This window comes from Primulina eburnea, chromosome 8 (genome assembly GCF_022965805.1).
Source record: "Primulina eburnea isolate SZY01 chromosome 8, ASM2296580v1, whole genome shotgun sequence".
In the NCBI taxonomy this organism is placed as follows: Eukaryota; Viridiplantae; Streptophyta; class Magnoliopsida; order Lamiales; family Gesneriaceae; genus Primulina; species Primulina eburnea.
In genome coordinates this window covers 39541768-39680522 of record NC_133108.1, presented here as the reverse complement: position 1 = coordinate 39680522, position 138755 = coordinate 39541768, and the positions used below count along the sequence as shown (strand labels likewise).

The 138755-nt window shown below is 32.7% G+C and overlaps 12 protein-coding genes and 2 pseudogenes across 23 annotated transcripts; 5 read left to right on the top strand and 9 right to left on the bottom strand.

The window, feature by feature from the left end:
- Positions 1 to 3354: 3354 nt before the first annotated feature.
- LOC140839264 (uncharacterized) lies at positions 3355 to 6717 on the bottom strand. Its single transcript, XM_073205902.1, has 2 exons — positions 6606 to 6717; positions 3355 to 4541 (listed from the first exon to the last, which is right to left on the bottom strand). Exons 1-2 carry the CDS (start codon positions 6715 to 6717, stop codon positions 3355 to 3357), a joined length of 1299 nt encoding a protein of 432 aa, XP_073062003.1.
- Positions 6718 to 26621: 19904 nt separating this feature from the next.
- Positions 26622 to 34851, bottom strand: LOC140839676 (protein DAY-LENGTH-DEPENDENT DELAYED-GREENING 1, chloroplastic-like). 2 transcript variants are annotated; one of them, XR_012119773.1, is made up of 8 exons: positions 33845 to 34851; positions 32269 to 32354; positions 31354 to 31527; positions 31108 to 31222; positions 29914 to 30011; positions 28824 to 28959; positions 27259 to 27382; positions 26622 to 26772 (listed from the first exon to the last, which is right to left on the bottom strand). XR_012119773.1 is itself a non-coding variant. In XM_073206559.1 (7 exons), the coding sequence occupies exons 1-7, from the start codon at positions 34454 to 34456 to the stop codon at positions 27314 to 27316; spliced, it is 1290 nt and encodes a 429-aa protein (XP_073062660.1). In that variant the 5' UTR covers positions 34457 to 34851; the 3' UTR covers positions 26952 to 27313. The 2 variants fall into 2 exon arrangements, 1 of the variants encoding a protein (XP_073062660.1); XM_073206559.1 differs by lacking the exon at positions 26622 to 26772 and having other exon boundaries at positions 26952 to 27382.
- A 3245-nt stretch (positions 34852 to 38096) lies between these two features.
- Positions 38097 to 42208, bottom strand: LOC140839675 (organic cation/carnitine transporter 7-like; annotated as a pseudogene).
- A 1207-nt stretch (positions 42209 to 43415) lies between these two features.
- On the bottom strand, positions 43416 to 47482 carry LOC140839674 (organic cation/carnitine transporter 7-like). The gene is made up of 5 exons (XM_073206558.1): positions 46988 to 47482; positions 46270 to 46507; positions 44905 to 45418; positions 44589 to 44791; positions 43416 to 44084 (listed from the first exon to the last, which is right to left on the bottom strand). The coding sequence occupies exons 1-5, from the start codon at positions 47263 to 47265 to the stop codon at positions 43863 to 43865; spliced, it is 1455 nt and encodes a 484-aa protein (XP_073062659.1). The 5' UTR covers positions 47266 to 47482; the 3' UTR covers positions 43416 to 43862.
- A 4397-nt stretch (positions 47483 to 51879) lies between these two features.
- Positions 51880 to 53952, top strand: LOC140837969 (glucan endo-1,3-beta-glucosidase 5-like). Its single transcript, XM_073204046.1, has 2 exons — positions 51880 to 52220; positions 52448 to 53952. The coding sequence occupies exons 1-2, from the start codon at positions 51880 to 51882 to the stop codon at positions 53607 to 53609; spliced, it is 1503 nt and encodes a 500-aa protein (XP_073060147.1). The 3' UTR covers positions 53610 to 53952.
- A 1956-nt stretch (positions 53953 to 55908) lies between these two features.
- On the bottom strand, positions 55909 to 58749 carry LOC140839263 (V-type proton ATPase subunit D-like; annotated as a pseudogene).
- An 11690-nt stretch (positions 58750 to 70439) lies between these two features.
- On the top strand, positions 70440 to 73253 carry LOC140839677 (uncharacterized). The gene has a single exon (XM_073206561.1). It carries the CDS (start codon positions 70565 to 70567, stop codon positions 72959 to 72961), a length of 2397 nt encoding a protein of 798 aa, XP_073062662.1. The 5' UTR covers positions 70440 to 70564; the 3' UTR covers positions 72962 to 73253.
- Positions 73254 to 74341: 1088 nt separating this feature from the next.
- On the bottom strand, positions 74342 to 79362 carry LOC140839678 (probable protein phosphatase 2C 44). Its single transcript, XM_073206562.1, has 5 exons — positions 79030 to 79362; positions 78270 to 78530; positions 75787 to 76063; positions 75362 to 75516; positions 74342 to 74846 (listed from the first exon to the last, which is right to left on the bottom strand). The coding sequence occupies exons 1-5, from the start codon at positions 79078 to 79080 to the stop codon at positions 74709 to 74711; spliced, it is 882 nt and encodes a 293-aa protein (XP_073062663.1). The 5' UTR covers positions 79081 to 79362; the 3' UTR covers positions 74342 to 74708.
- A 6938-nt stretch (positions 79363 to 86300) lies between these two features.
- On the top strand, positions 86301 to 87038 carry LOC140839262 (uncharacterized; the record flags this gene model as incomplete). The annotated part of the gene is made up of 1 exon (XM_073205901.1): positions 86301 to 87038. A coding segment is annotated over one exon (528 nt), but the record flags the coding sequence as incomplete, so codon positions are not given.
- A 2370-nt stretch (positions 87039 to 89408) lies between these two features.
- LOC140837967 (E3 ubiquitin-protein ligase RSL1) lies at positions 89409 to 91394 on the bottom strand. The gene is made up of 2 exons (XM_073204045.1): positions 90396 to 91394; positions 89409 to 89822 (listed from the first exon to the last, which is right to left on the bottom strand). Exons 1-2 carry the CDS (start codon positions 91262 to 91264, stop codon positions 89750 to 89752), a joined length of 942 nt encoding a protein of 313 aa, XP_073060146.1. The 5' UTR covers positions 91265 to 91394; the 3' UTR covers positions 89409 to 89749.
- Positions 91395 to 100788: 9394 nt separating this feature from the next.
- Positions 100789 to 113669, top strand: LOC140839673 (phosphoinositide phosphatase SAC3-like). Its single transcript, XM_073206557.1, has 16 exons — positions 100789 to 101458; positions 102292 to 102496; positions 102579 to 102744; positions 104708 to 104930; positions 105195 to 105271; positions 106647 to 106834; positions 106945 to 107042; positions 107261 to 107394; positions 107483 to 107611; positions 107988 to 108366; positions 109663 to 109784; positions 110052 to 110165; positions 110516 to 110701; positions 111645 to 111800; positions 112580 to 112688; positions 113102 to 113669. Exons 1-16 carry the CDS (start codon positions 101342 to 101344, stop codon positions 113219 to 113221), a joined length of 2523 nt encoding a protein of 840 aa, XP_073062658.1. The 5' UTR covers positions 100789 to 101341; the 3' UTR covers positions 113222 to 113669.
- Positions 113670 to 122789: 9120 nt separating this feature from the next.
- On the top strand, positions 122790 to 123520 carry LOC140837966 (auxin-responsive protein SAUR76-like). The gene has a single exon (XM_073204044.1). The coding sequence runs from the start codon at positions 122825 to 122827 to the stop codon at positions 123197 to 123199; it is 375 nt and encodes a 124-aa protein (XP_073060145.1). The 5' UTR covers positions 122790 to 122824; the 3' UTR covers positions 123200 to 123520.
- A 2311-nt stretch (positions 123521 to 125831) lies between these two features.
- On the bottom strand, positions 125832 to 128985 carry LOC140839672 (small ribosomal subunit protein uS8my-like). 6 transcript variants are annotated; one of them, XM_073206551.1, is made up of 5 exons: positions 128924 to 128985; positions 128760 to 128842; positions 128004 to 128135; positions 127435 to 127595; positions 125832 to 126317 (listed from the first exon to the last, which is right to left on the bottom strand). In XM_073206551.1, the coding sequence occupies exons 1-5, from the start codon at positions 128968 to 128970 to the stop codon at positions 126219 to 126221; spliced, it is 522 nt and encodes a 173-aa protein (XP_073062652.1). In that variant the 5' UTR covers positions 128971 to 128985; the 3' UTR covers positions 125832 to 126218. The 6 variants fall into 6 exon arrangements, with proteins under 6 accessions (XP_073062652.1, XP_073062651.1, XP_073062654.1 ...); XM_073206550.1 differs by having other exon boundaries at positions 128004 to 128186; positions 128781 to 128842; XM_073206553.1 differs by having other exon boundaries at positions 128004 to 128144; positions 128781 to 128842.
- A 3561-nt stretch (positions 128986 to 132546) lies between these two features.
- On the bottom strand, positions 132547 to 135702 carry LOC140839671 (small ribosomal subunit protein uS8my-like). Of its 6 annotated transcripts, none has more exons than XM_073206545.1 (5): positions 135641 to 135702; positions 135477 to 135559; positions 134719 to 134850; positions 134150 to 134310; positions 132547 to 133032 (listed from the first exon to the last, which is right to left on the bottom strand). In XM_073206545.1, the coding sequence occupies exons 1-5, from the start codon at positions 135685 to 135687 to the stop codon at positions 132934 to 132936; spliced, it is 522 nt and encodes a 173-aa protein (XP_073062646.1). In that variant the 5' UTR covers positions 135688 to 135702; the 3' UTR covers positions 132547 to 132933. The 6 variants fall into 6 exon arrangements, with proteins under 6 accessions (XP_073062646.1, XP_073062645.1, XP_073062647.1 ...); XM_073206544.1 differs by having other exon boundaries at positions 134719 to 134901; positions 135498 to 135559; XM_073206546.1 differs by having other exon boundaries at positions 134719 to 134859; positions 135498 to 135559.
- Between the last annotated feature and the right edge of the window lie 3053 nt (positions 135703 to 138755).

The following is a 138755-nucleotide window of genomic DNA, read 5'->3' as shown; positions in this document are numbered from 1 at the left end:
ATCGGCGAGGCAGTAACTCATGTTATACTTGTTCTCGTTCACCTCAAACTGCCTCAGGGGAGCTTCACCTTTTGCCAAATTTAAGAACAAATTAGATCTCTACAGCACATTGATGTCCTTGTTGCATCTTAATACGCTGAAATATGCATGCCATGCAACTGCTTTTAGTATGATTAAAAGTTTTTTTTGAAGTCCACTTTGATATTAGCACATGCTGTTGGTAAATTCTTCCAAACTAATGCATGCAATCAATGCTTCCAAGCATCTCGGGATATCACCTTTCATCATTTTCAGCAGACTTTCGAGTAACGTACACAAGTGTTGGTTGTCTCAAATATTGCTTAGAAAATATATCATACACCCCATGTAAAATATTTCAAGCATTCCAACACTGTTGATGCATCCATCCTCGAGTATTTGTCATCATTATTGCCTGGAAAATATTCATGTGCAAGCAGCTGGATTGCTGTCGAAACTTTTTGAAATGATGACAACCTGAGATTGCCGGTTGCATTCATCTGTTGGACAAAGTAAGATACGTTGGTCTGCAAATTTTTCTCAATTCTTAAAAACAAAGATCTCTTTATTTAAAATCACCTTTGAAAATCTTTCTCGCTATAGACGGGATTATCAGCGAAATAATCTTGATATAACACTTCAGCCCCATCACACGTTTTCGACTTTTTTGTTTCCATTTGTTACCATGTACGCTGGTTGACTCCCCCGCTTCAAGTGCTACAACAGTGTGTGCCAATAATCTCTAGGTTGGTGGTCAGCTTGACGAGAGCGACAATTGGTTCATCACATAATATGACATATTTTCATCGTCCGATGATAAAGATTTTGTGTTTGGCATGATAAATATCGAAGAATACGAGGGTAAAAATATTGAATATTTTTTATATGTAAGAAATTGAAGATTGTGTGTGATACTCACGAGAAATTTAGGGTCCGATCCACGCAAGCGTCACTAATCCAGACACGGGCTTCAAAATTACCCTGGGCCTGAAATCACAAATAAGACCGTTAGGAGGGGGCCAGGAGGGTGTCCTGGCGTAGCCCCTCCGACGCTCAAGTCAGAGACTGAGGATATATGGGGGGAGCAGCTAAGAGTGCTGCTGATAACAATATCGTGAATCCTATATTATACGCTCAAACCTGGTATTTATAGGAGAACACATGGGCTTGTCATGGGCCCTTCACCTGTGGGCCTTAGATATGGGCCTGGAGTTTGGGCCAGATCTGGATGGGATCATCCTTGGGGTATCACCAGTCTCCCCCTCCCGAGTCGAACTGAATCATAGGTTCGAAGTTCGATTAATTGTGTTGTCCTCGGGTTACCGGGTGCGAGTTGGGTATTTTTCCCCGGATGTTCAGTAGTCTCCACAAGTTAATCCTCTCTCACTTCATTCTCATTTCCTCCTCAAAATTTGTTTTGCTTCTCCCCAACACCTCTCCCTTGCTAGCACCACGCCTAACACCCTCGCCTAACCTTCCCAGCTTGTGCCTTCTCGCCCTTCGCTCCATCCGCAACGCACCTTGGCCCAGCACACTCTCGCCCTCCCCCCTCCACTCTCGCCCAACTCCCAGCCGCCGAGTCTCGCCCAAGCCCTCTCCCTCGCCTCAACATGCTCGCCTCCCCTCCCCATAGCAGCCTCGCCTACCCTTCCCAGCTCAGCACACCCTCGCCCATCACTGCCCTTGCTCACACAAGCGCCACGCTCGCCCGAGCGCTCGTCCAGTACGTTGAGAATTTTGATACATTCCCTTGCGAATGGTCGATCCCCGTAAACTCTGCTCCCCCAACAACTTTCGTCATCGACTAACCAAACTTTTCTTTTTTTCTCCCAAACTCTGTTCCTCTGCTAGGCGATGCCTTAGCAGGAAAATTTAATTCTCCTCCTCCACTCTGCTCCTCTGCTAGGCGACGCCATAGCAGGAAAATAACAATTCACCACCTCCACCCTCTAACTATTCTGCTAAGCCGGGTCTTAGCAGGAAAATAAAAACTCAACATCTCCACCCTCTAACTCCTCTGCTAGGTGACGCCATAGCAGGAAGATAAAATTCAACGTGCCCACCCTCTAACTCCTCTGCTAGGCGATGCCTTAGCAGGAAAATAAAATTCAACGCGCCCACCCTCTAACTCCTCTGCTAGGCGATGCCTTAGCAGGAAAATAAAATCAACACCTCCACCCTCTAACTCCTCTGCTAGGTGAGACCTTAGCAGGAAAATAAAGATTTCAACACCTCCACCCTCTAACTCCTCTGCTAGGTTACACCTAAGCATGAAAATAAAGAATCAACGTCTCCACCCTCTAACTCCTCTGCTAGGTGAGACCTTAGCAGGAAAATAAAGATTTCAACACCTCCTCCCTCTAACTCCTCTGCTAGGTTACACCTAAGCAGGAAAATAAAGTATCAATGTCTCCACCCTCTAATTCCTCTGCTAGGTGAGACCTTAGCAGGAAAATAAATATTCAACATCTCCGCCCTCTAACTCCTCTACTAGGCGATACCTTAGCAGGAAAGTAAAGATTCAACACCTCCATCCTCTAACTCCTCTGCTAGGTGATACCTTAGCAGGAAAATAAAAATTCAACACCCCCGCCCTCTAATTCCTCTGCTAGGCGATGCCTTAGCAGGAAAGTAAAGATTCAACACATTCATCCTCTAACTCCTCTGCTAGGTGATACCTTAGCAGGAAAATAAAAATTCAACACCCCCGCCCTCTAACTCCTCTGCTAGGTGATACCTTAGCAGGAAAATAAAAATTCAACACCCCCGCCCTCTAACTCCTCTACTAGGCGATGCCTTAGCAGGAAAGTAAAGATTCAACACCTCCACCCTCTAACTCCTCTGCTAGGAGACACCTTCGCAGGAAAGTAAAGATTTAACACCTCCACCCTCTAACTCCTCTGCTAGGAGACACCTTAGCAGGAAAATAAAAATTCAACACCCCTGCCCTCTAACTCCTCTGCTAGGCGATACCTTAGCAGGAAAGTAAAGATTCAACACCTCCACCCTCTAACTCCTCTGCTAGGAGACACCTTAGCAGGAAAGTAAAGATTCAACACCTCCACCCTCTAACTCCTCTGCTAGGTGATACCTTAGCAGGAAAATAAAATTCTTCTCATCCTCACATACAACAACATCCACGAACTTAATAGAATAACTTAACTTTATTAAATTTCAACTGATAACATAAGACAAATTCAGAAACGAAATACAGAAAAATTCAAGTCAATATCAATATTCTCTACGGTGGTAAGCGTTCCCGAGCCTCTTTAGAGCATTTCCCGGTGCATTCTCCAACTTTCATCTCTGCTCCTCTTGTACCTCAACAGGACAAAGTTACCCACTTCTTCCTTTCCCAATCATGTTAAGCTCCACACGTGATCTTTTTCCCTCCCCCCTCACTACCCCTTCATAACACCGACACGCGACTTTTTGGTCCCCGCACAAGACTCCAACTCCTTTTCCCACAGGAAACTTAAGCTTCTGATGATAAGTGGAAGCTACGGCTCTGAAATCCTTCAGGGCTGGCCGTCCTAGAATTCCATTATACGCTGAAAAAGTATCCACCACGGTGAACGCTATCATCTTTGTTATCCGCCGAGGATCAGTTCCCAAGGATAGGGGAAGCACAATCTGACCCAAAGGTGGGATGACGTGTCCTGCAAACCCATACAGCGGGGTGGAGACCGGCTCAAACTCAAATCCTTCCACCTTCATCTGATCCAACGTGCTCTTGAACAAGACGTTCACGGAGCTTCCATTATCAACAAATATCTTTGCCACATCATAATTGGCAATGGTAGTCGTTACCACCAAGGCATCGTTATGTGGAGTCACAACGCCTCGGAGGTCTTCCGGCCCAAAGCTGATGACGGGGTCTTGTGGTAAGCCTGCACCCCTAGATATCTCAAAGTTCTCCAACCTTCTCCCATGTGCCTTCCGAGCTCGCCCACAGTCTCCATCAGTAGCATCCTCCGAGATCATATGAATCATTTCTCTCGTAGGGTGGTTATCCTCATTCATTCCCCTCCTCGGTTCCACGAGCTCCTGAGGGACATCTTGACATCGACCTTCCCCTCTCTGCTCACCCATCCTCTGATTTATCCATGGAGGGCCTTGACCACGCCTAGGGGGCGAGCGAGACCTTTGTCGACTCCTGAATGAGGATCCTTCTCGTCTATCCCGTGAAGGCAATCTAGCACTGCACCCAACCCTTCGCGACTTCTCCCACCTCCCCGCGGGCTTCCTCACCTCCATCACTCCGTCCCGACTCCTATCTAGGGGAACATGGGATGAGAATTGTCTTCTACTACTAGTTCTGTCTTCCTCTCTTTCCCCAGCACCCCTCTTCCTTCCTCCTTTCTCCGCTCCCTCAACCTTACTTCCTCCGGGCCGTCTCTCCATCCTTCTGTACCATTGGGCATCTTCCAAGTTTACATATTTCTCAGCTCGAGCCAACAGATCATCATAGCTCAACGGAGGTTTCTTGACCAGCGACTTGAAAAACTCTCCTCCCCTCAGTCCTTGTGTAATGCCCGAGATTTAATCATTTTAATCAGACGTTGATTAATTGACGTAATGGAAGTCACAGAAACTCAAATGACGAAGCCGGGCGTTGGTTTATGTTAAGCCAAGATGTTGAATCGAACATCTCAAGATGTTAGGCCGAACATCTCTCGCCCGAGCGGCAGAAAAGCACCGCCCGAGCGCGCATGTATAATTTGTGAGGGCCGAAAGTTATTCGCCCTAGCGAGCAACTTTTGACCGCCCGAGCGATTGGAGATGCTCAGCCGAGGATCTCGATCGAAACAAACTCGCCCTAGCGGAAACTTTTGACCGCCCTAGCGAGTAACGTGTAGCTTGAAAGGCGAGCCACTTGGCCTATTGCATGTTCGGGGGTATATATATATATATATATATATATATATATATATATATATATATATATATATATATATATATATATATATATATATATACATGCATATCAGAAGAATTGAAGCAAGAATCGAGAATCTTGAGGAATGCTTCGTTCTTAGATTTAGAAATTGATTTGCGAGCGAACCGTCTATCTGAATTGAAATCCGACTTCGGTACTGTGTTCCTATCAACGCAGGCTACGACTGGACGTAAGTTTTATTACGTTTAGACAAGATTTGATTTTATGATGTTGTCAGAATTGAATATGATTCAGATATGGTGTTTCTACTACCGTAGATATTGTAGAATCGAAGTCAGATTTAGAAACAGATTGTTTATGGAATTGTTATGAATTTTAGATTGGATTTGATTGAGATTGCTATCAGAATTATGCTGTTATTCATTTAAAGTGTACAGATACTGAAGTTATAGATTGTACTGAGATTTATTTGGAATTCTGGTAGTGTAATTGTGATGTTAAGACTGACGGGGTTACAAGACTGTATTGTTATGCCGTCTAAACATCAGTTGGTACAGATTGATCAGATTCAGTATTGGTTTCTGTTATCTCGTGATATTGTTGATGTGATCAGATTTTGTACTGAATTGGGTATTGATCAGAACAGATTGTGTTTTGAGCTACACATTGATACAGCGTATTTATTCTTGTCATTTCAGATCAGATATGGACAAATTCGACTTCGAGACGTCGTCTTCATCAGATCAGGAAGACAAAGGTATAATTCATGTGATATTCGGGAAGAACAACTCAATTGAGATCGCGTTGAGTTGCCCACTAAATCACATACTATACTCTTGTTATGTTTTTATATGATTATGCTATGATTATAGATTGTTATTCATGCATTAAGATAGGACAGTCTGGAGATCAGGCAGACTCTAGACGTTCGGCGATATCTCAGCTCTGGGGAAGATCACCGCCCCTTTGTAGATGTGGATACAGATCAGGCTGAAGTCTAGGAATAAGACGTACAGCACCTCGATTGGTAGGGTAGGTGACAGCCAGTGACGTCTTATTCACCCCGGGATCCCTAGAGTTTTAGTCGAGTCAAGTCTAGACATGATTGGATTAGGACTGCATGATTATATGGATGTGGCTCCTAGATCATTGGACCCATCGTTATTGCTTCCAGTTGTGCTAGCATGTTTTTATGATTTAGATTGTTTATATGCATGTTTATTAGATTTGAGTTGCATGCTTAATTTCATAGATTATGAAATATATTGTGTTTATATATGATCGCATGGTTTATGAATTAGTTTGTTTATATACATGCTTACCATGTCTTATACTGGGATTTATTCTCACCGGAGTTATCCGGCTGTTGTCTTGTTTTGTATGTGTGCATGACAACAGGTGGGGCTGGATCAGGGTCGAGATGAAGATGAGAGAAGACGAGTTTAGCGTGGTGATTCCGGACTTACAGTAGACTTGGTTTTATTACTTGACTTTAGTAGTTGAACCTTAGACTAGATTATTGTATTTTAATACTGAAATGTATTTTATACAGATATGTATATTATTAGATGCCATTACCTTCCGCGTTTATATTTTAAAAAGAAAAATTTTTAGACCCTGTTTATCAGAACAGATAATTAAATCCCAAAGACGATTAAGAAGATGATTAGCGTCCGGGTCCCCACACCTTGTGTGAAGGCACTTATCATGATATCCGGGGTAGCCGCTGGTATCTCCAACGCCGCATTGTTAAAACGCTGGACAAATTCTCGCAAAGTCTCGGCCTCTTGCTGTTTCATCACGAACAAGCTCAAATAATTTTTCTGATGTCGCTTACTACTGGCGAATCTGTGCAAGAAAGCCGTAGCAAAATCCTCAAAAGATTGTATCGAGTTAGGCTGCAAGGTATTAAACCATTGCTGGGCAGACCTCACCAACTTGCCCAGAAACACCCTGCACCTGACTCCATCCGAGTATTGGTGCAACAGAGCCGCATTCTCGAATCTTCCCAAGTGTTCCTCGGGGTCAAAATGTCCATCATATTCTCCAACGTTTGATTGTCGGAAATTCGGAGGAAGCCTTTCTTCTAAAATGGCTAGTGAAAAAGGACTTCATCTCTTGGATGCCGGCTCTCTGCTTCCCAACTGCTGCCTCAACATCCGTATTTCCTTCCACATCTCTCCTATCTCACTAATCTCCCCACTTTGGTGGGGCTGTGTCTCTTCAACTCTGCTTTGGTGGCCCTCAGCATCTTCCTCTCGCTCCTGGCGAGTGGCCTGCTCTTCAGCAAAAATAGACTCTTGATTCCTCTTCATTGCCTCATCCACTGTCCGAGTGATAAATTGACCCAACTGCTCTAGGGTCAAGTTCCCCACATTTTCATTAGGACGGGGTTGCTCGACCCTGTTCTCTTGACGAGGTTGTTCTGTTCTCGCCTCCTGATGGGGTTGTTCCTGCCTCGTCTCAACATGAGACGGTTCGGGTCCCCTCTGAGGACGCGATGACGCTGAGTTAACTCTTCTGCTTCCTCTCCTGCCTACCATCTCTACGTCTCAACTCAAACTTCCCACAGACGACGTCAAGTGATACTCACGGGAAATTTAGGGTCCGATCCACGCAAGCGTCACTAATCCAGACACGGGCTTCAAAATTACCCTGGGCCTGAAATCACAAATAAGACCGTTAGGAGGGGGCCAGGAGGGTGTCCTGGCGTAGCCTCTCCGACGCTCAAGTCAGAGACTGAGGATATATGGGGGGAGCAGCTAAAGGTGCTGCTGAAAACAATATCGTGAATCCTATATTATACGCTCAAATCTGGTATTTATAGGAGAACACCTGGGCTTGTCATGGGCCCTTCACCTGTGGGCCTTAGATATGGGCCTGGAGTTTGGGCCAGATCTGGATAGGCTCATCCTTGGGGTATCAGTGTGGAAAATGAAAACAAAATTGAAGTTTATTTATAGGAACTAGCTTTCTCAAGGGATTGTAGCCACAAATATTTGAATTTTATAAAATATAGCTGTTGGATTTTCATACTTATAAAAAAAACCACTTTTTTTAAATCAATTTTTGGACTTTTTAATGATTTTAAAATTATTTAAGTTTTTTTTTTTATTTTTAAAACTATCAGATTAATATGGTTGTTGGATCAATTTTTTTTAAAAAAATATATGGTAGGAACTTCACCGCGTAAAATCTCTCCGCACGGGGCCTACCATCTTCCTCGCATGCGGAAACATCCGTGTGCGACGAGCACCATCTTCGTTGCATCATCGTGTGTCTTCTGCACCCATTGAACGTGTATATCTCCGCCAAATCTTTGAATTTAACTTGAACTTTGTTTTAATCTCTTCTAAGAATTTACATAAACCGAAAAAAAAATCATTAAATAAATTTTGTGCATTAGGGAAATGTAATAATAGTTCTATTTCTCCAATATTATTTTATGTTGTAATTTTATTTGAGAAATGATTTGGAAAATGAATTTCAAATATTTTACACTTTAAAATTAATCACAATTACAATTGAAAGTGCTTAACCTCATATAGAGTGAATTTTAAAATTCACTTGGGTTGTGCTTGGAGTGATGAATTTGTTATTATGGATTTGAAATTAATTCATTTCAAGTTTCATGACTTATTTTGATAGATAAAAATCAAGTGGAGTTCAAATTCAAATTATGTCAAGTCATGTGTTGAATATCAAATATTGGTGTAATAATTGTTCCTGTTTGGTAGAGCGATTGAACCGTGGTGCTTGAGCTGCTGTGCGGTTTAAAATATTTGAGTTGAACCATTACCACCAGCTATAGCTTTTGGAAAAAGGACAAGCACTCGGTCCTACAGTTGGTATCAGAGCCAATGTCACGGGTTCGATTCTCATTGATTGCAAGGAGTGCAATTATTGGGAGGGAGACTGTTGAGTGCAATAGTTGTCCCTGCTTGGTAGAGCGATCGAACTGAGGTGCTTGAGCTGCTGTGCGCTTTACAAGATTTGAGTTGCACCATTACTACTATACATAGTTTTTAGTAAAGCGACAAGCGATCGGTCTTACAAAATATACCTAAGAAAATGTCATTAAAAAATTGTCATTCAAATCATTTCTCAAATCAAATTCATCTCTCCAAATAATTAATCAATCCAAACTCAATCATGAAACATGAAACAAGTGAAAGAATTCGAAACCGTTTTTCCAATGGCTTCAAATCCCAAAGGCCACAAAAGCAAACATATCAAAGAATTCTTTAAAGTTGACGGATGGAAGAAACTGACACATTTAATTTTCTTTAAACCAAAATACAATTTGCAACATTATTTGATTTTTTTGGGTATTTATTATTCATTTAATATCATGTTCCCATGTGAGTAAATTATTTAGATGTCTAAGTTCAGTTATTTTTAAATTTATTTCAATGCTAATTATTTTGTCCTACGACGTATGTATGATGTGTAATGAAAAGGGGATTGGTGGCAAAAGCTGTTTTAAAAGGTTTGAGTTCTCTTGATTTTCATTTTTTTTTATGGATCTGATTACTTTTAAATTGAAGAAACCAATAATTTTAGCAGCTTCCGCTTCCGACTTCTTCGATTGTGGAATTGCCAAAAAATGTTCATTCAGGTCAACAATCCTAATTCAAATTGAACTATAAAAAAATTACATTTATCTTACTAAAATTACATACAAATGTATGATCATGCGTATTCTTACCTAACCTAGTTTTTTTTTTTTCTCGAAAGTTCAAAATGGACCAAATTCGTAGACTCATTCCCACACCAAAAAAAAAAAAAAACTTGTGGAATATAACAAGTCGGGCGACTCAGATTTTTTTAAATCAAGCGGTTACCATTAGATCAAAAGTTATAGTTCTTAATCGAGATACAATTTTATTTCTTTATACTTGTGGCAACACATAACCTCATACTAAGCAATATGTTAACGTGAGGAGCTACACCGATGTGGGTGCCAATGAATTGGTTTGTTAGGCCGGTGAATCCGAGAGGGGCTTTGGGGTTATGCGTCACTTCTGATCATATCTCAATCTATTGAGATTAGTCTTATCTTTACATTGTCTCTAGTGTTGTCCTTAGCAGATACATCGTATTATTACTCATTAAGATTTGAAGTCCCTCTTTTTATGAGTAATTTAATCAATCAGATCAAACAACACATTATCAAGAATATGACACGAGAGCATTTCTTTTTTGACTGGAAAACCTGTAACTTTATTGATGAAAATCGTCCATTACAAGTCGAACCAACCAAGAAGGGAATTCCCCATTCAACCAAACAAATGGTGAGGGAGAAGAAACAGCGAAGCTAGCAATATTATGAGCTACTCTATTAGCCGATCTAGACACATGAGAGAAGTCAAAAACCATCGGTTTCTGCAATCTTCGTCTGATATCCTTTGCGCATTATCAAGAATATGACACGGGAGCATTTCTAAAAAGATCATCTATCCAAATACTTCTCTCCCCTTCTCACTTATCCCAACTGTTTTAGTGGAAAACCAACAAAATAATTGTTGGGTAGTGCTCCGTCTTTGTAATTATCATCTCCATTATTTTGTACTGTTATTTATTTGACACAATATTTAAAAATATCGTCTATGAGATTTTTTATATAAATATATATTTTTTACAAAAGAGTTATGTCATTAACATTAATATAATTTTCGATAATGTGGAAGTTGTTATCATAATTCTAATTGATATCATAATAATATATATTAGTTTTTTTAAGACTATATATGTTTGGTTTTTATAGAAACTAGGTTAGGTCGAACATGACATGTCTCTATCTTTTTTAGGTCTTGCAATCACAGTCCTAATGATAGGACATAGAACCCGTATTCACAAAACTTCTCATTCCCGGCAGTGGAGTACATGTCTCCCCAGTGGCGTAGCCAGAAATATTTTCTCCGGTGGGCAGAATGTTTTTAAATTTTAATTTGAACTTCATATAATAGAAATAAAAAAAACTATAGAAACATACCTAATTCTTATAAATATTAATTTAAACTTCACATAATAGAAATAAAAAAGAAGTTAAAAAGAACATACTAAATTTTTATTTAAGCCGAATTTTGCGATTTTTCAATACATCAAACTTGTTTATGATAAATTCTGTATCAATACCCAGAGCGATATCTCTCTCTATATAAACAACCATGGTATTGGTAAGAAGGTCATTTTCCATTGTATTACGAAATGGCGTCTTGTTTTTATTTTTTCAATAATGATATTACTGAAACGTCCTCATCTTTTATTGCTTTAAAAGTACTAGTAAAAAAAATTTTTTTTTTTTTTTTAAATCTCTCACATTTTCGGTCATTGCATGCACATGCACATAAAAATAATCTTGCACCCTTTTAAAGTAAATCATCCAACTAGTATTTGAAAATTGAAAGGGGATAGTCAAACCAGAAATCGTAAAACGTTTTACCAAACCTAAAAAGTAATAAATGTTGAAAAGTGTAGCCCATACTAAACTCTCCAAAAACCTCTCAAAAGCATAAATAAATAGTCTTAAAATCTTTAAAAGAAATCATAAAACGTAATGCGGAAAATAATGCGCTGGTCCTCGGGTTGTGTGCGCCATCAGTCCAGTAGTATCACTCATCAAGACCTTCCTCAGAACCACCTGCATCCATCACACCTAGTGAGTCTAAAGACTCAACACACCATAATCTTTATAACGAGTAATACATAATACAGTTAACATATAACGGTGAAAAGTACTTGTACTTAAAATATCGTTTTCATGAAGATGCATAAACTTTAAACATAAACGTTTTCGTAAACATTTTCATGATGCATAAAAACATTTTCAAAAGACATAAACATTTCACTTAAACATATTCATATTCATGTCCATATTCGTATCCGTATTCATATTCGTATTCATGTTCATGTTCGTGTTTGTTGAATTCAGATCGTTGATTGTGACTTTCATATACGTGTTAGGCGATGGATCCATCTACATGTAACCACAGTACTGGGCGGCGGGGGACACCAGCAACACTCTCACCGGTCAACTGGGCCCTGGCCTTACGTAATATCATATCATCATATACATATACATGTCCGTGTCCGAGGAAATACGATCGTCGGGCTCCCACTGGGACCATAACCCTCACGATATCTCCAACATATCATCGTGTTAGTCACAATCCATTCACATCATTCAACATGTTATCATCACTTAATAAAAATCATGCTTATAACATTTTTTTCATTTTAAACCACGCATGCAGCATGTCTTTTACGTTAACGTTTCATCATAAAAAAAATCCATAGACATTTAAAATTCCATAATCCTTTAAAAATAGCATTTTGGCATAAGACATCACAAAAAAAAAACATCCATATACATTTAAAATTCCATGTTAACATATAAAACAGCAAATAGGGCACTGCCATGACCTTTACTAATTTCCCGGTGTAAAATGACCGTTTTACCCCTGGACTCGCCATTTTTCGTTTTCGATACTTTTCTTGATTTCATGACTCTAACATGTCCCAAATAATTATTTAAGCTTACGTGAATTTTTTTGTAATTTTATTTGGCTTACAACTTAGACTTTTTCAATTTATCTTTTATTAGTGATTTTAACGGTGTTTTAATCCCGAAAAATACCAAACGTTAATATAAAATTCCTAAATTCTAAATTTAGTCTTTTTATATTATTTTAGCCCTTATGGATCACGACTCGACCCCCGTGAGCCGTTTTCCAATTTTTCTTTGTTTTAGAACTCAATTTGGCACCTAAACTTCGACCCCGAGCCAACTCCTAAATTTATCGAGTTACCCCCGAACCATATCGAGCCAAAACTTGCCCAACATATTAAACTTACCTACTGGACTCTAAGTTAGACAAGGAACCCACCCAAAACCCAAAAACGAGACAACCCAACCCGCTGCTAGTGCTGGCCGAGAGAACCTATTTGCATGGGTTCTATGTTTTGATGTCTAGACCCTAACCCAACGACCCAGCCCTTGAACCACGGTCAAGGAAACTTGCTTAGGACCCTAGTGAGTCACTCTAACCCAGGCCCAGCCCCTCCAACCCAGCCCCCGACCCCCTGGCGAAGGATGGAACAGACAGCGCTGCTGCGCGCTGTCTCTCGGCGAGAGTCCCTCCTGCACGGGACTCTTCGCTGATCACCCCAACGGGTCCTAGCCTGGCTAGGACTCCTCCTATGGCACCCACACACCCTTGACTAGTCCTGGAACCAAGCCAAGCCTCCCCAGCCCTATCGAATCCCTGACCCGATCGCTCGAAGCTTGACAGTCCAAGTTGATTTCGAGTTCTTGACAGTTCTTGATCTTCTTGCTATATTTGTGGGCGTGTGTGCGTCTTAGGTTAGAAGATTTATCGCCTAGTTTTCCCTAGACATCATGGCAGCCCTCACACACAATAAAAACGTGAATCCATGCATCAACAACTTGGTAATTCTCGGTAATTTGAAGCATGCACAAGAGGGGTCCCTTTTTTTCTTTTTCGAAAATTGCTAACAGTTCATGCATCAATTAAATAAACAATACTATGGTATCATGGATGAGAAAAGGGAGATTAGAGGGTGCCTTTGCGTTATATACGCTCGAATAACCGACGACGACGAAGAACGGAGGAACGACGAGGCTAGACTCCACGTGAAAGCTCCCAACTCACGCTGCTGCCGATTTTTCTTTCCAAAATAAAGTGCCGTGTGTGTGGTGAAGGAGTGCAGCCGTGAATTGCAAAAGGGAGAGGAGAGGGGAGTTTTAAAAGTTTGAAAGTGTGTGGCCGATAGAATAAATCTAGATTTGTGGCAAGAATATACTTTAAATACTTATCTAATTTTCTAAATAGGCTTAGGCCTATTAAGCCATAAATTAAAGCCCATTTAAATTAACTAGATTTTAAATAAAATTAAAACAAAGTTTTCTTTTAAATAAAAATGTGAATTTACTAGCCGGATTGCTAAAAAGCTCGATTTTTTTGTTGAAAAACCAACACTGATAAAATTTACGTCCCGGCGTATAAAATAATCTCAAAACCTCTTATTTTCAAAAATAAGAAAAAGCATCACCCATTTTTAAAATAATTAAAAATAATCATTTAATAAAAACATTTGACATTTTTCAGCCCTCGGTCCCCGTTCCTCGATCGTCGCTTGAATAATCCTTAAAAATACAATTTTATGCATGATGATAATAAAAATCATATTTAGCAAATAAACATGCATGTCACATAATTAATTAATGCAATTAAAACATTTAATTTAAATACAAAGAATTTAATAATTTGCGCGCATGTGGTTTACGTGAACTTTAAAATTTTCGGGGGGTTACAATCTTCCCCCCTTAAATTGAATTTCGTCCTCGAAATTCACTTATCCTTAATAACCCAAAGTTATACTTAGTTCTAGTATCCCAAAAATCCACACTTCCGCTGCGCTTATTCTGATAGAACTTAAACTCTAGAATGTCCTTACGTCTCTTTATCCCAATAAATTTTTCTTCGAAATCCTTATTTTCAAATCGCAACTTAAAAAGACCCATAAAGACTAAGTGCCGTTACTATTATAACCTCGAATTTCAATTTTTCTTACGATCCCCAATATTAAAAGATAGACAATCAAACTTATCGTATATTATTTTCCTTATTCTATACCCAAAATATTCATCAACTATCAATTTACATCTTAAAATCCCAAACACACATTCAAATTCTTAGATTTTTCAAGCCTACTATTGTTTCATCCTTAAAATCTTTGATTTAACATTCCTTAAAACATTATAACCCAAGATATCCCTATGTTCCAAATATTCTTAAAAGTCTAAATCCTCAAAATTCTTACTAATTAAACTATTTAATTCGCACTTATTGCTAAACTAGTCCTCAAATTCCTCAATATTTGCAAAATAACATCTTAATTTCCTCAAAAATCATCCTAATTGGTCTTGAATTTCAAAAATCCTAATAATAACCCATAAGTTTTTATCATTTGTAATTTCCTTCTACGGGTTTCCCATAACATAGTTTGAATAAACTTAAACTTATTTACCCAAAAATAAATTTCTATAACCAATCTTGCCTTTCATCAACTTAAAATCCCAATTTATCTATTTTATTATTCTTAAAGTCGTTGTAATCCTCGAATAATCATTCCTTACGTCTAATTCCCAAAAATTAATTCGACTAGTAACCATGAATCATAAATATTTTCTCAGAAAATCTACGTGTCCCAAAGAATTCATAATATTCTCGATTATCTTATAGCCCAAAAATTAGAACGTCAATACTAAAACCCAAAAATCGACATAATCCAATTCCACCACAAACCAACATGCGTTAAAATAAAATAATTTTTCATTTCATATCACGTATAAAAATCATAAAGCATATAAATCAAAAATTATCATAAAACTATTAAACATGTGACGTAAACATATAAGTCATGTACTCATGCAGGTAACATCATAAAATCACATAAAGCATGTAAAACTTACAACTTAGAGGCTTGACGACTGATCTTCCCGGCGCTGATGGTGGCACAACTCTTTACAGAACCACTGCTCTGATACCAACTGAAACGTCCTCATCTTTTATTGCTTTAAAAGTACTAGTAAAAATTTTTTTTTTTTTTTAAATCTCTCACATTTTCGGTCATTGCATGCACATGCACATAAAAATAATCTTGCACCCTTTTAAAGTAAATCATCCAACTAGTATTTGAAAATTGAAAGGGGATAGTCAAACCAGAAATCGTAAAACGTTTTACCAAACCTAAAAAGTAATAAATGTTGAAAAGTGTAGCCCATACTAAACTCTCCAAAAACCTCTCAAAAGCATAAATAAATAGTCTTAAAATCTTTAAAAGAAATCATAAAACGTAATGCGGAAAATAATGCGCTGGTCCTCGGGTTGTGTGCGCCATCAGTCCAGTAGTATCACTCATCAAGACCTTCCTCAGAACCACCTGCATCCATCACACCTAGTGAGTCTAAAGACTCAACACACCATAATCTTTATAACGAGTAATACATAATACAGTTAACATATAACGGTGAAAAGTACTTGTACTTAAAATATCGTTTTCATGAAGATGCATAAACTTTAAACATAAACGTTTTCGTAAACATTTTCATGATGCATAAAAACATTTTCAAAAGACATAAACATATCACTTAAACATATTCATATTCATGTCCATATTCGTATCCGTATTCATATTCGTATTCATGTTCATGTTCGTGTTTGTTGAATTCAGATCGTTGATTGTGACTTTCATATACGTGTTAGGCGATGGATCCATCTACATGTAACCACAGTACTGGGCGGCGGGGGACACCAGCAACACTCTCACCGGTCAACTGGGCCCTGGCCTTACGTAATATCATATCATCATATACATATACATGTCCGTGTCCGAGGAAATACGATCGTCGGGCTCCCACTGGGACCATAACCCTCACGATATCTCCAACATATCATCGTGTTAGTCACAATCCATTCACATCATTCAACATGTTATCATCACTTAATAAAAATCATGCTTATAACATTTTTTTCATTTTAAACCACGCATGCAGCATGTCTTTTACGTTAACGTTTCATCATAAAAAAAATCTATAGACATTTAAAATTCCATAATCCTTTAAAAATAGCATTTTGGCATAAGACATCATAAAAACATCCATATACATTTAAAATTCCATGTTAACATATAAAACAGCAAATAGGGCACTGCCATGACCTTTACTAATTTCCCGGTGTAAAATGACCGTTTTACCCCTGGACTCGCCATTTTTCGTTTTCAATACTTTTCTTGATTTCATGACTCTAACATGTCCCAAATAATTATTTAAGCTTACGTGAATTTTTTTGTAATTTTATTTGGCTTACAACTTAGACTTTTTCAATTTATCTTTTATTAGTGATTTTAACGGTGTTTTAATCCCGAAAAATACCAAACGTTAATATAAAATTCCTAAATTCTAAATTTAGTCTTTTTATATTATTTTAGCCCTTATGGATCACGACTCGACCCCCGTGAGTCGTTTTCCAATTTTTCTTTGTTTTAGAACTCAATTTGGCACCTAAACTTCGACCCCGAGCCAACTCCTAAATTTATCGAGTTACCCCCGAACCATATCGAGCCAAAACTTGCCCAACATATTAAACTTACCTACTGGACTCTAAGTTAGACAAGGAACCCACCCAAAACCCAAAAACGAGACAACCCAACCCGCTGCTAGTGCTGGCCGAGAGAACCTATTTGCATGGGTTCTATGTTTTGATGTCTAGACCCTAACCCAACGACCCAGCCCTTGAACCCCGGTCAAGGACACTTGCTTAGGACCCTAGTGAGTCACTCTAACCCAGGCCCAGCCCCTCCAACCCAGCCCCCGACCCCCTGGCGAAGGATGGAACAGACAGCGCTGCTGCGCGCTGTCTCTCGGCGAGAGTCCCTCCTGCACGGGACTCTTCGCTGATCACCCCAACGGGTCCTAGCCTGGCTAGGACTCCTCCTATGGCACCCACACACCCTTGACTAGTCCTGGAACCAAGCCAAGCCTCCCCAGCCCTATCGAATCCCTGACCCGATCGCTCGAAGCTTGACAGTCCAAGTTGATTTCGAGTTCTTGACAGTTCTTGATCTTCTTGCTATATTTGTGGGGCGTGTGTGCGTCTTAGGTTAGAAGATTTATCGCCTAGTTTTCCCTAGACATCATGGCAGCCCTCACACACAATAAAAACGTGAATCCATGCATCAACAACTTGGTAATTCTCGGTAATTTGAAGCATGCACAAGAGGGGTCCCTTTTTTTCTTTTTCGAAAATTGGTAACAGTTCATGCATCAATTAAATAAACAATACTATGGTATCATGGATGAGAAAAGGGAGATTAGAGGGTGCCTTTGCGTTATATACGCTCGAATAACCGACGACGACGAAGAACGGAGGAACGACGAGGCTAGACTCCACGTGAAAGCTCCCAACTCACGCTGCTGCCGATTTTTCTTTCCAAAATAAAGTGCCGTGTGTGTGGTGAAGGAGTGCAGCCGTGAATTGCAAAAGGGAGAGGAGAGGGGAGTTTTAAAAGTTTGAAAGTGTGTGGCCGATAGAATAAATCTAGATTTGTGGCAAGAATATACTTTAAATACTTATCTAATTTTCTAAATAGGCTTAGGCCTATTAAGCCATAAATTAAAGCCCATTTAAATTAACTAGATTTTAAATAAAATTAAAACAAAGTTTTCTTTTAAATAAAAATGTGAATTTACTAGCCGGATTGCTAAAAAGCTCGATTTTTTTGTTGAAAAACCAACACTGATAAAATTTACGTCCCAGCGTATAAAATAATCTCAAAACCTCTTATTTTCAAAAATAAGAAAAAGCATCACCCATTTTTAAAATAATTAAAAATAATCATTTAATAAAAACATTTGACATTTTTCAGCCCTCGGTCCCCGTTCCTCGATCGTCGCTTGAATAATCCTTAAAAATACAATTTTATGCATGATGATAATAAAAATCATATTTAGCAAATAAACATGCATGTCACATAATTAATTAATGCAATTAAAACATTTAATTTAAATACAAAGAATTTAATAATTTGCGCGCATGTGGTTTACGTGAACTTTAAAATTTTCGGGGCGTTACAATTACAATCTACACATAATAACATTTTGAATTCGATTTTAAATCTGTACATTTAATTACCCATTTGAAGTGGGCTTTAACCATTAATGGACTTTAAAATTCAATCCATTATTTTCTTGTTTTTTGTGAGATAATGGTTCTACAAATTTAATAATTACCTCTAAATAAATTGGACTTTAAAATTGGGCTTTATACATGCATACCTAGGCCTAAAATTTTAAAAAAAAATCTGCTGGGCTTATGCCCAGCTTTGCCCACAGTGTTCTCCGCCCTTGTGTCTCCCTATGTCTCGAATTCAAGACTGTCCAGATCATAAGTACTTAGATTAAAGAGACCTAATATCAATTGAGCTAGCTTTCATGAAATATCTTTTGGTCATGCAATCACAGCTCTCGTGATAGTCCATAGAGCTCTTACTCACAGAATTCCTCACTCCTGACAGTAGAATACATGTCTCCTCAAGTCTCAAACCCAAGACCATCCAGACCACATGTACTTGAATTAAAAAGACTCCGTACCAATTGAACTCATGAAAACTGTTATTGTATGACTCAAAGAGATAAGCACATAGACCTTATACTTCCACAGTTATAGAGATTAGGTAACATTTAATTATTTCGTGTTGTAACAAGTTTTTATCGTGGAAAGATGGAGTTTGAGATATTTTATTTTTCATAAAACTCGGGTATATGTTTATAATCGAATATAACTTTATCATTGCTCGAGACATGTGATCAAGAAAAACTCTTAAAATCTTGTTTTTTGAAAGATATTGCAAATTTGATGCTATCAACAATTAAGCTACTTAAACTAATAATTAGTATGTAAATGATAAAAAAAAATGATTGTGATATAAATGTAATATATGATGTAAAATAATATTATATTTGGTATGATTTTTAAGTATGATATAATTTTGAATTTTTTGATGAAATGATGAAATTGCCCTTTTCTTTATTTTTTTTCTTTACTCCGGCGACGGCCCAGCAATGGAGGTGGTCCGACGACCAGCGGCGGTCCGGCGGCAGGTCGGTGGTCGGCCGGAAGCAGCGGCTGGCGGTGGTCGGCCGGAAGCGGCGGCTCCGTACGAGACGGTTGTGGTCGGCGGTGGTCGGCGGTGGGCGGTCGGTGGAAGGAAGTGGTGGTGAATTTGAATTTAGGAGAATGATAAAATTGAAAAAATAGGATGGATTAAAAGTGAGATAATAATCCTAAGGGGTGAGGAGATATTATTTAAACCTACCTAATCATTCCTATGAGAGATTGACCTAGTTAAATAAAAATCGTACAAAACGAGTGATTAGGTAGGTTTAAAAAAAACTTATTTAATCAATCGAACCAAACGCAGCGTTAGGTACTTATCATCCCGACCCAAAAAAAATGAAAAGAAAAGAAAACCAAACACATAAAAAACTGCCAAATTTATTTTATTTAAGTGACAGTTATGGGAATGAGATCCCCTTTTTATGGAGCATTTATTTCTTGCAACTTAAACCAGTGAACAACTTGTTGATGCCTATCAAGTCATTTTTCATGTTTTGGCTGAATCATTCTCGAAGCTCTGAAATGCCATTTTAGTCGACCAAAAATATATTAAAAAATCCTTTAAAATAATAATAATAATAACAATACATGATGAAATAAAAAAAACCAACAAATTATATTTTTATTTTTTGAGTTAGATAAGGTCCAGATTCACCCTATTACATTTAAAAAAAATTTAAATATGAATTTTTTTATATAAGTTTAACTATTGTAAAAACATGCTATAAAATATAGAATTCCAAGTTATAAATTTTATCACATTAGATAAATGGAGTATTGTTGTATGATTTTTCGAATATTTGAAGTAAACTTGTTTTAAAACCCTACTGGCCATTTTTTTCAAGAGTAGGTCTCTTATTAGACGATCTCACGAATCTTTATCTGTGAGACCAGTCAACACTACCGATATTCACAATAAAAGGTAATACTCTTAAGTCTTAATATAAAAAATAATATTTTTTCATGGATGACCCAAATAAAATATCCGTCTCATAAAATACGACCCGTGAGACTGTCTCACACAAATTTTTGTCTTTTTTGAATTCACTCCACATATATCAGATCAAATTACCCTTACATTTGCATAATTGAATTGTTTTGCAAAAATCGAAATATTTCGGATTGTAGGTGACTATTAATTTAAAATTTAACTAAGTGGGGAGTAATTGTCCCTAGTTAATAGTTAGCTGATTTTTTGTCCATCTATACCGTTAATACTATTAATTAAAGTTAAATTATGTCGAATAAATAACTCTTGGTGTGTTGTTGAAGTTTTTACTAGAATTCCATAAATATCTTTTTTCAAGGAAAAATATATCTTATTCCATTTTTCATCCAAATTAAACTTATACCACACATATTTTCAATATCTCACCCTAATAAAAATAGACACTTAATTATGTAAAAAATTAAACGCTCACTCAAAATATATGGATGCAAACATATATTTTTTAGTAATCAAAAAATATTTTATTATAACATCAAGAGTAAAAAATTATATATAATTACTCTTAATTGTGTATTCAAATCTTTCAAATTGTACAGTGAAACAAACTCAAATCCTTCTTTGTCATCAATTTTAGTGTTTATGTTATTTTGTGTTTATGTTATTGGTCAATTCATAATTTTAGTCATGTAATTTGAATATTTTTTCAATTTGGGTTCTCTTTCACCAAAATACTGACGTTACACTAAAAAATACTCATGTCTCACCAAAAAATGTTGTCATGGAACAAAAAATTGATAACTTCGGGCAAAAAAGAATAAATTTGAAAAATATTCAAATTACACAATTAAAATCTTGAATTAATCAATTATATGATAAAAATAAAAAATATACAAATTAATTTTAAAATTAATGTAAACAATTTTCAAAAAAAAAATTTTAAAAAAATTTGCATAACTACTTTAATCCGCGCTTACAAAACGCGGACGCTCGTCCACGTATATATATTATTATTTAATATTATTTATTATTTTTTTATTTATTATTATATTATTATTTATTATTTAATATTATTTTGTGATTGTATGTAAGTTTATTATTATTATTTATTATTATTTTAAATAATTAATTTAATTAGAATATATTATTATTATTATTTATTATAATTTTTAATTATTAATTTAATTCGAATGAAAATTATAAAATATAAATATTTATAATATATGTTAATTATTAAATATTTTGTATTATTTGGTTAGATGATTGAAAAAATAGAGATATTAGAGGATTGAAAGAAAACGTACATAAAATCAATATTTTTAAAATATGAGAGGATTGAAAAACTATTTACCGTTCCATTTTAAATTATTGTTCCATTTTAAAAATATGATATTATTAAAAATATGAGAGAATTGAAAAATATTTTTTATTTTTAAATTATTATTTCAAGAAAACATACATAAAATCAATTGGTCAAAAGGATATTTTAGGAAGACTCATTTCGAATTCTCTCAAAATTATATAAACACATATTTCATAAAAAAAAAAAATTGTAAAACATATAATTATATATAATCGGTTTATTATTATTAATAGATTTATTAAATATTAAATCAATCTATAAAAATGATAAGGCCAAAAGTGAAGGAAACAAGCAAGCATTAATAATTACTTGTATAATATAATATTAATATTGTATTTTTATGTTGTGATTAATATTTTATTTTAATGTTGTGATTGAAATTCAATTAATAATAGCTTAAATAGAAAATAAACAATGTAAATTTACGAATAAAATGAAAATATTGTAATTCAATGTCATTTTTATTGATAATACATATTATTGGTGTACTGATGAAATACTACAATTTTTATTCTCCTTAATTTTCTCTTTTCAATTCTCTCATATTTCTAATTTTTCAATCACCAAACCAAATACTACAAAATATTTAATAATTAACATATATTATAAATATTTATATATTTTTTCATTCGAAATAAATTAATTATAAAAAATAATAAAAATAAAAATAATAATATATTTATAAATATACTTTCAAGTCGTTTGAGTTTTTATGTTGCGATTGAAATTAAACTAATAATAATAGTTTAAATAGAAAATAAACAATGTAAATTTAATAATAGAATGAAAATATTATAATACAGCATAAGTTTTATCGATATTATATGCTAAAGTTAAACCTCTTGTTGGTGTATTGGTGAAAGACTACTATTTTTATTTTCTTTAATTTTCTCCCTTCAATCCTCTCATATCTATTTAATTTTCTCTTTTCAATCATCTCATATCTCTAATTTTTCAATCATCCAACTAAATAATATAAAATATTTAACAATCAGCATATATGATAAATATTTATATTATATATTTTTTATTCGAATTAAATTAATAATTAAAAATTATAATAAATAATAATAATAATATATTCGAATTAAATTAATTATTTAAAATAATAATAATAATAAACTTAGTACCATCACAAAATAATAATAAATAATAAATAATATTAAATAATAATATATCTACGCTCCTCCACATAAGCTCGTCCATGAGGAGCGTCACGCTTTGTAAATGCGGATCAAAGTAGTTATGTTGTAAAAAAAAAAAATTTAAAATTCTTTTTGAAATTCTTTTTTTTTTTTTACATTAATTTTTTAAAAAAACCTATATACCTCACTAAAATTATTCTGACCTCTGCCTATGTGCACGCAAAGCCTCTCCTACTACACAACTAGCTAGTGCTGCCCATTTTCTCACATTATTATTAAATCATCCATAGGGATATACATACATACATATACATATATGTATATATATATATATATATATATATATATATACATATATGTATATATATATATATATATATATATATATGTATACTCACACATGCATATATATATTTTTGCATATAGGTAAGAATAATTTTGGTCCTCAATAAAATTTAATTGTATGATAAATAAATGCGTACGAGACTGTTCGGAAGTTGAAAATATATATGAATTTGTTTTGTGTGAAATATTTTAACAGATCAAAATTAACAAATGATGTTTTATTTTAATTTTTTTTATGTATGTTACGTTTAAAATTAAATCAAAATAAGACATTACATGCTCATTATTATGGTTTGAAACGAAGCACTCGTTTTAATTACGGCAGCGGATTCAAAAAAACAAATAAAAGAAGCTAAGATTATTAAGCAATTTTTCATGTCTCCAAATTGTCCAATTTTGGATTTTTTTTGTTAGTTATGCATGTCTTCAAATATTGATTTCAGTTTACTAATTTATAGATTTCCAGGTGCTGGCAGACATCGGAATAGTAAGCAATTTTTGATGTCATACTAGTATTTTTCGATACAGCGTCGGTAATTTTTGTATCAAATCATCACTATGATAAATTAGGACTGAAAGTCAAAAAATAAAAATTAGTGGATCAAAACACAAAATATGAAATTTAGTGGATCAAAGTTATTTTCCCATATATACACGTATATGATGATGTGCATATTTGAATTAATAGGAAAAAATATGTGTGTTCCACGTTGAAAAATGTTGTTTTATATATTAAAAACTATCTACTTGAATTAATGTCACGGTCGATTTTTTTATATTTTGTTTCGACGTTAATATGACAAATATTGTCACGTCCTGAGACCGAGACGTGGAACATCCAACATTGTCAATAATCACATGACTATTAACAACAAACCTCGTAGTAATCAAATATCCAAAAATAGTCTATTTCATAAAATATATCAATGTCTTTCCAAAACTTAAACGAAATCTGGTAGAATAAACATATATAATAAAAACGAAATAACATTACTGATCTCGTTAGAATTGACATATTCACCATCTCTATAAATATTCTTGTTCTTCCTCAATTTGTTCATTATTCTTATCTGAAGGAGGAAGTAAGAGGTAATTATTTGAAGAAATACTCAATAAATGAAGGCTGATCGTGCAAATCACTTATAAAAGATACATATACAAATAAATTATAGTTATTTCAATAATAAGCATATTGAATCCAATACGAACAAATACAAACATAGCACTAAAAATCATCGTATTCTTCAATGGTCTACTGATCAGTCCCCTATATGTTACTCCTCTAAAGAACGATGCCAAATAAATAGTTATTATATCACACAGCATAAGGGCTATATAAAATCAAACATCGGAATGTACTTTATCATTTCTAACTCCAATCATTACAATGCATTTCAAATAATTCCAACATCCTTCGAATATCATAGCTAATATAAAATAACAAACAGATTTCAAAGATAGGACTTTTATATTTTATATAATATAATATAACCATAATTTAGCATGAACTCTATCTGATAGAGGACATGAAATATACTTAGTGAAATATTATATTTATTTTAAATAATATTAATAAAATTTAATAAATTAATTATTTCTATTCCAAATTACGATACATTTGATTTTTTTTTAATTTCAAAATTCTAATGTGTTTCATGGTATAACTAAAAATTTAAAAATTAACGATAATTTTTATATTCTAAATTAAATACTATATTTTTTTTTTTTTTTTTAATTATTGCATAAACATATAAGTTATATGTTCACTTTAGATTGGACTCTTTAGATAAACACGACACACACGGAGTTTAGTTATGATGTTCACCAACCATGTCCATATTTATGCTAATTAATGAGGTGGCATTCATCTATCAAATACGATTAATCATATCAAAATGTATATCCAATAGGTGATTGCAAGGTCGTACCTGATAATTTTCGGGTATGAGTCGAATTCAAAAATTGAACCCCTCAAAAAATGAAGTAGGGTTAATATTTTATAATTTTATATTATTTGAAGGAAAAATAGTTTTTTTTTGGCCTGCTAACCTTTTCGATTTCGAGAGTTTTAGTCTATTAAATTTTCAAAGTTTAGTTTAAGTACATTCATTTTTATTTTTTGGTTATTTTGGTCCAATTGTTAACGTATCACTTGCACGATGTCACGTCAAAAATTGGATCAAAATAGAGGAAAATTAAAAGTTGGTATACCAAAACAAAACTTGAAAAAATTATTATTAAAATTCAAAATTGAACAAGTTAGTGGATTAAAAAAATATTTTTTAAAATAATAATAATAAAAAAAAACATTGATGTAGAAATATACGTACAAAAATCAAATAGAATAGAAAAATTCTCCGAATAGTAGTCACTTAATTTTAAAAAAAGTTGGTCTTATGTGAGACCGTCTCACGGATCACAATCTGTGAGACGGGTCAACCCTACCCATATATTCACAATAAAAAGTAATACTCTTAGCATAAAAAGTAATACTTTTTCATTGATTATCCAAATAAAGATCCGTCTCACAAAATACGACCCGTGAGATCGTCTCACACAAGTTTTTGTCCTTTAAAAAATATATTAGAATACAATGATATTTTTATTCTTATTATATCAATTTTTTTATTAAATAGAATAGAAAAATTCTTATTAAAAACCATAAACGTTTTTTTTTATTTATATTTTGTATATGTTCCTCCTTTTGTTGCAAATATTATAGTAATTATTATTTTAATTACTGTTATTCCTATAAGTCTTTGTTTACATCAATGAGATAGACTATTAATAAATGGGGGTTTGTACATGTTATTTGTTTTTTTTAAAAAAAAAAAAACAAATCGTCCTGCTCCTCCACAAGTCTATAACTCAACCCCATTAAATAAAATATATATTATTATTAAAAATTGTACACTAAAAATTAAAGTGCCGTACATTATATCTATAAATGGGCCACAGTTTGTCCGGCCATGTAGGATACCAACATATCACCCTATAATAAATTTTTTGGGCCCTCCTAGACTGTTGGGCCTGAGAAGAGGTCTAAATAAGAGATCCGTCTCACAAATACGACCCGTGAAACCGTCTTACACAAATTTTTGCCTGCAAATATTATGTTTTTCTATTTTTCTCGTCATAATAATTTAATTTACAAAAATATTACCACCTACATTTTAAGATTCTTTTTACATATAATAACTAAAGACAAAGTTGACAATTCATAGTGTAAAACTTTATCCGCCCCGTGATCCTTGAACCATACAAGTAATGTGAAGCGACTCCAACAGGCATACCTCCAACACCCGAGTAGTCCAATGAGCATAATAAAAGAGTGTCTTATAAACTCTAGAAGGCTGCACCAACCAACAAACAAGCTTTTGAGATGATATCTTTCTTTGGTTTATAATTTAATATTAATGCTCCTGTTGAGATTCGACGTAATAGAATGAGAGATCTAAAAAAGACCTATCATCGGAAAAAGTGAGTGAAAATCGTCTACAGTGGGACGCCATAAATTTCGGTTTCTCAAGGGGCCGACGATGTTACCTTATCGGATTCATTACCTAACATAATATAATTAATGATTAAAGTTTTCGAGTTCGATTATTATTAATAGTTAAAATTTTTGTTCCTTGATCTAACAGTAATGAACTATGAGAAATTAGCCAGATATATAAGGTGTTCAGAGGGAAAAACCTCCAACTCCTAACATGTTTCATGGATGGACATACAATTTGGCCAGGCTTTCGAAATCTTCTGCATCATCTTTATATTTCCATGAAGGAATAAACCAAGAGAGCGAGATAATCGAACTTGAGGTAAAAGAATGCAAGTCGTACCAAGATTCTTTAACAAAGTGGAAGATGACCCTCCGACAAAAAAATACGTATCTGGCTAATGCCTCTTCATTTCTTGGAAAATAGTCGACACCTTCGCGGATAATTTTGGCAGGTATTTGAATAACTGAAAAAAGAAAACAAAGATTAGCAAAATGCTTAGAATATCTGTAAGCAAACAAAATGCCGGAAATCGATTGAATAGAATAAGATGAGATAGCGAGAGAGAAATTTGTTAAAGGAGAGACTGTAAAAACTGATTCAAATGCTAGTTTTATTTTCTTTCTTACATTTCAGCAAGAGAGGAAAGCTTATTGACTTTAGAAATACGAAAAAGCAAACAAGAAGATCTCCATATGACGTACTGAACCCGAAATACAAACATAATCCATTGTGAGTATTCATTACATTAAGCCACCTGTGTTTAGACCAGTTCATAAGTTGTTTTTTCACTAGTTCAGTAGTCAACCATGACGCCTGGGAGTGTTTTTCATCAATTATTATGATAAGATCTTCCTCATTTCTAAAAGATACCAAAAGGTTACGATTTCTAAAGACGAGAGCTCATTGTATTTTCACTTATGAACTTATCACATAAAGCAATATTACCACAAACCATGCACCTACTATATAAAGCAAGATGTCGAACTATATTATATAAGATAGAAAATAATCAACAATTAATTCACATGCATGATAACCTTTATGAACAAAAGGGCTCATATGAATGGGTTATGGGAATTGAAGAAAATCTTTGTCCCAATGTGATTCTCGAATTTATCGAGGGGATATGAAATATGTCAACAAGGCCTTTCAGTACATTTCTACAAATCAAGTGGAACCGATATTTATGTCACACATTATAGGTTTTATTTATTAACACAGCTTTTTGCATCATTTTGTTTTCCTCAAAGCAAATAGGCCAGCACATAAGATTTGAACTTTCATAGAGATTAAGCTCTGTGAAGTCCTTGACATAACTTAGGATTAGTGGAAATTTCTCGACATTAAGTTAAAATAGATATCTTAACTTTTAAGACTAGAATACTGAGAATGCTAAATTAAGACTACGAAAATAGTTAAATGCTACGATATTCTCAGACAGCTGGAAGGTGTTTAATGATTTTAAAAGTCATCATCAGATCACATTCTCTGACCCATAACGAATTAATATTTGTACAACAGATACAAAAACTCACAAATCATGCATACATTGTTTAAAAAATAAATAGCAGATAACAACATGGGATCAGGTTTGGTTTTAAAATATCTATTGAACTTGCTTTCACATTTGGAATTTCTAATCCAAGATTAAATCACATGATGTTACATAAAGTGTGTACATCAGATATATTACTAACTTGTACTGGTAGCTGAAAAATTTATAGGAATATTGGGGATGTCCCCTGTGTGTGCGCATTACATTTTTCTTAATTTATTCACCTTAGATTTTTTATGAAATAATGATTGGAGTAACCTCAAGTAAGGCTAGATTAGTTTTGTTAAAAAAGGAAATAGTTGATGAGTAAAAATAAAACAAAAGGATAGAATATGGAGAGGCAACATACCCAGAGCTTTACACAAGCATCTATTACAACCGGGACGATGCATATAAATATAGTTATGGCAGCCTGATCCACCTCTAGCCCATAATGCTCAACTATAACCTCTAATAATGTCTGCCAGCCAGATTCAGAATGATACCTACACATGTAACCGTTGCTTTCACCTAAACTATAAAGAAATAACAGAAGGGAAAAACACTTTCTTAAGTAGTTGCAGAATACTGAAGTTCCTGGAACGTGTACTATCATATTCTCAGAAAATCTAGACCAAGTAACAATACCATTACTAAGGGTACAAACAAATCCAACTGACTCGCGAACTTTTCTATCATTTGATTCATATTCAAAATTATCAAACTTGAACCAAGCTCGATCATAATCAAAAATATTTCACTGATATTTTATATGTATATTTAAATTAAACAAGCTTACAAGCATGAGCCATAATTCGAGTGTGTGCGCAATATTGCTCGTTAATTAGGTTTTGACCAAACAAACCAAGCTCAAATTCGAATTTCCACTGGACTTCAGAAGAGTCCATATTTTGGGATTTTAGGTGAGCTTCTAGTCATCTAAAAAATTTCAACTTGAGTTCAGTGTGCATGCACACCCTATTTATCAGCCGTTTTGAATTTCAAACTTTCTAAACATCAATATGCACAATTGGGCACATTTTGTAGTTCGATATTAGATAGACTTCATAAATGGAGATAATTTCGAGTTGCACCGCCACATGCAACGGTGAACAATTGGTTCAAATTGGAAGCAATATAGAAGTTCAATTAATAAAATCAAATTGATCCGGTTTTAAATATCATGACATGCAACATATTGTAGAATGAATTGATTTTGCCTCAACTGATAGGGGTGGTTTCCTACAACATAATGGCCACGTAAACATTGTATGTTGTGTAGTGGTATAATATAATTTGGATGATAATGGAGTGAAACAGGCAGGGCCTGAGTGAATTTAACTTGCATAATATTAATAATTTTTTCCCAGTTTTTAAACAGGTCCTTCAGTGAAAATCTCAACTGATCAAACTACCATAAACTGTGATAATTTTGTGAAGAAGGGGGAGGAGAGTTTTACCCCAAAAAAATATCAGTAATGAGTATAATAAGAAAGGCTTTCCCAGTGTCTGAAATGTTATTGAGTATCTTATAACCCGTGAATTTCAGCAAAGCTACCTGCAAAAGTTTGCCAGAGAGTCGAAAAACATAATCTGAAGTTATACAAAATGTAGAGACTATATTTTCAAAAGTATAAGATTTGATGGCAGAAAAAAATTGCAGGGATATGATGATAAAATTTATGAGAGGAAATGGTTCGTCGGAACGGTTGCGGTGCTTGGAACGGCAACCACCGTTCCAGTTTCAATGTTATGTTGCGGAACGGTCACGAATTTATAAAAAAATTAAAAATTTCAGAAATTAGTAAAAACAGCACAAATATTACTAGCATTAATAATATTCTATCATAAATACATATGAATAAATTAATTAAATAGTTTACTATTTTTAAGTAGATGCTGTCATAATTTTAATTTTATGTTTTGAACTTAGATGAAGAAATAATGAATAAATTAGGAAAGTTAAAAACGACACAAAAATATAAAAATGTAAATGCTTAAAACAAGCCACGTAAAATATCAAAAAATCGGTTAAAACCCGTCCGTTCCACCGACATATCGCCGATATATCACCGATATATTGCGAAAAACGGAATTACGAAGCATCCAACGTTTTTGCCCGGAACTTTGACTCGGTGAATGCCGTTCCCGTTCCGAAACGGCCGTTCAAGTTCCGGAACGGCCGTTCCAGCGAACCATGATCAGATTAAAAATGGACTTCTCTTTCTTTCCACTACACAAAGCTGAATCTGTTGCATTTCAATTCAAACTAAAAAATTACATGCAGTGAACTATTTTGTGTGAAGTATCAAGAATAAAATTGCAACCTTATCAAAGAAACAACAGAAAGTGGGCACTACCAGAAGAACAGAAAAAGTTGGCCCTCGTACCATCTACAAATGTCAAGCTCAAGCATTTCACACTCAAAACTGTATTTGTTTGCCTCTTGTTAATGTTTAACTGGAGTCTTTTTATCAAACAAAATTATCTTCTGCTTTCTGATGTTGAAGCATCTTAGTAGCAATTATGACAGACATAGTTAAGAAATTAATATGAGCCCAGAGTTCATATAGAGTCCACGAGAAACAGAAAAGATTGAAGAATAATACACTGCAGTAGAAGTAAGAAGAGAGCAAAATTTGATGAAAACTCACTTGATTCTGAAAGAAATATAGAAGAGCGAACAATGACACCCCAAACACAAAGTCTGACCAGATATTTGCGAATGCTCTACGGTTCTCCAACTTCCGCTCATCTCTCAATGAAATTCTGTTTGGTAACAAAGAAGTGACTGATGACTCCAAGTGTTCTAGTCCGCTCATTAGATAAGATATTTAAGTATGATCAGGGGAAAAAAGAGAAATTTATGAAAATAATGGTTATAACGTTAGAAAACTTACGCTTTCTGTCGTATTACCAAGAAAAGATCCTCATCAGAAAGAGGCGGAGATTTACCAATCTCTACTTCAAGTCGATAACGGGCTTTCTCAATATTAAGAGCCTTGATCATTTCTTTCTTTTGTGATCTCCTCACATCAAGCATCTCTGCAGCGAGTGGAACGGTCTTGACGTACCTGTTCAAGATAATGGAACTTTGATTGTGTGAAAATGAATAAAACTACAATTGGCCAACTGTCAAGAGACATAGCCAGTACCAAATGAATCTTAACTAGTAAAGAGCTAGTTTATTATTAATTTAGAGTAGACCGTGGCTTAATCATGCGCCTATACAGCTTGAAAATTGACTTCTTCTCTACAGCTTAAAGCAACAATTTAATTAATGCGAGTAACTAATATTTTCCCATGTTCATCAGCTTAAGTTTGGAACTTGATCAAAATTTAACTGTTTTGCTTCATAACATTCTATTCTTTTACAAACCCAACAAGGTTTTTTCAATCCTCTCGTCCCATATGAGCACTTGTTTCAACTTTATGATTCAAATTAAACAAAAAAGAGAAAAACAGAAAACTTCACTATGTAAAATGTGATCCCTTTGCTCTCTCTCCTGACCTTCTGTTTCCTTGGGTTGTGTTTAGAGTCTAGACTTATGAATTTAAGCTTAATGAATTTCAGATTAACCGCTAAAAGTCCCCTTTCAGCCAATATATTTCAGGTGATTTTTGATAAATTTGAAATTAGCTCTGCCTTACTGTCATTGCAAGTCTGCTCCCTTCAGAAAATGACAGAGTAAGCTGATTCTTGTCCACTTTTAAAAATTTAGAAATCAAGATCACCACCATGTCATCACGAGGACTTCAAAAAAGTATATCACTTCACTAATCCAAAAAGGCAACGCATATCATGTATAAAATACCTGTCCAAGAACGGCATGAGAACATAGTCATGAACTAAGAAATCCATAGCCCATGGAACAATGATAAGTACTGCCAAAAATTTGGCCTGAAATAAGAAAATTAACATTATTGAAATGCATGGATGGCTTGGCTTATTATACTTTTCAAATAATCATCAATGCAACTAGACATGATAATTTAGAATATTTAGAAACATATGTCTCACCAATGCAAATAGCTACTGCATCTTTATATGCCAAAATTATAACTTTTCCATTACCAACAACTCGACTCAAAGTAAATAGGTGGAAAAATAAAGGCAATGACTGATACTACTAGATTTTACTGTATATAAGGACATAAGCATGACAAATAGGAATTTCTATTTTTAAACTCAGTTTGGCCAATTCAACAGACCTCATGGTTCATAACGTCCAAGCATCTTGTGTATTTTTCAATTCATCAAAAATTGATTTACACCGCAATAGGCCTTCAAAATAGTACCAACTAATCTGAGCCGTCAAAATCACTAACCTATGCCTTGTCCAAGAAAATAATTTAAAAACCATGGAAAATTTACTTCAATTACTTAAATTGGATGAGTGAATGTACAGAGTTTGGCTCCACTAAATTTTAAATCCTACATAAATCCTACATAAATTATTGTTCATTGGAGAAGATTAGGTAGTAACCCACATATTCATACTGTTCTTATGGTCTTACCCAAGGAGCAACCAGCAACAAGGCCAATAACTGGAGTGATGTTTTCAAATAGTTTTTCAGAGCGTATTTAATGATCTGTATGAAAACTGAGATTCTGTGGTCCAAATAATTATAAACGCCATTCTGGTTAACCGATTAGATAATATAGCTAACAGAATAACAAAGGCAGTGACTGAAAATCTCATGAGTATGATGCAGGGAAATTTTTTTCTGGTTACTTTGTTGCAGTCTAATGATTTCCATGATTTTTCATCTTTGACTAGAAATAAGAAAGATCCACACATACAGAAATAAAGAAACGTATAAAATTCAAAGGACTGAGGAAGCTCTCATGTTTCATTTTAGTCCTTTCAATATTCATGTGCTTGAATGGCGTAACAAGAGTCTTTTAACTTCAACATCTTTCCATTTGGACTAATGGCTTAGAGCATCAAAACCAATCTATTTAAACCTCAGAATTCAAATGGTAGACACATACACACAAAACACATAATTTTAACATAGGACGCCAACTTTCATGATCTGCATACTAGAATTGGATCATACTTCATATTTTGAGCATTGTTTGCTAATATCAGTCCTCTTCTACTTCGAACTCCAAACAAGTTCTTTCGGGCATACAACTGAAGTATAATATGATCTACATGATGAATTTAGACGACCCAAATTGGATAAGAAAATAAAAATCCTACTGCAGAATCTGGAACTAAATGACATTATATTCTTATTCTTGTATGTAATAAGCACTGTAACAACGCAACAAGATTGACAAATAGTAAGGTATGGTATGAGAATTGTCATCTTGACCAACATAAAAGCATAAGATTAAATCTTGACAGAGTTATCTTGATAACAATTTATCAATCACTGCACCGAATTGACCGAGGCATAACGAAAAACTCGATCTTCATAAAGAATGTCATCATCTTCTCTGCCTAGAACCATATCCCTTACAGACTTAACCAATCCTCTCCCAGAAAACATGTCTGTTAAATCTTCTCCTATATCATTTCCAGGCTTTCCAACAGCATCATTCGAGTTTTCAATCCATGATGCGCCATTTCCAGCATCATTACTAGTTCCATCAACAAGCCAATCTTCCCACCTTCTACTCTCCTCATTCTTTACATCTTCCTGTGCTTCCCTCAACTCGACAATTGTCTCAGCTCGCCTTTTCCACGCTTCAAATTTCTCATAATCAGACACTTCATCATCACTAGAATCTTCGGACTCTAACACATCAATCACATCCTCATCTTTCAAACCAAGCCAGTTCCCATCCTCGTCAAAAAAGAATCTCTGCCACCAGCTTTTCTTCCTCTTCGAATATTTTTTCTTGGCATTCGCAACCAGGCCACGAGACTTTTTCCTCACACTTGACAATCGAACCACAGCAGAAGCCGAATTATGACTCGAAAATGAACTTTTGGAGCTACTGTTCTTGCACCAAGCTAGACTTTGACACAAGACAATTGAATTGCTCATGAAGAAAATGTATGAAATTCCACATTTTCAGCCTCATATACCAATAAAAATGCAATCTTGGTCAGAGACTCACCAAAGATACAATAGAAACCATTGATTCAATCAATCGTACAGCCTCAAGAAATGCAACATGGTCTCTCAATACTATCCAGACTTTTAAAAAAAGAATTTTGCTAGTGCGCCATTCTTGATAAGATGATTCCAGAAGCTAGAAGAGGGCTCTAAAATACAAAGGAGACAGCCCGTGAAGCTTCCAGCAAAAAACTTGAAAAGAAAACCAGAATTCTATAATGGGATTTATCTATTGGGCGGTATAAGAAGGCAAAGGAATTGGATAACGGTCTTGGCTTCATTCTCTTCGGATAAACCCATCGCTGTTTTCAGTAAACGTGCATTATAACTGGACAGTCGAATTCTTAAACAAGACATTGCACATTTTCGAAATATTAATAAAAAATAATAATAATAAAATATTGTGTTTTTTTTTTTCATATTATCCAAAAATATCTTATGTAAAATGTCATGTAACTGAAAAAGAAGGATCAAGTTTAAAGTTTTATTAACTTAAGTGATCTTACTATGAGATTAAGCTTAAAAATGTTTTTAGTTTTATTACAATTTTAATAATATCAAGTAATTAATAGAGTAGATACTAAATAAATACACAATTTTAAGAATAATGCATAAATTTTCAAATTATCAAACGAACAAGTCTCAAAATTACAAATTAAGTGGAGTAAAACTTTAGTCAATCGTTGTTGGGTCGAATGTCATCCCTTAACAGTGAAGAAAGGAAAAGTTCAAAAAATTTATTCTGATACATTTATTTTTTTCTTGTTTAAAATTTCTATATTATTAAATAGCTATTATCTAAAACAAAATTTATTATTTAAATTTTATAAAAAAATTATCTAAAAATTTTGCACTTTTTCACGCCTTTTTTTAAAAACTTTTTACCTATTTAATATGATTAATTGTTGATCGCTTTTTCATATTTTTAATTATACGCAACGAAACTTTTTAGTCATGTCACTATATAGAAGTGGAAAAATATTTTCTTATTTTAGATTTAATTATTGATTTTTAGAAAAGATTTGCTAAATATTGTATTTTAAAAATATATTTTTTGGAGCTTCAATTCCATTATAGTTTCAGTTTCATTTGTATATTAGTTGTTGAACTTTTTTAATATATACCATTTTGAACACATGTTTCACATATTTTAGTATATTTTCTTTATTTTACTATATATCCCACATAATGGCTATTTTTCATACTTTGTTTTTTTCCCCCAAATTCTAAGAGATTTATTTCCTTTAAATATTTAAAAATCAAATTAATCTGTAATCGTTAAAATTAATAAAAAAATATTATATATATATATAATGTGTGACACACGTGTATAATCGGTTGCTGCTAATATATTAAATATTATTATATCTTAGAATGATTTGTTGTCGTGCCCAACGGTTTTGCGTTGTATTTTCTACTAATTAAGGTCATTCATTCTCGATCTAATCTTATTCTAATATAAAAAGAATGTTTTATTTACATTAACTCTTATAATTTATTTAATATCTATTTATAAATTTAACAATAATTTTTTTATTATAATTAATATGATATTATTGATAAATATAATAACCATATTATATATTATTTAAATTTTAGATCATTCGAATTAATACATATAATTTATTTAAATTGTTGAATTAATTATTTTTGTTAATCAAATATTAATTTTACAATTATTATAAAATTCACATGAATTACATATTTTAAGATTATATTAGAATATTATATAATATTTATTTCTTAAATCATTTTAATTGTTTGTAATTATAAACAGTAAAATTTTTGAAAAAAAAAGTACAAAACCCTGCACCGCATGGAAATCTGGAATGTTGTCCTCTCATAGCAATTATAAGAATATAAACAAACCAAATCGTTCGTGAATTATTCGAAGTTTGACTCGTTAAAATTTTTTTTAGATCATTCGTTAAGTTTATCGAAATCCTATAAAATGATAATCACCCCTTAAATCCTCATATATTAATCGGTTTTTTTTGCGAAAAATACTTGACGAACTCTAAAACGAGTTTGTTTAACGATCTCGAAAACAATTATATTTAACGAACTGAGCTCGAGTCAGACTTGTTAAACATGATAAATGAGTTATTAACAAGCCGAATTCGAGCCTAATAATAAAAGCTCCAATCAAGCTCGAGATGACCTCAAACCTATATATATCCTAAACGAGCTGAGATCAAGCTTGATATTGTTTGGTTTGATTGAACTCAACTTGACTCGACTTGTTTACATCTTTAAGCAACTTCATCCTGCTTCACGCCATTTTAGTGCAACGTCGGAGTTGATTAGAGGATTAGATTAAATATTAGTTTTACATTAAAAATGTATTAAAATGTATTTTCAAAAATACCAAATACCAACGTTGCATAATAATTAATGAATAATAATAATAATAATAATTAACACAATCTATATATATATAAAAGTAGAGTTTTTGCCAAAATAGGAAAGTTCTAGCCAAAATTAATTACTAAAAAAGAAATAAAACATTTAATGAATATTGACATATGTCTATTGCAATAAATGAGCACTTCAATTATTTTTTGCATTGATTATATCAATTCATTTAATGAATTTTAAATTTAATTAATTTTTATATTAATTCAAATGTAATTTATATATTATATGCTTTTTTATTTATTTTTATTCAAATTGAAACTAAACTCTTTTTAAAACGTAAACTATTTTAAAATTTTTGCATTGATTATATTATTAAAAAATAATAATATATAGCTTCTCGAAAATTAAAGAATTAAATATGTAATAAGGTTGGTGGCTGGCATCAATACGCTAAACACGATAAGTATCATGTCATTGCTTTAGGCTAACACAATCTAAAATTTTGAGATATGACAGGATTGTTAGCCAAAAAAATTAATCGACATACGTTGTATCTAAAAAGGTTTTTTAAAATTAACGAAAAATAGTTTTTTGTTTTTATTTTTAAATTATATTATTATTTTTTCAATTCAAATATATATTCATTTTCACTAATTTTTAATAATATCATTCCGTGCATTGCACGGATTAAATACTAATGTAAATTAAAATTAAGTTAATTTAATCATATATTGACTGATTTTATAAGAAATTTTCAATGATCAAAGTATTTGATTTTAAATATATAGCCTTGTTCACATTCGAAATAACTGTCAAGCAAGCATTGTGCGATTTCTTAAGCTTGGGGTCTCTCATGTCAAGAAAATATTTAGCATTATCATCGTTCCCATGAATATACAATTAATAAGAAGACAAATAACGTTTGATAGTTTCATGACAATCCATGTTTTTCTATTCCTGTTAACTAATATGGTATTTATTCTCGCAATATTACTGTTCTCTCGGAATATGGTTCTCTCCAGCATAAATAAGTTCAGCAGATGGAGAGGGGCAATAAAAGTAGCATCTACACCAGGTCCTGTACTGCAACGGTATCACCACCTATCGTTTTGACCTTTACCGCGAGTTTCATTAGCGGTAAATCCATCTTACTTTCACCTTTTCTGCTGCCAAATGCAAAAGTTCTAACATCTATTTTACACAGGTATTGTAGTCCCAACGATGATCAAGTACTTTCTAAACTGTCAGACAAGTTCCTGCCATTTGTCTCGAACGGGGAGAGCAAGACGCTGAGTGCTGACAGCAATATGGTGATCACAAACAGGATAACAGCAGCAGCTTGATGGCAGCCATTGACCAAACCAACTGCCACAAGAGGGCATACCATGCCACCAATTCTTCCTATAGCAGTGGCTATTCCAACACCAGTTGATCTTATATTCGTAGGATATACCTGTTAAACAACAAAACAATATTTAAATGAGAAATCTGAATAGACAAATAGAAGAGTCAGACGGGAGTTTTAACATATTAAACTAGGAAAAAAAAGCGTCTATGGCGATGCAATTTGTAAAAGCCAATGTACATGTGATCCATGAAGTTACTGAATGGTGGTGCTCTAGTCCCTTCTGTTATGAAGCAAGAAATTTCATTGTTCCATGAACTCCAACTCATCCCTCCATGAAAAAGAAACAGGTTCAAGATTAAATCCAAAGAACGGCATACCTCTGGAGCATAAATACAGGCAACAGTGAAAGTCGCAGAAATAAATGTACGAGCTCCAAACAACAAAGTTGTGGTCAAAATCTGATTCTGATAACTCAACAGTGGAAGAAGCAGAATCGAACCCAAGACGAACATCAGAACCATGGAAATCTTGCGACCCAATTTGTCTACTGCAAATGCCGATAAGATAAGCCCGGGAAGCTCTGAAAGTAAATCAAGAATCGGTTTATTTAACTAAACATTTCTTAGAAACAACACTAAATAAAGGTTAAACATATTTTTACATCCATAACGCACTTACCTGCCAGACTTGTAAGAAACACATCAACGTAGAGGCCAGAATTCTGGCCTGTCGCAGAATGCAATCTGATGTCAGCACATTTACTTTCCCCGCTGCTCAGTTCAGAGGTTAACAATATGATGCCATAATATGAAAACGTATTCCCAAAGTACAAGAACCATAGTAGAAGGTTTGTTCTAATTAATTTCAGAGAAAAAAGTACAGATAGTGACGAGGAACTGGAATTACAATCATGAGTTCCATCTCTTTTCGGGGAAAGCAATCGAGTATTTTCTGACGCAGTAGAGTGATCATGCCATTGATCAGAAATAAGCATTCCGGTTCCAAGTGATATTCTGTTTATCAGTGCTGCATTTTCCAGAATACTACGAGCCTCCATAATTCTGCCTTTCATGCATAGAAATCTTGGAGACTCAGGCACAAAACCATACAAGAGAACTACGACGAATGCCAGAACGGACGAAAGTGCTACTAACCATCGCCAGCCAAGATTTGGTGATACAATCTGTTACAAGAAATAGCCAAATATGAGGTTGTGAGGCTCTTGAGTATTCAGATACTGTAGCTGCTGATGGAGATGGATGATAAGTTAACTCTCAGTCTGTGAGCAACTTCGAGCCACAGTTACTCTGGAAGATTTGAACCTCCGAATATTGATCAAAGCTGTTGCTTTAAAACTTAGTCACACATTGGTTTTGTTTGGTTATCGGCCGAACTGAACTAATCAAACCGATTTTTTGGAAAAATCAACGAAAAAATCAAATTTACAAATAACCAAACTAACAGAAATAATCAAAACACTCAAACTGACCAAACTAACTAAAACCAAAACATGCATAAAAGACTCCCCTAATTTCGATTTATTTGGTAATGAAGAAAAATAAGTGACATCAACCGAATTGATAGATAATTATTAAAACAGAATGACTGGTAAATTGGTTTTGTGGGTTAGTTCAGTTGTAACGAACTTTTGAACAACCTTATCAAGCAGCATTTCGATTTCTAATCAATTCTAAGAATCAACATATGTGTGTGCGCGGGTACGAAACATGTATCTTCAACCCCCTTCCTAGTCCACGAGAAATGGACTCTAGCAAGTAGCATAGACGCCTAAGTTTTTAAACCAGAAGCTGTCACGGGATAGGGAGCATCCCACATCATGACTTGGCAAAATTGCAAGGAGAAAACAAATAGCAAAATAAATTAAATAACTAATGATTGTCTTGAATTTTTTAAAGCTTTGAATAATAAAACAGAAGATACAATATAATAGCATACCCATGCAAGTGCAGCCTCAAAAATTGTTCTGTCCAAAAACTAGATAAGACAATCATCCAAGCACCTCTATTTGGTGTTGGAACAAATTCCAAAAACCATGACGTAAATATATGCATACCCCCAAGACCGATTCCAGCTATGCAACGAATTATTATTAGTGACGTATAATTCGGTGAGAAAGCACTTAATAGCCCAGCCACAGCTGTTATAGTAGCCACACCAAGGATACCTTTTCTGAAAGGAAAGCAGAAGTAGATTTTGTCAAGAAAATGTGAAACATATCAGTGCTGATTATAGAACTAGAACTGACATAGCACTTGCTCCAATTACTGCATGAAAAGATATTGCTATTGCTACTTGAGTGTTGTGTTTGGACTGCTGTGCATGTAAGAAATCACATAGGAAAGTAGAGCATCTCCTAATAAATGCTCAAAGTTGCCATTCATGGAAATTGAAAGTACAGTTTTGGCTATAATACAAACCATAGGATCGGAAGCATGCCTTAATACCAAAAATTATAACTAATGGCAACGATACAAGTCTAATATTTTAAACTATATGGCAGCTGAGATACCATATTTTAAAACTTGTATATCTGGGTCTCATAGATAGTTTTAAAGGAAATAAGAAGCAAAGGTTGCTCCGTAATACAGATGAAGTATCACACCTTATTCAAAATTGAAAATTTGACTTGAGTAGACAAGTAAAATCCAAACATCTTACTTTCGTCCAAAAGAATCCGATACAAGGCCCCAAAAAGATGCTCCAACCAACATGCCAGCAAAAACCATAGTTGATATCAAGCTCTTTTCAGCAGGAGAAAGATTCCACTCAGATTGAACAGATGATCCAATAAATGAGAGAATCATCATCTCCATAGCTTCAGCAATCCAACCCAGTCCTCCATAAGCAAGTAGAAGATATTGGTATTTACCAAACCCAATGGCGGTAAGTGCTTCATCTAGGGTAAACTCTGGGTCAAATCTCCCATCTGGATAAACAAATGAGCAAAATCATGTAATGGTGCATGAATGGAATGCACCAATTACACAAATTAAAACTTGTTCAGTAATAGAGGGACAGAATAAGCCTACAGTTCCAGGTAAGGAAATAACCTTGCAAATGATCCCAGGATACACATTTCATGCAAGAATTCATGAAGCTAAGTACAAAAATTGTGTGAGCCGTGAGGGGGACTGTAAATGTTCCTAGTCATGTGAAAATGCCTTATTTCCTTCCATTGTTTGATAGCCAAGTAAATGTTAAACAAACTATCTTCACAACACAAACAAAGCATGATATTCCATGAGTATCATAGTAGAACACTTGATGTAAAAGGTTGGGGAAGCAATTCTTATCCTTTGGGTTATGAGGCTTACAAGGCATGCGCCCTTTATTTCGACTTCAGTTTAGCTACATTTCTTTCGTAGCTGTGATAATCCTAAAAAACTTCAAACTACAACCACCATTGCTCTTGAAAGAAAAGAAATTAGGAGAGATGAAACTCTTGCTCACAAAAGATAAGAAAGAACTGTCAAAGATTATACATAGGAATCTTCAGTCGAAATCTAGAATCTCGAAATATGAATTCGTTATCACACAATAACTTCACAACAGCAGTGCAGAAAGGCCCAGAGCACAAAAATAACCCGATTGAAATTGAAAAGAGTATATTCTGATAATCTGATTTGCTCTTCTAAAGTTTCAGAATCAAACTAATCCCTTGAAAAACTTTCATTTCATACACACCATCCTTCTATATGTAAAAACTGCCATTTCTTTTGTTGTGGTTTATTATAAAAGACAAAGCTTTATTGACCAAACGAAAAGCCAAAGGATCTTGGGGCAATATAAATGGGCTAATGAGAGTGTACAATGAACCCTTCCAGCAATTTTTGATAATTATTTTCTTAGTAACACAAGATTCAAACACATCATTCCAACAAGAAGTACAAGAACAAACAAATATCATTTTATTTAAACACACATTGCGGATAAACCACCTCCCCACAAAACACACCCACCTTTCCTCACCCCGAACACCAAATTTATCAACAACAAAAAATAGATGCCGATAGTCTCACTAATCATAGGATTCTTACCGAGTGACATTTGGTGGCTAATGTTCGCGTTGACGTTAGGGATGCAGTGAAGTTGGTCTACCATGTCATCAAGTCATTAAATATCTATCTTGATAATATTTAAAATTTATGTACATTTAATTTTTCAATATTAAAATATTTTTTAGAAAATATGCTGGCAGGATAAATTATTAAAAAGAAACTTATTTGATGGTATGTTACTTATTTTAAAATAACATTGTCGTTGGTAATTTTTTTTATAAGATGTATTTAATTTGAACAAAATTAATATGTCACAGTTTTTTTTTAAAGAAAAGGTATGGAAAAAGATAGAAAAAATAATTACAATAATTACGATAACTAGCTTTGAAAAACTGAAAAGAAAATGAAACAAAAGTAACAGTTGTGCAAAAAAAATATTACGAATTTTTTTACTATATTTAAAAATATTGATGAACTTGAGTATTACCGTTTTGGATAATTTATTTTAGAAATTAAGAGCGATTAATAAATTTATTAAAAAAGTAACTAATAAAATATGTTAGAATCAACTTGTATAATGAAAAAGTAGAGATGGAAAATATTAAACAAAAAGTGAGGTATTGTAAATCTTATATACAAATATATATGCCATTTGAGTCAATTATCAAAGATGTTATCACCATTTCTTGATTTCAAAAATTTGTCCCACTTGGTGTTACATACAGCAAAATCTGGAAACTTTACCAATGAAAAAAGGATCAGCAGCACCACCTTTGAGAACAGTAATGCCAGTATGCCACAACAGGTTTAGCTGCTTCTGCTCCCAAACTATGATTCCCAGATGAGAAGTTTCCAATCGAACTCCAGAATTCAGAACTCGATTGGAACAATCAGCAAGAATTCAGAACATTACTAAATTCTTGCAGAATTAAACCAGTTCTCAGATTTTAATCAGAACCATGATTATAAGAAAGGTCATTGATGAAATATCAGCTCACTTAATTCGGCGGAGTGAAGAGAAAAAAGGTCAAAGAAACTCGCCGTGAAAATGGTGTTAACTGTTAAAAGGTCAGAGCCATAGTGCGAAAAGATGCGTCCATTGCCGGAAAAAAAACACAAGTCAGTTCCATAATGAATATATTATTGAAACCTTTCGCGGGAATATACTTAATCTGGTGTTTATTTGACACTAGTCATCAATTACCTTCATCTCATATACTTCTCTAATCCTGGGTATACTTGGTTCAACCGAATTCTATGCTTCACAACATCACTCAGCTCTCATACAAGTAGTGTGGTTCGAAATAGACCCAGTTTAGGACCATCAAACTGCGAACCTTTCCACCAACTGTCCCAAGGGACTTGGCTTGTAAAAAAGCATACATCATCAATCTGTAACAAAGTAAAAACACATTATGCAGAAAATGTCACTCCTCTGCAACATGATCTTTTTTGCTTACATCTGAAATCACATGCAGTTCAACTGAATGATTGGACGGAACAAATTTTCTTTGCTATAAAATTGACTAATATCAAGTTCTTACCGCGGTTCAGCTAAAAAATAAATAAATAATATTACTGTGAATAACTGCTTTGACTCTAATTATTTTCAGCTAACTATGTCATTCAGCTCCTTTCCCTTAGTCTCAATGGGTAAAAGCAGCACACCAATTCCGGCTAAAACTATTGCAAGCTCGAATAAAATGATTGCAGCCATTTGATGGCAACCGGAAACCAATCCCACAGCTACTAGAGGACATATCATGCCTGCAATCCTTCCCACGGAATTTGCAACACCATATCCAGTTGACCTCACAGATGTCGGATATATCTGCAATGAAAGTAACAACTTTCAACCAATGGCAAGTGAATTAACACACTTTGGACTCTTGGATAGGCTTAATTATAGATTTTTTAGCAGACCCTCAAAGAGAGAAACGTTGGTCTTATGGATGATTAAGCTCGAAATGCATAAAAATACCAAAAGAAAGATCCTTGGTGTGGTTCAAAAGGGATTTTCGAATTGATCTGAATATATAACTCATCTTCAAACTCTATATCACAAGAAAAGGAAATAAAACTCATGAATTTTAAATAGCAACAACATATTGAGGAGACAATGCAACACAAAACAGGATTGTGCGGTTCAACCGTATAGCCTATATCCACTGGAAAAATGTCCGACAAAACTCTTATTACTCTCCCTCAGTTCAGAACATAACCACAAAATCATATCAAAGATGGTGATTCTAAAATATATTCATTGAATGACATATAGCAAGGAGGATGGAACCAAAATTTACTAAAGGTGAACAGAGTAATTAGGATGACATACCTCGGGACAGTAAATTCCAGCCACTGTGAAAGCCCCAATTACGCACATTCTGGCTCCAAACAACATGCATGTAGTCAACAGTTCATTTCGATAGAACGCCAGTGGTAAAAGGAATATGAAGCAAAACGTATACGTAAGCACCATTGAAATCCTACGACCAATTTTATCCACAATAACTGCTGCTAAAATGAGTCCAGGAAGCTCTGTAAACATGTCAACTCACTCAATCAGGGTATATAAGTAAAACCAGAAGCAAGAAACAAACATCATTATGAAAAAATGCGACGTAACTGATCCACGATGTTAAAGTGCACACCTGCAAAACTTGTGATAAATACATTAATGTAAGCATTAGAATCCATCAACTTGTGCGAATGTAAATTGATTGGACTACATATGATGTGGCCACTGCTCAACTCTGAAGTCAGCAACACAATACCATAATATGAAAAGGTGTTACCAAAAAAGACAACCCACAAGAGAAGGGTGGTTTTCAATAAATCCGATGACAAAAGAGTGAGTATTGATGAGAAGCCTCGTTTATATATTGCGATGTTCTTTTTTCCTGCGGATAAGAAATGGGCGTCTTCTGAAGCTGTAAATTCTTCATCTGACTCAGTCATTTGATCAGAAACCAATGTGCCAAAAGGGAGTTCCTTTTGATTAATAGCTGCCATTTTCCTCAAAATATTTTGTGCATCAGTGATCCTGCCATTCATGTACAGGTACCTGGGTGACTCTACTGTAAGAAAATAAAAGATAAGTGCCCCAAAACAGGGTACTGATGACAGCACAAGAAGCCACCTCCATCCCAATCTTGGCATAATGATCTGCAGAAAAAGTACAAGAATAGTTCCAAAATAAACAAATATTTAATTTCTTTCTCCAACATTACATGGATAATTTGAAGGCATAAACAAAAGAAAGAACACCGTATCCTAACCCATACATATGCATTCAGTAAAAAAGTTATCATATAATTAGTGCCTGATTAGAGTTCAGAAATTATCTTTACTTACTAACATGCAAAACATTAGTAAGACACTTTACCAAAAATAACTTGTTTACGAAGGTATAGTGATAAATGAAGAATAAATAAATCATCACCCATTATCCCGTGTTTGGGGTGTTTATGAAGGCTCAATTACAAACCACCACCAGCCAGTTATGAGCTACTGTGCAAATGTGATGTAGCATCACTGATTCACTCAGCAGAGTTGGGAATGGGATGTTGAATCAATCTTACATGAAATTGGGATAAAATTACATTGTTGTCCCTGACATTTTCTTGGTTTGAGAGAGGACCGATCACATTCCACTTAACTTCTGCCACACTTTTAACAGTTTAATTATTCTGAACTAGTCTAGATAGAATCCTAAACTACATCGAATTAAACTCGGGCAAGAAGAATTATAACTTCACAAATTCATAAATTTTATTTCAAATTTATTAATTTTATGCTTTTAACAACGATATTACTTGCCATGCGTACAAAATTTATTCTAAGTTGGGCAAGTTTAAAGATGAAAACTGCCACCAAAATCATTAATCAATTTTCAATAACTTAATGAACTATAATTTTCCACCTTTTACTATCATCGTAGATTAGAAGCTACAGATGCAGTAGAAAGAGCAACTTTGAAAAGAATCTTTGAATGATAAATATGGAAAAGGACATACCCATGCCAAGGACGCCTCGAGTATTGTTCCGACTGTCCAGAAAGTTGAAAAGATAACCATCCAAATGCCCCTATTTTGCACAGGCACAAACTCGAGAAACCAGGCCGAGTACACGGGTCCACCACCTAGGCCTATGCCAACTACCATACGGAAGAGGACCAAGGATATATAATTTGGGGCGAAGGCACTCAACATAGCAAATGTGCTTGTCACTACAGCTACACTCAGAAGGCCCACCCTGATGAAACAGAGTAGTGTTAGATAATCTTCATGAAAATCTATTCATGAAATGAGAGAACAGTTATAATTGGAAAAACAGGAAGAATCTTTTATGAAATAGAGTCTATTGACTATTGACCCAACTTAAGCAGATTTTGCTTTTTTCCCATTTGGTTCAAGGTTTAAATTTTCATGCTCGTTTTACATTTGAGCAATTGTCAACCTGATCTCAAGGACTGAGCACTTCTTCTCACTCACAATAACACTTAATCAGTAGAAATACTAAGAGAGAAAATTTCGCCTTTTCTTCTGATATCATACATTCATGCTACAAGTTTCCCAGATTCCCAGGATGTGCACAAACCATAAAATTGATCTTCAACTAAGCTAATGAACAAACTTTGCTATATGAAACTCTATAACAGGGAAACTGGAAAAATACGCACCCTGGCAAGTTAGAAAGACAGTTATAAAATAAAAGGAAAACTCCAATTCTTGCCTTCTTCCACAGTTATCTGAAATGATACCCCAGGAATAAGCTCCAATAAGCATGCCAGCAAAAACCACAGTTGTTATCAAGCTTTCTTGCCCGGATGAAAGCCCCCACTCGGATTTAACAGCCGGCCCTATAAAAGATAATATCATAACCTCCATCGCCTCCGCCATGGTCCCTAGCCCGGCATAAACCAGCACAAGAGATTGAAATTTCCCAAACCCCACCATTGTCAGAGCTTCATCCAGTGTGTACACTTGCCCATTGCCAGAACTATCCATCATCTGGTAAAACTAATCGAATAAATTCAAAACAAGACTGTATCTTACTAATTAGTAAACAGCAACACATGCAATAAATTAGCTGCCAACATATGGATTCCGTCTCCACAAATCCAAATCAAGAAAACAAGCAAAAGCCCTTTCCAATTGCATTTCCTTTTTCGTACGTGAGCAGTTACAGAAAGGCACAGTAGAATAGAAAGTCCGGTGTTTATGGAATTTTCTACTGAAATGATTGGATGAATGATTAAATCTATAATATTTTATATATTATTAAACGTGATATTTTTAAATAATTAATTTCGATGTCATTATTTATTTTAATAATTATATATATTAATAAAATGAAAATTAGCGGATTGGACTTTTGCATCTTAAATTTTAAGTTGTAGATTCAATTTTTATTTGTTTTTTTTCCTTTTCCTTTTTATTATTTATTTTTAGGTAAAAATTTATGTGAGACGGTTTCACAGGTCGTATTTTGTGATATAGGATCACTTATTTGGGTTATCCATGAAAAAATACTACTTTATGGCAAAAACTTGTGTGAGACGGTCTCACGGGTCGAATTTGTGAGACAGATCTCTTACTTGGGTCACCCATGAAAAAGTATAATTTTTTATGCTTAGAGTATTACTTTTTATTGTGAATATGGGTATGGTTGACCAGTCTCACATATTAGTATCCGTGAGACGGTCTCAAATGATACCAACTCTTACTTTATATGCTAAGAGTATTACTTTTATTGTGAATATTGGTAGGATTGACTCGTCTCACAGATAAAGATTCGTGAGAGTCAAAAACTTATGTGAGACGGTCTCACAGGTATTATTTGTGAGACGGAACTCTTATTTTGGTCACCCATAAAAGAGTATTACTTTTTATGCTAAGAGTACTATTTTTTATCGTGAATATGGGTATTGTTGACTGGTCTCACAGATTATGATCCGTGAAACGGTCTCACATGAGACTCACTCTTTGTGAGAACGTCTCACAAGATAGTCAAAATGTAATTATAAGAAATAGTGAGAGACTATACTGTAATTATACCCATTATAATTATATTTTGACTCTCGTTTAAATATAAATCAAATTAATTATAAAAAATATTATACGAGCAAGAACATATGTGTCGGTCGATTAGTATAATTTCAAACAAACTATACGAAAGTTTTAATGTTTCAGATTATACGTGACTTATTTTATCTTACTAATCTAACGTACTGCATATTTTCAAATCATAAAAAATTATAATTAAAATGTAGATTTAAATTTATTATCTTTTTAGTTTCTTTATAATGAAACCATTCTAAATAAATCAGTTTCATTCTAAATAAATCAAACAAGTAATAATCATTTAATAATTAAAAATAAAGTAATTCATTAAATATTTTTTGTTACATTTTTAATCTAAACTAATATATTAATTAATACAATTATTAATCTAATTAAACTTCAATTTTAAATCAGTTTCATTTTAAATAAATCAAACAAATAATAATCATTTAATAATTAAAAATAAATTAATTCATTAATATTTTTTTGTTACATTTTTAATCTAAACTAATATATGAATTAATACAATTATTAATCTAATTAAACTTCAATTTTTTCGGTCTCTTTGATTTGACATGTAATATGAAGCTTCAGATTTGACGAATGCTATAACTGTATCAACATAGATTTTTTAGCATACTTATATTCTCATTCACACGAACATAGAAAAATTTTACAGGAGATCGTTTATCACATAATTGTCTCAAGTCAAACATAACTTTGGAGTTTTTAAGGGATGAACTCCCGGAAAAAAAAAATACATCTTGTTAATATAAGTAATACCTATCAAATCTTCTAAATCATCCTGAATTATACGTCTCATACTCGCACAGTCTTCGAATCTTTTATTCCGGTGTAAGATCGGTTCATTCATGTTTTCTTCGCCTAGAAACATGTCTGGAGCCGTTCGTTGTCTGTACAACCTCTTGACACTGACGTTTACTCCCCGCCCTCTTTAGCCTCAGGCATCACATGCCTACATGTTTCTGCTTGGTCCGTCCTCGAACCACACCGCACTATGAAAAGTTAACTCTGATACCAACTCTAAAGCCCCAAATTTAACGATTGTCATCACCGTACTAACACATGTGTTTTTAGCATGTTTATATCTCTACTCTCATGCATTATGATAAACTTCTCAGATGTTCACTCATCTCATAATTATCATAATTGCTCTAAGTCAAGCAAGCTTAATTTTGGAGTTCTTATGTGATAAACTCTTGAAAAGAAGATGAACATCGTTGATATGAGTAGACTCTATCAAATCTTTTAATACCTCAATTATACAGTTTCATATACGCATAGTCTTCGAATATCTCTCATTCTAATGTGAGGTCGATTTATTTATGTTCCTTTCACTTAAAAGTCATCTAGTACGGCTTTTATTCATGTTCTCTTCTCTTTTATACAGATTTTTCAGTTGAAAACAAAAATTGAAATGAACACCTTTCAAAATAAGAATGATTCATTATCACCCCGTCTGTGATGGGAAATCTCTTATGATCATCAGTTGGATTGGTTTAAGATTTTGGGTGGTGAATCAATTATTGAATAAAAATTTTTTTGTTATAGTATATTTTAATATGTGTACAAAGACGGAGAGAATGCGTCATTCAGGGAACATTATTAGTTTTTCTTTTATTTTCTAGAGGGACGATTTAGCTTAGTTTGAAAATATATTTTTGACCTTTTTATTTTATAAATTTTATTTCTTCTTATTTGTGTTTTCTTGATTTTAATGCTTTTAATTTATTTCTCACAGATTGACTCGTATAATAATCATGAACTATCAATCGAGATAGGGATCTAGATTAAGAACATATGAAAATAATTGTTCATGTTTGTAGAGTTCGAAAAACATATAACCTCAATGAATTCATAGCAATTGTATTGTATACAATTGTAGTTTGATTTTTTTTAATAGAAATATTAGAATCAATATTATACGATATATTCTATTTTTTACCTGAAATAAAATTGAAATAATTAAATTTATTTGCTAATAAACTAGTGTATTCAATTCAGAGTTTTGATGACTTTTAATGACTTTTTTAAATGATAGACTTTTATGGATTTGATAAATTTTTATTGACTTTTATAGAATCTCACAGATTTATAAAAAGATTTATCTGGATTTATGTAGACTTTTTTGCAAGATTTTTATAGACTTTTGTGGATTTCTTTTTTTATAAAATTTTATAAATTTTGTACTTAACTATAACATGTGCTTTTTTTATTGATTTCTTGGAACCAATAATTAATTGACATATATAACATATTCAGTTTGAAATTATTTTCAGTATTTATATTAATAAATAAATTTACTTATTTAAAAGTTAAATCGTTTAATCCTTACATGTGTATATATGTGGGTTTATATGTATGTTTGTAAATTTTTTAAAATACATCAATTAATTAACATATAACCTTCTTTTTAAATTGATAATATACATGTGAAAATAATATTATTTATTATTGTGTGAATATTAATTTTGTATAAAAATATTATAGCTTACATATTAATTGAAAATACTAAAATGAATTTAAAAAATCATGGTTGTTACCAGACTATTTAATTATTAAGAATTAAGCAACATTTTTTTGATCATCTTTTATTATTATTGAATATTACATTAATTTGTATAAATCATAAATTAAAAATCACAAAATCAATTCTATAATTCAAAATTTCCCGTGATATTAAAATAAAAAAATTATTAAATGAACAATCAGCCAAAAAATGAAAATTTGAAAAGGAAAGATGAAAATATATATAGAGATACACTTCGAAAATTTGAGAGAATGATAGAAATAGATGAGAGGAGAGAATATAGGAAGGGATGTGATGTGAAGCGACAGAGGGAAAAATAAATAGCTTGTGTGTGAGTTAGAAGTTTTAAAAATCCATTCAAATCTTTGGGGTGAACCAAATACAATTTTTTACAATTTGTAGTTATACCTTAGGCTTTAATGTTTGTATGTCAATGAATTCCATGGAGTTATTAAAAGTCCATGGAAAATTTGAATACCTATAGAATTTTATAGAGTTTATAAAAGTCAATGTTGAATACCACTTGACTTTTTAAAACTCCATAAAAGTCTATTTTGAATACCACAAGACTTCTTTAGAATATGTAAAAGTCTTGATTGGATACCTCTAGATTTTTAAAATCTACAAAAAGTCATTAAAAGTCAATAAATTTCCCAAGTTGAATACACCCCCTAAATGAATTTAAAAATATAGACGTAATTTAACATATGAACTAATCATACCAATTTATTAGCCTTTTTATGGATAATATGAAGACAAGACAAGAAAGTCGTTGAACTTGTATATCCATTCATCCTCCCTTACAAACCTCCGGCAAATTACTAACTATCCTTATATTAAATCTTCGGGGATCCTTAGAAACCACTGGTAAATCAGTAATCTCCAACTGTCATATATATACATACATATACAGGATTCTCATTTTCTGAACCGATTCAAGAACCCAGAATTCTTTTTATTAATATACGAATACTTATTCAAAGAGAAGCCGAGGAGATATACAATTATATATGAAGAAGCCGTCGAGTCCAATCTTTATATTGGGGCTCTGTGTGATTTTATGGTCATACAATTCTTCATGCGCAGATGCATATATAGGCATGAACTGGGGGAGATTGAGTTCCCAAAGATTGATCCCTTCCATGGTTGTTGATTTGCTGTTGCAGAATGATATTAAAAGTGTCAGGATTTTTTCGCAAAGTGACAATGTTTTGGAGGCTTTCTATAACTCCGATATTACAGTTACCTACGGTATCGCTAATACGTTATTGAATAATTATTTAAACATGTCAACAATACAATGGTGGATAGATAACAAGATAGTCAAGTATCAAAACAAAATGAAATTCGGGTACGTACCTCGTCATCTCCATATGCATGCATGTTTCGTCTTATTAAGAATATAAATAATTTATCCTAGGCAGCCCAAGTTCAAGTTCGATCCCACAAAAACATTCTGTTTGAGGTCTGGAGTCTTTTGTATTCGTGGCTTGCAGATTATAGCATGTATTCGGGGTTTACTCAATGCACGCCTGATGTATACTTTGGAGTTTTCGTTGGATTTTGCATGTGTTTCAGGTATGCCACCATTGGAATTAATCCCCTTTCTCCAGCATACAACGAAATAATGTACTTTAGCGCACTGCCTGTCCTGAAGAATATGCAAAGACAGCTTAACATGAATAGCATGTCACATATAAAAGCAACAACCCCACATTACGTAGATGTCCTCACTCTGACAAATACTTCGAAGCCGTCGGAAGTAGATTTCCGGTCAGATATTAAAGAGCACATGGTAGAATACGTAAGATTCCTTAGAGACAACGATGCCCCTTTCATGTTTTCCATGTTCCCGATTAGATTCGTGAACGAAAACAGCTTGGATCTTGAATTTGCATATGTGGACAACAAATCGAATTACACCGTAATTGACACAAATGCGACCTACAGAAATGCATTCGAATTATTGTACGATTCATTGCATTGGGCTTTGGATAAAGCCGGCGCGGGAGGCGTGAAAATCATAATTGGAGCCATCGGTTGGCCTACGGATAGTTACCCAGGAGCCAACGTCACGAATGCGGAACGTTTTTACAAAAGCTTTCTCCCTTACATCGCCAGTGGAAGAGGGACCCCTATGAGACCCAACCAGAAGATCGACGTGTTCTTACACAGCCTCTCTGATGAAAACCGGTTGGAACCCCAATTGGGTGGGTTCCAGCGTCACTGGGGAGTCTATAAATTCAACGGGGAGCCCAAATACAAGATCGATGTATCTGGAAAGGGAGAAGATGTCTATCCCAGCGTCGCTAAAGGAGTGATACGCATGCCGAGTCGATGGTGTGTGTTCAATGAGAACCTCGATGACCCTAGGTTAGTGGAGTCTATGAGGACTATAGCATGCAACGCTTCGGATTGCTCGAGTATGGAGCCGGGGGGATCGTGCTCCAGTTTACCATACGAGAAGAAGATTTCTTACGCGTTCAACAGGTACTTCCAGACGAAGGGGCAGGCATCTGAGTTGTCGGATGAAAAATGCGACATGGGTGGGTTGGGGAAGGTGGTGTCAGTAAATCCATCCGTGGGGACATGCGACTTCCCGGTGGAGATTTTGTCGGCGGAAAAAGCCATTGAAGGTGAAACGTTTGGCGCCGCGGATAACGGCGGGGAGAGAGTATTTGGGTGGGTATCTGCATCAACAGGGCTTTTAGCGTTGATTTTGCTTCGGATGATCGGATGATTCCTCCAAGAAATCTTGTGGATATCATCTATGTCCACAGATTATTTGCTGTAAGTAATGCACATGCCCGAGGATCCATCCTCACTTCAGAATGAGGTTTGACTATTTTACAAGTGAAGTATAAGTAGATCAAGTAGAAAGAGTTCCGATACCAAAAAATCCAATTGGATTTCATTTTGGTTTAGTTTTTGTGGCTCATTTTGTCTATCAAATTTGAACATTTTAAACTAAAAAATTGTAACATTTTGTCAAAGCTGTATAATTGCAATTTCGGTCATTTAATTATTTCAATGATTAGTGGTATCAGAGCATAACCGAGATCTTTAGGGTTCCGAGCTAAACTAAATACAAATCACAGTTTTTATGGATGGTACATGATAATCTAATGTATTTTAGGATAACATTATAAAATATAAAAAAAATTAACCAAAATGATATATATATATAGACACACACACACACATACAAGATAGTGTTAGTTTAATGAAACATTTTTAGAGATGTTAATTATATTAATCAGAGGCGGCCCTGGGGTGGTCAACATGGGGCCACCGCACAGGGCCCCCAACTGGATAGGGCCTAATTAAATTGGGGTTAAAGATATATTGGGTTGAATATTTTGGCTTTTGAAATGGGTAGTGAGTTTATCAATCGGACACTTCAAATTTTCATGTTGATCTTTACATTTAAAAAAAACCACCAAAATAGAGTAACGATACTGATTATTAGCAATGTGAAATATAATGTTTTTTTTTATTATAGATATTAGTTTATGTAATCAAATAATGAAATTATCTTTATATCATTGATTTTATTAGTTTTATATAAATACAAAGGTTTTTTTTTTTTTGGGCACCGGGCCCTTCAAAGTCTGAGACCGGCCCTGATATTAATTTACTACATGAGACTTGTCGTAAGAACACTCTGTACAAATTATGGAAATATTAGAAAAACAACAAGTATATTCAAAGAAATACAAATGCTCCATGAGATTTGTCAGAATTACTCGGTAAACTGATAGAAACATAAATAAATATTAAAATATAAATAAATCAAATCAAAGAAATATAAGTGCTTCTTTAACCTCTATAGTTTCATGATTAATGCTCTTCAAAGTCCAATTAATTTTATTTCCTTTGTGATATCCACGACCGAATTTTTTATATAATGAATTAAAATATATTTATCATGACAAAAAGTCTAGGCTAAGTTTTTTTTTTTATTCAAGAGATATTTATATTATTTCAATTTTATCAATGTGGGGCTTTTTTACACTTTAATTTATTATTCTTGTTTTGTTCAATTATTTGCTGATTTATTATTAATTTTTATAAAAGTGGTATGTTGATTAATCTGACAATTTAATTTTATATATAATTTTCTACTGCTATCCATGAATTCAGTTATACATAATTGCCATGAACGAATGGAACATGAGTAGCGTTAGATTAGGTATATTGTGTTATCATAGCATACTTGATATAAATAAATTGACGAAACTAAATCTATCAATTGCAGATATCTCGATTGTTAGATTTTAAAATTAATTGCCATCACAAAACGAAAATTATATTTTTAATTAATATGGAACGCTGTCGTGCCCAGTTGATTATCGATAAGTTTTGAAAGGATGCTGGATTTGTTCAATTAAATTATGAAACGCAAGGATTTTAGTTGTTATCTCTATAATTCTAAGATTAATTGTTTGTAAATGCATGAATAAATAACATGTTCACCACACTTTAACATAATTCGTGGATATCCATGTTGTCTAAGTACATCTGACTAGTTATGACTAATGCATATGAGAAGTATGGTTCTTCAAAGTCTTGATTTTTTTTTGTTTATAAATAAAGTGTAGATGATGTTGAAAGAGTTGTATACCAATGAATCCGACTGGGCTTTATTTTGATTGAGTCTGGGTGCTCACCTTGTCTCTTAAAATATATAGAAGAATGAATTTTCTGAAAATCATTGAAAAATTAACCTTCAATTATTTAAGACAAAAAAATACTGGTGAAACGGTGTTAGATGTTAGCATTCAGTGAGGATATTGGCAACATGTGGCCAATTAATATCCATGGCAGAGTTACGTTTTAAATAGATTTTGGATTTCAGTTGCGTTAAATTTTTATGTGTGTTTTTGCTAACTAAAAAGTGTTTTTACCAACATATTGATACGATTCTCTGCAACTCGTTTACTGCAATTAACTTATATTTTTTTGATGTTTTATGCTTAATGCTAGTCAAAGTTACTTTTTTCAATTTTTTAATATTATAGTGGTAAAAAGACATATTATTATATATTTATGAACTTCTTCAAAGAGATTTCCACCGCAACCTTCTCATCTGCATATGCCTTGGCAGCTTCACGCTGTCTCTCAAGCTCTCTCCTCTTGTAACCTTGTATCTTTTTCAGTCTAAAGAAATCCTCCCTTTCCAATTCATCTAACTCTCCCTTGATGTAACTTATTGTATTCTCTAGTCGTGGCTTTACAGCATTCTCCAGGGCATTGACTCTGCGATTTGTGGTCTTGATCGCCTCATCAAGGGTCAAGAATGAAGTTTGAAGAGTGGCAAGCTCAACAAGAAGCTCGATAGATTTTAGATATGCTGCGCGACAAGCTTGAACTTGTTGGCCTCCTCTTGCCAATCCAGTCAAGGCATTTTTAGTCTCTCCATCAACGTAGTGTTCGAATTTAGGAAGTTTTACTCCAGCAATATTTTCCTGACGCGATCACACCTTGAGTGATGCACTTTGCACATTTTCACGAACAATGTGCTTGATATTCTCGCCAGCTACGTATTTAGCTTCCGTGAGGGCAAAGGAAGAACTTTTCATGATATCTCCCATTGACTCTTTCGTTGAGACGATCTTCTTGAGAATTTGACGAAATTGCACAGTCAAAGCATCACTCTTCTTCTTGAGCAACGCGTGGCCTCTTGTAGCCCCAATAAGTCGAGCTTTCATTGCTCCAAGCATTGTAACAGTTGGAACAACATTCAAGCGCTGGCTCTGTCCAGACATGTTTTTCAATTTTATGGCTGAGGAGAAAAAAGAAACGTGGTGAATGGGTTAATAGTTAAAGCAGACAGATTCGTTTTCTACTATCAGTCGGTATTGTTTCAATTTTGTTATTTCCTTGGGTTGAGGTGGCGACTACATAAGAAATGAGTGTATCGCGCTTTGGTAGAGTAAATAATAAAGTTAATTTACATTTTATACAAATAAAAATGATAAGTATTTTGTGCAAATAATATATCAGATAGAGCACTTAAATAATCAAGAATAGAAAACAAAATTACCAGATAAATCTCTTTCTCAACTAGTGCTTATTTTTCCTTCGCACCTGAAAACAACAAACCACAAAAATATAACAATTTTCAGAGCAATAATGTTGCGGTGCACATAGCCTCATGTCTATATGCATAAATTGGTATAAAAATGGACAAAAATCTAATGATTGAACCTTCCCAGAACAGACAAAAAAATAAGATGGGGATGAAATATAAAAATGGCAATTTATAGTAATTTTAAAATACGATTAATATTTTTTTATTTTGTCCAATTAATTTTAATTCAAAGAAATTCGAATTTATAGTTATCACATATTTCAAGTAAATAAAACTTTACTTTCTCCGCTTGAAAGAACACAGACCAGACTCCATTTACTTTCTTGCCATACACATAATAGTTTAACCACTGAGCTGATCTAGATCAAATCCCTAAATTCCATCAAATTTGAAATCAAGCAATAAGAACTTAAACACGCTGAAACTGCCCTAACCATCACTCAATTTCTCTGTTAGCATCCAAAATCAGGCACATCATGGTGACAACAGATCATCAAATGCAAAGAAAAAAAAACCCTTGAATTTAGCTTGCTTGAGGTTTAAAGCATAGCGGTATCAGACGAACTACAACTTTATCAAAATCAAGATGAACCATGATATGAAAATACCAAAGGAAAATTAAAACAGAGACTAAACATCGTAAACCACCATAATGGAATTATTAATGAATTCGCTGAAGAAACTGAACATTCAAAGATGTAGATAAATACAAAAGACATGGAACTCCACAAATTTGAAGAAACTAACCTTAACAGGTCTCTCCGAAGAACATGAAATAACAATTCACTTAATTTGTAAGTATAGGTTTCTTGAAATTTTTTATAACCATCTTACCTTAAAAAAGAAAAGGATCTGGACTCGGGCATCTTGAAAAGCCACGCAAAGGGGAACAGGATTTGGGATTTTCGGATTAAGACGACTGAAAAAAGAAAGATGAAAGAGATTCGTCTGGTCACTTTGATTCCTACTCATGAATATTTAAGTTCAACAACAAAGCTGAGTAAGCACAAAAATCATGGAAAAACAATATAATTCCCCCATTGTCTTTTTACCCCAAAATTAGCTAAGCATAGAGTTACTAAGCTTCACTTTGAATGATTCGGAGATCATAGACAATCTAATAAATTTCAAATAAAGTACAATGAAGGAGAGAAATCATATATCCGACTACAACTAATTTGGGGGTCAGGATGATAATGATCCTTTCAGTGTAATGAGATCAATAGCTAAATTAATCCCTAAGCTGGAAGCAATCGTAATTAACTTCTATGAATCTCAAACGAACAATCCAAATCAAAATTTCACAGCTTCTGTACTTCATCCCATCAAAACAAATATAATACAAAATCAAGCAAACAATCCATCATTGCATTACCCTTTCCAGTCTCTCCGAAGTATATTAATTCAACAGAAAAATAAATTCAACGATGTAAGAACCCCAAATCTCGTCTTCTTTTTTTAAAGGATCGGAATCGAAACATCATCCAGTAAAACTATTCAAAAAATTTATCCGAATTTCATCACGAAACAAATAGAAAATAAGATTTATCAGTTTACCTCCACCGGAGTTGAAATCGACGAGAAGGAAAGAGGGAGAAGTAACTCACTGTCGGTGATGGGAAGCTGAAACGGGGAATCCAATCGGGTCTGGCGAGTGGTCTTGCAGCACTGTGGAAAGGGGTAGTTTTGGTATTTCAGTAGTTCTCATCCAGTTGGATTCTCGTGTTCCCCTCATGTGATTCATCCATGCAGCTAGCTATGGTGTGAATTCAGATGGGTCGAATAGGCTCTCATCCAGTTCAATTTCTCAAGTTGCATTTGGATTCTTCCATAGATTTGAAGTTATGAGTTTCATTAGTTTGTTTGAATAAATTCATTCGACAATAATATAAGCCATAGACTAGTTATTTCTTTAAATTATTTTAGGTCGAGTTTAGATTTGATGGAGTATTTGAAATGAGTATTAAAAAATTACTCTATTTGAAATGAGTTTAAACTGTACCACAATAACTCGAAAAAACAATGGCAAAAACTTGTGTGAGACGGTCTCACGGGTCATCTTTGTGAGACGGATCTTTTATTTGGGTCACCCATTAAAAAATATTACTTTTTATGCTAAGAGTATTACTTTTTATTGTGAATATAGGTAGGGTTGACCCGTCTCACAGATTATGATCCGTGAGACGGTCTCACATGAGATCCACTCAAAAACAATTGGTCGAGATTTGAAATTTTAAAGTAGATTTACCTAAACAAACCAACAACTTTGTTATTAATTAGCTTCAAATCCATTAATTCATAGATTTCGATCATAATTTTACTGCAATATAACAAATATTAAATATATTTCTTAGTTATTTAAATATTGACAAAAACTTGTGTGAGACGGTCTCACGTATCGTATTTTGTGAGACGGATCTCTTATTTGGGTCATCCATGAAAAAATATTAATTTTTATTGTGAATATAGGTAGGGTTGACTCGTCTCACAGATAAAGATTCGTGAGACCGTCTCACAAGAGACCTACTCATCTACTCTTAAATATTAATCACATAAAATATAATAGATTTCAAATCTCTCAATTACTAAATGACCTTGGAATTCATTTAATTGTATGGTCTTGATTTTCTAAATATACAAAATATTTATCCATCTCAAATGCAATCTTATTCTATTTCAAATCGTTCTTTCAAATACTTTCTGAAATTCAAATCGTTCAGATGCAACCAATAATCGTACAAGAAGTTATCTAAATTATTTTTATAATAAAATTGGTGGACGAGATGTTCAATTAATTAAAATCACTGATCAGATTGAACCGGGGTAAGGCCCTTGTTTTAGATTTGTTAAGTTTATTTATTGTTTGATTTATTTGATAGCGGTCCATTATGGCTGCAAAGCCCAACATCATACATTATTTGCCTTAATAATAAATAAATAAATACATCCAACAACGGGCGAGTTAGAGAGAAGTAGCTAATTGGGTTGAGTTTCGAAATTAAATGTGCCAATAGAGTTTGTTGATTTTGATAAGTTAGTTAGCTTATTGTTTTTATTTTGCAGATAACTTATAGCTCATCTTATATCCAATTTCAAGTTTAAGACGATGTTTTGTATTTAAAACCTAATTGTAACGATGTGATTCACCAGCTAAATAGAATATGTTTCTATTTTTAAAAAATATATATATATTAAGTAATGCTTAATTAAATATGTTTTAAGCGAAATGGACAACTAAATATCAACAAATATTTTACACTAGTTTTTTTTAAGGGTGTATGTTATTTAATTTTTTTTTATAATGATAGAACTCGCATCAGTTGTTACATTCCGGTAAAAAAAACTTATGTGAAACGGTCTCACGGGTCGTATTTTGTGAGACTGATCTCTTTTTTGGGTCATAAATGAAAAAGTATTACTTTTTATTGTGAATATCGGTAGGGTTGACTCGTCTAGGGATGTAAACGATCCAAACCAAACCAAACAGTATCAGGCTTGAACTTGGTTTGTTTAAAGCTGTTTGAGGCTCTAGCTTGGTTTGTATTGAAATTACTGATATCGTTAAAAGCTCGAGCTCGGCTCGTTTAGCATGTTAATCAAGTCAGGCTCGAGCTCGGCTCGTTAAAAGCTCGTTTAACATGTTAATCAAGCCAGGCTCGAGCTTGATTCATTAATAGCCCGTTTAACATGTTTAACAAGCCTGGCTGGAGCTCATATCGTTTTCGAGCTCGATAAGCATAGAATTGAGCTCGAGTTTGAGTGTGAATCGAGCTTGTTAAAAATTAAATATATCTACAAACTAATTTTAAATCAGACATAAAAATGTAAATTCATTCATAAATAACCAAAACAACACAAATAAGTGCAAAAAAAAAAAAAACATAAATAAGTATATTATTGAACATTCCAAAATCATGTTTGCGAGCCACCTAAACGAGCCGAGCTCGAGCTCGCGAGCCTATTATCAAACATGTTTGCGAGCTCACGAGTCGAATATCCTTAGGCTTGAGCTTGGTTTGAATAAATTTTCGAGCTCAAAATCGAGCTTGGACTTGGTTTGATATGATTAACAAACAAACTCAAACGAGCTTTTTATCGAGCCGAGCTTCGAATAGCTCGCAAACCGTTTGGTTCATTTACACCCCTAGGTCTCACATATAAAGATTCGTGAGACCGTCTCATTTCGGTATGTATTGAATAACTTTCAACCTAATGCAATAGTCTGTAAACTATGTTAGTCAGGTAAACCGTACTGGAAAAACTATATAAGACAGACTTGTCTGATAAAATATTGATAGAGATAATTGAACTCCAGACCAACGTAGATTATTTACTTGTATATATGTTGGTGGCCAAATGTGGTGTGATATTTTTAGTTTTGTACTTTTATTGAATCAATTATATTTTTGTAATAATGTTTCGACAATATATTTCTCTTCAAAATCATTTAACTAGATAACTAATATACTTGGTCAATTTTTATAATTACGTGGTTAGAAAAAAGGAAAGAAAAAAATCATGAGAAAAAAACAAAGGAAAGAAAAAATCATGAGAAAAAAACTCATAAAATAAATAAGGGAATAAAATTTCTTTTTTTTGGTAAATATGGAAGAAAACTTTTTATTCGGCGGGACAGCTAGTTTCCAATGAGAGTGTCCGACAGAGAAAGAAGCGGTGATTAAATTAATCATTTTAATTATTAAAAATACGGATATTCTCTCAAAAGATTATAATTTATTTATGAAAACAAATATTTTTCTATTAAAAAAGTCAGAGACAAATTTAGAATTAGGGCTAAATAACGCGGTTTGAGTTTTCTCCAAAAGTGGGAATTTCCAGCGGAAAGCAATTCCAAACAACGTGAGAGCGACAAATCTCTTTACTTTTGTCTCGATTTGGTCCCTCAGCTGTAGGTTCCTTTTTATTTCACAATTATTTGAGTTTGAGTGGAGATTTTTAGATTTTTTTTTATAAAAAAACAGAATATTTAGATTTTTTAAATCTAAATATATGTTTCTAAAATTTTGGATCTGGGTTCGAGATAAAATAAAAATAATTATTTTGTGTAGTTCGCTTAATTATTTTTATTTTAATAAACTAAAATCATTATAAAAAATGTTTAGTCTTAGAAAAAAATTAGAGTTTAGGAGTGAGTCTCATGTGAGACCGTCTTACGGATAAAATAAACTAAATTCAGTATAAAAATGTTTAAATAAACTAAAATCAGTATAAAAAATGTTTAGTCTTAGAAAAAATTAGAGTTTAGGAGTGAGTTTCATGTGAGACCGTCTCACGGATAATCCGTGAGACGGGTCAACCCTATCCATATTCACAATAAAAAGTAATACTCTTATCATAAAAAATAATATTTTTTCATTGGTGACCCAAATAAGAGATCCGTCTCACAAATACGACCTGTGAGACCGTCACACAAGTTTTTGCCATAATTGAGATGAAAATCACTATTTCCTATTATAATGGCTATAAAATAAGGTCACTGTTGTTTGGGCATACATTGAGTAAATTATAGATATATCTCTGCTAACCATACACCGTATAAAGTGTGAAGTTGCATAACATCGCAGACAAGCTTCATCAGATAAGGCCTTCGTGAAATTACTTAGAACCAAGAGTGTCAATTTGAATGGGTTTGATTTGGTTCAGGGCGGATTAGGTCGGTCCTAGTCACTTGAAAAATTCTGATCCGAACCAAATTGATCAGCTCGATCTAAATTTTTTACCAGTCAATATCTTTCTTTTATTCTTAAAAAAATAATTAAATATATATAAATATATATATATATATATATATATATATATATATATTCAAAATACACAATAAAAATAATAATTTAATTTAAACACACAATAATAAAACTTCATATAAACTAGTGCTCTGACGCACGTTTTGCGTGCTTGTACACAGTTTTTTTATAATTCTTTTAGTTTATATTTAAACTATGATAATATATATAAATGGGTTAGTTGGTTATGGTGGGAGATCTGGTTTTTGAATTCAGGTCAACCTAAACATAACCTAACCCACATCAATTTTTTTTAGGTCTGTTAAGATTAGAACTTGGACTTAACTCAACCTCAAAAGCTAGCTCAAGGGGGGAGGATTGTTCAATCCCATTTATACCATTCAAAGGTTATTTATCCAACCGATATGAGACAATTAACACACCCTTCTCACGCCCAAAAATGAACATCTGGAGCGTAAAGTTTACAAATGACCCAATTATGGGCAGAACGGGTGGCCTAATTATAGGCAGTCCAACACATAACGGTGGAACCCGGACTCTGATACCATGTTAAGATTGGAACTTAGACCTAACTCAACCCCAAAAGCTAGCTCAATGGGGGAGGATTGTCCAATCCCATATATACCATTCCAAGGTTATTTATCCAACCGATGTGAGACAATTAACAAGGTCAGATTTCGGATCCAACCGGATATGACCCGAACTTTAAAACCCTCAACCCTAACCCGATATTTTTTTGAGTTGATTAGCCGAGTTAATTTTTGACACTTCTACTTTGGACCTTGATCTCAAACTTAATAAACTAAACCAACTCAATTATCATAAGACACATATCATTATCGAATCTTAATGACTAAGACAATGGTTTACATCATATATATTCAATGAATACACAACCACCAATAATAATAAAATTTAGGTCAGCCTTAACCCTCGAGTAAATGGAGTAGATGGATGTTTAACCAATTATCAAAAATTCGATTTCTCCCACCACTATCTTCTCGGACGCGTTTGTTACACAAAGCTTATCCAATGTAATTTATCTGACTAACGTTGATTTACATACTATTGCATTCGTTCGAAAGTCTATTCAGTACACATCAAAAAATAACTTTCAAAAATTCTCACAGAATAATAAAAAAATTCTTTTAATTTACTAGCTTTAAATAAATAATTCAATGTATTATGTTGTGAGAAATTCGTTATCAAGTCGAACAGCTCACATGTAGTTTGCATCCATCTTTCATTCCTACTTTGTACTTTTTCTTGACAAAAATTCTTTCCAACAATTTAAGTAAGTATTTTTAATGTGTAAAGTAGTACATAATCATTAATCAACTCAACATATATAATTATTATAGTTTCTAGATTTTATTCTACAAGATTTTAAAATTATACAAAATAAATAATTGTCCTACATATTAAAATCATCCATGTTATAATGTTACTAATGTATTGTCGATAGACCTTGTTTCGGGACAGCTAATGTAATTCATGTATTATTTTTTAAAAAAATCAGTACATTAAATTTTCAAATCTTTTTCATCTTATAAAATTTAATAACATATAAAATTGGAAAACAAATCAACCCCATGTGTTTAAAACTATATTTGAAAAAATGGAGGTAATATGAATGTAGTTTTTTTTTCTTTTTTTATATATAAATGTAGCTTTTTTAAAATTTGAATAAAAGATCTTTAATCAATTAAAAGAATTTCAGCTCTCGAGGCGCGTAGTACTTTTATGCCATATAATTGGAAGTTTCAGGCGATTTTTTTATTTATTTTACAAGTGACAATTTATTTTTGTAACTTTTTCCAGGTTTATAATCTATTTATTTATAATATATGGCAACATGATTCCTGTAACCTATCGATATTTAAGTTCTAGAATTGTATCATAATTTATTATTTACATATATATATATGAGTTGATCTCATGTGAGACCGTCTCACGGATCTTAATATGTGAGACGGATCAACCCTACCCATATTCACAATAAAAAGTAATACTCTTAGCATAAAAAGTAATATTTTTTCATGTATGACCCAAATAAGAGATCCGTCTCACAGATACGACCCGTGAGACTGTCTCACACAAGTTTTTGCATATATATATATATATATATATATATATATATATATCGATTTCAATATCTCTATATCGGAATTTATTTATTTTTTTAAAAAATATGAGTTTATCATCGTATAATAAATATCTGTAAGGAAAAAAAATTATCGTGATGAGAAATACAAGCATTGCCTTTAATACCTGAACTATCGATTCAAACAATTTTAGTCCAATACGATATCTTAAATTCGTAAGTTCATCTAAAGAGTGACGTTGAAAAAAAATGCCAAAGGATACCATTTCAATGTATAATTTTTGCTTAGTAGGTATATTTTGTGAAACAATCTGATTAATATTTATCTGTGAGATAGATCAATCATGTTTATATTTACAATAATAAGTAATATTTTTTATATAATAAATTAAAAAATTTCATAAATGTCCGAAATTAAATATCTGTCTCACAAAAATTTTCATGATTTTTGTTTGTTTTATAGCGTCCTATATCCTAATGAATTAGGATATACTCAAAATTTTGGGTTTTGGTCCAAAATTATGATAAACCCCTTGGTGTTTTTTTTTTTTAAAAATATGTTTAGAGGAAAATACAATTTTCCATGATATGTTAATTGTCGGACCGACTGACTGAGAACTTGTCGTTTTGTCAAAAATTATAGTCAGTGGTAATAGTACAACTTAAATCTTTTAAATATAATACAGCTGGAGTATTAAGTTTCGACTCATGTACGAACAAGAACTATTATTGCACTCAATATCCTTCTCTTAATAATTGCACTTCTTGCAATTAATGAAAATCAAACTTACGATCTTGACTCTGATAACAATCGTATGACCGAACGCTCACAGCTTCACCAAAAATTATAGCCGTTAGTAATGGTGCAATTTAAATTTTTTAAACCGTACAACAATTTAACGTTATATTTCGATTACAATATGAATATTTATTGCATTCAAGACTAATTTATCACACTCGTAATACTTTAAAAACACAAGAAAGCTATATTCTTCTATGCATCTGTTTCCAAAATAAGTTAATGGTTAGGAATATTGTGGGGACCTGGACGCTAATCATCTTTTTAATCGTCATTGAGACTAATTTAATCAATTAATATAAACAGAGTCTAATTTTTTTTTTAAATGCGGAAGGTAATGGAATCATTCTATTTTACAAACCAGTATAATAATACAAATCCTGTATAACATGCATCTAGTTCAAAACTAGGTTCAACTACTACAATCAAGTAATAAAACCTATCTATATCCAAATCCGGAATCACCACTCTAATCTCGATCTTTCTTCACCTCTGTGACCCTGAACTTGTCTCACCTGTTGCCATGCACACATACAGACAAGACAACAGCCGGATAACTCCGGTGAGATATAAATATCCCAGTATAAACAATGTATCAATGCAATCATATAAAACATATATAAAAGCATAAACAATCATTAAACATGTATCCAATCTGACTACTGTATTTAAGTCAATAACTTGTGATCTTATCTCAACTTATTTCTAACCTAGGGATCCCGATCTAATTTAGACTTCGGCATACTGTATCAAATGTCTACAATAGAAGTCGATCTACATCTAAGCTCATCGATACACCGTAAGTCTAGAGTCTTCGCGGTTCTGACAAAGACTCAGCGGTTCTGCCCTAGCTAGGCTGATCTGCCATAGACTCAAACTCTGGCTCTGCTACCATTCAATAGACTAAACATATCAATCTGATAATCTGCAAATATCAATACAATAAAATAAAGTTTGTGATTTAGGGAAACTCAAGTCAAACCTAACTCGAGTTGTGAATCCCGAATCAACATTTATTTATACATTTCTTGTTGTCGCTCTGATACAATCGAAGTTTTGACTCAAAGTCTGTCACTGTTCAATCTGGCAATGACAATATCCATATACTGTATCGATATTCTAATCAAATCACGACATCTCTGTTTTATCAAATTCTGACAGTACAATAGTACAATCCTGCGATACCGGTGATACCAAATCAGTATCCACTAATTCCAATAATTTACAATCAACCACCGTCCGCGCATATGCGCGAGACATACTGTCTCGGCGCGTAGCTTCACGGAGACTCGCGCAGATGCGCGCCCTTACTCAGCACATATGCGCGAGGCCATTGCTCAAATTTGCCAAGTCTCGGATACCCTCGCGCATATGCGCGAATCTATGTCGCGCATGTGCGCCAACCTTTCTGGACCTCTCGCGCATGTGCGCGCATACAGTCGAGCATGTGCGCCTAGTGTTCTGTTCCGCACCATGGGCTTCTGCCCTCTTCGCGCATATGCGCGAGACCTTCGGCTCTCGCATCAACAACTTCACATACAAACTTTTAATTCGTGTCTCGATTAGCCCTTTCATAATCGTCTCGATTAAAAATTAATAATCGTACTTTAACACGATATAAAATCTTGGGCATTACAACAATCATTTGGTGTATCAATTTATAAAGCAACTTCAGAATATAGAATAAATGTTTGTCAAAGAGACACACTGACCTGAAAAAATATAATGATAAAATTATCAGTTTTTTTAAAATAAAGTTATAAGTTTTTCGATGATGTAAATAACTTTTTAGGCTCGGATCATAGAAAAATAAATTTTAACCCCAAAAAAACAAAACAAAACAAAACAAACGTGGCATTCAAGAAAATTGTTGAAGGAATTTTGGGAAATTTTTTAGAATTAATGTTAAGTTTATTTGGCATGAATAGAGTTGGATTTGATTCATAATCAAACTATATAAAAATTTTATTACAAATTTTACAGATCACAATAAATTTATGAACTCGTTACTCGTTTTACATATCAGAAATGAATAATTATATATACCTTTTTATTATTGCCATTTTTTATACCACTATTTAATTTAACTAAAAAAAAAGTTACTTATCTCATCCATCATTGTATTAATTCATATCAGTTCTTATTTAAACTTCATAAATTAATATAAGTAATTTACTAAATAATTTATTAAAGCACATATAAAATTTCGTACACTTTTATCCAATCTAAAATAGTTAAATTTATAATTCTTGAAGTATGAGAATAAATATTTACAAGATTTTGATTAAAAATTAGAATACAATATAAATAATAACAACTTATATTTAAAAGTTTTACGTAAGAATTACTGACAAAATACGCATGGTTCATGTATAGGAGAGAATGCAATATTAGTAAATATTATATTATAAAAAAATATTAAATACTTCTCGTAGTATAAAAAAAAGTATTAAACATTTTAGAAAAACATTTGCGTATAACTGAAATTATTATTTTTTAAAAAAAATTAAGAAACGTCAAAAAATATTTTAATAATAAATTAGTTAAAAATAAATTAATATAAATTAAAAATATAAATTTTCAATTATAATAATAATTTTATTTTTTTTACATAAATAATGACAAGATCAATAACATTCATATAATCAATCAAATTAAATATATTATTATTTATTATCATTTCAAATTCTAAGACAATTACTTTAATAACCATGATAAAATTTATCATAAATAAACCTATCAGTTAAAGTAAACGCCACGTTATTCTACCAAACCTGATTAAATTAAGCAAATATTAATATTTACGAATCTATAAAATCTTAGTTTGAGAGAGTTGAACCTCATGCTAATGATTTTAAAAAGACTGTTAATTTCCAACTTAATTAGAATAAATTAGGTAGGACAAAAAAAATTAATGTAAATTTTTTCAATAATTTTATATTATATTATTAATCATTCTTTCTAGAGACGATATCACATATCTATCTATGTAAAATGATCTCTCATGTGTATATTTATGTGAGACTGTTTAACTTGATGAAAAATATTATTTTCAACATAAAAAATACTAATTTTTTTTGTGAATCGAATCGAATCGATTATCGATCTCGTGAAATTGATTGGTAAAACATGAACACAAGAATTTTTGTTATATATTATATTATTATATAAGAAGTTTGTGTTTGTCAAACATTATTTAATGACTTATTGACCTAATAATGAAGTTCCAGTCACGTCTCTTTATCTAACCTGTTCAAATTGTTCTATTAATTTTTTAGCTCCATCAACGTGCAACGTGCTGCCATGTCATAAAAAAAATGTTAATGTGTTTCGTGTCTAAAAAAAATAAAATAAAAAACAACAATCAATTTCAATATTATTTTGTAAAAAAATTATTAAATGCAGATTTTTTTTGGAGTTTTTGTTTGTTAACTAACTTGGCAAAAATTTATATCAAACGATATCACAGATTGTATTTTTTAAGACAAATCTCTTATTTGAGTATTACTTTTATTGTGAATATCGATAAGTTGACCTGTTTCACAGATAAAGATTAGTGAGATCGTCTCATAAGAGACATACTCGACTAACTAACGTATATGTGTATACACACACATAGGTATGCGTATATATGTATTCGTATGTATATCCACAATGTCAGGTCATAAAATAGGTGTGCCACAGTTATTATTTAGTCCAATTATTGGCCCTACTGAGACAGCCTGACACAGAGACTAATCTTTTTCAATTGATAAATAATATAATATAATATAATAAATACTCTAAAAAAACTGATAAATAAAAAAATTGGCTAATGTTTATTCAAATCTTGGGGAGAGACCATGGACTTCAAATTCTAACCAGAACAAAACCCTCTTCACCCACGTTTTAATCAAAAAATTCTCTCTAATTAATTTCATTAAACCATCTTGGCATGATACAACTTATTATTATAATTTTATTGGTAGCCCGTGTAAACGGACCGAATAATTTGGTTCCTTCGTAAAAAATGTTCGAGTTCAACTCGAATTCGATATGCTCGAATACAAATCAAATATTTTTCGATTCGCATCAAAGAGAGCGCGAACCGACTCGATTCTTTTACATCACTGTAAATATGTAAAACTCGAAACAGATTGTTTTATGTGCTGTGAGAGACGCTTATGCGCCTAAAAAGATATAATGTGAGATAAACATATACACACACGATTGATTTACAACATATCAAAACTTTGACATATGTATTATATGGATATAGATTCATATGTTGATAAGGAACGGAGACATTATTAATGCAACCATAATACATTAATGTTCAAAATATGATTACAGCACATGCCGTGGCTACGACTTTGTCTATGAGAGATGTTTTATTGTCTTCCGCATCAATTTGATTTGTTTTTCCACTATCTTTACACAAATTTAAAAAAAAAAAGAGGAAATGAAATCATATATTTAAATAATTCAGCACATTTTCTGTGGTAAGAATATATACAATGTTGTGCATTAAGAACCAGATTTTAAAAAAAATAAAACCAAAGGCTGTGTTTGGTTTGTCAGTTTTCTATATTTGAAAACCTAAACAATATCATATCTCATTTTAGTAAAAACATATTTTGACACACATATTTATAATATAATAATAGTAAAATGGTATTTATTTTATACTTGTAAAAAGTCCAAAATTCGAAAATAAAGATTGGACAAGAAACAAAAAATAATAGAAGCAAGGCAATAATGGTGTAAATAAAAGAAAAGAAAAGAAAAGAAAAGAAAAGCATAGGATATTAAAATAAAGGCGTTGGGGGAATAAATTGAGGCCATAGCTGACTAACAGGGGACGCGCATTATTTTGCAAGCTGGAGCTCCTCTGTTCTCCTCTCTATATGTCTTCAATTCATCTCTTTCTTTACTCGTGAACTTTTGTATTCTCATGAATCTCCCCTCCCCCGTTACTTCCGCCACAATGCCGCCGTCCTCGCGGCGGCGATGCCCTTCTGTTTTGTTCCTCACGGCCCTCATCCTCGCCCTGTTTGCCCACAGTGCCTCCGCCGGAGAAAATGACATTGTAAGGGATGCCAACGCGCTGAGCTTTGAGAACGCGAGTCTCCGACGAGCATACATTGCCTTGCAAGCATGGAAAAGAGCCATTTACTCAGATCCTTTCAACTTCACTGCGAACTGGAGGGGCCCACGAGTTTGTTCCTACCAGGGAGTGTTCTGTGCTCCTTCTCTCAACGATTCCTCCACCAGAGTGGTGGCGGGGATCGACCTTAACCACGCTGACATCGCCGGTTACCTGCCTGACGAGCTTGGCTTGCTGACTGATCTTGCTCTGTTCCACATTAACTCCAACAGGTTCTGTGGTGTGGTTCCCAAGAGCTTCAGGACATTGAAGCTCCTGTTCGAGCTGGATTTGAGCAACAATAGATTTGTAGGGGGTTTCCCTAACGTGGTGCTCTCGTTGCCTACTCTGAAATTCTTGGATCTTAGGTTCAATGAATTTGAGGGGCCTGTTCCGACCCAGATTTTTGACAAAAATTTTGATGCCATTTTTTTGAATGATAATCGGTTCCGGTTGGGCATCCCGAAGAACCTGGGGAATTCGCCGGTCTCTGTTCTGGTTCTGGCGAATAATAATCTCGGTGGATGCATTCCCAGTAGTATTGGGAAGATGGGGAAAACTTTGAACGAGCTAATTTTGATGAATGACAATTTGACGGGATGTTTGCCGCCGGAGATTGGGTTGTTGAAGGAGCTAACGGTGTTTGACGTGAGCTTCAATAACCTACAGGGGCCACTGCCCGCGGAGATCAGCCGTATGAAGAGCCTGGAGCAGCTGAATGTGGCGCACAATCGCCTCACTGGGGAGGTTCCCAGTGGCATTTGCCAGCTGCCGCGGCTGCAGAACTTCACTTATTCGTATAATTACTTCACAAAGGAGGCTCCGCAGTGCAGTAGGTTCGGTGGCCAGACTGCGACGGATGGGCGGGAGAATTGTATTCCGGGGAAGAGCGATCAGAGGTCTGCTAAGGAGTGTGCTTCGGAACCTGCGAAGCCGTTTGATTGTAGCAAGTTCAGGTGCGGAGGAGGGGTTGCTCCGTTACCCAGCAGGAGGCCGCCTCCGGTTGGGCAAAAGCCGCCGTCCCCGAGACCAGCCCAGGGACCAAGACCACTTAATGAACCTCCTCCTCCGCCTACGTCGAGATCTTCACCGTCTACTAGGTCACACCCTCCACCTCCGGCTACCCATGAAGTCTCCGCACCACCTCCGCCTACTAAAAAAGTCTCTCCGGTGACTCGGCTTCCTCCACCACCGCCTCCGCCTCCGCCGCATGTTTATCCATCACCACCACCTCCTACACCCTCACCACCGCCGACACCACCACCACCACCGCCTTACGTTTATCCATCACCTCCTCCACCTCCTTCATCCCCACCACCACCACCACCATACATATATTCCTCCCCGCCACCACCTCCCCTGTCTCCCCCGCCACCACCATACGTGTATTCATCTCCACCGCCACCTTCACCCCCACCACCCTCCCCACCACCACCATACGTGTATTCGTCGCCAACGCCACCACCTCCTTCACCCCCACCACCACCATATGTGTACCCATCACCTCCGCCGCCTCTTCCATCGCCGCCGCCACCACCACCACCTTATGTATATCCATCTCCACCAACACCCTCTCCCTCCCCACCATACGTCTACTCATCACCGCCGCCACCCTCTCCATCGCCACCACCACCTTACGTATACTCCTCTCCACCACCACCCTCACCTTCTCCACCTCCACCAAAACCACCACCACCACCCTCTCCCTCCCCACCATACGTCTACTCATCACCGCCGCCACCCTCTCCATCGCCACCACCACCTTATGTATACTCCTCTCCACCACCACCCTCACCTTCTCCACCTCCACCACCACCACCATATGTCTATTCCTCACCGCCGCCACCCTCTCCCTCCCCACAACCGCCATACGGTTACTCATCTCCACCGCCACCTTACATCCATGCCTCCCCACCACCACCACCATACGTGCATTCATCACCACCACCACCCCCATCAGTTGGTTGTGAACTACCCCCTCCCTCACCATCCCCTCCACCACCGTATAAATATTCATCTCCGCCCCCTACCTCACTGTCCCCTCCACCACCTTATAAGTACTCCTCTCCCCCGCCTCCCTCACCATCACCTCCACCACCTTACAAATATTCATCACCGCCACCTCCCCCAGAAAACATACCCCTTCCTCCCATAAGAAGAGTTTCCTACGCATCTCCGCCACCCCCTTCCATTCCATACTACTAATCTTTCTCAACTCGAGTTCTCATCTTACTTCCACGGCTGTGAAAATCTACAATAGTGATTGAGAAGGAAACAGAGGCAATTCTTTGCCTCCTGTAAAGGTGGCGTTTCTTCTGATGAGGCATGATTTCATTTCCAGGCGCTGCTTCTTTACATTCAGTAGTCAGTTTCTTTTTCTGAAACATCTTGGGTTTTTTTCTTTATTCTTTCCCAATATAATATTGCATCATTTGTTAATTTTTGTGTCCTTGTATTGTGTATAATTTCAAATTTATATACTTCAGTCATCTGAATCCTGCAACATTGTCTTCCTTTTAAACATAATGATCTTTTTGTATGTGTATGTTTCTATCGAAAACAATTCTTCTTTTTGAATCCTACAGTCTTTTCCATCGATGATCATCTTCTTGTCCTGTTGCATAAAAGAATTGCCACCAATGAATCATTCATAATCTGTCCTATAATCATTGTCTTCTTCAATTTGAGGTTTCAAGATTACATTTTTAAAACTTGATCCAACCGTGATAAGAACAAAAGGGAGCAACTTTTTCTTAGGATCCACTACTTGTGTTGACCACTGCTCACAATTGTGGCGGAAACTTTGGTGGGACAAATCACATGTAACATGGGTACGACTACTTAACAGATGGGCCATTTAAAAACAGGTCATCTTTTTTTTTTTATGTCAAAAGAAAGCAGGTCATGTTTTTGGATATATGTTTTTCGAGGGCTTTTGTATGTGCATCATGCGACACCCCTTCCAATTATTGTCCACCGGAGCCGGGAAATCGGAGGTTCGAATCCGTTCGATCTGGTCTTTATTCCACCTTTTAAATTTTTTTGTTTGAATCGGTTGTATCTGGCCTTCATCCCACTTTTTGATCCGATCCCTTAAAATCCTCTTGAGTGAACTTACATCCAGTTAAGTGCTCCTCATTAACTGATTTTTTTTTATTAAAAGCAATTTTTTCTTTGTTTTTATTATCATATATGTACTTATATTATTAATATTGAGGGGTTAAATGGATAATGCAGGTAAGAATGTGTTAGCCCTTGCCATTGACTTCTTTAGTTCTCTTGCATATCGTAACTCAACTCTTGAACTCCTCCAACTTGAAAATCATCTTGAAATCGACCCGCATTGTTATCTATTGTTCAAAAAAATTAGAAGAGAAGGATATCTAACTTGTATGGCTGAACAAAAGCTTGCAATTTGTTCCATTTATTTTCGCACTTGAATGTCAAATCGATTCTGACAAAGCTAAAATTGTTAAATTTTCAATTACAAGCCGTGCTGAGAAATGAATATGAGACATGCCTGAATATCAGCATCAAGCTGTAATTCCAAGAATTCAACTCGACAGGTAACTTAACGAGTCCGCATATTTGAATAGTTTTCTACATATATACATGAAACATACAGCAAATCCTCCGCACAATCAGGCATAAACATGCCATTATTCTCATCTTCAACTAAAAATCCTTGCGCACACAAGCGTTTCTTCTAGCCCAAAAATGACAAACTTCAAACCATCTACTGCGAACAAATAATATACCATCGAAAAAAAATCGGTCCCATTGACCTTCATTACTGTTATAAACAATAGCGTCACACATCTTCTCCATCCAATAAATTCAAGAGATATACAGAAGAGCTATGTGCAAAGCAAGGCATTTTCATGAATATCAGATATATATAGGTCGCCTTTCCTCCTTTTCATCACTTGTGCTCATGTCTGGTTTTCGGGGATCATCCAAAACGAATTACTATGCAAGATATGTCATCTTTGCTTTTTCTTTCCAGTGCTTTTGAAGTTAAATGCTTCGCGGCGGCTTGAGGATCCTTGATGTGCTTCACTATGTCCACTGCTTCTTGATTGCTGATCACCTGTCCAATTATTTTGCCTCAGAGTGCTATACAGCGTACATACTTACAGGAACGATGCTATATTATTCATGACGAGTCTAAAAATTGATTGGCCTTCTTCAAAATCTTTCAACTGTTTCCTGACATACATAACGCATAGCTAGGATGCAGATAAGGGATACTCGTTTTTTACTGGACCACGAGATACAGTCAAATGAAAGGTGAGAAACTAAAATAACTCAAAAACCTTACATTTTGAAAAACACAAGGCTAATTGACTGATCTAATTTTGAATTTTTAGGGATGGCTTTGGAAACTCAGTTTTCTTCCAGCATTTTATTATGCATTCAATGATCCAAATTTAAATATTTGAAAACTCGGTTCTGATATAAAACCAAGTTACCATTAACCTTACCATACATCGCCATAAAATAGAAAATGGGAGGGAATTCATACCCACACTGATGGATTATAACTGTAAAATCCTACACTGACAAAAGAGTAAGAATTCACCAATGCAACACTATAAAACTGACCTTCCACAAGCCATCACTTGCCAGTATAACAAACTGGGTGCTTGAGTCAATCCGTACAGGACGAATATCAGGCTCTGAACTCAAATGGGCTTTAAGGTTTTCATCTCCAAAAGCACGTGCAACTGCAAGCTGGCCATCAACTCGAGCCACATCTCCTGAAATTAAGAGTCAAAATTTCGTGCAATGGCATCAACTCCAAAATTCACATCATAGTACTCATAAATGTAATGTTGATAAATGCATATGAAAACATATTGAAAATTTCCCAACACCAGCGTCTATATAGAGAGTTATAGCTGATATAAACATTGTTTTAAGAAATTTTAAATTGTATGACTCAAAAGTCATGTTGCGATCTCCGTGACAATCGGTCAGTCCCCTGTGATAGCAGCGCTAATTGTTGCTTGCAACGCTATAATAATTACCTGGAAGATTAGTCACAAAGCCACCTTGCTTCTCAATCCTCCTCCTCTCAGTATGTGGCTCATGGTCTACGGTAAGTTGATCAGCATTTCCATTCATGCACAGGACAGCCCTCGAATCACCAATATTTGCCACCCATAAATCTTTTCCATCAATAACAATTGCAGTTACTGCTGTGGAGCCACCAGGACCAAATTCCACTGAGTTCTCTAGAATAAATTTATCAGTTGAGCGATAAGCATTTTTAATGGCAGTATGGGGGTCCTCCCAAAAATTGGGCTGCACAAGTAAAGAGTGATATTTCATTGATAACTTGAAAACTGATACAAATGAGATGTGTAAGAAGAATTTTTCATTATAAAATAGCACATCCCGATTCACAAAATTCTAGAAAAGGATAGTCTAACAATTTAAAAGTCGAGGACCAAATACGACAGCAAAGTTATCACGGTTTTTTTGTTAAGAAAGAACATCTCCTTCATACAGAGACATTGAAATAAGAGCACGTGACTCACAATCCATGAAAGATATATGCACTCTAAAAAATCAACCAGTTAGAAATGTGGAGTACAACACCATTTATGCCGTAAACAAGCCCATCCCCTTAAATCTTATTATTAGTATCTAACATTTTTTTGGATTCTTTCAATTGTGTTGAAGACATTAATTCTCATTTATATCAACCTCCACAAAATATTCTTCTCTTGTATGGTGGTATTTCCACAAAAGTTTATATCAGTTCACTAAGCAACTCGCTAGATGATAATTTAGATTTGACTCATAAATAAATTGATCATGAAGACCCTTTAGCTAGTGAGAAACTAAAATGAAAATTAAAACAAAGTACATGGAATCACTAACAGAATAACTCTAGTTTTGTCCAGTTTATTTTGACAGAAACTGGGTGTTTTTCCAGGTACTGAATAAAATATGAAATCTTAACCTAATTAGAAAAAATATATCAAGTTAAAAAAAGAATAAAAGAAAAGAAAGATATATCTCCAAGCAGGGACGATAAATTTCCTAGCTCTCGCCCACTAGCAATATTGTTGAATAACACATGCGAAGAACAATAACTAAAAGGAAATCACTCAAAATTCAGTTCACACCAAGTAAAAAGCAACCAAGTATTCAATTCACATAAAGATTGTGCCATTCTAATCATATGATTCATATCAAACAATCAACCAATTATTTTTAATGCTCCCCTTAAAGTTAAACATGACAAACTGAATTGTTGATTTTGAAACAGAAGTGCATCCAAGAAAAGATCTGATATTTATGCCATATTTTATTTTAACTCGAACAATGAATCGTGATTTGAATTTTTATAGATTACAAGGAGTTAATTGCATATAATATCGACTTTAAACCGTGATAAAAGTTCTTTAAAATCTTTTGGATGAAAAAATATATATTTCCTTATACTTTGATGGAATAAAAGAGTCCACTGTAAAATAATTTTACTTGTGAGCAAAACCAAAAACACACAACTCCTTAATGAATCAATCAAAGTAAGGAGAGGAAAAAAAATATGAAAAGGGAACCTAGCATAATTGACCAAAAGCTAGTATTCCAAAGTCAGATAAATTTGGGCTTCCAACACCAGCCTACAAGGATACAAATTTCAAGGGTGCTACTTGACAGATTGCACCCTTTAAGATATTTAATCAGACGCCACCAAGCTTGAAAGGCAAAGAACAATGGAAAGGATAAACCTTAACAATTTTGGTCAAATTTCAGAAATCCAATTTTCGGTTTAAGACATAGAAATTATAAAGCGACCGAGAATTTATTGAAGATGAGAAATGGGGTAGGTCTTCTGCATCCCTCTTTAGTAGTTCAAACCAGCATTTTTCTATCATATATTCCCTGGTGAAGCACAACGATGCAATACAATGAAACATGAAAGTCCTTCGCAGTGTAACACCTCCATAAAAGTAATGGCGCCGAATACAAATAAAGTCCGAAGACCTTCTAATGGATGCCAGTTTTGATTTGTGTTTTTCGGCATTTCTTTCTTGCCTAAGATGCCATTGTGGTTGGTGGTGCACCAGCTACATGCAAATTGAACTTGTAAAAGTAGCTAGCATCTAACTTCCACTAGTTATAAACACGAATTTCTGTGACCATCCCTGAATTCTCCGACAATTTTGACACATTTAAAGGTGTGCTGGATTGCCAGGCCATTTTTAAAAGATCCTAAAATCAAGGATGATTCTCTAACGATCAACATCCTATTCCTGAATGTTTTACCATTCCATGCAACCCCGTGTCCAACAGCCAATAACTAGCATGACAAATCCAAGAACTTTACGATTTTTTTATAGTAGCTTTATGATTTTAATATGCCCTCAACTCCATGTAACCTCGTTCCCAACGTATTAAACCCAAAAGCAACTTTTATCACCCGGATCGAATCTTTTACGTAATCATGAAAGAGACGTCAAATTCCATATATTGATAACACTAGATTGAAGCATACCTCTTCAAGTATGTTGTTGAAGAGCTTATCCTTCAGATAGCTAGGGACACGATCTCCGAGATGTCCATCAAAAATTGCAAACAAACCGAGCACATGCCCCTTCTTTTTTCGATACTCGGCCACATGGTAGTCCTCCATGTTATGACCAGATTGCCCTTCTACCAAGTGAAATCCATGTGACACCTTATTAATACACAACGATGACTTTTTGCTCTTTCCTTTCCCTGTGTCGGGTGAAGATCCATCTAAACAAGCAACTTTCTACAAAAACCATTACTCATTAAATCAGACTTTAAACAAGGGATGCCATAGCTCCTCGATTATTAGAATAGTTATGGCTACCATAAAAAGGGAAACAAAACCACACGCCACAAAATCAGCGTTTAAAAGTGTTTTGAAAACTATATATTAAGGTACCAAAGGTTTTTTTAAAACTTATTTAAAAATAATAATTTAAGAACTAAAAACCGTATTTTTCTGACTTCTTATTGGAGGCTCCTGATTTCAACTTCTTCTAAGCGCTTAAAACACCGATCCACACATCAATATTAAATCAAAATATCTATTTAAAAAAATAGAAAAAATTACTTCTCTGATGAAACTTTGCTCTCATATCTCATAGTTGATGTATAAAACAACACAGAGCTATATTGAAATAAAATTAAACATTCCAAATGATTTGCATCATTAAATTTCAGACAGAAACAACCAAAATAAAGATAAAACTACCCTCTATCCACCGATATTACCAAGAAAATACCTTGATCGTGCTCAGAAGTCTGAAGCCTCCAGAAGGGCTTCTTTCCCCCATCTCTAAACTGAGAAGTAACAGATATTAAATAAAAACCCAGAAAAACGGGCAGGTTCTTTGATCAAAGGCAAAAGGAAAATTTAAAAAGAGGGCTGCTAATTGATTTCCTGAGCAGGATTTAGCTACAACAACAGGGAAAAAAAAAAGGACCCTTCTCCGCGTGGGTACGTATGAAAGGCGAGTGCTTTCGTCCAAGGCCGGTTGTATTTCAAGAAAATTCTCTGATATTTCTTGGTCCCATGTAATTTGTTCATTGGCAGCACAAATTTTTCCTTTCCTGATAATGATGATATTAATGGAGTAATTGTAATAATAATATTATAACAATAATTGTGGGAGGAAGCGTTGACCATTTCCATTCAAATCCTTGGGTTTTGTTATTGACCTCAAACTTTTGAGAAATATTTTTTCAGTCCCTTGAATTTTTTAAAATTTGCTTTTGAGGTTAACTTAACTGCTGAAATTTAATTTGTTGAGAAAATTAATTATATATTGTGTTTACAAATAAAACAATCAACGAAATCTTGGCTTGGATGGTCATCTTGATCGTTAATAGACAATATATTACAAATAATATAGATTAATTTGTGGTTTAAATCAATTAATTATTCGTTGTTTTATCAGAAAAATTCACGATTCATTAAGATTTTTATCTAACTCGAAATAATATTTTATTTTTAACTTTTTTAATAAAATCTAGGAAATTTAAGAATCGATCATTGAGGATTTTTTTTCCTGATAAATAATTGACAAAAACTTGTGTGAGACGGTTTCACGGGTTATATTTGTGAGACGGATATCTTATTTGGATCATCAATGAAAAATTATTACTTTTTATGCTAAGAGTATTACTTTTTATTGTGAATATCGGTAGAGTTGACCCGTCTCACAAATTAGAATACAGTCTCACATGAGACTCACTCTAATTAATTTAATCGAGTGACAAATGTTTCACATTTGATATAAATAAATAAATAAACAGAAGGAAAAAAAATATGACATTGATCGTTGTATATTTTGAAAAACATGGAGTAATATGTAAATAAGTTATGGCTTTAAAATAAATGAATTTAAACATATATTTTTGAAGGAAAAACAACTTCTTTTTTTTTGGGATCGGAAAAAAGAGGGGGAAGTTAGGACATTTGGAGTGGATTTTTATCCGCTTAATATAACCTAACCTATGTTTGAAAATTAATTTTGGAAGTTTGTAGGCTTTTTCCCCTTTTCCATAATATCTAACTAATACGTGAATTCTCATTTCGAATTGACCATTGCAAATATATCAATCCAACTTTTAACTTTTTATATATACTCTAATAATTCATCATACTATTTATTTTTTGTTTTTACGTTACCTCCAGATTCAACATTCGAACATATATTTGGATCTTCTGAGACTTCGTCAAAATTATTTTTATTTAAAGAAAGACTTCGTCAAAATGTTTATCTTTATATGTAAGATTGAGCGTTTGTCGTTTTATTAAAAATTATAGCTGATGGTAACGGTGTAACTCAAATATTTTAAATCATACATCAGCTCAAGCACCACATTTCGATTGTTTTACCAAACAGAGACGATTATTGTACACATAACAGTCTTTATCCCAATTATTACACTCCTTGTAATAAATAAGAATCGAACTTGTGACATCGAGTCTAATATTAATTGTAGGATTGAACGTTTGTCGCTTTACCAAAATATATAGTTAATGGTAAACGAACATTTTTTTGTTGTTGTATCTTGAAATTCAAACCATCCAATTACGGATTTAAGAATAAAAAACTTTTATTTTTATTATTTTATTTAAATATCTTTTTTCCATAAGAATTGGATACAAATTTCTAGGCTCAATGCAACATTCTCATTCCATGCAAACTACCACACATTTCAAGGCTTACATAAATTAAGTGTATTTAGTTTATGTTTTGTTTTGTTGATATGCTCAGTTTAAGAAATTAACTAAGGATTATTAAAATTCAGCACTACGAGAAATTTAGTAGCCGGTAAGTTCTGTAGACCACTTGCTCATATCTGATAGTTTTTCAAGATCTATCAAACTAAATGGACAAACATTACTCATTATCCTCAGGCTACTAATATTGTAAACAGTCATTTATGAGCACTGGATTTATTATATTATTAATAGAGCATAAAATCAGCAAATCTAACATTCAAGAAGATGTTTAGTATTCTAATTAAACAAAACACTTTCTGGCCGATTTGACCGTCAGTGTCACAAGAATTTATCGTCACCTTGTATTCTTGGATCAAAACGGATGACACTTAACAAATTGTGTGGTTGCTTTAATGCATCAATACGAATCATTTATTGTCGTTCAGATCCGAACATTAAAAAACATCTATAAAAGTTCTGTAATTCTTTCAGCATGGACTCTAGACACTAAAGTGATTTATCAATATTTATCATTTTAAGAGCTTTGCTGAAAATACTTAAAGCAACTCTCAATGACTTATCGAATCTTTTTAGAGGTCATATTGTGTTACAGTTATACTCACCGTATTCTCACACTTGTATTATTTTTAAGTAAGTATTTGTAACTATCAGGATGAATCTTTATGTTCAGAAATTCATTTAAGAGTTGTGAAGAAGTTGATACTAAGAGTTTCAGTAGATAAAATTAAGTCATACTGAAGTGGGTGTTTACAAAAATTGTAAATATCAAAGTATTTTAGTGAATATCTTCTGAAAATATAAGAATGAGAGACATAGAAACCTTTTATCCTTAGAAGTTCCAGAAAACAATCACTTTGTCTTTTTATTTCTTCTATTATTGTTCACCAAATATCGATAGGCTCGTTCAACATTGAATTTCAGTCGTCTACAGATTTTTTACGGTCGAGATCAGACTTCTGTTATCAATATCAGTAAATGTCACCTGATATTCAATAGAATAAATTTGTGAGGTGATTATTCACCATCCTCTAAAGTACTTCCACCGATTCTAACATATTTTGAAACTGGTTACATTAGTTAAAAGTTATTAACTCGTCTACATTTAATTAATTAATTTTCATCAATTTTAATAAAACAAAAGGAATTTATCGAAAAGTTAAAAAACAAGTTGTCAAACAAGTTTCAGCTTTTGCATTTGAATCCCATCTGATTGATGAAATTAGAAGTTTATTTCATCTTATCTATGTGGGCATTGTTCCCATTATAGGATGGATGACCAAGATTTGGTCATGCATATATAAGACCCACTTTTTTTTTTGAAATTGTATGTGTGGCAAGATCTTACCCGTTAAAATGAAGTGAGGGTAGTGCCCACATAGGTAGAATATCATCTACCGAAATTAGGACTAGTTTTACGCAGAATCCGGGAACGGATATATCCAACACTGCATGCGGCAAGCAAACATGATCGCTCATATACTTGCCACTGATGGACTTAGATTAGGATCAACTAATATGGATTTTGGACTCAATTCCTTGTGTATCCAAGCTACTGTAAGTGCAGATTTATGCTAATGTCGATAGAATATTTTTTGATCTTTTAAAAAAACGACGTTTAATTATAAAAAAATATCATTTTCAATCATTCGCAACGAAAAAATGAGAAAAATTCGAAAGTTCCGTGTATTACAATTGAGAAAATTGCAATTTTTTTTGTTCGGACATAGAAAATTGCAAATTTTCATCCTATAAGTGTGTGAGTACATTTTGGTTTTTTATATTGTCAAAATTGAGTTTTAGTCATGTATCTTTCAGTTTTTTGACAACTTCAATTATATTTAATGAAGAATGCTGAATCTTGTTACATGTGTGAGCACTACATTGGAGTTAGGTTAGCGCTATATTGACACCAAGTCAAAATCACTTACGAAAAAACAAGTTCAAGAAACAAAAAAAATAAAATATCAAACATACATTAAAATTTGACAATATAAAATAACAAAATTATTAAAAGAACAAACATTCATAACTAAAACAGTAGTTTTTCCATAAGGTGAAATTGCATAAATGAAATTAAATCATTGGGTTCTCAACCTAATTTATGACCAATATTTTTGGCACAATTTTAAAAACATAGGATCCCATTCTCCAAAAGAATAAAATATGAGCTCAACTTATAATCCCTAACAATGGAGTCGGCCTAACTTGACTTGACATCAAAACAGATGATGTCAAATTAGGGAGAGTGCTATCAGGCTTCAGACATATCACTGATTTAATTTTATGAGACATTGTCTAGCTCGTGTGTGAGATGACGAATAATGTATGATATATGGATAAATCAATATATTTGGACAACATAATTATTTATAATTATAATTTTTGAGTCAAATGGTGGATATGCAAAAAAGACGTGTAATTAACTAATGTCTCATCCTTTACGTTAAACGACGTCTGATAAATAAAATTTAGTATAATTTTTTTGAAAAAGTAACTCTATTTTTTGCAATCTTTATGTATATATAAATAAGGTAGGAGTTTTGGACTTAGTTTGAAGTAGATACTTGTACATTAGGTGCAGGCACTGATGCTCTCTATGGAGAAGGCAAAAGTTATAGTTGAATATATATATATATATATATATATATTGTAAACTACATATGTATCGTGTATACTTATATGAATATCGTTGATGTGGCACACTGACACTCTCTTATTGGATAAATGATTTTTTTATGTTTCATCATATTAAATAGGTGAGTGATACCTCATCGGTGCTTACATAAGTGCGTACAATAGGGTTGGAGCATGTGTGTGTGTGTGTTTTTAAGCTTTTAGAATAAAAAATTTAAATATAGGTGTTCAGAATTCAAACCTGATTGATTGCAAATAAAACCAAACTGCTCTCCATAGTTGACGATGGTTTACAAATGTTTTTAAAATCAACAAAAGATAATTATAAAATATAAAACATAAAACATAGGTTCGCCCCAAGGTTTAATTATATAAATCAAGATAAAAATAAAAATATTTATATAATATTTTTGAAAAAGTGATTGAAGTATACGCGAGCTACCCTTAAATGATAATTTTGCATCTATTATTCTTCCCAAAGATACGATTAGAACATACGTTTTCTGCGTCAGAATTAATAAATTTGAGTTCACATTATATCATTGCACGCCCCTAGTATTTGACTCGGTTGGCATGTTGTGTTTCTCAATAACCTGATTACTTGAGACGCATCGAGATCCCAAAATGAGTCAGACTTGTCCTATTCCACCGAATAAGTGGCTTGGGTTGATAATTTTTTGATCTGTCGAATTAACGAGTCGACATTTCATGTATCATACCATCCCGTCAAATGATAGATTGTGGTTGATTGGTCCCAACTCGCCAAATATAACTAAAAATTGACGAACTGACATGCTTCGTCCCGCAAATCGACATGTTTGGTAACTTGGGTCGTCAATAACCCTACATACTCAAATGATGAGACCTACGCCAAATTGCGGGTTGTGAAAGGTTTGAGTGTCGGTCAGCATAGCTAGCTCATTTTAACAACTTTACTTGTATTATACTCTTAATTTGTTCAATTGATTGTACAAAGTAATAGAAATATATGATTAAAATGATTATGTAGAAAATATAATAATTGTAATTTATTTTAAATATATTCTTTTCAATGTTAAACTTGTAATGTTATATGTTGCATTATTAAATGCATTTATATCATTATCTGAAATTGGGCCGGACTAATGCAAAGAACAGGCCTCGACTCGTGACATTTGCAAAGGCTTGTTTGGTAGCAGATGCAATAAGATATGTTATAGATTGTTTTGTTGGAATTATTATCTCTATATCCATTCAAATAAACATAGAATAGAAGAAAAAAAATATTTTAGTAAGCAAAATGACCATTCTTGATGTTGGTTGGTGGGATGGGAATTAACATAGGAGGATGTAAAACATGCGGAGAAAAATATGAATAGTCAAGTGATATCTGACTCAATTTACTATAGAACTCGAGTCAATCGTTTGACGACGACAAATCAATCTCTTCCTTTCAACACCAGATCGAGCAAGTGAGACACAGGTCATGTTGATAAGGTATTCCCAAACTGTAGCTGCTTAAAAATCTTCCACCGAAGCCACTTTATGGTTGGATAAGATTGGCCATACATTATCTTCTTCCTCTTTTTCACTCAACGTGACTTGATGCCACCTAAAGTTTTTCAAAAAAGGGTTCATTCTGATGTGTAAAACGGCCATCTTTTAAGCGTTTGGTATCGTGGATTTCGTCATCATCATTAGGCACATCTTTTTCTGGTTATTTTTGGTCGCAAAGAATAATGTCGTGTGTTTATTGTCTCACCGGCCACTTTAAAAAATTTAGTGGTTTCAATATCATTAGTTAACTTTGTTTAGATAATTAGATTATCCTAGCTAGCTAGCTCTGTAAGTTGATTTTATTTTGTAACTCGATTATGAATAAATGGTTTTACAATCCAAAAGTTGAGAAAGCAAAGTGTGAAAAAGGATGTGGGAGCTGTCACACCACACGTTGAGAAATGAGCAAATAAAGTATTCTTTATTAGCTCTAAGTTTGAGTTGAGAGTCTTAGACCGGTCCGGTGTGGTGACCATGTTAATCTTTTTGTACAAAATTTATTTGGAAAATAATTTTTATTTTTCGAAATAGTGTCCCTTAGTATATCACATGCGTTCGGACCAAACCGTGCGTCCCATGTCCGAACCAGTGCGTCTCGTGCGCATGTCCTTTGGTGCAGAACCATATGCGTCCTCTGGCTTGTACTCGTCCCACGGGTTATCACATAAGGGTGTGCCCTTTATGTGACTCAATTATATATATCCATCTGCCAAACATTTATAGAAGAAAATATATTTCGTTGCATTCTTTTTTTCCGAAACTTGAAAGTTCTACATATTTAGTTCGTTGTTATCAAGAATTGTAGGGTTGCATTCTTGATTCGAAGTCATTGTATATTAGAGATGATTGGCCTCAACATAAAGCACTATTATACGAACAATTTCGTCTCGTGGACAAAAGGTATCATGGCCTCGACTTATTGTTTTTTCTGTTACTGCATATTATTCTATTGTCCAAGATCCAGATTAATAACAATACATAAAGCAAAAGCATGGATGCATCATCAATCCACTAGCTATCCACCCAACGTCAGCCACTATGTAAAGTTTTTACAACCATCCATCTATATATACATTGCATGAGGCTAATGGATCTCTCCCCCGATCCGCTTAACTTGTAATCGCTCGCTAAATTTCCAGAAAAATCATATCAAGATCTGCATCCATGGCTGCATGTGATCAAGTTGTGCTATGTAAAGCGGCTCTGGTATTCGCGGTGACAAGATGGGTACTATCTTTCGCCCTCAATCTCTTCACCAGGTTCTCCACTTCGGCGACACAGAATACGGCGGCCTCCTCCTCTCCTCGCCGTCCGTCTTCTTCCTCCGCCAATCTTCGAATACTGAGGAACAGTCTATCTTTAACGGCCCTCGGAAATATCGAACACAGACTGCCCGAAAATGGCGAGTTCTCGTGCGCCATTTGTTTGGACAGATTGAGGAAGAGTAGCCAGGTGTGGGAGTTGAGCAACTGCTGCCATGTCTTCCACAAGAACTGCCTGGAGAAGTGGCTGCGTTATGATAGCCGGTTTTCTTGTCCACTCTGCCGGGTTACCTTGCTCTCCGGTAGTGCCACGCCACCGGATTCACAGATGCAGCAGTCGCCGAGCTGGGCCGTGGAGAGAATGCTCTATTTGTTCGGAGATGATCTTCTTCCTTGATTTTATTGAATCGATTATTCTTGATTGATGCTGGGATGGAATTTTTGAAACGTCCCACTAGAGATTCAATTCGGGCAGATGATATTTTTTGGAAGTGTTGTGGTTTAGATTTGTTCATATCTTAGGTTGTATGGAAATTGTTGTTATTCTGGTCTGAAAGATTAGTTCTCTTGAATTTTTTTTAATAAAAATACTCTTTGTTTGAATGTACTAATGATCTAATAATCTCAAAACTGAAAAGATTCGGTTTATCCAACGGAAAATCATTGATTCAAAAGGGCCGAATCCATTTCGTTACCTGAATCACTTCACCAATCAAAGATGGTTAGAGGAAAGGTACACGATGATGCTTAGAAAAAATAGGTAGAGTTAGTATCAAGTTTTCGAGGTAAGGTACATCTCCAATCCATTACACTATTTTGATGTAACACCGACTTCAAGATAATATAATCCATACACCAAATACAAAACTCATATCTAACATATAAACTTTAAATTTTACACTAAATTAATATTCTCGAAATATTCTTTTTTATTTTACTCACAATTATTAATTTATTACACAAAATATTTTTAACCACAATAAAAAAATATCTAAAATAATTCCTATTTTGATATTCATTAGAGATATTAGTGAACTTAAAAAATAAAAAATCTATTTAAGAATTACTTTAAAATTTTAAATATTTAATATTTTTATTTAAATACTTAAACTTGAATGTAATGACTTAACAACTCAAAAAAATACAATTACACATAAAAATAATCTGAAGATAACTTATTAACATACGACAAATATTCAATGATGCTTATAAAATAAAAACGAAACACAAATATCCAAGATTTAATTAAATTTATTTAAAAAATTAATTTAATTAGTTCAAATATTAAATTTTATATATTTAAATAATTAAAATTATTAATTGATTTAATATAATAATATAAGTTTAAATTTGATAAACTTGATTATACATTTTTTATACTTTTTATTGTTTAAATATGATATTATACAAGAATAATTAATATAATTATTTATTAAAAAATTAAAGAAAAAATTACATCTTTATAGAAATAATTTAATAAGATTATTGAAACTTAAAATCAACAAACATTATAAATAACTATTACAACAAATAAATTCTAATTTAAAAATATAATTCTTTTTAAATAAAATAAAATAAAAATTTGGACACTATCGCTACAGTGTTGCACAACCTAGCGCTGGTCGAGAAGCAAAAATCCAACGCCATTTACAGTAATGATTGAAGATGCTCCAAGAGCATGTCTCTTTGCGGATGATTCCCAAAGGGATTTGGACAACAACTGAGCACTAAGGGCCGAGATTCTGGAATTGGATTCCTAGCAGCAACTCCTACACATTTAAACAACCATCTCGGTAATGATAAGTCAGAAAAATTTTCTGACGTAATCACTACGACGCTCAACTCATTATTAGATTCATGAAAATAGAAAACTCTTAATATAAGTGCAACATAATGCGATATGAACTTAATGAACACATCAACCTGAATATTTATAGGAGAAGAGTAATGAAGATCTCGGTCACAGAACCCTGAAGCTTGGTACACTAAGCAATAGAACATGCTTGTATTAAATGTTTTCTTAAATGTCTCAATGAATGCTTAATTAAATACCAAATTAAATACTGCATTAAAAGTTATTTGTCCTACCATGGACTATGAGATATGTCATATTGATAGCTTTGTCAAGTAAACTTTAGTACATTTGCGCATCACACTCATGATTGCAAACTACGTTGATCCTGTAACACATTCCAATTTTTCCTCTCATTTTCCGAATAAAGTTCTTGTCCTTGAGACAAGGACCCCCACTTGGTCTAGTTTCCGCATTTTGATTCTAGTCCAACATCCTCTAAACTACCAGACTTCTTAACTCACCCCGAGCTAGCCAAACTTCCGAATTCAAGGCTCGAGCCCCGACCTCGCCTTTAATCATTTTAACTTACAATCACATCGGCATACCTTCATTTAAGCTATATTCCTTTCCTAGATTGATCTAAGGACCTCATAGATACACACGGTGTCACCAATCATGAATGTTAATTGACTATACAAGGAGTTCATCAATTAGACTTTTCAAATCTTTTTGTTTCTTAATTGAAAAAATATGATTTTTTTAATAAAAATTGAGGGGAGCAGGTGGCTTGTCTTTGTTCATGGTTATGATATTAATCAATAATCATAAAGTCATTTCAAATCGTTCTTTCCAAATATTTCGTCAAATCAAAATTTATTTAATCAAAATACAACCTTACAAAATTAAATAAAACAACAATTCAAATTCTCTACGCTGAATTCAAGACGACAAAGAACTTTCATATCTCACCTTCATTTAACGAATGCTTTTAATTGATAATCAAGTATTCACTATTCACAAATGTGGTCTTACAAATTTAATGTACCTATAGATACAACAAAATAAATATATGTTGCATCAATTTAAAATATATTAAATAAATATTTTCAATAAAAACAAATTCAATACAAGTTGAACAAAATTAAAAGCCATGCACTCAATCAAGTGATCACTACACAAAATATGAGGAAACATATGCTTACGAATATTGTAGATAAATTGAAAAATATTGCCATTACAAATTAACATACGCGACGAGATAGAATTTTTCAATAATCATCCTTCCAATTTCTATGCACTAAAATGATATTCTAGCAATGTCTGAAGATATGAAACTTCGTTCAAAAGGGCCAAAAACTTTTGATTCCATAAGCTCGATCCTAAGTCGAAGACAGTAGAGTGAAAGGTTCCAAATGAAACAAGTCCTTAATTCAATGTAAACATCAAACATCTAGTTGGCGTAGTCCATGTGCAACAACTTACACCCGACTTCTGTACACATGTTAGCGAGGACCAAATGAGATTTATCGTTTACACCGAGTACAATAGTGTTCTTTCAGCGGAGCTCCACAGTTGTAACAGAAGGAATGACCACACCTAAAATCAACAAATAACAAGAGTTACAATCTACTTCCCAGCACGACGATTTCTAAAACGGAACAAGTATCAGCACCGCCGTCTGTTTAATACTAATTTTGTCACTCATATATCTGTTGTAAAGGATTAATTCACTAACTTAGACCTGTAATATTCCAAAGAACACAAGCCATTGTAAATTGTCATACATGAGGAATATATAATCCGAGCAAACACTCATTACTCTTATGTGATGCAATTGCGGTTATAGAAAGATGGATGTGGAGAAGTTCTGAAGGAGATGCAAAAAACGTTTATTTTCCAATATTTCACATGCATGAAAATGTTTGTCCCATGCACCAAAAGATTTCTTGAATGTCACCATCTCTTGCTCGATTCTACCATCTTACCTGTGAAGAACAAAAATCAAACTAGTATTGTGAAAGGAAACCCGCCACAAAATTCAAACTAGAAAACTTTGTATACATGTCACTAAGAAATTCCTTGAAAAATAAAGAGAGTAACAAGCAATGTGGCCATGTGAAGGACTACTGGCAAAAAAAGTGGTATCAAAACAGAACCAACCAAACCAACCTGCATGTCATGAACAAGCATCCTTCAGTTCTCTCAACATAGAACTTGCACCTTGGACACCTTATCCATTTATTTTTCTTTGCAAGATTCATCAGCATTATATCCTCATTACTCCTTTCGTCCTTTCCCAACTTCCGAAACTCCTCACACGTGATCCCTGGATGCCAAGGAACCTTACAATCGACGCAGAACAGCCTGTTGCAATCAGGGCATTCGGATTGAATTATAACTTCATTCCTCCCACAACGGTCATCAATCAGCAAGGCTGAGCAATCCTTAAATGGGCAATAAAACTTCTCAGATCCCAAAATCACAGCCTCGCACAAGGCGTCCCCCCACCGGTCGAAAACTTGCTTCGGCAAGATGGGACGACAATGCTGGGGCTCCAAGAACCCTTTACAACCAGTAAAAGGGCAGTTAATAGTGGTAATATTGTCTTGTAATTTGGATGCTACATATTTAGCCATGCACTCGGAACAAAAGGAATGAGTGCATCCCAAAAGGCGAAACATAGCACTGGTGGGCTTCTCATCGGCACAAATTTCACACATTATCGTTAAAGAGATGCTAAATTCCACACCTTTGGAGGGTTTTGAGTTAGAGGATTCTCCTTTATAAACCCTTGGGGTTTTAGGGAATGAATCAAGAATTTTAACTTCATCATCATCATTAAAATTTGCATAATATGCATAATCTTGGGATAAATCGATTACCCTTTTGGATTTAAGACGATAACCTTCTACAGAAATAGCGTCGGTCTTACTTGTGCCATTCTTGGGTCGAACAGGGGTTTCGTATAGCACCAAAATTTCATCATCTTCGACAAGAGAATCCACAACATTGACGATATCTAAGACTTTAGCAGCCATGAAAAGCTTTTCTCAGGAAACCAACGGTGTTTCAGGTCGAAACTCAAAGAGGTTAATAGAATTCCTCCGGCTTATTTCTTGGTACAATGTAATCACCACCTCTGTTTTTAAATGTTTTTGGGAAAATTGAGACAAATACGAGGCGTTTATCAAATTCGACTTTTCAGATTATTTTTCTCGAATACAATTTTTAATCAATTATATTTCAAGGAAAAATGTATATAAAGATCAGATTTTTGGTATTCCGATTTTGTGATGCTAGTTAATTTTTATAAAAAAATATTATTTATTTAGACAAAAAATATTTTTTATATAATTTAATCATAAGTACAATATGACATAAACTTTAAAAATTCAAAAATCCATTATTATATCTACAAATTACATATTTAATATAATTTCATTATCTTTATCCCAATAATAATTTAAAACTATAAAAAAATTTATAAATCAACTCGATTTATTAATTATCATGATCAGATTTTTAATAGTTATTATCTTATGAGTGACAAAAACTTGTGTGAGACGGTCTCACAGGTCGTATTTTGTGAGACAGATCTTTTATTTGGGTCATCCATGAAAAAAAATATTACTTTTTATGCTGAGAGTATTAATTTTTATTGTGAATATCGGTAGAGTTGACCCGTCTCACAAGAGATTTATTCCTTACGAGTAGATCTCTTGTGAGACGGTCTCACGAATATTTATATGTGAGATGGGTCAACCATACCGATATTCACAATAAAAAGTAATATTTTTTCATAGACGACCTAAATAAGATATATTTCTCACAAAATACGATCTGTGAGACTGTCTCACACAAGTTATTGTCTTATCTTATACACGCACATCGTGTCAGTCGCTCTTTAATTAAAATAATAATAATGATTAATAAACCTCTTGGTTGCCTTGTCGTTAACTCATGATTTAATAGGGTTATGGAGTTTAATATTATATTTTTAATGGCAAATTCAATTAGCATCCCTCCCGAGTGTATTATTAAAAGAGAACATAAAATCTCCTACATTAAATAAAATTAAAGGTCTTTAACTTCTAATGTTCTAAAAATCAGACGCATTTGCTGGTGGGGTTTTACACTATTTTGGCTATTTTAATGTGTAATTATTTTATGAAATACCATTAGGTTGAATAATTGTTACTTGTATTAACAAACACGCGGTTGCGTACATATAATTTAATATGTAAATATTTTGTGTTTGTTTATATACAATATATATTTTAATAATTGCTAAGTTTCTACAAAATTATCAAAAACTTTTGTTTATTAAGATTTTATACGTTTAAAAAAAATCTGAATTTAGAAACTAATGGGAATGAGAAAGTGCAAAAGAAGTGAAGTAATTGAGAGAGAGGTAGAAAAAATTGGGCCATATTGGATATAATTAGGACTAAATTAGAAGTCCGATGACCTGCCCACATATGGTATTCATCCCTGTTCCGAAAAAGGCCTGCAAAGTAAAGTCCGGACATTCGGGTAAATTGGCCCCGAGGAGCCTAGTTCTGGGTATGTCTACCCGGACGAAAAAACTAGAATCACAGTGAATGAAGTTCGTTTCATATAAAACTCTCGAATAAATAATTTGATGTGATAAGGGAAAAAATCTCAATAAAATCGGAATATATCATTCAAATTTATAAATTACCAAAGTTAAGATAAGATCATTACCAATATAATTCAAGTTTATTTCTCTTTTTAATTTTATTTCCTCGATTTCATCACTTTTCTTCTCTTCCTAAATAATTTCTCACGTAAATTTATAACTCATCTCTATCGATTTTCATGATATAAGTACTGTTATTTGATAGAATAAAGGTATTAATTAATTTTAAGTTGGTATATAGTCTGTATGCATGAATTTGTGGTACTTAATGTGGTATACTTTAACACAAAACGTGGTACTTTATAAGCTAGATTGTTATATAATGAATGCGGACACGTGGTACACCTTAACATATACAACGATAATATCCTTCTATGTATATAATTTGTCACAAACGTACGATACCATAGCACTTATATTAAAAAATGTTCAAACTAATTTGTACACAACTTCTATTGTTATCTTTCGGAAAAAGTGGATGATAAAAATATTTGAATTGTGGCAACAAGACATCACAAGGTGATAAAATAGTTACGGGTTGTTTGGTAATTTACGATAAGTGATGAAACCAAAACTTAGTTTTATATCTTATTTCATATCACTACATTAAATTTGCATATAATACATGATATAGTTACTGTTATTTGATAGAATAATAGTATTAATTAAATCTAAGTTGGTATATAGTCTGTATGAATTTGTGATACTAAATCTTCGATAGTTTGGTACACTTGTAGACTAAATATGGTACTTTATAAGTTAGATTTTGGGTTTAGATTTTTTTTCCTTTTTAAAATAAAAGATAATATTACCTTATGAAGTGAAAATACGATATTATATCATTAGGGGCTGCAGAGTTAAAATACAAGTACTATAGACTGAACTAAAAAAATATAATTAACTTTGGGTATTTTCCTCCAATTTATCGTAAATTTAATTTATAATTTTTTTAGAAATTAAAAACGAACATATTTTATGTTCTTTCTTAAAAGATGATTCAAAAGCTCTGACCCAGTAGCCCACAAAGCCACGCTCTTATAAGCACCATGTTAGTAACTAAAACGAGGACAAATTAAATAAAATTATTTCAATGATCATTTGTATGTAATATTGCTGTATTTCGCTGGATAGAGCGATCATAATATGACTTTGATCTATTATATGGTTTAAAATATTTGAGTTGCACAGCTATAATCAACTATAACTTTTGAAAAAGCGACAAAAGTTCGATTCTAACAATTAGTATCAGAGTTAACATCATAAATTTGATTCATATTGATTACAAATAGTGTAATTATTGGAAGATAAATTGTTGAATAGATCAATTAAAACATAGTATTTGTGCTACTACATTATTTAAAAAAGTTGAGTTACATCGTTACCATCGACTATAGTTTTTGGTAATAAGAAACACGCTCGGTCCTACAAATATTTTTTTAATGTAATAATTTTATGTAAAATTAAATTATATTTATGAAAGTTGACCTGGTTCTTGTGATATGGATGAGTTTCAATTAAAGATTTAAAGCGAATGGTTGTTGTAGTGTTCTCACACATAGAGGCATGAAGAAAGGGATTTCTCGTTGGTTAGACTAGGAAAACATTAAATTAAATGACATCAAAAGAATAAGAAATCACATGAAAAAGCATGATTTCAAAAAAAAAAAAAAAAAAAAAAGCAATACAGGAAAAATTAAGTGAAAAAGGGAAAACCATCAAAATTTTAAAATAAAATAAACATAAGACAAAACCACTTGTTAAGAAACTTTACTTTTTAAAAAATCTTACATACATATGACACACACCTTAAATTTTGATAATGACAGAAATAACATCGATCTGTTTCAGATCTAACTGTTGTTTTATGTATTTACAAGTTTTTAGTCACTGGACAAGCTGTTAAGCCGTTCATCGCTCTATTAGAAGCCAAACTAGATATCATAAAAAGATTTTTAACCGAATTAAGATTTTTAAGCCGTTCTTGCTCGCCCCTACCGAATTGACACACACCTTAAAAATCTTTTTAGCGGTAACCGAATTAATCGAATGTTCACCCTACAGCTAAGTCTAGCCTAGACGTTTAAGAAAAGGTCTTAACAACTAAAAACTGTCAAATTACATATCAAGTTTTTCAAAAAAATCAACATAGTTTATTTACGAATTTACAGTCCTTCCCCATTAACCATCGCAATACCATATTTCTCTTAATTGCATGATCTTTGTGATGCACAAATACTTAATTTTTTTTAAAAAAAATAAGTGATAGATCAAAATAAAGTAAAGTATATTTTTTTGGGAAGTAAATTAGAATTTGAATATAGACAGATTCTAATAATTTATCTTATTTTTGTGAATTTAACATATGTATAAAGTTGGCTTGGTGACCGGAACAATGACCGAATCGATGGGCGACATAGTCAAGCTTCCTAACAAGGAGCACGCCATGTAAAGCCTTCGGAGATCATAAAATACTTTGATAAATACATCGATCTAGTTTTTTAAAATTCTCTCTACTATTTTACACATAAAAAAATCTACTATTCTCCACTATTTTATAAAGAATGTGAACATTATAAAAAGTCGAAAATTGTATTTGGTTTTAAAAAATGAAAATTTAAAAATAAGAGAGGTATCTAGAATTGGGAAGGAATTTGAATTTTTTTTTCGTTTCTGACAAAAAATTTCTTTATGTAATAAATAAGCTAGAAAAGTGAAAATTCAATTCTGAATTGATTTCTATGAACCATAAACTTTACTCGCACATGTCTCAACAGTTGACACATGTCCAGATATATATATTTCCTTTATTTGTATTTTTTCTTGTTTTAATTTAATGTACGGGTGCACTATTATTTAGTGTACACTTAACCGTGATTCAAGTTAGGAGAAAAAAGGTGTAGTGAATTAGGTGACATGAAACCATTCCACAACTCAAAGTTCTTCCATTTTGTAGCTTTCATTTTTTGAATGTAATGTATATCTTTTGTAGAGTAATGCATTGTACAACCATTCTTATAATTAAAGAATTCAATACATAAATTTCATATATCAATTTTTTATGATATATTAAATCTCATGATATAATTGTTGTAAATATTATTTTACGATATATTGGTTATGTCTTTAACATTATTTTATTTTGCGGTGCTTCTTTTTAATCCAATTAGTTTTTTTTATTATTATGATCATGATATACTTTCCAATTTCAAAAATATTTTGAAAAATTCATTATTTTATGTTAGTCTTTAAATACATATATTGTTAGGATCGGGTGCTTGTCATTTTATCAATAGTTATAATTGGTGGTAATGATATAACTCATATTTTTAACTAGTATATCAGACCAAGCGTCATGGTTTGATCGCTATATTTAACATGGACAACTATTGTACACCAACAATATCATTCACAATAATTGCACTTATTGCAATAAATGAGAATCAAACTCATGATTGATACCATTTGTTAGGAACAAGCATTTTCTGCTTTACGAAGAATTATAAATGGTGGCAATAATTCAACTCAAATATTTCAACACGTATGTTGTCCAAATATCATAGTTCGATCAATCTATTCATCAAAGATTATTATTACACATCAACATATATAGTTTCATTAAAAGGAGAGTAGGCGAAGAGATTAAACTATTTTGAATGTTTTCCTATATTTTCGAGTTTTTTCTTGGCTGTTATGTAAGAATCAACATGATTATCTTAGTATTTTATTATATCTTTTTGATGTTTTTTGAAATTCAACGTGAATCAAAATACTGTTAACCAAAGTGCTAATAACATAATGATAGAAACAAACTTGTAAAGACAAGCCATTAAATGGAATAAGTATATTGTTTTGAGTATTGTGTATGTAAGAGCAAAAGCAAACTGATGTTTATAACAAATACAATTTTCTTAAAACAAATTCATCTCCTCTGATATGTGCTTCGAGGTTTTAATCGAACGACCGTTCCTCAAGATACAATAGACAGACTCGCAGTGATGTTGCACAAATCACCACTTACGAACAAATATGAAAGGTCAAAGATTGTTTAGTATTGAAGGAGAACAATTTTACTTTACATATATGAATATCTGCATATAAAATAAATTAGAGAAATCAATCGAAGGAGAACAAATTTCTAGCAACATTGTGTGTAATCTTGGTCCATCGAAATTTAGTATATATAAAATTGACTAATTTTTATTAAAATTTAATATGAAATTTAATATGTATATATCGTGTATAAGCTAATGATTATCTTTGAAGAACGCATCCCTAGGTATGTTCAATTTTTATTTTTTTTTCTAAATCGAACAATTATTCCACCAATAATAAGGACTTTATGTGAAAAGGAGGAAAACAATGGAGTCAAGTCATGGATAATCCAAATCACACATGCAAAAGATTATTTGCAAGCAAACACAAACAAAATTAAATGATTAGTATAAGCCAATTATTCATCCAACCAAGATTTCATCTTTCCAAAAGGAAATAAGTTAAAGTAAATGGTGATCGATAGAAGCAAATTAATTTTTGAAGTTTTTGTGTAAATTATTGTTTTTAAATTTATTGTGATTGTCCTATAAATAAAGTTTAATACTGATAATTATATTTGAAAACATTTGGAAAAAAAGTCAAGTAATGATTGTATTCAATTATGATGATTTGATATGTCAAATTGAATTATTACTACAATTTTGTTGTTATTTTGAAGAAATTTTCGCCCAAACCACACTAATTAAATAAATAAACTGGTCGAGTAGGTGGTCAATGGAAGGTTCGATCCTGGGTGTGGGGCGTAGTGCCTACATCCAGGATCAAGGATTGAGATTCATATTATGGGGAATAAAAAAATTTAAAAAAAAAAAAATTGAGCCAGAATTTTGGATGTACCCCTGCAGACAGTGACCTGCAGAGGTAGGGTGAAACAATCCATGATCAATTCGTGTAATTTGGGCGAAATAATTAAGATGGAATTTTCTCGATTCATTAAATATTCTATCATTTTTAAGAGTGTATTGACACTAAAATATAAAGCCTGAAATTATACGTTAGTTTCGGGACTCAATTATAATAAACTCATATATATTTATATATATATTGAATTATTGATGATAAGTACTTATACCATTGTCCAATTTGGAGTTTATATTCCTAAACAACATATGTTGTACTTATATTTAAAGTAGACCAGTATTATTTACAATTCATACTAGTCCATATATATACATCATATAGTCTGTCAGAACGAGTTGGACAAGTCGAGAAATTATCAATCAATTCAACTATTTTTTTTTTAAAAAAATCATCATTTTTGATAAAACTACAAGTGCTCGATTTTATAATCTCGTTGGATCCTTGGTATCTTTCACAACGTTTTTTTGGATTATATATTTCACATTTTAACATATAACTAATCTATTATATCAATAATTAATACTAATATTAATTAATACTACATAAAAAGGGCAAACGAAACGTGAAAGTCATGCAAAAGTTAACCAGTAGCAATGCCAAATTAAGTTTTAACATTTTCTTCCATTCCCAGTCCCACAATAATTGTTATCAATAGTTGCCAGTTGTAGAAGACACTTGGCATTCAAAATGTCAAATTGGTGTTTGAGTTGTTGTATGATTTAAAAGATTTGAGTTGTATCGATTCCATCATGTTCGCCGAAACGGTTGCGGTGCTTGGAACGACAATCACCGTTCCAGTTCCAATGTTATGTTGCGTAACGGTCACGAATTTATAAAAAAATTAAAAATTTCAGAAATTAGTAAAAACAACACAAATATTACTAGCATTAATAATATTCTATCATAAATACATATGAATAAATTAATTAAATAGTTTACTATTTTTAAGTAGACGTTGTCATAATTTTAATTTTATGTTTTGAGCTTAGATGAAGAAATCATGAATAAATTAGGAAAGTTAAAAACGACACAAAAATATAAAAATGTAAATAATTAAAACAAACCACGTAAAATATCAAAAAATCGGATAAAAATCGTTCCGTCCACCGACATATCGCCGATATATTGCGAAAAACGGTGTTACGAAGCATCCAATGTTTTTGCCCGGAACTTTGACTCGGTGAACGCCGTTTTCGTTCCAGAATGGCCGTTCCAGCGAAACATGGATACCACAAACTATGATTTTTGATAAACGAAAAGTGATCGATTCTACAATATATAATTTTCAATTATTAACATGAAAAGACTGAATTTGTAGTTATATTCCTAAAATAATACTGTACTCATACTCGTCTTTAAAACAGACCAATATTAATTAAGTCATAAACTATATCAAAGCAAACAACTAATGGTAAGTCGAGAGATTCAAGGCAAATATGACGAAATTGGATTATGACAAAAATACTAAATTAAACTAGTCAATGCTTATTTTCTTTTATCATTTATTTAGAAATGTACAATTCATAGAAAGCCCTTTTCGATATCTAGATAAAAAATCAAGATCTTGATTTTTTTATACAATAATCATGATAATTGAGCAGTATTTAATTCTCAACAAAATAATATATGAAAAAAAGAGATTTTTTGACCAAAACCAAACCAAATAGCATCTGCCACTAGGATTTTTACGTGGAGGATTGCTGCAACTGGTCGGCAGTACGTTGACCTCCAATTTTTTTTAAAAATATTTGAAGGAAATTTAAAATATATTATTGTTCTTTAAATCCAATCTTTTATTAATAATAATGCAAAGGCAAAATGAACCATTTTTATTTTTTTATTTATCCAAGAGTAGATATCTTATGAGACGGTCTCACAAATTTTTATCTGTGAGACGTGTCAATCTTACCGATATTTACAATAAAAAATAATACTCTTAGGGTGTGTTTGGTTGAGTGGATTAAATAAGGATAGATTAATAGTCAAATATTTATCGTTAAAATTTTAAGATGTTTTAATAATCATTTTGACCCGGTTTAAGATCCAATTTTATTAATCGAATAGTTATCCATAAAATTGGATCTTAAACCGGGTCAAAATGATTATTAAAACAACTTAAAATTTTAACGATAAATATTTGACTATTAATCTATCCTTATTTAATCCACTCAACCAAACACACTCTTGGCATAAAAAGTAATAATTTTTCATGGATGACCCAAATAAGAGATCCGTCTCACAAAATACGATATGTGATATCGTCTCATACAAATTTTTGTCTTTATTCCAAATAGAAGCGGTGGATTTTGAAATTTGGATGGTCAGATTATCAAATGGAAGATTTTACATTTTTTTTTTAAATCCACCGTTTTGTATTTTTTACTATATTTATTCATCCAAACTTTATAAAAAATATAATATACTACTGATATAATGTAGATCATATAAAACCTTTTACTGTAACTTAAAAATATCTTAGGATACACTAGTATACTTACAGATAACCTGCGGTTTCTTCTTATAAAATTTGTGTGAGACGATCTTTTAAGTCGTATTTTGTGAGACAGATCTATTATTTGGGTTATCATGAAAAAATATTATTTTTATGCTAAGATTTATTTTTTCTTTAATATCGGTGAATTCCCACTCACAGATAAGTGAGTCTGACAAATCTACTTTTTTTCGTTAAAAAAAAATCACGCAGTTCTGTTAATTTCATTCATGTGGCACTGCCCATGTAGGATGAGACCAAGATTTGTCATGCAATGTAAGGACCCACTTTTTTTGAATTGTATGTTTGGCAAGACTGGCCATCAATGGAAATGCCCCAGGGTCGGATTCATTACCAAAAGTTCTTACAGATAAGAACGGTGAGTTCTTCGTTTTAAATTAACACTAAAAAGTTGGATTATTGTTATATAATATCAAATTAATTTCAGGAATGAAAATAATTAAATTAAGGCATATTCTTCACCAATTGAATAAGTTGTGGTTTTGAATTGCCTTCACGGATCCAACCTGTCCCCCGTCCTTCCTCTCTCTAGAAATTTGATGATAACATCCAATCAAAAACTCCAATCCCACTATTTCTATACTACATCATCTTAATCAATCATTATTTGGAAAAATAATTTTCGTCTCCTCTTCCTTGTTTAATTTTCCATTTACTGGAATTTTCTTTATGCGTTTTTGTAATTTTTTGTTGCTTAGTTTCTCTGGACAAGAATCTTCAATTCTGTTGAATTGTGTCTACGTTTGTTTCTTTTGACTTCTTGATCAGAGATTGGCTTGTGGGTTTTTGTAATTTATTGTGTATATTCAGTTATTAGGATTAGAGAGCTTGGAGGTTTAGAAGGTAGGAATATTGCTTGGGTTTAAAGTATTCATTGTAGATTTTGTTTGAGGAATGCTGTACCTGAAGCAACCTGAGGGTGATTATGGGGTTTAGAAGTCGGTAGCAAGAGGGCTTCTGTGATTGATTATATTGAATTAATTGATCCCTCGAGACTTGGGCTCGGGGATCGGGAAGGAGAAAGATTCAATGGCGGATGTGTTGGAAGTTGTGCAGCAGCAGAACGAGGAAGTGCAGCCTGATACTCCTCATTTGCCACCTCCCGAAGCAATTATGCAGAAATTCAGACTATATGAGACTCGATCGGTACAATTTTCTTCTTTTACGTTGACAGTTCTTGGTACCAGGAATGGTTAAGTATGATCTTTCTTTTGCTATTTTGGAATAAATATGTGATTTTGATAAGGTTTGGATGTATCAACAGGCACTCACAGACTTGCAGTTATGTATAATTCTCGATGCTGCTGCGCTTAAATCTTTGCATTCGCGTGTTTTAGGATATACTGAGTTTTGTTAAGTTTTTCCTTCTTTTTTTTTTTTTTGATTTCTTGATAATCAATTTGAGAGGAAAATGTTTGAGAGTAAAATTACAGTTGGATCTCGTTATGTTGAGTTGAAGTACGGTCTTGCCTGAAACTCCTTCAGTGGAAGTTTAGTTCAATCAACAAGCTGTACAAGTGCTATATTTCTTTCTCTTGTTAGAAGTTTAGGATGGATCTGAAACTTTCTACACTTTGAGTCTCTGATCACCTTCCTGTCCTCTGGTTTGGGTTTGAGCTAAAATATTTGTCTTCCTGAAATGGTTCTCATCATATGTCATAAAAGTTACCATTAGCGCTTGAAAGTAAGTAAATATTCACTGTCTTCTGTTTGAAGCTGCTTTAATATGTGTATGATGATTGCCTTCTGTTGGATATAGACCATCGCCTATGTGGGCACCGGGTAATACTCTGTAATAATTTTGAGGTATACATTTTATCTGGTAGGTCACAGTAATTCTAGCACACTAACTATGCATACTTATTTTAGGTTGTTTTTTTCCTTATTTGTGTTTGCTAATATTAGAGAATCCATGTAACTTGTTTTGCCTGACAACTTTTTTGGCTCTGTTTTCCTCTTTTCTGTAATTTTGGTTGCAGAATTTTTATATGGTAGGCAGGGATAAAAGTAGAACACATTGGAAAGTCTTGAAAATTGACAGGTTGGAACACTCAGAGCTCAACATTTGCGAAGATCCTACCACATATAATGAAAGGGAGTGCTCTGACCTACTGAGAAGAATACACGAAGGAAACAAGGCCACAGGAGGACTTAAGTTTGTCACTACTTGCTATGGCATTGTTGGTAAGTGAATCGCTGCATAATTCTGTCCTCTGCAGGTAGTGGCTGTTAGTTTTGATCATTTTTCTTTCCTTATATATATCAGGATTTATAAAATTTCTGGGGCCTTATTACCTGCTACTAATTACAAGAAGGAGGCAAATTGGTGCAATTTGTGGTCACAATGTGTATTCCATCTCCAAATGTGAGATTATCCCCCTACCAAATTCTGCAGTTAGATCCAACATGGTTGCCTATCAAAACGAGAACAGGTTATAGGCTTTCCGCTTTTGATATGTACTTTTCCATGTTTCATTTTAACAGTTTCTCTAGGTGCTTTTCATGTTCTTTTATTACGCTTGGAGGAACAATGGTGCATCCTTCCCATTATTGTTCATTGTTTCCTAACGTCTTTATTGACATATGTAAATGTTGATGTGCTAAAAGACCACTTCAATAACCTCTGCTAAAAGACCACTTCAATAACCTCTTTCTTCAACCAAAAACTTTGCGCACTGTTTTTTCTTGGTTTCAATTTTATAACACCTGGCCTTTTTTTTAAAGGAAGGTATTTCACTAATGTGAAAAAAACTTTACCTAGTGTTAACGGTGTGGTTGAAATGTAATGTTCTTTATGCTTCCCATTGAATTGAATTTTTTTTATCTTAATTACTCATCATCCAGTATTCTATAGCGTAACCTTTGGATCTGATACCTTTTGGGCTTGACACTAACCACCTTTGTCAATGGCAGACTTGATTCATCAACTCATTATGGTCAATGACCTTGGGAACTTCTTTTTTATGAATGTGTTTGGACCTTTTTTTGGAAAAAAATGACTTAGACAATAAAACCGAGAATGAACAAAAAGTTTGTTGGTTGAAAGTTTTATGTGATTTGAGTGAGGCTTGGTGCAATTGATTGAAAGATTCGTAGTTATTTGTTTGCAGCTACCAAACTTAATTATAGCACATGGTGGTCTGTCAATTTATCTTTGACATTTTTGATTTTATGCAAAGAAATTGTTAGGCGTGGAAGTATCCCAAGAATGACAGTTTGCTATAGTGAAGTAATGATAAAAATGGTAAGCTTTGTCATCTTCATTTCATAGGGGGGATACCCGAAGGAAAAAGGAGGAAATAGAGTGGAAAAGTTGAGTGGTTTTGGCCTTTGAGAGATAAAAAGGTAGTCATGGTATTATTTTACGAGTTGGTGTTTTATAGCTATGATGACAAAACGAGTGAGCTTTTTTAAAATTTTACAGTAATGATTTTACTTACGTATAATAATAAAGTATTATTGGGAATTACATGTAATAATTATGTTGAGTAGTGTATAAATTGAGAAAAAAGAGTCATGATATTTTTGTTTTTTAAGGGAATGAAAAATTGGTTTAGGTAGATAAAACCAAATTGAGGCTGGGGTTTTCTTCTCTCTGATGCATAACCTAACCTTCTCATCTCAAAAATTTCGAGTCCTTCCTAGATAACTTTATTTAAATGGATTTTATCAGCAATTAAATATCCACGCAATGTATGGAAAAGAAAAACTCTTATTTAGCATAAGCACCCCGCTTTTGTCAAATATTTTTACTACTTAGGAGATCTCGGAAGGCGGCTGACAAAATTGAAGTCGAATCCCGTGCTTTCCGGCTATGCTTCGTCGAAAGGGCAAATGAATAAGAAGAAAATGAAATCACTTTCACAAAACGAAGGGACATTGCTTACAATTCAAAAGGACATGATTGAGCTTGAGGCACCTCTCATCACAGCTCGTCTCCTAATACATGGCTATGACCCTGAGACTAATGCAATCTGTTACTACTCTGTTAATATTTTCTTCTCTATCATTTTCACCTCCTTTTGGTATATGATTTTGTAAACGATTTGAAGGAATTTGGTTTTCACTGGGTGTGGTCTGAATAGATTTGTGAAAAACCGAATACTTGATTTGTAGAGAGAGAAAAAATAGAAAATTATCGAAGCTAGTGATGTTACCAATTACCTGGGAGTTGTGGAAAGGAAAGAACTACTGGAACTTCATAGGAATACAAGATGGTAGAAAATCAAATACTGGGTTGCGATTGGTGACAACAAGATAAGTATCTTAAGGAACCCTATTTGGTACATTACTACGTGGATGACTTTATATTAGTCGAAGTCAAGATTTGTGCAAGGTGTATGTGCTTGGAAATACAAGTTGGCTTGTCAATTTAAATATTTGTTGGCTACATAGGTACAAGAAGCTGCTGTGCATGGTGGACCTCACAAAGGATTTCTTCTTTAGTTACTCTTACCATGTGATGAGGAGTCTACAGAAGAACACTTGTGATAACAAGACTGGGAAAGTTTTGTACGAAACCATGTTCGTATGGAATGAGTTTCTTACTCGTGAAATACGAAATATTCTTCAGAATACTATATGGACTGTTGCATTGGTCTATGGGTTTTTTAAGCAGGTGAGGTTCAGAGAGTTTATGATTTCAATTTATTCTTTACCAAATTCAATCAATGTGATTTCTCCACAATTCACCGAGTATAAAAATAATTCAGTTGCTCTTTCGTTTTGAGGTCAAATAGAATTTCTTTTACTTTTATTTCTATCAAACTTTAAGTTATTCTTTACCGAAGTTATTTTATCATGTTCTAATGTTTGAAAATAAAAGTAACTGCTGGTTTATATCTGTGAGCATCAAGGATTTGTTGTGATTTGATGAATACAGGCTACACTTTCTATATCAGGGCGGGACCTCAAGCTAACATTAATTGCGAGGCGTTCACGGCATTACGCTGGCACGAGGTGAGATTACTGTTTTATGTGATGAAAATTTGGAGTTCTGTTAGTAGTTTAATTCCAAGTTACTCTCTCTTTCTGACTGTTGCATTGCTTGACATACATTATGCATAAGCAAGGGATCATTGTATATCCTAATAGGGTTGAACTGCTTGGTCAACTAGTGATCCTATTTTGTATGATGCTTTGAGGAATCTATCTACTTTACTATGTACATTTTCACACCTTACATATGCTGGTTTGTGATCCTGAGAAGTTATTTCTGTTGTCTTCGCAGTTGATTTTTTTTCTCTATTAATGCTTGAACACATGTCTTCTTAGCTAGCGGCGGTATTTTTATCCTAAACCAGCAATTAAGCATCCATCTATTTTCGATTCTGAAGCGAGAAATTGACATCTTTATCCTCTATCCTGAACTCTCCTTTGCTGCAATTCCCACCAATAGCCAATGTTTCTCATTTCTATAATGTTTTGGGTTGTCTTAGTCACTCGAGGGCTACCGAGTTTATTTAAAATACAAGCAATGAGCTAATCTATGAGGCCGTGTCCCGATACCCAAACATATATTGGAGCCCAAACTTGAACAAAATATCATTGGCTCAAGCTAGGCATAAGTTTGATTCTTAATCCCCTAATTGAGCCACTGTTCTCTCAAACTTGAGTGTGAAATTATTTTGCTTGTTGAGGATAAGTGAGAATATTTATAACTTTTAATAAAGAGGATAAATGTTGAAGATAAGATTGGAACTGAACTTGTATCAGTAGCTTTGTGCATCTGTTTATATTAGAGCTTTAGAAAAATGAGCTTGACGATCTTGCTATGTCCATGCCAACAGTATTTGGATGATAAGAGTATAATACAAGGACAGGAATTGGTTTTGCTAATCAAGCATACCTTTAGTGTTAGGATTATTAAGTTAGTCGAGTTCTGCATTTCCACATGGCATTCTTCTTCTCGTGCTCGCTGTTTTTCTTTTACTTTTTTGTTTTATCATGGTGAAAGGCGCAAGAAACGAACCAAGTAATGGTGATCTAATGTGATTAACATGCATCCTGGCATTTCTGAACTTAATAACCAACAACATAGAAAGTCAGAAAACCACTTTATTTTGTTTAAAAAGCTTTATTAATTGTCTCGTGGGAGTAACTGTTGCAGGTCTTACTCCTTTTCTCATCTTATTTATTAGTGGTTATCATTTGTTTTCTTGATGGTATGCTATCTACTTTAAATTGTGCGTTTGGTGTAGTTTATATGATTTCCATCCCTTCATCATTTGTTTGGTTGTATTTATGATTTCAGTTGGTAATTGGAGAGTTTATAGTTAGCATTTTTCCTTTTGTAAAACCTTTTTTGCTAATCTTCTAAATTCTGTAAATGAAGATACCTAAGAAGGGGTGTCAACGAGGAGGGCCGAGTTGCAAATGATGTTGAGACGGAGCAGATGTTAGTGGAGGACGTTTCTGAAGGACTGCCAATTCAAATTAGTTCAGTGGTTCAAAATCGTGGATCAATCCCCCTGTACTGGTCACAAGAAACTTCCCGTCTTAACCTTAAGCCTGATATTATATGTAAGTGATATTCATATCTGTGTTTTTCTAAAAAAATTGATATTTGTATAAATTATGTTACCTTACTTTTCATGCATATTTCTATTTTGTATGGTTATTTTGTTCTGTAGTGTCAAAGAGGGACCAGACCTATGAGGCTACCAGGCTTCATTTTGAAAATCTTAACAAGAGATATGGAAATCCTATCATCATTCTAAATTTGATTAAGGTAGGAGGATTTTATGGTCTTGGTTTTACTCTCAAGAGTGTTACATCTGAATTGGTTTGTACCTTATTTCATTACCTCTTATAAACATGTGGTGCCTATTAGAAAATTTAAGTGCCTCGGCTACCATGGTCAGCTGAAGGTTCTTTCTTACCAAGTTTTCTGACAGGCTCTTCTAAGAACAATCATATGAGCCACCTGACAAACTTCTTTCTCAACAGACAATTGAAAAGAAGCCTCGAGAATCCATTCTCCGCGCTGAGTTTGCGAATGCTATTGAAGTCATTAACAATTCTCTATCTGAGGAGAATCGACTTAAATTTCTGCACTTGGATTTGAACAAACATTCTAGGAGGTACCTAATGTTTATCCTTTGAAACGATGCTGCTTTCTTTTTTGGAATATTGGGCTAATTTCTCCTTTTTTTCCTCATTTTCCATCAGTAATGCTACAAACGTTTTGCTACTCTTAGGAAAGGTGGCGGCTTATGCGATTACACTGACAGGTTTCTTCTATTGGCAAATAACACCGGTGTCGCTATCAGAGGGGAATCTTAATATGCCTAATTTTGAGTGAGTCCGGTCATTCCGTTTGGCGACAAAGTTAAAATTGTTTGATGCTACAATTAATATTTTTTTGTTCTCCACTGCAAAGTGTGCCAATTTTATTGCGAAGTCGTCGCAATTATCTTTGGAGCATATCTTTGGTCTATATTTTTTTCTCATTGGTTAACTACCGAAAATCAAGTGATTATGATATTGGGAACGAGCATATTTTTATTGTACTTTGACCAAAATTATGTTGATTGTATTGGTTTTGGTGACTAGAATTTGATACCTATTAAAGCTGTAAATATATATGAGACGAATCTGGCCCATGGATTGCCTAATTTCCTGCTTGTATATTTAGTAGTTCAAGGCCCTTATGAGTAATGCTTATTTGTCGCAGGAATGTTGACATGTTCAACAATAAATATTCTAGCACACTTTTCGAGAAGCATAACGATGATAAACATGGGGATTCTGATAACTTGGATGTGAAATCTTGTGGAGGCTATAACATTTCTAACAGTAATCTTTCTTTCAATCCTCCATTGTTGCAAAAGGGAGTGCTCCGGACCAATTGTATAGATTGTTTGGATCGCACTAATGTGGCACAGTATGCTTATGGCTTGGCTGCTCTGGGGAGTCAGCTGCAGGCATTAGGAGTAACAACCTCACCAAAAATAGACCTCGATGATCCTTTGGCTGAGGAGTTGATGAGTTTTTATGAAAGAATGGGCGACACTCTTGCACATCAATATGGTGGATCGGCTGCTCACAACAAGGTAAGCTACATTTCGAGTTCTGTCCTAATTTTAGGTCGTTTGGGCAAAGTTATTGTTTTACCATTTCCTTCTTGGTGGTATATTTGGAAGTAATTTGATTCTCTTACCAAAGATATTTTATTGAAAAATGTTTAGAGTTGCAATCAGTCAAAATGCTGGAAGTGTTATTTTTTATATTTATAACAAATGAGATCCTTCAATTAGATTAGATGTTATTGATATTTGAAACGTCAGAGTAATATTGACTAAACTTATTTAAAACAGTTTATAAGCTCTCATGATTTATAAGCTGTTGTATGAGCTTATAAATTGTATGATCTTATTTTAAAAATAACATGTTAAAGTGTTGGATAAAATAAGATAATGAATCTTGAAGGTGCTGATGTGTTTGATATTATAAGATCTTTTTATTATGACAATTATCAAAAAGACTTAACATTATGAAATTGATACACATGACTATTTGTAACATTTACATATAATATATAATTTTATATTTTTATTAACATGATAATAATTAATAAGTTATTATTATTTGTGTAATAGTTTTATTAGTAGTAGAAACGCTAATTATATAAATTATTATTCATGTAATAAAAATAATAAATATTAATTATTATTAATATAATTCTAATTATTATCAATAAATATTGTAATAGTAATGATAATATTAATATAGTAATAATAATAAATTATTTATATAATTATAATTAGTATAAAGTGATATTAATTTATTACTATAATAATGAAAATATTTATAATATAATAATAAAGTTAGTAATCACATACTCATGTTAATTAATAACTATTGTTTTTAAAAATGAAATAATATTAGTAACGGTAATAATTATATTAATTACAATTAAATTTATATTAAAAAGAATATTAGAATAATAATAAATATTATTGGCTATTAATCAATTTATATATTAAGTTAGACTGGCTTTGTTTGAGATGTTATAAAATATATGAAGATAGTTTGGTCTTTAAAAACATTCAAATAGATCTTAGATTTTTAAAACAACTTATAAGTTGTCAACAACTTATTTTGACAGTCTTATAACCTGATTTTCAAAAAATTTACCAAACAAAATCCTTAGCTTTGCCAAACACTCTCTTAGTTTGTGTATTGTAACTGTTGCCCATCTTTGACATATGCTCCAAATACAAGTTCTGTAGTTTTGCACAGTGACAGCACAGAATGAGGAATTCTTTTGCGGGTCAATTGCTTCAGTAACAATTTTCTGACAGGGATTTTTATAAGAAGTTAACATTTTTAAAAGTTCACTTTCATAGATATTCTCTGCCAGAAGAGGTCAATGGAAAGCTGCAACCGAGTCTCAGGAATTTTTTCGAACTCTTCAAAGATATTACAGCAATGCATACATGGATACAGAGAAACAAAATGCAATTAATGTGTAAGTTGGCATCAAATATTTTTAGATGCACCCTCAGAAATGTATTTACTGGTAGATATTAACTGTGCAATGATAATCGTTACAACTTTGGGAGTGTTATGTATGAGTCAGGCTTAATAGCATGCTCCTCTCCCTGGCCTGCAGGAATTAAAAAAAATTATACCCCTTTCAAAAGTGTTTCTCGCATCTATTATTTGTTTTGGTGTACAATTCGTGTTTCATTAATAACCGTTTCACTCGATATCTTCAATGGTAATATTTATGCAGATTTTTGGGTCATTTTCAACCTCAACCTGGTAAACCTGATGTCTGGGGGCTTGATTCAGACCAACACTACACCATGGGAAGGCACGAGCGATTAAATTTAGATAATAATGGAAGGTATATGCAGTAGTTGTAGCTTTGTTTCTGTCAATTTACTTTCTGCCTTGTCATGTACCTGGTGAATATTATCTAAAATATTCCTTTGAATGTTTTTGGCAGACGTTCTAACACAAACTATTAAATTACTTGAAGTTCTCATTATTTTAATTTATCAAATATTTAGGGTCATAACCTAAATGGATGTAAAAATTCGAGTTTTTGCATTTTGAACTCTTAATCACAACAATCAATTCATATAAAGTATACATTATAATCTCAATAATATGAAATACAATCCCAGATATATTTTTAAGGTCTAGCAGATCGTCTGGAAAAAATGGTAATGAAAGCTTGTTATGCATGTTCAGGTCCCCTATTAAAAGATCATGGTCAGATGGAAATATTCTTCATGAAAGTCTCTCACCCACATCAACCTTAAACATCAATCAAGGATTTTCTGATGCTCGTTTCTCCCACACATTAAGAGGAAGGAAAATACTCTCCGAGTCAACACGAGAATTATCGACTTCTGAAAGCGAGCTAGCGTGTTCAAGGTGCTTCTCTTTTCTTATTATTACTGCATACTTCAATTTTTGGGCTCATTAGTTTATAATGACCTGAATACTTTGGATTTGCTTCATTAGTTACATGCAACCAATGGCTGCAGCTTTGTCTGGTTTTAAATTTACAAAAATTAGTGGATAGTAGAGGAGTCATTTTGCTCTTCCTTGTTTGTGAAGCTGGAAATTTGTGAGGAGGAGCTTTTGAGGCTCCGGTGATTGAAATGAGATCATACCACACATACCCGGCTCCGGCATATTCCAAATTTAACTGGCCATATCCAATCCCTAGTTCTGTTTTTGCATATGACTGAACGAGACCCAAACTGTAGTTCTCTTTTCTCGGCATCCTAGCCCTAATTTCTTTTTATTCCTTATCTGTACCAGTGTATGTGTACGCGTACTTGTGTATTTTTTTTTATATTCGACTCGTTGTATTGGATAAAGAAACATGTTTTGCATTGAATATCCATGTTCACAAGCGAGCATAAATAGGGCAGCAAAGAGAAGTAGATAGTTTAGCAGGAAAGGGGAGACAGTGAAAGTTGGTGCCATTCACGAGAGGGAGGAGGTGAGACGACACCCTTTATGGATAATGGTCTCTATGGGGATCGGGGTGCGTGCATCATAAGAATTGGGGTGTGATATATATTTGGGTAATTTGGTAATGGGTATTCAGATTGAAACAGTCTTGATCTATACCTGTATGTAATGTTTTGGTGGGTCTGGATCCATTCTAGGGATCTCACAAGGTCAGTTACCCGAATCTGGACCTATCTTACATGCCCTCTGTCCATTCTCCAACCTGTTCGATCCTTAATTATTTAAATATTTAAAGACACCATGGCATCAACTGATGGTTTTTGTGCATTTTGGTCTATAAAGGGCCTTTTTATCGTTTATTCCTTTCCCTTACTTGTCTCTGTTCGGTCTGCAGAGATGCCGCTCCAGTTCCTACCAGGGAGCTCTTTGCTGCCATGCAGATGAATAAATACCTTGAGAATGAAAATGGGGAAGCAGTTGATTGCTCAAACTTTGTTGACTTAGATTGGCTGTCTTCTTCTGGAACTTGTGAGGAGGAGTTGTTGGAAAGGTAGTTTTTCTACTGATACTGACTTGAATAATTTGTTTATATCATTAACTTAAAGGTATACAAGGACAGCCAACCCTGTGGTTTTACCTAATTACAACTATTATCCTTCGTTTTTAATCTGTTACGGAGAAAGCCGGCGCAGTGAGTGTTATTATCAGAATTCGGGCATTTTTAATGATAATTAGGCCAAACCTGCTGAGGTTGTTAGTGTAAATTATCACTAATTTAAAGTTGAAACTACTGAACCCTGTTACCGTTTAAATTAAAGAAACGAGCATCAAGTGCATTCTTGTTGGTCACGAAACAGTTTGTATTTCTGTATTTAAGTGTGTTCGAGTGTTGACTCTGTATCTTATGTATGACTGTATCTTATGGATGATATTGACTGGTTAATAGCACTTCCAACACTTCTATGAGATTCAATAACGTGGTATCTGATCCTGGAGTTGATGTGCTGACAAACAGCAGTGCATTCTTGTTGGTCACGAAACAGTTAATATTTCTGTATTTAAGTGCGATCGGGTGTTGACTCTGTATCTTATGTATGACTGTATCTTATGGATGATATTGACTGGTTAATAGCACTTCCAACACTTTTATGAGATTCAATAACGTGGTGTCTGATCCTGGAGTTGGTATCGAGATAATGTGTTGACAAACAGCATTGAGAAGAGAGTCTGTAAACACCGTAGTTGATAAGTGCAGAATTGGGGGTTGTGTGTGGATATTGTAAAGTTAAGGTTGTTTTGAAGCTAAATTTATTTTCTCATTATACCCAGGTCAATGCTGACAGCCTCTCCAATCGCTGTACTGTCATCGGAAAATGTCGACAATGAAATGGTTGGTGAAACAGCTCGGTCTGCCATTGAGTGTGGAACTAGCTCAAGGGTTAGAAACGGTTTCTACCCATCTTTAAGTTCCAGTGATAATGAATTGAAATGCGTTTAAGATGATTCAATATCATATGTATTAATGAAAATTAATTTACCAAGGTTGTTAGCTATCTTCAGTACAGTTGCTTCTACTAGGCTTGATTAAGAAACTCACTGTATCATACTATCTGTAATTTGTCTCCCACGTATTTTTAACACGGCAGGCAAGGTAACTGGCCTAAGAAACAGCAATTGATGAGTACAAAACATATTGATGCTATTTGCTCCCCAAACATTTTAAAAAACTCGTGTGAATTTCAAACATGTTTTTTCAGATTTTGTAACATGGTTTGACAGATAAGGTGTCTTGCTTCTATATCTAGACTCGATATCAATGCCGATTCTTGGTATTATGTTAAATTATTGTAGGAAACGGAGCTGACTGGAACTGAATTGTGTGATAGTGAAGTACAGAATAATGAAGTTGGCAAGGGATTTACGGATAATTTTGCACATTGGGTGATGAACGGTGAAACACTGTGTCATTGAGAAGTTCGGTTCTGCATCATTATTTTTAACAATCAATACTGGAAGAGCACATTCATGAAGGGAGATATGAAGGTTTATGGGTAATTTAGTGAGATGAGGAGAATGGAATGTGTTCAACTGGTTTTCGTGGTTTGGCCATTCTCCAGTTAATGCCGCCCTCGGTTCTACCATGAAATCTACAACAAGAGACAGTCTGATCCTAAAACCTTCAAAAATCACGTAGGTAATAGTTTTAATATTCTTTCCAGCAGTCTTATGACTTTCCTTTTTTTGGTATACTCCATATTACTTTATTCAACTGCTGCCTAGGTAATAAACTCTGATATCCTATGATGTAAATTTATTGTAGTGATAGGTAATTGATTCTTTACATTGATTATGTTTGTTTACCTTGTTAAAATGGTTGACTTTGTGAATAAGGTTAGGAGCATAGAATTTGGTTACTGATGCCTATTTTGAGGTCGATGGGATACTCTTGTTTTTACTTCCTGGTCGAGAAAACTTCTGTATTGAACAGGATCCATATAGTAATGCTCTTTAAACTCTTAAAAGGGCTCCAGTTTCATAAATCTTTCAAACGTCTTCGAACGAAGACCCTCCTGAGAGTCTCTCTAGATCTTTCGGTATTTGTGTCGAGTTTTAAGATGGACATAAAATTTTCCTAGCGGAATTGTCCCATTTGAATTTTAAAAGTTGTTAGATTGAGAAATTCTCGAATGGTGTCAATTGTAACCAGAAGATTATTTAGTGGATTATTTTATGAGCACACATACCAGAATCTCACACTTGCTTATGTTTTTTGTCTGCGGTCTTGAAGTTCTCAGACAGGGCTTATGCCTGGAGTCCAGTGAATCTACTCAAGAAGCTTGAGTAGTGATACAATCAAGTTTTAAATGGTCAAATCCCAATACTTGAATTCAACTCCTGCATTCGTATCTTCTTGTTTGAACTATAATGCCCTTCTGTATTAATCAAATATAAGTTTGATGACAAGGTAGTAGTTTGAAGAATGCTACAAGTCAGAAATATTTACAGAAATGAAATAATTGAACAAATATGATTTGAACTCGAGCGACTTACCCGAGCTCGATTCTCGTGTGTTTGAGTTTGACGTGATTATCAAGTTCCAGCTGTGGTTTTGGTCGAGCTGTTGAGCTTTCTTATATCCCTTGCTTTCCACATCCTGTGTTATATTTACTATCAGTTTATTTTAGAGTGTCTTTTCTGTGATAATCCGATTTTGATTTTGTGACTTGCTTCGCCCACCAAAATTTCGGAAAATTGTGAGACCAGCTAATTATAATTACGAAGTTCTTATCTTCTTTCATTCGATTAATGAGACCATACTCATCACTGCCGATGGTTCACTACCGACGTCTCATAAATTTGGGACGATATTTCGTATTCAAAACTCATCTATAATATAAACCTCTCCACCAACTCAAATAATATATATATATATATATATATATATATATATATATATATATATATATATATATATATACTCATCACTTGGTAGTAGTAGGTGACAGAACCCGACCCTGGTTTATCATGGAACCTATCTTACAGGTGAGCCTATGCTACATCGAGGGGTTTTTTTAACAGTTTACGGCATATTTTGTAAAAGGGTAATAAAATAAGATAAAAAAAAAGATTTAGCAAACTAATGTGTCACGTCTCTTTCAAGAGACGTGACGACTTTCAAATTTTTTTTTAAATGCAAGTGAGATGGCGTGATTTGTTTATCTCCAATGGCGAGACTTGCTTAATTTTAATTTTTTTTAAAAGTGACGCATATTTAATAGGCGTGAATTACTGATTTTTTTTTAAAATAATTGTTGGACGCTTGTGGTAAAGACCTCTGTCATGTGAAAGACTGACGATCCCTACACTCAATAATGCATGCATCTTTTTTTTCTTTTACAAAGAAGCCGTTGAAAAAATTTGAATTAAAATTTGCGTGTTAAAGTGATGTGATGTATCACTGATGAGTATTAACATGGTGTGTTTTTTATTTGAAAATTTGCTTATATATGTTTGCCCTCGTTTCAAATGTATTATTCTTGTACTTTTATCATTCTTCATTTCTCTGTATTTAAATGTATCGTTATTGTTCATTCATGTGGATTTTCGTTCGATGTTTGATCAAGTAATTGCAGTACATGATGTTTGTATGTTTTAAATTAATTTTATCCTTCAATGTTGATTAAAATCGTTAATTTAATTATTGTGATTATATATTTGCATATAAAATTTAGATTTTGAACTTCTATTTGAGATAAACGCTGATATAAATTAATTTACTTGACTATTCGAATATAAATTATGAATTTATCATAATCTTACGTTTTGAGTTTATGATTAAAATGTTTAATTATGTTTATATGTATTATTAGTTATTCTTATTATTTTATATTATGCAAATGATAATAACAATACTTATTGTTCTTGTTTTAAATAGGTAGTATATAAAAAAAATTAGTATAACGATTAATTTATTTTACACCAATAATATAAATGTTTTTATTCTAAATACGGTTAATTTTGTTTTTAACTACTTAAATACAAATATATAGTACAATTAATTTCACTTCTTATTATTTTATTTGACATGCGTAATATCAAAACTTGTTATTATAAAAATTATTATTTATAATATTATTGACTTATAAGATACAATTAAGAAATACATGTTTTGTATTTTAGAATAATAATCAACTTTTGTTTAGATAATAATAATACTTTTATTTATAATAATCAACTAAGAAATATATGTTTTGGTGGAAGAGGCTGCAGGTACTCAGTTGACACAATTCATGAAGGTGTGGATTGTTCACTGAGTGCACATCGTACTGGATCGGGTCATGGACTGACAACCATCTGAAATATGCATCTTCGGGCTAATAACCGTAATCGATTTGTTGAGGCTCGATAGGAGATATGAAACGTTGAGTGATAGAATCATATCATGTCTCATAATCATATGTCATGCTAAAATTTTCAACCAATTCACTATCAACAATCAGATTATGACGATTTTTCCACGCATCCACCAGTGGTCTATGATGTTTTACCCAATCATAATTTTTTTGCGCCTCCGCCTTGAGCGTTCATGAAACTGATCTCCATCAAGTGCCGGTATGGGAATGTTTTGTGACATTCCAAATTGTCGAAGAAATCGATTTTGGCGATGCATCTCGAATAAAGCTCAGAACGATTTTCAAATTTATTTACAAAAATTAGTAATAACTATAAAAATCACTTAATAATTAAAATTGAAAAAAAAGTAAATAACATGACAAAATTAGTCTAACATTAATAATAATTCCATTTAACTTTAATATTTAACATAATAATTTATGTTAGTATACATATTTTTAATATAAGTTGAAACTAAAATGAACCTGCAAAAACAAAAAAAAATCAAATTAATAAAAATTTTTAGGAAGTAAAAATATGAAAGGGGTGAATGAAGTGAGACAATCAAGTCTTCAATTTATAGAGAAAAATTTATAATATTATAATGATTTCGAAAATATTAAAGTTATGTTGTTGCAGCTTTCAACACATGTGCGGAGGCGTGCAACTCTAAAATAATTTAAGTATATCACTTGTACTATTATTTTTTTAAAAGGTAAAAGCAAGTCACGCTACTAAATTGGCGTAACTTATTTTTAAAAAAAAATTATAAAGCAAGTCACGCCATATGAAATGGCTAGACTTACTTTTTTTAAAAAAAATAATAATAATAAGCAAGTCACGCCATCTCATATGGCGTGACTTGCTTTTTTTAAATAAAAAAAAAATTTGAAAGTCACGCCTCTTCACTCTTGAAGCGGCATGACACATTAGTTTTTTAAATTTTTTTTTTAACCTTATTTTATTAAGCTTTTACAAATTATGCTGTAAACGATTAAAAAGTCCTTACATTGAGAGTTATATTCTTCTCAGTGTATTTGTATGAGATGATCGGTCAATTATCTCACTGTAAATAAAAAAGTATTGATGGATTCTCCATTTTTTCTTCAATTAAGACGATCGAGCCGATGATTTTATACAAAATAAAAATTGAGAATAGATATTCAAATATAATACAAACTCACCCATGTAACCTACCAAATGAAACATGCTATGCCAAGATAGGCATGATTACCGGATAAAACCTAACCCTAGCTATTTTTTTAAAAAATATTTTAATCAACACATCAAATTTGGTTATGAACATTTTATGCATGTAACTATGAAGTGACATAATTAACGTAATACGATGCTAATTGAGAGGTCACAATTGACTTTATAAAAATTAAATCATATCTTTTTCTATGCCAAATATATTGTATTTTATATCACAATTCCATCGACTCTTTTTCTAATTAATTGGTATATTTTAAAATCTAGGTTAGATCGATAACATTGAGATAGATATATTTTAATATTTATTATTAATAGTGATTGATACTCGTATTGCACATGCATCCAATATCATTATCCTCGTATAAAATTTATTTGAAAAAAGGAAGTAATATTTTTTTAAAAAAAAAGTGGGTAAAAATAGAGAGGTTAATTGCAAAAACAATTTCTGTTAAATGTCAAGAAGAAAAATATATATATGGTTCAAAACCACAAAAGTGGTTGTTTTTACTATAGAAATTAATTTTATTTCATAAAACACTTGAATGTATGAGATTTGATTTAGAAAAAGTATGATTATTAAAATGTTTGATTTGGATGTGAAATAATAAAAATAAATAAATAATATGCCGATCAAATTTGAGGTGATATGTTAATTTTCAATAATAAAAAATAAGAATAATATTACATTCAATTTTTCGATCGATATGTGATATATAATAAATACGTAAAAGTGCAAGAAAATGTTTGATGTCTTATCAATCCAAATCAATCATAGTCTTATATAAGTAAAAATATTTGGAAGCCACAAATCACAATTATTGATAAATTTTAGCTTTTTTTTTTTTTCATCCTCTGTTCCATTTCAATTTAAGATTTTGTTCTTTTTTTTCTCTCACAAATTTCATATTACGAAATCTGATTGTGCATTCACCACAAGTTGAAAAAATATTTAGTACATTTTACATTTAAATTTGTATCAAGAAATCATCAAAACATATACCCAAAAAAAATAATCGAATACATATAGAAAGAGAACCTTTCTTGAATCTAAACCCCGAAAACTAGACACGTGTTTCACTGAAGATCATGAAAATAATTTTGCCTACTTATATAATATAGTATTCACAGACTAAATATAAAGTTTATCGATAAATTTCTTATTTTATTATTTTTTAATTTCGTTCAAAAAATAATGATATAATTTCCAAAACTTAATTAATAAAAATAAGGAAAAGAATGTTACTAAATATATAAACTGGATTATATATTTAGGATAATCAAAAAAAGAAAAAGAAGTCTATATATAATTAAGACGTAAACAGAGACGGAGCCGATGGAGGATGGGTGAACAGCGTAACCATTTTGGCATCACATGAAGAACTCACATGGAATTAATATGTGAATTTTTTTTATTTTTTATTTTTTAATTTTTGCATTAAATGATTGCGTGGATCAAGGATCGACTACCAAACATATTGATTAGTCACGACGTTTTCATTATTTTAAAATGGAGATCCGCATATGATTAGCAAAGTATACAAATTAAAAATTGAGAAAATTTTAAGAAAATATCAATTTAATTTTTTTAAAAATAATAATCAGATGATTACTACAAAAAAAATGTGGAATATAATCTCTAATTTTTGACATAAAGAAATCTTTTAACACCTATAAATATTATAAATATAAAAAATTATTTTATATGTGTGTAGAAGAATTGATAACTATTTGGAACATGGAGGGTCCATATTTTGTTCACATGGGCATGCTCAACGACTGTGTACATGTTTCACTTTCAATTATATGAAAATGTTTACCAATTTCATGTTTTTTGCTCTCACGATTCACAACACATGTTAGGTTATTAACTTCTTGTTATGTCGTCTATACATACATATATATATATATATATATATATATATATATATATATATATATATATATATATATATTTATATATATATATATATATATAGCCAAGTATATATATATTTGGATCACCAGTCGACTAGATCAGATGCAGAGAAGTAAACATACAAGACGATGATCATTCTTGTGATTAATTATATATTTTTAACTTTCGACGTTACAAATATTTCTTTCTTTTTTATATTTTCGGGATTCTCGAATAATTGATTTATCTGTGTCGCTCTTACATAAGTTCACTAGTAGGCCATTTTAACGTAAGAACGTATTTGTGAAGACAAATTTGGAAAAGTTGATCAGGACCCGAAAGATGCTCATGTCGGGAGATTTTGGATTGGAGAAAACGTTAACTATATCTGGTCTGTCGTAAAAGGAAGACGTGCGCATTGTTCTAAATACAACCAAGTTTTCGGAGATTAGATTTGATTTTTCTCTTTTTTTCCTTTCCATTTTTGTTCGTGAGGCTAATAAAAATTAGCCACGGAAGAATCTGGTTTCAATAAAGTTTTGGGTTTTAGTTAAAATAAGGTAATCTTGATATTATATCATTGATGTACATTATTTGTTTTCATAATGTAATTTTTTTAATCCTAAACTATGGAATGAGAAGGGCTCGAACCCGAGCCACTATACAGGGGAAAGAAGGGGAGACCACTTAGGCTGAAGTCCAGTCTCAATTTTCATAATGTATTGATGATTAGTTATAATATCAAAAGATTACATTATATAATATTGAATTTTAAGATCTTTTTAAGAAATTAGTTACTTCTATAACATAGATATTGCTTCAAAATATCATTGTTAAAGGAATATGAGTAGCTCTCTTTGTGAAACATTTTCACGAATTTAAATCCGTAAAAAAGGACGACACAATCTATATTTATAGTGAAAAATAATACATTTTACATAAAAAAATATTTTTCTACGGAGTTGAATCGGGTCGGAGATCTGTTTAATAAAATTGACATGTGAAACGGTATCATCTGAGTTTTTGTCAAAGAAGTTATACTTGAAAAATACAATGATACAATAATTGCTCAGTTAGAAGAGAGATTGACACTTGTTGTTTGAGTTGTTATAAAATTTTCAAATATTTGAATTGCATCATTACCATCAGTTATATATTTTTTTTTTTAAAAAAAAAGTTTGATGTTTCTATTAGTATCAAAGTTAATGTTACGTGTTTGATACCCATTAATCGATCGTAAATAGTACAATTATTGGATAGAGATTGTTGATATACATTCTTTTTCTATGTTGAAAATGCGATCGACACGTGTCACTTGGCTCTTTTACTATTCAAAAGATGTAAATTACGTTATTATCGTTATCTATAAATATTGATAAAAGCAATAGGTCCTACAAGATATACTAAAAGGCCAAAAATTGAATGTATGGTCGATATATTAATATGATAATACAATTATTGAAGAATAAGAACAATCACTCGTTTTCGGCTTGATTTAAAATATTTAGATTATATATGTTCTCATCGAATACCATATTTAATAAAACTGACATATCACTGATTTTGCAATAGTACGTAGATTAATAGTTTAAAATAAAATCGACATAAAAAAATTACAAAAATTATGGATGCATATGGAAGATTCTTTCTCATGTTATTCTGAATAAGTCTCTTGTGAGACGATTTTACGAATCTTTATCTATGAGACAGGTCAACCATAGTGATATTCACAATAAAAAGTAATACTTTTTCATGGATAACCCAAATAAAATATCAGTCTCATAAAATATGACCCGTAAGACCATCTCACATAAGTTTTTACCTATTACTATTCAATGATAATTGAGAACTAACCGTCATAATATGTGGAGGACTAATTATTTATATTAAGAATTTGACGAATCTTTATGTGTGAGATGAATTAACTTACTCATATTTACAATAATTACTCATATTTACAATAATAGGTAGTATTTTTGACACAAAAGGAATATTTTTTCGTGATTGACTGTAATAAGATATATGTCTCATAAAATTGACTCGTGAGACAATCTCATAAATTTTTTTTATGGATTATTTGATACCATGTAACCGATTTGCTACTTGCTACTCCCAGGATTTTGAAAAAAAAATGGTAGTTAGAGTCTGTTTGTTAAATCTAGACAAAAACTATAATAATATTTAATTAAGATACTTTCCCATTTATTGTAAAATATTATTGGAAGATCGAAGATAAAAAATATATAATATTCGTTGAAAGTGTTTCGTAATTTGTAAACTCCTCGCACATGTCCGTCTCTTTCAGCAAACCTTATTTGTTTTTTAAATAATTTTTAATTTGAGGAAAATTATATACACACGGAATTGGATATATGTCTCTATCATATTCCGTTAAATTTAAAGTTATGAAATAAATTAATAATATTAATTCAATTTTTTTGTTACAACAATATTAGCTATATGAAAAAGTTCATACAAGATAGTCTCACGATCAATTTTGTGAGATGAATCTTTTATCAGATTATATTCATGAAAAATATTATTTAAATATTTAAAATAATAATTTTTATTACAAATATAAATCAAATAAATTTATATCATAAATATAGATCCGTGAAACCGATTCACTTTATATCTAAATTGGAATCAATTGGGACATCAATCAACATACTGCAGACAAATATTGATGGAGGACGAGTAAGAAGACAGATGGCAAAATCTACCACAGCCGCAAATTGTTTGGGCCTTCTGCTCCAACCACTTCACACAAAACCCTTTGGTAAATATTTTTGTATTTATGAAAGCCAAATAATACATGTATTCCTTTTAAAGATTTTCTCAAATATATTTTTTATTCGTGCATATGATATTAATTTTAAATTAAATACATAAAACTTGTGTGAAATAGTCTAACAGATTGTATTTTGTGAGACAAATCTATTATTTGGATCATCCATGAAAAAATTACTTTTTATGTTAAGAGTATCAGTAGAGTTGACTCGTCTCACAGATAAAAATTTGTGAGATCGTCTCATAATAGACATTCTCCAGAAAATAATATCATATTGTATTTTCAAAGTGTAAAACAACTTTAAAAAATCCACCAATCCAAGTTAGACTGATATTTTTCTATTCAATTTTTGAAATATAGTCCGTACAAAACACCTTTGAGAAGAATACAACATCCACACATTGCCCTTTGGTTCCAAGATTGTTTTGACAGCGATAAATAAATCAAATAAAATAACCAATTTAGTTTTTTTAAGTTATTTATTTTTCTGTTTTATTTATTTAACTTGTCAAATTATGGTTTTAGTTTTGTAGCTTCGCTTTTTGTTGGTTTTTCGTCTAATTTTATCGAAATATTGACATGTTGTCGAACACATTAAATGAATAAAACGAATTAACGATTTTCCAAATAAATTAAATGAAAATAATAATTTGGAAAATTTCAACTTTAATCCCATGTGTTTGAGACTTCCTAGTCACTCCTCTTTATATAAAACCAAACCTTCTCACGCAATTTCTCCACACATTTAAGCAATTATTTCTCTTTCAACGTCACTGCAACAATGGCGAAGGGAGCAGGAAAGCTGACCAAGATCAAGTCCGTGCTCAAGAAAATGCAATCCTTCAAGCTCGGCCGCCCCGACACCAGCTCCATCGCCGCCGCAAACAATTCGTCCGATAACTCTTTCGACCCCACCTCCAAGGATCTCCACCCGGTCTACGTCGGGAAATCGCGGCGGCGATACATGATTACCTCCGACGTCATGGAAAACCCTCTCTTCCGCGAGCTGGTCCAGCGGATCCCCGTCGGAGGCGACGAGAAGTCGATCACCGTCGGCTGTGAGGTGGTGCTGTTCGAACACCTGCTTTGGATGCTGGAAAACGCCGATCCTCCGCCGGAGTCGCTGGACGAGCTCGTCGATTTCTACGCCTGCTGACGGCTAATAACCGTCGGTGACTGAAACAGGGAGGGCGGCGGTGATTGATCTGTGGTCATCCCCACATATGTTGTATAGTTTTTTTTTTCCCACAAAAATATTTGTGTCCTTTGTTAATAATGCCACAATTAGCGGTGTGGATTATACTTTGAGAAAAGAAAAAAAAAAGTTAGTAAATTCACGGTGAGGATTAACCGATTAACCCATTTTTTACACTGATAATCTCCGTGATTAAGCCTTTAATCTTGATTTCTGTGTACTTAATTGTATTTGATTTGTAATCTGATGTCCCTGTTATATTATATATACCAATTTTATTCACGTTCCAATTTATATTATTCATGTATAACTTTTATATAAAATTTATTCATAAAACACAATATAAAGAAAATAATTATAACATATTCAGAAAAGCTGAAATACTATTAAATGGGGAGCTCGAGTGATAGTCTAACGACTGTCGGGAATTTAGATGTTTTGTTTCTGTTGAAGATGTCTTCATACCATGATTTCAAAGACAAAAATTTGTGTGAGACGATCTCACGGGTCATATTTTATGAGACTGATCTCTTATTTGATCATCCAATAAAAAATATTATTTTTTATGCTAAGAGTATTACTTTTTATTGTGAATATTGGTAAGATTGACCAGTCTCACAGATAAAGATTCGTGAGATCGTCTCACAAGAGACTTAATATAAGCTAAGAATTAATTCGAATAGTTGATTTGAAACTATTAAAATATCAAATATTTCAGGTTTCAAAGGAAATTTTTGTGGCTATTTCGAATTATACTTTGAATATGAAGTCTTGTTAAGATTGGAATTTGGACCTAACTCAATCTCAAAAGCTAGCTTAAGGGGGGAGGATTGTCCAAGACCATATATACAACTTCCAGGTATTTTATCCAACCAATGTGGACAACTAACACACTCCCTCTCACGCTCAGGAATGAACATCTGGAACGTGAAGTTTACAAATGACTCAATTATGGGCAGAACGTCTAACTCAACTATGGACAATCCAACATATAACGGTGAAATCTGAGCTCTGATACAATGTAAGATTAGAACTTGGACCTAACTCAACCCCAAAAGCTAGCTCAAGGGTGGAGGATTATCCAAAACAATATATACAAGTTCCAGGTATTTTATTTAACCGACGTGAGACAACTAACAAGCATGAGAGAAAAAATTGTTCAAGGAAAATGAAAATTATACAATAAATGAATTTAATAAGAAATAAAGATAAGAGTATTTTTGAAAATGAAACAAAAATTAAAACTAAACGTATATTACAAAGTATATTTTTTTAAGTAAAAATTAATATTTTTTCCCTAAAAAAAACAATTTTGAGTCAAATAATTATATATTACAAACTAATAGTGGAAATAAATTAAATATTTCCAACATATTCAACATTTAAATTCATATCTGGATAAGACAGTCGTTAATCATAATATCGATGGTATTACAATTTTTAAGTAAACCGTCGCTTAATTAAATAAGCAACGGTTAAATAAAAACCGTCTCTAAATAGCGACGGTTTATGGAAAGCCGTCGCTATAATGGCGACAGTTTTGTTAAAACCGTCGCTATTTGTACCTTTTTTGTATATTTGTACCTTTTTTTGTAGTGAGTGTCTCTTGAAGATATCTTTGTATTGACTAAAACAAAATTCGAGACAATAGTATAAAAGATTCGATGAATACGCGATGATGATTGATTTTACCTGAAACAACTTTAATAGTTGTGTGTACTTGAGAATAGATAATGATCAAGTGATTGACTTTCCTCCTATTATAAGTGGTTGATAAGCTCATAACAAGTTCCAATAAGAAGGAAATGGAGATTCTCTGAGATCAATTAAATTTAGAATTTGAATGAAAGATATAGAAAAACAAAAAAACTCTATGGATGGAAATTAGGAGGTGAAGGGATAAAAGGACATTGCTCCTCAACCAAGGCTCTTGAAGAAAGTTTTATAGAGGCTCAACACGCATGCGTCAAACCAGTGAGCATTTCTTCTTTCACCGTTTCATATCTTCTTTCCTTTTTCTCGTCATCGTCATCATCGCTTCATATATATATTTTTAGACTTGTAAACAGTAACCACATAAAAAACTAAGTAGAATATATCATTATTCACCCAAATATATATGAAACAATCGAAAGTATGAAACTAAGATCAAGATCTAAGACAACAAAAACAAGTAGAGATAACAATGAACGCATTTGAAATGGGTTGGACCTGTGAATCTGTTAATTTTTTAAATATAAAATACAATTTAAAAATTAATTATTAAATTTATTTTACAACTTTATATTAATAATATTTAAAAACAAAAACTATTATCTCAAATTAAAAATATCAATTTTCATTTAATTAATAATTAATAAGAAAAGAAACTGTATAATTATATATTTACATATTAGATATTAAAATTTTATAAAATAAAATTATCTATAAGATATTTATTTTTTAATATAAAAAATAATATAATTATATTGTTAATAATATATATACATTGTGGGGCCTATCCCGAGTTCTAGAACAATGGTTGCTACAAGACCATAATATACATTTTAACTATTTGATCTATCTTATGAAAGGAAAAAGTACGTGATTATGCTTAAAAATATGCCATGGCAGCATTTGGAACCAAATTTGCAAACACTGCACCAAATAAAGCCCAAAAGTCACCCTGCATTAAACTCAAACACAAGCATCTCACTTCTTACGCGATTCACTGTTGTATTGGAGAAAAATATTAGCTATATTAGACCGCAGCAACAAACAAAGAGATGTATTATTTTCGACTACATTTTGAAACAGTAATACAGATTCCAGAAAATAGCAAGGGCATGGCAGACAAAATATATTTTCACGGCCATGGAAGCTCTCACATGATTCAATGTTCTTCAAAAGTTGTTTCTGGGAGACCAAAAATGAACAAAATGTGTAGAGAAAGCAGGAATTGCCGTTTCTACTTCAACTTCTCCCTAGAGCCATCAGATATCTAGTAAAAATATCCCAGCACTTGGCCGCCAACATTTTGTCGAATTGCTTCCTCATGATCCAAGACTCCATTTGCAGTTGTGATCACAACATAGCCCCACTGCACGAGGAGAAAATAATTTAGGGATAGTCAACATATTTACTCATAACTCGAGGATCATGATGCAGAGACGTCATATAAGAAACACATGAGAATAACTTATATAAATGATCATAAATATACAGATACACCGGGAAACTATAGTTTAATAAGATTGCAAGAATGGCATGGTTTCAGGGTTCTAAACTATAATTTTGGGGTTGATAGCTTAAATATGAAGTTATATATGATAAATTCGCAAGAAGAGTCATGTTTTATCCATGAGTAATTGATGAGAATCACTAAACTCTACAGGGCGACCTAGTCCAGTTCAAAACCAAGTGGATTCGCCAGTATGATCGAGAGGTATACAGTAAAAAGTCGAGCCTTTTCTTCTTACTCTGAGATCAATAACCCATCATACATCATATTTAGACCAAACAAATGAGAACTGAGAAAAACATTACTGACATTTCTACAACAAAGGTTCTTGAGCAGATAAGTTTTCCATTGCAATGTTAGAAACTGTCATAAACGAATGTATTAGAAATCTTAATTGTTGGGTGCAATAATTGTTCATGTTGGTTAGAACCATCGAAACACAATGTTTGACCCGTTGTGCTATTGTATGATTTAAAAGATTTAAGTTACACCATTACCACCCGCTATATTTTTGTTAAAACCACAAGCGTTTGGTCCTACAACTTTTGGCAATACGACAAGCGCTCGGTCTTACAATTGTATCAAAATCAAAATCACGGCTTCGATTCTCATTTATTGCAAAAAGTGTAATTATTGGGTGTGAGATTGTTGAGTTCAATTAACAATCGAAACGTAGTGCTTGAGCTGTTTCACGGTTTAAAAATTTGAGTTGCACCGTTATCATCAACTATAAATTTTTATAAAACAACATGCGATCGACCCTACGTAAAGAAAAACAAATGTACTTCCCAGCTGTCATTACTTCATTTAATTCCTCATCATAAATGATTCTACCAAATATATCCAAACCAGACGCAACAAATCTCAAACTCCAACAAAAATCTACAATTTCACCGTTCCTTCACGATGCGCAGGCATGACAAAATCTAGCCGGTCACAATAGCACAAACTTCAAATGTGAGGAAAATACACAAACCTGGCGTGTTGGAAGAGCACGGGTTTTGTAATTCTCGATGTCCTTTGACTTAATGTCTTGTCTATACGTGAGTGCACGGCAATCTTTAACCCTCCCCAGTAGCTCAACAGTTATCCTCCCCACCCTTTGTGGATCATGCACTTGAAAATCTTTAATGTACCCTGTGATTTCAAAACCATCACACTCTTCTGCCCCACTATATTTCTCAAAGCTTCATTTGGATTAAGGAATTCAGTGATGCAAAAAGTGAAAAACAAAAGCAGAATCAATAAACACTATTCCTTTCGTTTGCCTATTGAAAATATAAAAAAATTAAAAAAATTCAAGGACCACTTCTCACAATCAAATTCGTTCGATCGGCTACTTTAAAACTCTTCTTTTCACTACACTCCAATATCAAACTCAACCTCGCAAAAAATCTGAAAAAACATCGATCTTTCCAAACAGTCCAAAGAACAAATCCAACCAATTTGGTCATCTTAAATTCCAAGTAATCGACACCACTCAAAATCAACGAAGAATACATACAGAGTCGCTACAAAAGAATAGATAAAATTTAAACGATATACCTCTAAATTTCATGATTCGAAGAAAAGAAGCCATGACATTAGAGATGGGGTTGATCTCAGCTGAAGCGAAACCTCTCTTTTCTGCATTGACGATGGTTCTCAAAGCGTCGTTCAGTATTCTTCTTCCCATTTCTGCTGTTCTTTGTCTTGTGTGGCAGCTCCAATCCTCTCTGATGCTCTTCACTGGGTAACAAATCTGCGCTTAGTTACTTTTTGGGCCTCTGTTGTTCTGGCCCAATTTAATTTTACTTATTTTAAAATATATAAACATATATATTAATTAATTTAAGTTTTGTAAAAATAGAAAAAAATTTTAATTAAAAAGAACTATTTAGACTTTTGGGTTTGTTTTTAAATTAATTTTCTCTAAAACAATCTTCATTAATCCAATCCAAAGTTAAAAAAGTACAAATAAATTTTTAAAATTTATCCGAAATGACCCATTAGCTCATTTTGTTTAACATGTATTTTTTAGTACTTTGGTTGGATTATATAAGCGACGGATATTCAGAACCATCCATATTACACAAACATCGTCCCTAATATAAGCGAAGGATATTCAGAACCATTGCTATTTGACGCGACATGTTAAAAACATCGTCGTTATATGAAGCCACGGTTTTTAAAAACCGTCGCTATATTGTTCGGCGTCGCTTGACGGTGTTTATAGTAAAAATCAATATAGAGAAGGTGTTTATCCGTAAAAATCATAAAAAAAACTACTCCGCAAAACGTAAAATTATGTAGTATATGTACTGTATAAAAAAAATTTAAAACCTGATTTGTGCGAAGATTTGCAGCTCCCACGTAGCGTTGGAAGATCGCATCGACGAGCAAATCTACGAGATAAATACGAACAAATGTTAGTACAACATAAAAAAATCGAAACTTCCAAAAAATTGATAGAGTATAACAACTACATGATATAGACGAAATCGTTTAAGAAAACGGTCGGGAAGGATGGCATATATAGAAATATAGCGACGGTTCTATGAGAACCGTCGCTATATAGCGACGGTTGAGAATAATACCGTCGCTATATAGCGACGGTTACGGACAAACTGTCGCCATATTAGCGACGAATTGCAAATAACCGTCGCCGATCTAGCATAACCGTCTCTATGATGGCGACGGTTGTGAACAAACCGTCGCCGATGCAGATCGGCCACGGTTGTTGTCAAAACCGTCGCAGATCTGCGTCAACAGCAGCGACGCTTTTATTAAAAACCGTTGCGTATTTAATTATGCGACCGTTTACTAAAACTGTCGCTATTTTATAGCGACGGTGCGCCCAGAAACCCGTCGCCGATTATTGTAAAAGTAATCTATATGACATTTTTGTAAGTAAAAACTATATAAATAAATTTAAAATAAAAATGATTGCAATGTTAAGTGTCACTCATGAAATAAATAATCTAAAAATAAATTTTGCTATTTTAAGTAATCAGAATACTTACTAAAAAATAAATGATATATTTAATTAGTTTATTTAAATTTTCTAAAAATAAAATTTGTTGAGTGTTAAAAATTATCATTACAAAAATAGTATTCCAATGGACATTTATGTACTGTTTAATAATCATAAATAAATTTTTTATCTCAAATACAAATTATTTCGAAATGACCTTAATTTGAAAGAATTATTGCATTGTAGTTTTCTTCCAAAATCATATGTATATTGTATATCTTGATTTGTTTTCTTAAAAATTCAAATAAGATAGCACAAGAAAATTAAAAGAGAAATATTCAAAAATTTTCAAATGGACATTAAATTACTTTCGATACACGTGTATATTACCCTCAATAATAAGAAATGTTTGACACTCAATGCATGCAATTCGAGATTTTCATTATTTGAAATAGTTGTGTATGTTGTAATTCTGTCAAAAACATCCAATGTATACTTTTTATCCTTTGAGATGTCTTACTTGAATTTTAAATTATAAATAAAGCAATATTATATATTATATTAAAAACCAATTTTATTAAAATTTATCTTATTAAATTTATCTATTCCAAAATTGAATTTTGAAATGACTTTTCTTTTCAGCACCATATATGAGTTGAATCCTTTCAAGATGTAATGTTCGTCTAAATTTAGATTTGTTCGTTGTTATGAAATACCTACGTATGGAAACAACGAGACATTAAGTTTGAAATCTATCTTTCATTATCAAGAAATAAAAAATATTATTCTTCTATTTATACAAAATTTTAATTCTTATTTATTACTGATGTGATAATTTTCTTTTATATTACAAATTTCACGGATACATGATAGTATAATGTCCCGTAATGGAAATGATTAAACAAATTCTAAAGAAAACAAATATCTTATTAGAAGAAACCTTTTAAAATTTTTTGACATTATTTTGGAATACACATAATAAATGTTAATAAAATAACTTTTCTGATTTATACATAATATACTTATAATCAAATGTTTCATTTTTCTTTCGAAGTAATAGGCTGTTGTGTATATTACGAATAGATTTCGTAAATTAAATCACAACACATTTGGATAAAGATATTGATGAAAAAATTATTGTTATCATTCAAATGTGTCAAACACGGTCATGCATGTCACAAAATTGTTTGTGAATGTGAATTTAGACGAAATTATTGAATTTTTTAAAAAGTATTTTTAATTAATTTTATTGAATATGATTTAAAAATATTTTCTTATCACATGTTAAAAATAATAATATATAACTTCTCGAAAAGTAAATAATTAAATATGTATTAAGTTTGATGGCCGATCGATATCAATACACTAAACACGATAAATATGTATTAAGGTTGATGGCCGATCGATATTATCTCGTGCATCGCACGGGTTAAATATTAGTATATATAAAAGCAGGGTTTTTGTCAAAAATAGTAATTTACCGCCAAATGTCATTTCTAAAAAAAGAAAATATTTATATATGTGTACTGCAATAAATTATCACTTTAATTATTGTTTGCATTGATTGTATCAATTCACTTAATTCAATTTTAATTTAATTAATTTTTATATTAATTCAAATTTAATTTGCCAAAAATAGTAATTTTCCGTCAAAATGTCATTTCTAAAAAAGGAAAGATTTATCATGAATATTGACATATTTGTACTGCAATAAATGATCACTGCAATTATTGTTTGCATTGATTATATCACTTCTTTAATTCAATTTAAAATTTAAATAATTTTTATATTACTTCAAATGAATTTATGTATGATATGTTTTTTTATTTTTTAACTAAAGCTAAAACTAAACTCTATTGAAGATATAAACTATTATAAAAATTTTGCATTGATTATATCAATCAGTTTAATTAAAAACTGCATAAATAAATTTAAAATACAAATGATTGCAATGTTCAGTATAACTCATGAGGTAAATCATTCAAAAATAATTTTTTCAATTTTAAGTAATTTTTTGCTCAAGTTACTTACTGAAAAAGAAATATAATATCTAATTAGTTTATTTAATTTTTCTAAAATAAAATTGTTGAGTGTTATAAGTTATCACTACAACAAGGTTTTCCAATTAACATTAATTTACCATTTAGTAATCATAATTTTTTTTATCCCAAAAACATATTAATTCGAAATTACCTTAATTTGAAATAATTAATGCGATGATGATTGATTTTACCTGAAACAACTTTAATAGTTGTGTGTACTTGAGAATAGATAATGATCAAGTGATTGACTTTCCTCCTATTATAAGTGGTTGATAAGCTCATAACAAGTTCCAATAAGAAGGAAATGGAGATTCTCTGAGATCAATTAAATTTAGAATTTGAAATGAAAGATATAGAAAAACAAAAAAACTCTATGGATGGAAATTAGGAGGTGAAGGGATAAAAGGACATTGCTCCTCAACCAAGGCTCTTGAAGAAAGTTTTATAGAGGCTCAACACGCATGCGTCAAACCAGTGAGCATTTCTTCTTTCACCGTTTCATATCTTCTTTCCTTTTTCTCGTCATCGTCATCATCGCTTCATATATATATTTTTAGACTTGTAAACAGTAACCACATAAAAAACTAAGTAGAATATATCATTATTCACCCAAATATATATGAAACAATCGAAAGTATGAAACTAAGATCAAGATCTAAGACAACAAAAACAAGTAGAGATAACAATGAACGCATTTGAAATGGGTTGGACCTGTGAATCTGTTAATTTTTTAAATATAAAATACAATTTAAAAATTAATTATTAAATTTATTTTACAACTTTATATTAATAATATTTAAAAACAAAAACTATTATCTCAAATTAAAAATATCAATTTTCATTTAATTAATAATTAATAAGAAAAGAAACTGTATAATTATATATTTACATATTAGATATTAAAATTTTATAAAATAAAATTATCTATAAGATATTTATTTTTTAATATAAAAAATAATATAATTATATTGTTAATAATATATATACATTGTGGGGCCTATCCCGAGTTCTAGAACAATGGTTGCTACAAGACCATAATATACATTTTAACTATTTGATCTATCTTATGAAAGGAAAAAGTACGTGATTATGCTTAAAAATATGCCATGGCAGCATTTGGAACCAAATTTGCAAACACTGCACCAAATAAAGCCCAAAAGTCACCCTGCATTAAACTCAAACACAAGCATCTCACTTCTTACGCGATTCACTGTTGTATTGGAGAAAAATATTAGCTATATTAGACCGCAGCAACAAACAAAGAGATGTATTATTTTCGACTACATTTTGAAACAGTAATACAGATTCCAGAAAATAGCAAGGGCATGGCAGACAAAATATATTTTCACGGCCATGGAAGCTCTCACATGATTCAATGTTCTTCAAAAGTTGTTTCTGGGAGACCAAAAATGAACAAAATGTGTAGAGAAAGCAGGAATTGCCGTTTCTACTTCAACTTCTCCCTAGAGCCATCAGATATCTAGTAAAAATATCCCAGCACTTGGCCGCCAACATTTTGTCGAATTGCTTCCTCATGATCCAAGACTCCATTTGCAGTTGTGATCACAACATAGCCCCACTGCACGAGGAGAAAATAATTTAGGGATAGTCAACATATTTACTCATAACTCGAGGATCATGATGCAGAGACGTCATATAAGAAACACATGAGAATAACTTATATAAATGATCATAAATATACAGATACACCGGGAAACTATAGTTTAATAAGATTGCAAGAATGGCATGGTTTCAGGGTTCTAAACTATAATTTTGGGGTTGATAGCTTAAATATGAAGTTATATATGATAAATTCGCAAGAAGAGTCATGTTTTATCCATGAGTAATTGATGAGAATCACTAAACTCTACAGGGCGACCTAGTCCAGTTCAAAACCAAGTGGATTCGCCAGTATGATCGAGAGGTATACAGTAAAAAGTCGAGCCTTTTCTTCTTACTCTGAGATCAATAACCCATCATACATCATATTTAGACCAAACAAATGAGAACTGAGAAAAACATTACTGACATTTCTACAACAAAGGTTCTTGAGCAGATAAGTTTTCCATTGCAATGTTAGAAACTGTCATAAACGAATGTATTAGAAATCTTAATTGTTGGGTGCAATAATTGTTCATGTTGGTTAGAACCATCGAAACACAATGTTTGACCCGTTGTGCTATTGTATGATTTAAAAGATTTAAGTTACACCATTACCACCCGCTATATTTTTGTTAAAACCACAAGCGTTTGGTCCTACAACTTTTGGCAATACGACAAGCGCTCGGTCTTACAATTGTATCAAAATCAAAATCACGGCTTCGATTCTCATTTATTGCAAAAAGTGTAATTATTGGGTGTGAGATTGTTGAGTTCAATTAACAATCGAAACGTAGTGCTTGAGCTGTTTCACGGTTTAAAAATTTGAGTTGCACCGTTATCATCAACTATAAATTTTTATAAAACAACATGCGATCGACCCTACGTAAAGAAAAACAAATGTACTTCCCAGCTGTCATTACTTCATTTAATTCCTCATCATAAATGATTCTACCAAATATATCCAAACCAGACGCAACAAATCTCAAACTCCAACAAAAATCTACAATTTCACCGTTCCTTCACGATGCGCAGGCATGACAAAATCTAGCCGGTCACAATAGCACAAACTTCAAATGTGAGGAAAATACACAAACCTGGCGTGTTGGAAGAGCACGGGTTTTGTAATTCTCGATGTCCTTTGACTTAATGTCTTGTCTATACGTGAGTGCACGGCAATCTTTAACCCTCCCCAGTAGCTCAACAGTTATCCTCCCCACCCTTTGTGGATCATGCACTTGAAAATCTTTAATGTACCCTGTGATTTCAAAACCATCACACTCTTCTGCCCCACTATATTTCTCAAAGCTTCATTTGGATTAAGGAATTCAGTGATGCAAAAAGTGAAAAACAAAAGCAGAATCAATAAACACTATTCCTTTCGTTTGCCTATTGAAAATATAAAAAAATTAAAAAAATTCAAGGACCACTTCTCACAATCAAATTCGTTCGATCGGCTACTTTAAAACTCTTCTTTTCACTACACTCCAATATCAAACTCAACCTCGCAAAAAATCTGAAAAAACATCGATCTTTCCAAACAGTCCAAAGAACAAATCCAACCAATTTGGTCATCTTAAATTCCAAGTAATCGACACCACTCAAAATCAACGAAGAATACATACAGAGTCGCTACAAAAGAATAGATAAAATTTAAACGATATACCTCTAAATTTCATGATTCGAAGAAAAGAAGCCATGACATTAGAGATGGGGTTGATCTCAGCTGAAGCGAAACCTCTCTTTTCTGCATTGACGATGGTTCTCAAAGCGTCGTTCAGTATTCTTCTTCCCATTTCTGCTGTTCTTTGTCTTGTGTGGCAGCTCCAATCCTCTCTGATGCTCTTCACTGGGTAACAAATCTGCGCTTAGTTACTTTTTGGGCCTCTGTTGTTCTGGCCCAATTTAATTTTACTTATTTTAAAATATATAAACATATATATTAATTAATTTAAGTTTTGTAAAAATAGAAAAAAAATTTTAATTAAAAAGAACTATTTAGACTTTTGGGTTTGTTTTTAAATTAATTTTCTCTAAAACAATCTTCATTAATCCAATCCAAAGTTAAAAAAGTACAAATAAATTTTTAAAATTTATCCGAAATGACCCATTAGCTCATTTTGTTTAACATGTATTTTTTAGTACTTTGGTTGGATTATATAAGCGACGGATATTCAGAACCATCCATATTACACAAACATCGTCCCTAATATAAGCGAAGGATATTCAGAACCATTGCTATTTGACGCGACATGTTAAAAACATCGTCGTTATATGAAGCCACGGTTTTTTAAAAACCGTCGCTATATTGTTCGGCGTCGCTTGACGGTGTTTATAGTAAAAATCAATATAGAGAAGGTGTTTATCCGTAAAAATCATAAAAAAAACTACTCCGCAAAACGTAAAATTATGTAGTATATGTACTGTATAAAAAAAATTTAAAACCTGATTTGTGCGAAGATTTGCAGCTCCCACGTAGCGTTGGAAGATCGCATCGACGAGCAAATCTACGAGATAAATACGAACAAATGTTAGTACAACATAAAAAAATCGAAACTTCCAAAAAATTGATAGAGTATAACAACTACATGATATAGACGAAATCGTTTAAGAAAACGGTCGGGAAGGATGGCATATATAGAAATATAGCGACGGTTCTATGAGAACCGTCGCTATATAGCGACGGTTGAGAATAATACCGTCGCTATATAGCGACGGTTACGGACAAACTGTCGCCATATTAGCGACGAATTGCAAATAACCGTCGCCGATCTAGCATAACCGTCTCTATGATGGCGACGGTTGTGAACAAACCGTCGCCGATGCAGATCGGCCACGGTTGTTGTCAAAACCGTCGCAGATCTGCGTCAACAGCAGCGACGCTTTTATTAAAAACCGTTGCGTATTTAATTATGCGACCGTTTACTAAAACTGTCGCTATTTTATAGCGACGGTGCGCCCAGAAACCCGTCGCCGATTATTGTAAAAGTAATCTATATGACATTTTTGTAAGTAAAAACTATATAAATAAATTTAAAATAAAAATGATTGCAATGTTAAGTGTCACTCATGAAATAAATAATCTAAAAATAAATTTTGCTATTTTAAGTAATCAGAATACTTACTAAAAAATAAATGATATATTTAATTAGTTTATTTAAATTTTCTAAAAATAAAATTTGTTGAGTGTTAAAAATTATCATTACAAAAATAGTATTCCAATGGACATTTATGTACTGTTTAATAATCATAAATAAATTTTTTATCTCAAATACAAATTATTTCGAAATGACCTTAATTTGAAAGAATTATTGCATTGTAGTTTTCTTCCAAAATCATATGTATATTGTATATCTTGATTTGTTTTCTTAAAAATTCAAATAAGATAGCACAAGAAAATTAAAAGAGAAATATTCAAAAATTTTCAAATGGACATTAAATTACTTTCGATACACGTGTATATTACCCTCAATAATAAGAAATGTTTGACACTCAATGCATGCAATTCGAGATTTTCATTATTTGAAATAGTTGTGTATGTTGTAATTCTGTCAAAAACATCCAATGTATACTTTTTATCCTTTGAGATGTCTTACTTGAATTTTAAATTATAAATAAAGCAATATTATATATTATATTAAAAACCAATTTTATTAAAATTTATCTTATTAAATTTATCTATTCCAAAATTGAATTTTGAAATGACTTTTCTTTTCAGCACCATATATGAGTTGAATCCTTTCAAGATGTAATGTTCGTCTAAATTTAGATTTGTTCGTTGTTATGAAATACCTACGTATGGAAACAACGAGACATTAAGTTTGAAATCTATCTTTCATTATCAAGAAATAAAAAATATTATTCTTCTATTTATACAAAATTTTAATTCTTATTTATTACTGATGTGATAATTTTCTTTTATATTACAAATTTCACGGATACATGATAGTATAATGTCCCGTAATGGAAATGATTAAACCAATTCTAAAGAAAACAAATATCTTATTAGAAGAAACCTTTTAAAATTTTTTGACATTATTTTGGAATACACATAATAAATGTTAATAAAATAACTTTTCTGATTTATACATAATATACTTATAATCAAATGTTTCATTTTTCTTTCGAAGTAATAGGCTGTTGTGTATATTACGAATAGATTTCGTAAATTAAATCACAACACATTTGGATAAAGATATTGATGAAAAAATTATTGTTATCATTCAAATGTGTCAAACACGGTCATGCATGTCACAAAATTGTTTGTGAATGTGAATTTAGACGAAATTATTGAATTTTTTAAAAAGTATTTTTAATTAATTTTATTGAATATGATTTAAAAATATTTTCTTATCACATGTTAAAAATAATAATATATAACTTCTCGAAAAGTAAATAATTAAATATGTATTAAGTTTGATGGCCGATCGATATCAATACACTAAACACGATAAATATGTATTAAGGTTGATGGCCGATCGATATTATCTCGTGCATCGCACGGGTTAAATATTAGTATATATAAAAGCAGGGTTTTTGTCAAAAATAGTAATTTACCGCCAAATGTCATTTCTAAAAAAAGAAAATATTTATATATGTGTACTGCAATAAATTATCACTTTAATTATTGTTTGCATTGATTGTATCAATTCACTTAATTCAATTTTAATTTAATTAATTTTTATATTAATTCAAATTTAATTTGCCAAAAATAGTAATTTTCCGTCAAAATGTCATTTCTAAAAAAGGAAAGATTTATCATGAATATTGACATATTTGTACTGCAATAAATGATCACTGCAATTATTGTTTGCATTGATTATATCACTTCTTTAATTCAATTTAAAATTTAAATAATTTTTATATTACTTCAAATGAATTTATGTATGATATGTTTTTTTATTTTTTAACTAAAGCTAAAACTAAACTCTATTGAAGATATAAACTATTATAAAAATTTTGCATTGATTATATCAATCAGTTTAATTAAAAACTGCATAAATAAATTTAAAATACAAATGATTGCAATGTTCAGTATAACTCATGAGGTAAATCATTCAAAAATAATTTTTTCAATTTTAAGTAATTTTTTGCTCAAGTTACTTACTGAAAAAGAAATATAATATCTAATTAGTTTATTTAATTTTTCTAAAATAAAATTGTTGAGTGTTATAAGTTATCACTACAACAAGGTTTTCCAATTAACATTAATTTACCATTTAGTAATCATAATTTTTTTAATCCCAAAAACATATTAATTCGAAATTACCTTAATTTGAAATAATTAATGCGTTGTAGTTTTCTTCCAAAACCATATGGCTATTGTATAATTTAAATTGTCTTCTTAAAAATTTAAATAAGAGAGCACAAAAAAACTAAAAGAGATAGTTTCAAAGAGTTTCAAATGGACATTAAATTACTCTCAACAAACATGTATATTATCTTCAATAATCAGAAATGTTTGACACCAAATGCATGCAATTCGAGATTTTCATAATTTGAAATATTTAATGTGTGGTATAATTCTGTCAAGAGCATCCAATGTATAGTTTTGTCCTTTGGGATGTCTTATTTGAATTTTAAATTATAAATAATGCAATATTGTATATTATATTAGAAACCATTTTTATTCTATTTATCTTACTGAATTTATCTAATCCAAAATTGAGTTGAATCTTTCCAAGATGTAATGTTCAATTGAAT

Coding starts and splice junctions, on each gene's coding strand:
- LOC140839671 (XM_073206544.1), bottom strand. CDS start 135,687: ATGCCATCCTTCCCGACCGTTTTCTTAAACGATTTCGTCTATATCAT. Junction 135,560..135,640: donor AACGATTTCGTCTATATCAT/GTAGTTGTTATA, acceptor TTTATCTCGTAG/ATTTGCTCGTCGATGCGATC. Junction 134,311..134,718: donor TCGAATCATGAAATTTAGAG/GTATATCGTTTA, acceptor TTGAAATCACAG/GGTACATTAAAGATTTTCAA.
- LOC140839678 (XM_073206562.1), bottom strand. CDS start 79,080: ATGGGGGAAAGAAGCCCTTCTGGAGGCTTCAGACTTCTGAGCACGATC. Junction 78,531..79,029: donor GACTTCTGAGCACGATCAAG/GTATTTTCTTGG, acceptor TGGTTTTTGTAG/AAAGTTGCTTGTTTAGATGG. Junction 75,517..75,786: donor CTTTGTGACTAATCTTCCAG/GTAATTATTATA, acceptor TCTTAATTTCAG/GAGATGTGGCTCGAGTTGAT.
- LOC140839676 (XM_073206559.1), bottom strand. CDS start 34,456: ATGAGCAATTCAATTGTCTTGTGTCAAAGTCTAGCTTGGTGCAAGAAC. Junction 31,528..32,268: donor CTCATGCCGTTCTTGGACAG/GTATTTTATACA, acceptor TATCTTGAACAG/GTACGTCAAGACCGTTCCAC. Junction 27,383..28,823: donor ATGCTTGTGTAAAGCTCTGG/GTATGTTGCCTC, acceptor TTCTTTTTTCAG/TTATTCAAATACCTGCCAAA.
- LOC140839672 (XM_073206550.1), bottom strand. CDS start 128,970: ATGCCATCCTTCCCGACCGTTTTCTTAAACGATTTCGTCTATATCAT. Junction 128,843..128,923: donor AACGATTTCGTCTATATCAT/GTAGTTGTTATA, acceptor TTTATCTCGTAG/ATTTGCTCGTCGATGCGATC. Junction 128,187..128,780: donor CAAATCTTCGCACAAATCAG/GTTTTAAATTTT, acceptor TTTGTTACCCAG/TGAAGAGCATCAGAGAGGAT.
- LOC140839674 (XM_073206558.1), bottom strand. CDS start 47,265: ATGATGGATAGTTCTGGCAATGGGCAAGTGTACACACTGGATGAAGCT. Junction 46,508..46,987: donor TCAGATAACTGTGGAAGAAG/GCAAGAATTGGA, acceptor CTGTTTCATCAG/GGTGGGCCTTCTGAGTGTAG. Junction 45,419..46,269: donor TCGAGGCGTCCTTGGCATGG/GTATGTCCTTTT, acceptor CTTTTTCTGCAG/ATCATTATGCCAAGATTGGG.
- LOC140839673 (XM_073206557.1), top strand. CDS start 101,342: ATGGCGGATGTGTTGGAAGTTGTGCAGCAGCAGAACGAGGAAGTGCAG. Junction 109,785..110,051: donor AAACAAAATGCAATTAATGT/GTAAGTTGGCAT, acceptor ATATTTATGCAG/ATTTTTGGGTCATTTTCAAC. Junction 112,689..113,101: donor AGTGTGGAACTAGCTCAAGG/GTTAGAAACGGT, acceptor AAATTATTGTAG/GAAACGGAGCTGACTGGAAC.
- LOC140837969 (XM_073204046.1), top strand. CDS start 51,880: ATGAAGAAGCCGTCGAGTCCAATCTTTATATTGGGGCTCTGTGTGATT. Junction 52,221..52,447: donor CAAAACAAAATGAAATTCGG/GTACGTACCTCG, acceptor CATGTGTTTCAG/GTATGCCACCATTGGAATTA.
- LOC140837967 (XM_073204045.1), bottom strand. CDS start 91,264: ATGGCTGCTAAAGTCTTAGATATCGTCAATGTTGTGGATTCTCTTGTC. Junction 89,823..90,395: donor TGCTTGTTCATGACATGCAG/GTTGGTTTGGTT, acceptor TGTTGATTTTAG/GTGTGGTCATTCCTTCTGTT.
- LOC140839677 (XM_073206561.1), top strand. CDS start 70,565: ATGAATCTCCCCTCCCCCGTTACTTCCGCCACAATGCCGCCGTCCTCG.
- LOC140837966 (XM_073204044.1), top strand. CDS start 122,825: ATGGCGAAGGGAGCAGGAAAGCTGACCAAGATCAAGTCCGTGCTCAAG.
- LOC140839264 (XM_073205902.1), bottom strand. CDS start 6,717: ATGAAACAGCAAGAGGCCGAGACTTTGCGAGAATTTGTCCAGCGTTTT. Junction 4,542..6,605: donor GATAAGTGCCTTCACACAAG/GTGTGGGGACCC, acceptor GCATTACACAAG/GACTGAGGGGAGGAGAGTTT.